The sequence below is a fragment of the Dendrobates tinctorius genome, unplaced genomic scaffold (assembly GCF_039654945.1).
Source record: "Dendrobates tinctorius isolate UK_male_01 unplaced genomic scaffold, ASM3965494v1 ptg000055l, whole genome shotgun sequence".
NCBI classification, from domain to species: domain Eukaryota; kingdom Metazoa; phylum Chordata; class Amphibia; order Anura; family Dendrobatidae; genus Dendrobates; species Dendrobates tinctorius.
The window spans coordinates 1,335,467-1,467,896 of record NW_027361723.1 but is presented as its reverse complement, the minus strand read 5'-3'; the positions used below and the strand labels follow the sequence as shown (position 1 = coordinate 1,467,896).

The 132,430-nt window shown below is 48.0% G+C and overlaps 2 protein-coding genes and 1 pseudogene across 2 annotated transcripts; all 3 read right to left on the bottom strand.

Moving 5' to 3' along the window:
- Positions 1 to 15,825: 15,825 nt before the first annotated feature.
- Positions 15,826 to 132,157, bottom strand: LOC141091591 (uncharacterized; annotated as a pseudogene).
- Positions 36,155 to 61,577, bottom strand: LOC141091587 (uncharacterized). Its single transcript, XM_073577250.1, has 9 exons — positions 61,410 to 61,577; positions 56,689 to 56,831; positions 41,917 to 42,099; positions 41,720 to 41,843; positions 39,723 to 39,802; positions 39,563 to 39,629; positions 39,365 to 39,453; positions 36,619 to 36,739; positions 36,155 to 36,527 (listed from the first exon to the last, which is right to left on the bottom strand). The coding sequence occupies exons 1-9, from the start codon at positions 61,423 to 61,425 to the stop codon at positions 36,454 to 36,456; spliced, it is 897 nt and encodes a 298-aa protein (XP_073433351.1). The 5' UTR covers positions 61,426 to 61,577; the 3' UTR covers positions 36,155 to 36,453.
- Positions 128,453 to 131,815, bottom strand: LOC141091586 (uncharacterized). Its single transcript, XM_073577249.1, has one exon. The coding sequence runs from the start codon at positions 131,294 to 131,296 to the stop codon at positions 130,124 to 130,126; it is 1,173 nt and encodes a 390-aa protein (XP_073433350.1). The 5' UTR covers positions 131,297 to 131,815; the 3' UTR covers positions 128,453 to 130,123.
- Positions 132,158 to 132,430: the final 273 nt, after the last annotated feature.

Below are 132,430 nucleotides of genomic sequence, written 5' to 3'. Positions count from 1 at the left end.
CCCTAATAATTAGCCGCCATCACCCCCTGGCGTCCTCCTGTCAGTGATCAGTCAGCTGTTCTATTCTCCTTTTACTCCTTAATAATTAGCCCCCGATCACCCCCTGGTGCCCTCCTATCAGAGATCAGTCAGTTGTTCTATCCTCCTTGTGCTCTCTATTAATTAGCCCCCGATCACCCCCTGGTGTCCTCCTGTCAGTGATCAGTCAGCTGTTCTATCCTCCTTGTACTCCCTAATAATTAGCCCCCGATCACCCCCTGGTGCCCTCCTGTCAGAGATCAGTCAGCTGTTCTATCCTCCTTGTGCTCCCTAATAATTAGCCGCGATCACCCCCTGGTTTCCTCCTGTCAGTGATCAGTCAGCTGTTCTATCCTCCTTTTACTCCTTAATAATTAGCCCCCGATCACCCTCCGGTGCCCTCCTTTCAGTGATCAGTCAGCTGTTCTATCCTCCTTGTCTTCCCTAATAATTAGCCCCCGATCACCCTCTGGTGTCCTGTCAGTGATCAGTCAGCTGTTCTATCCTCCTTGTCTTCCCTAATAATTAGCCCCCGATCACCCCCTGGTGCCCTCCTGTCAGTGATCAGTCAGCTGTTCTATCCTCCTTGTGTTCCCTAATAATTAGCCCCCGATCACCCCCTGTGCCCTCCTGTCAGTGATCAGTCAGCTGTTCTATCCTCCTTGTGCTCTCTAATAATTAGCCCCGATCACCCCCTGGTGTCCTCCTGTCAGTGATCAGTCAGCTGTTCTATCCTCCTTGTATTCCCTAATAATTAGCCCCGATCACCCCCTGGTGCCCTCCTGTCAGTGATCAGTCAGCTGTTCTATCCTCCTTGTGCTCTCTAATAATTAGCCCCCGATCACCCCCTGGTGCCCTCCTGTCAGTGATCAGTCAGCTGTTCCATCCTCCTTGTGCTCCCTAATAATTAGCCCCGATCACCCTCTGGTGCCCTCCTGTCAGTGATCAGTCAGCTGTTCTATCCTCCTTGTCTTCCCTAATAATTAGCCACCGATCACCCTCTGGTGTCCTGTCAGTGATCAGTCAGCTGTTCTATCCTCCTTGTCTTCCCTAATAATTAGCCCCGATCACCCCCTGGTGCCCTCCTGTCAGTGGTCAGTTGTCCTATCCTCCTTGTGCTTTCTATTAATTATCCCCCGATCACCCCCTGGTGCCCTCCTGTCAGTGATCAGACAGCTGTTCTATCCTCCTAGTGCTCCCTAATAATTAGCCCCCGATCACCCCCTGGTGCCCTCCTGTCAGTGATCAGTCAGCTGTTCTATCCTCCTTGTGCTCTCTATTAATTATCCCCCGATCTCCCCCTGGTGCCCTCCTGTCAGTGATCAGTCAGCTGTTCTATCCTCCTTGTGCTCCCTAATAATTAGCCCCCGATCACCCTCTGGTGCCCTCCTGTCAGTGATCAGTCAGCTGTTCTATCCTCCTTGTGTTCCCTAATAATTAGCCCCCGATCACCCTCTGGTGTCCTCCTGTCAGTGATCAGTCAGCTGTTCTATCCTCCTTGTCTTCCCTAATAAATAGCCCCGATCACCCCCTTGTGCCCTCCTGTCAGTGAGCAGTCAGCACTTCCATCCTCCTTGCGCTCCCTAATAATTAGCCCCGATCACCCCCTGGTGTCCTGTCAGTGATCAGTCAGCTGTTCTATCCTCCTTGTGCTCCCTAATAATTAGCCCCGATCACCCCCTGGTGTCCTGTCAGTGATTAGTCAGCTGTTCTATCCTCCTTGTGCTCTCTAATAATTAGCCCCCGATCACCCTCTGGTGCCCTCCTGTCAGTGATGTCAGCTGCTCTATCCTCCTTGTCTTCCCTAATAATTAGCCCCCGATCACCCTCTGGTGTCCTCCTGTCAGTGATCAGTCAGCTGTTCTATCCTCCTTGTCTTCCCTAATAATTAGCCCCGATCACCACCTGGTGCCCTCCTGTCAGTGATCAGTCCGCTGTTCTATCCTCCTTGTGCTCTCTAATAATTAGCCCCCGATCACCCTCTGGTGCCCTCCTGTCAGTGATCAGTCAGCTGTTCCATCCTCCTTGTGTTCCCTAATAATTAGCCTCGATCACCCCCTGGTTCCCTCCTGTCAGTGATCAGTCAGCTGTTCTATCCTCCTTGTGTTCCCTAATAATTAGCCCCCGATCACCCCCTGGTGCCATCCTGTCAGTGATCAGTCAGCTGTTCTATCCTCCTAGTGCTCCCTAATAATTAGCCCCCGATCACCCCCTGGTGTCCTCCTGTCAGTGATCAGTCAGCTGTTCTATTCTCCTTGTCTTCCCTAATAATTAGCCCCGATCACCCCCTGGTGTCCACCTGTCAGTGATCAGTCAGCTGTTCTATCCTCCTTGTCTTCCCTAATAATTAGCCCCGATCACCCCCTGGTTCCCTCCTGTCAGTAATCAGTCAGCTGTTCTATCCTCCTTGTGTTCCCTAATAATTAGCCCCCAATCACCCCCTGGTGCCCTCCTGTCAGTGATCAGTCAGCTGTTCTATCCTCCTTGTGTTCCTTAATAATTAGCCCCTGATCACCCCCTGTGCCCTCCTGTCAGTGATCAGTCAGCTGTTCTATCCTCCTAGTGCTCCCTAATAATTAGCCCCGATCACCCCCTGGTTCCCTCCTGTCAGTGATCAGTCAGCTGTTCTATCCTCCTTGTGTTCCTTAATAATTAGCCCCCGATCACCCCCTGGTGCCCTCCTGTCAGTGATCAGTCAGCTGTTCTATCCTCCTTGTGTTCCCTAATAATTAGCCCCCGATCACCCCCTGTGCCCTCCTGTCAGTGATCAGTCAGCTGTTCTATCCTCCTTGTGCTCTCTAATAATTAGCCCCCGATCACCCCCTGGTGTCCTCCTGTCAGTGATCAGTCAGCTGTTCTATCCTCCTTGTGCTCTCTAATAATTATCCCCCGATCACCCCCTGGTGCCCTCCTGTCAGTGATCAGTCAGCTGTTCTATCCTCCTAGTGCTCCCTAATAATTAGCCCTCGATCACCCCCTGGTGTCCTCCTGTCAGTGATCAGTCAGCTGTTCTATCCTCCTTGTGTTCCCTAATAATTAGCCCCGATCACCCCCTGGTGCCCTCCTGTCAGTGATCAGTCAGCTGTTCCATCCTCCTTGTGTTCCCTAATAATTAGCCCCCGATCACCCCCTGGTGTCCTCCTGTCAGTGATCAGTCAGCTGTTCTATTCTCCTTGTCTTCCCTAATAATTAGCCCTGATCACCCCCTGGTGTCCACCTGTCAGTGATCAGTCAGCTGTTCTATCCTCCTTGTCTTCCCTAATAATTAGCCTCGATCACCCCCTGGTTCCCTCCTGTCAGTGATCAGTCAGCTGTTCTATTCTCCTTGTCTTCCCTAATAATTAGCCCTGATCACCCCCTGGTGTCCACCTGTCAGTGATCAGTCAGCTGTTCTATCCTCCTTGTCTTCCCTAATAATTAGCCCCGATCACCCCCTGGTTCCCTCCTGTCAGTGATCAGTCAGCTGTTCTATCCTCCTTGTGTTCCCTAATAATTAGCCCCCAATCACCCCCTGGTGCCCTCCTGTCAGTGATCAGTCAGCTGTTCTATCCTCCTTGTGTTCCCTAATAATTAGCCCCTGATCACCCCCTGTGCCCTCCTGTCAGTGATCAGTCAGCTGTTCTATCCTCCTAGTGCTCCCTAATAATTAGCCCCGATCACCCCCTGGTTCCCTCCTGTCAGTGATCAGTCAGCTGTTCTATCCTCCTAGTGCTCCCTAATAATTAGCCCTCGATCACCCCCTGGTGTCCTCCTGTCAGTGATCAGTCAGCTGTTCTATCCTCCTTGTGTTCCCTAATAATTAGCCCCGATCACCCCCTGGTGCCCTCCTGTCAGTGATCAGTCAGCTGTTCCATCCTCCTTGTGTTCCCTAATAATTAGCCCCGATCACCCCCTGGTTCCCTCCTGTCAGTGATCAGTCAGCTGTTCTATCCTCCTTGTGTTCCCTAATAATTAGCCCCCGATCACCCCCTGGTGCCCTCCTGTCAGTGATCAGTCAGCTGTTCTATCCTCCTAGTGCTCCCTAATAATTAGCCCCCGATCACCCCCTGGTGTCCTCCTGTCAGTGATCAGTCAGCTGTTCTATTCTCCTTGTCTTCCCTAATAATTAGCCCTGATCACCCCCTGGTGTCCACCTGTCAGTGATCAGTCAGCTGTTCTATCCTCCTTGTCTTCCCTAATAATTAGCCTCGATCACCCCCTGATTCCCTCCTGTCAGTGATCAGTCAGCTGTTCTATTCTCCTTGTCTTCCCTAATAATTAGCCCTGATCACCCCCTGGTGTCCACCTGTCAGTGATCAGTCAGCTGTTCTATCCTCCTTGTCTTCCCTAATAATTAGCCCCGATCACCCCCTGGTTCCCTCCTGTCAGTGATCAGTCAGCTGTTCTATCCTCCTTGTGTTCCCTAATAATTAGCCCCCAATCACCCCCTGGTGCCCTCCTGTCAGTGATCAGTCAGCTGTTCTATCCTCCTTGTGTTCCCTAATAATTAGCCCCTGATCACCCCCTGTGCCCTCCTGTCAGTGATCAGTCAGCTGTTCTATCCTCCTAGTGCTCCCTAATAATTAGCCCCGATCACCCCCTGGTTCCCTCCTGTCAGTGATCAGTCAGCTGTTCTATCCTCCTTGTGTTCCTTAATAATTAGCCCCCGATCACCCCCTGGTGCCCTCCTGTCAGTGATCAGTCAGCTGTTCTATCCTCCTTGTGTTCCCTAATAATTAGCCCCCGATCACCCCCTGTGCCCTCCTGTCAGTGATCAGTCAGCTGTTCTATCCTCCTTGTGCTCTCTAATAATTAGCCCCCGATCACACCCTGGTGTCCTCCTGTCAGTGATCAGTCAGCTGTTCTATCCTCCTTGTGCTCTCTAATAATTAGCCCCCGATCACCCCCTGGTGCCCTCCTGTCAGTGATCAGTCAGCTGTTCTATCCTCCTTGTGCTCCCTAATAATTAGCCCCGATCACCCTCTGGTGCCCTCATGTCAGTGATCAGTCAGCTGTTCTATCCTCCTTATGTTCCCTAATAATTAGCCCCCAATCACCCTCTGGTGCCCTCCTGTCAGTGATCAGTCAGCTGTTCTATCCTCCTGGTCTTCCCTGATAATTAGTCCCCGATCATCCTCTGGTGTCCTGTCAGTGATCAGTCAGCTGTTCTATCCTCCTTGTCTTCCCTAATAATTAGCCCCGATCACCCCCTGGTGCCCTCCTGTCAGTGATCAGTCAGCTGTTCTATCCTCCTTGTCTTCCCTAATAATTAGCCCCGATCACCCCCTGGTGCCCTCCTGTCAGTGATCAGTCAGCTGTTCTATCCTCCTTGTGCTCTCTATTAATTATCCCCCGATCACTCCCTGGTGCCCTCCTGTCAGTGATCAGTCAGCTGTTCTATCCTCCTTGTGCTCCCTTTTAATTAGCCCCGATCACCCTCTGGTGCCCTCCTGTCAGTGATCAGTCAGCTGTTCTATCCTCCTTGTGCTCCCTAATAATTAGCCCCGATCACCCCCTGGTGCCCTCCTGTCAGTGATCAGTCAGCTGTTCTATCCTCCTTGTGCTCCCTAATAATTAGCCCCCGATCACCCCCTGGTGCCCTCCTGTCAGTGATCAGTCAGCTGTTCTATCCTCCTTGTGCTCTCTATTAATTATCCCCCGATCACCCCCTGGTGCCCTCCTGTCAGTGATCAGTCAGCTGTTCTATCCTCCTTGTGCTCTCTATTAATTAGCCCCCATCACCCCCTGGTGTCCTCCTGTCAGTGATCAGTCAGCTGTTCTATCCTCCTTATGTTCCCTATTAGCCCCCGATCACCCCCTGGTGCCTTCCTGTCAGTGATCAGTCAGCTGTTCTATCCTCCTTGTGCTCTCTATTAATTAGCCCCCATCACCCCCTGGTGTCCTCCTGTCAGTGATCAGTCAGCTGTTCTATCCTCCTTATGTTCCCTATTAGCCCCCGATCACCCCCTGGTGCCTTCCTGTCAGTGATCAGTCATCTGTTCTATCCTTCTTGTGCTCTCTAATAATCAGCCCCGATCACCCCCTGGTGCCCTCCTGTCAGTGATCAGTCAGCTGTTCTATCCTCCTTATGTTCCCTATTAGCCCCCGATCACCCCCTGGTGCCTTCCTGTCAGTGATCAGTCAGCTGTTCTGTCCTCCTTGTGCTCCCTAATAATTATCCCCGATCACCCCCTTGTTCCCTCCTGTCATTGATCAGTCAGCTGTTCTATCCTCCTTGTGCTCTTTAATAATTAGCCCCCGATCACCCCCTGGTGCCCTCCTGTCAGTGATCAATCAGCTGTTCTATCCTTATGTTCCCTAATAATTAGCCCCCGATCACCCCCTGGTTCCCCCCTGTCAGTGATCAGTCAGCTGTTCTGTCCTCCTTATGTTCCCTAATAATTAGCCCCCAATCACCCCCTGGTGCCCTACTGTCAGTGATCAGTCAGCTGTTCTATCCTCCTTTATGTTCCCTAATAATTAGGCCCCGATCACCCCCTGGTGCCCTCCTGTCAGTGATCAGTCAGCTGTTCTATCCTCCTTGTGCTAATAATTAGCCCCCGATCACCCCCTGGTGCCCTCCTGTCAGTGATCAGTCAGCTGTTCTATCCTCCTTGAGCTCCCTAATAATTAGACCCCGATCACCCCCTGGTTCCCCCCTGTCAGTGATCAGTCAGCTGTTCTGTCCTCCTTATGTTCCCTAATAATTAGTCCCCGATCACCCCCTGGTGCCCTCCTGTCAGTGATCAGTCAGCTGTTCTCTCCTCCTTGTGCGCCCTTTTAATTAGCCCCCGATCACCCCCTGGTGCCCTCCTGTCAGTGATCAGTCAGCTGTTCTATCCTCCTTATGTTACCTAATAATTAGCCCCCGATCACCCCCTGGTGCCCTCCTGTCAGTGATCAGTCAGCTGTTGTATCCTCCTTATGTTACCTAATAATTAGCCCCCGATCACCCCCTGGTGCCCTCCTGTCAGTGATCAGTAAGCTGTTCTATCCTCCTTGTGCTCCCTTATAATTAGCCCCCGATCACCCCCTGGTGCCCTCCTGTCAGTGATCAGTCAGCTGTTCTGTCCTCCTTATGCACCCTTATAATTCGCCCCCTTGCAATGAAGGATGTGCAGTGCCAGGTTTAAGTAGGGTGCGCCAGCAGGAACAAAACAGGTACAAGTATTTGATTTAGCAAGGAACTGTCCAGTAAGCTGTAAAGCTGCAGTCTGGTGCCAAGAGCCGCTGGGTTTGAATCCTGACAGTACTCCCCTTTTTCCAGGATGTCTTCTGGACATCTCAGGCACTGGCTTCTCTGGCTGTCTGTGGTGAAAGGCTCTTGTAAGGCTGGGTGCATGGAAGTTGCCCTCCCAAGAATTATCTTCTGTTCTGTAACCCCTCCATTGCACCAAATACTGTAATTTTCTAGAATCCAGAGTTTCATCATCGATTTGGATTTCTGGATCACGGAGTGAACTACTTATACGATGGACTACTTGCTAGAGATGGGGTGCACCTTACGAAGACTGGAAAGCATGTATTTGGAAGTCGCCTTGCTACACTTGTAAGGAGAGCTTTAAACTAGAACAACATGGGAAGGGAAGCAAAAGACCAGAAAAAGCCATACACCTGACAAATGCTACTGAGAACTCTGCTATTAGAAGTGGAAAGGAAGAACAAAGACGAAAGAATCTAATTAATAAAAATATTGGAGAAAGAGAAACCAATCACAAACTAAAATGTTTCTATACTAATGCACAAAGCATGGGCAACAAACAAGGAGAATTGTAACTACTAACACAGGAAAAGAAATATGATGTCATTGGAATCACTGAAACTTGGTGGGACAATACACATGATTGGAATACAAGACTAGAAGGATACAACTTATTTGCAAGAAACAGACTTGATAAACGAGGAGGAGGTGTCGCATTGTATGTCAGAAACACATATATCTGCACAGAGATTGAAGCTTCAGAGACTGGGAGTTCTGTGGAAACTGTTTGGGTAAGAATACAAGGACAGAACAATGGAAAGGACACCATTGTAGGCATTTACTACAGGCCGCCTGTGCAAGCTGAAGATATGGATGAACTCTTTATGCATCAAATGGCCAAGTTCTCCAAAAAATATGACACAGTTGTCATGGGAGATTTCAACTATCCAGACATTTGTTGGGAATCTCTCTCAGGCAAAACTAACAGGTCAAGGAAATTCTTATCCTCTCTTGCTGACAACTTTATCTTCCAAAAGGTAAGGGAGAAAACAAGGGGAACTGCTACCTTGGATCTAATCCTTATAAACAGGGAGGAAATGGTTGAGGAGGTAAAAGTGGCTGGGACCCTAGGAGGTAGCGACCATGCTATTTTAGAATTTTGGATAACTAGAGGTGGAAGACCTGTGAAGACTCAGACGTCAAGGTTAGATTTCAGAAAGGCAGATTTTAAGGGATTCAGAAAGATAATTGGAGGGATCCAATGGCTGGATATCCTTAAAGACAAAAATGTCCAGGAAGGATGGGAAATCTTGAAATATGAAATTCTCAAAGCACAGTTGTTAACAATTCCGAAAAGAGGGAAGAATAGGAAGCATTTAAGGAAACCAGGATGGATGAATACAGAACTTAAGCACATGCTAAAAAGGAAGAAAAAAATGTTTATAAAATGGAAAGAGGGAGGCATATCTAAAGAAGAATATAATGCTGTCTGCAGAACCTGCAGGGCACAAATCAGATTAGCTAAAGCTGAAAATGAATTGAGGCTTGCAAGAGATGTCAAAAGCAATAATAAAGGATTTTGGGGATATGTCAAAAGTAAAAGAAAAGTCAAAGATGCTATAGGATTTTTACAGGATGAAAATGATGAAATGGTAAGACAGGATGTTGAGAAGGCTGAACTTTTAAATTCCTATTTTGCATCTGTTTTCTCTCAGAAAGGAAATGTAACATCAACTGTTCTTCACTGTCCTATTAAGGGAATAGAAGAATCCAGGATATCTATAAACAGAAAGATAGTGAGGAAACAGTTAGCTAACCTAAATGAATTCAAGTCTCCAGGTCCAGATGAATTACACCCCAGAGTACTGAAGGAGATAGCAGAAGAAACCCTTTGAACCCCTCTCCATAATCTTTGAAAATTCTTGGAGAACAGAAGTCCCAGAAGACTGGAGAAGAGCAAATGTTGTTCCTATCTTCAAAAAGGGGAAGAAGGTGGACCCAGGCAACTATAGGCCGGTGAGTCTGACTTCTATACCAGGAAAGATCTTTGAACAAATTATTAAACAACATGTATGTCAATACCTGGATAAGAATGAAGTGATCAAACAGAGTCAGCATGGGTTTGTAACTAATAAGTCATGTCAGACTAACTTAATTTCCTTCTATGACGGTATCACTGATTGGGTGGATCAAGGAAATGCTGTAGATATAGTATATCTTGACTTCAGCAAAGCATTTGACAAAGTCTCTCATACAATCCTTATTGAAAAAATGACTAAGTATGGAATGGACAAGGCAACTGTTAGGTGGATTCATAACTGGCTTAGTGATCGGACCCAAAGAGTGGTCGTAAATGGCTGCACATCCAGTTGGAAGAATGTCTCAAGTGGGGTACCACAGGGCTCTGTCCTGGGCCCTGTATTGTTCAACATCTTTATCAATGATTTAGATGAAGGAATTGAGGGTAAACTGATTAAATTTGCTGATGACACAAAGCTAGGAGGGATAGCTAATACTAGAGAAGAGAGAGAGAGGATTCAAAAAGATTTAAATAAACTGGAGAAGTGGGCAGCAACTAACAGAATGGTTTTTAACAGGGAGAAATGCAAAGTACTACATCTGGGCAATAAAAATGAAAAAAGCATATATAGAATGGGAGGAATAGGGCTAAGCGACAGCACATGTGAAAAAGACTTGGGTATACTAATAGATCACAGACTGAATATGAGTCAACAGTGTGATGCAGCAGCAAAAAAGGCAAATGCAATTCTAGGATGTATTAACAGAAGCATACAGTCTAGATCACGTGAAGTCATTATTTCCCTCTACTCCTCTTTGGTCAGACCTCATCTGGAATATTTTGTCCAGTTTTGGGCACCACATTTTAAAAAAGACATCAACAAACTGGAGCAAGTTCAGAAAAGAGCGACCAGAATGGTGACCGGTCTGCAAACCCTGTCTTATGAGGAAAGGTTGCAGGATTTGGGAATGTTTAGTTTGCAAAAGAGAAGACTGAGAGGAGACTTAATAGCCGTCTACAAATATCTAAAGGGCTGTCACATTGTAGAAGGATCAACTTTATTCTCATTTGCACAAGGAAAGACTAGAAGCAATGGGATGAAACTGAATGGGAGGAGACACAGATTAGATATTAGAAAAAACTTTTTGACAGTTAGAGTGATCAATGAGTGGAACAGGCTGCCACGAGAAGTGGTGAGTTCTCCTTCAATGGAAGTCTTCAAACAGAGGCTGGACGGACATCTGACTGGGATGATTTAGCGAATCCTGCTTTGAGCAGGGGGTTGGACCAGATGGCCCAGGAGGTCCCTTCCAACTCTACGATTCTATGATTCTATCCACAATGTGCTCTTCTTCACCATGGACTTTTTCTGGTAGAGGAGGCACCTGAGTTCTTCCTGGAAACAGGTTCTTACGGAATGATTTGAGCAATGATACATGGAATACAGGATGTATTTTCAGGCTGTTAGGAAGTTAACTGGGTTAATTTGTGCAGAAATTTGAAAAGTTCCTATGAATTTTTGACCAAATTTAGAAGACGGTATTTTTCCTTTCTTTCAGATTTTTTTTGTAGAAAACCAAACCTTGCTACCAGCCTCAAAAGGTAGGAGTGGCTTTGTGACGTTTATCTGCTGTTTCTTTATAATCTTCTTAGGCCTTTTGTAACCTCTCCATTAGTTCTTCCTGGGATTTCCAAAACTCTCTAAGTCTGTTTGTAACAGCAGGAACTGAGGTATTGAATGGGATATTAGGAATAAATACCGGCTGCAAGCCATAGTTAGCAAAAAAATGGACTTTGGGATGTAGAACTATGTTTGGAGTGATTATAGGCAAATTCTGCTGCTGGTAGACAATCCACCCCGTCATCCTGGAGGTAAGAAATAAAGCAGCGCAGGTATTGTTCGAGAGTTTAGTTAGTTCTTTCAGTCTGGCCACTGGATTGTGGGGGAAAGGCAGTAGACACTGACAGTAACTCCTAAAGCTGTACAGAAGATTTTCCAAAATTTTAATGTAAACGGAACACCTCTGACATTGTCAGGAATTCCATGCAGCCTAAATCTATCTCTCTTGACCACTAATTCTGTGGTTTGTTCAGCGGCAGGAATCCCTTTAGTTGGAATAAAATGGGCCATCTTTGTGAGCTGATCCTCCACAAGGAAAGCAGTCATTTCTTTAGATGGAGGTAGGTCTACGCTAAAATCAATTGAAATTGATCCCCATGGCCTAGATGGAACTGGAAGAGGCTGAAGAAGTCCTAGAGGTGATGATCGTGGAGTCTTGTTCCTTGCACATGTTAAGCAGGAGGAAACATTTTCTCACATCCTTCCTACAATTAGGCCATCAAAAAGAACAAAGCCGTAGTTCTTGTGTTTTCATGACTCCAGGGTGTCCTATAAGTTTAGAATCATGGACAAGTTTGAGGACTTCAAGTTGAGCAGATTCGGGGACATATATTTTGAGGGTTCTGCATCCAAAATCCCTCCTTAAAAGAAAGATCAACGTCTTTAGAAGGATGGTTAAAAAAAAAAAATCAGTTTGGTATCCATTTTTAATCTTTTGGTGTCCAGTATTCCCAAAAAATTTGGGGAGTTAGAATGGTACAGTCAGTGTTAGATTTCTCCTGAGATTCGGTAAATATCCTGCACCTAGCATCAGCCTTGCCATTTCTTGAACCAGGCTGATAAACTATTAAATCAAACCTGGAGAAAAATAAGGCCCAACATGGTTGTCTTGCAGACAACGTCTTAGCTGAATGGATGAATTCTTGATCTTCGTGGTCAGTAAGGACAGTCACCGGATGATTGGCCCCTGCCAAATGATGTCTCCATTCAGAGAAGGCGACTTTAATGGTTAACAAGTTCCTTATTTCCAATGTCATAGTTCTTTTCTGCAGATGACATGGTATGAGAAAGACATGCACATGGAACTTGCTGTGATAAAACGGCTCCCACCGCAGAGTCTGAGGCGTCTACTTTGACAACAAACGGTGGATTCAGGATTTGGATGGACTAGTAAAGGTACGGAATTAAAAAAAGTCTTTAATTTGTCAAAAGCGATCTGCGCCTCTGGTGACCAGGAAAAATGATCCCCATTGAAGTTTGCAAGCCGTGACATGTGTGAGTTTGATTCTGAGCCCGAGTTGCACAAATCCAGAAGTTGCTCTGTAACTCAATAATTTTCTTTTAATGACCCAACACCTGTGTTTGCAACTTAGAAAATTTTTCTTGGTATGTGGCACCAAAATTCTGAAGTTCTGCAACTTGTTGCCTCATGGTGGCTGCAACAGACTCCATTTTGTGTGCAAGATTATTCTGTTAAGGACTGAAATGAGTTGGAGTATTGATATTGCAACCACTAGGGTTAGCACTGGACGGTAGCTTCCTCAGTACACAGCTAGAGGTCGGTACACAGAGCAGCAGTATAGTTGAGACTGCAGAGGTCTCAAACTGCATTCTTCAAGGGCCGCAAACAGGTCATGCTTTCAGGATTTCCTTGTATTGCACAGGTGATAATTTAATCACCTGCACAGATGATTCCAGCACCTTGTGCAATGCTACGGAAATCTCAAAAACACGCATGGTTTGCGGCCCTCAAGGAATGCAGTTTGAGACCCCTGGTTGAGAGGATAAGCAAGTAGCATAGTCAGGATATAGCCAGGGATCGGTACACGCAGCAGCAGTAGGATAAGCAGCAGGTGTGAAGACGCTAGACTAAAGGCTGGGAGCTCAATAATCTCGCAATGAAGTGCAGTGCCAGGTTTAAGTAGCGTGCTCATTTAGGAAATAACAGGGTGAGCCAATCAGGAACTTGGAGTGGAGACATCAGGAACAAAACAGGTACTAGTATCTGATTTAACAGGGAACTGTACAGCGAGTTGAATAGCTCAGAGGGATGAGCTGCCGCCTGGTGCACAAGGGCTGCTGGGTTCAAATCCTGACACTGTGCTCCCGGAAAATTAGCCCTGATCACCCCTTAGTGTCACCCCCTAATCACATCCTGGTGCTGTCCTGTCAGTGATCGGTAAGCTGTTGTGTGCTCCTAATAATTAGCCCCAATCATCCCCCAGTGTCGCCCCCTAATCGGATAAAAATTTTTTGCTATCAGGTGGGTGTAATGTAATGGCCCGCAGACCGCTCCCTGGCACGCACCGCGCTTTACTTCGGACCTTTAGGGAGCGACACAGGATCCGCTTCTCCTACGTGATGTCTACACCGCAGCCTCCGCGTCTCCTACGTGATGTCTACACCGCAGCCTCCGCGTCTCCTACGTGATGTCTAAACTGGAAGGCTTAGAGCATTCTACCAATACCTCATAATGTTGAATTATTTTCTATGTCTCCAGTTTATCCTAAAATCAAAAATAAATCCTGGACACCCTGTTTAAAGGGGTTATCTCAAGTTTCAAAGTTATGACGGGGTATAACAAATGCTGGGGGTATTAGCACTAAGGTCCCCAATGATGCAGAGAATCGGGGCTCTAAAGATCCCCAAATGAATGGAGTGATGGTCGATCATTTGCACATCTTCAGAGCCCTCCTTCTTGGGATCAGTGTGCACCCAATGGTTAGGCTCCAGTGACCTTTTTAATTCCTATCTTAGAGAACTTCAAAACTTACACACCCCCTTTTAAAAGGAAGTTTAATATATTTTTTTATTATGAAAGAAAAAAGGTCAAAAGGTTGGGCATGCCTAGTGTAGACCACATCATAACTGTAGAATAAACCTTTCTAAAGCATATAACTTACATAGTTACACACCTATCAGCCTTCCTCCATACCCCTTCTACAAATTAAGAGTGGGGGCACAGAGATTTCGGTGCTCCTTGCAGGTACAACCCTATTCTGAAGTGCTCTGCAGAAGAAGACAAACTAATGACTACTGTAAATGGGTGTATGGGTAGTAATTAAATGGGTTGTCCACTATTAGGACAAACCCTTCTTGATCTAAATGTTTGACCCCGATAAAATAAAAAAAAAATCCTATACTCGCCTCCTGTGCCAGCGCCATTCCAGCAGTGTCAGCATTCGTGTTCCCAGAGCCCCCATGTGGTTGAATGACACGTGGTGCCCAATCAGTGCTGGCATTACTGTCCCAGCGTTCGGATGTTTTGAAGTCAGGACTGCAGCGGATATCTTTATATTCAATTTGTATGAAGGTGGGGACAGCGACGTCAGCACCGATTGGGCACGTGTCAAACAACCGCGTGGAAGCCCTGGGAACACGAGTGCCGACACTACTGGAACGGTGTCAGCACGGGAGGGGAGTATAGGCTTTTTTTTTATTTTACCAGGGCCAAACATTTAAAGAAGGGGTTGTCCTAGTAGTGGACGACCCCCTTTAAGGTGTTAAACACATGTCGCTGTGTAGCCTGGGAAGTAATGGGGTGACAGAGCGCAATCTCTTGAGGCACTGAAAATGCAGTGTCACATTGCGGCATACCATGTAATTATTTTCTACAGTGGCGTGGAAACTTGTGACTATAACAGAATTGCAAATGTTTCCAAACGAGTTGGATTTTTGGTCGCTCATGGGTCTCACCTGCCATAGACCCTGATGCAGGTCACATGCAACTTAACTCGTGTGCAACTTCTCTGCAGTTTGGTCAAATCACACCTGTAAGGTAGTCACAAGACAGCAAATCGTGCTCATGTTTTTTGCTGCTCGACCCATCGCCGTTTAGCCTTAGTCAGAATTTGGAACCCTGTAGATCTACTGTCAGCTCTAGTGTGAAAACTGTACTGCATTCATCTCACCTAGTTAGAGCGACTCCAAGAATAAATGAGACAACAAACCGTACGACCGGCAGTCACACTGCTAAGTTAGGGTGGATTTTATATGACTAGCATTGCAGTCTATGGCAAACAAGTTGCATACGATTGCGACCTGTGACAAAAAATCCAACTCGTTAGGAAACATTTGCAACTGTATGTAGGCCGCAATGAAAAAACGTAGGAATTAGTTGCACTGTCGCCATGCAACACTACGATCTCAACCCCCCATGACGCGTGTAGCCGTAGCTTTAATAAAACCACAAACTGTCTCTGTAGAAATCTCACGACATTTAGTCGGGCTGGCGTGGCCCTCACCTGCAGGAGGCCTAGAGAGCTGGCGTGGCCCTCACCTGCAGGAGGCCTAGAGAGCTGGCGTGGCCCTCACCTGCAGGAGGCCTAGAGAGCAGGCGTGGCCCTCACCTGCAGGAGGCCTAGAGAGCAGGCGTGGCCCTCACCTGCAGGAGGCCTAGAGAGCAGGCGTGGCCCTCACCTGCAGGAGGCCTAGAGAGCAGGCGTGGCCCTCACCTGCAGGAGGCCTAGAGAGCAGGCGTGGCCCTCACCTGCAGGAGGCCTAGAGAGCAGGCGTGGCCCTCACCTGCAGGAGGCCTAGAGAGCTGGCGTGGCCCTCACCTGCAGGAGGCCTAGAGAGCTGGCGTGGCCCTCACCTGCAGGAGGCCTAGAGAGGTGATCACACTTTTGGCACGGAGGTAATGGGGCGAGGGACAGGTAGGTAAGTTGGTGCCATTCTATACGAGGGTGCTGTCCATCTGGTAACACTGAAAAACCACAAAAAAAAAAACTATAATGGAAACTAACAAAAAGGGTTCATACAACGAGAGGCAGAAAAGCACTTTATTCATTAAAAACAAGAAACACAAACTGCTCGGCTGTGGGACAATCGCTGTGTGGCGCTTCCAGTAACGGAACACTAGCGGATCGCTTTGTTACCATCCGCAGAAGAACGTTTATCTTCACATAAAAACTAAAATAAAATCCCGACATTTTAGGGTTTCCTTCTACCTATTCCTCCAACATGTGAATACTTGCAGAGGGAAAACAGGAGGATCGCGCCCTATTTAAACCTCAGACATTTGGTTTTCTTGCTTTTGTAGAAGTGTCACTACCGTGTCTAGATCCTGCGGACGCCAACGAGATGGTGAAAGACCTAAAAAAAAAAATACCTTCTAAAAGTTGAAGGTAACACCCGCCATACATGTACACACCTATGGAGAAGGCGCAGAAATATCACGTCTCAGATGCCACAGTCAATCGTGACAACGGTATTTAAGCATCTGGACAGGGGCGCGGGATTGGTCACTTTAATGAAAGACCGCAATAATGTATTGGCGACCAAGTGATCGCAGGTTCAAGTCCTCTAGTAAAAAAAAGTGTAAATATTTAATATATTTGTAAAAAAAAAAATATAAAATAAAACATGAAAATCGTCCTCTTTGCTATTATATTTTGTGCAAAGTCTGGAAGTTACAAAACCCAAACCTCCCCTGCCCCCGACATTTAGTATCACCGCTGTGTAATTGAGCGAATACAGATATCTTAATATTTATCACACAGGGGGAATGCAACAGGGAAATAAAGACTGAAATGGCAGAATTGTTCTTGGTCACTTAATGTGTTTTGCTCGCTGGCATTTCCCACATTAGATACAAGAAACATGGTTTCTTTTTTATGTGAATCCTTCGAGAAATTTTAAAATTTGATTTCCTTATAAAAAAACATTTTCCATATAGAAATCATCAAAAAAGCTTCTCTTCTGCATGACTTCTGTCATGTTTCACAAGACTTGATTTATCCGTAAAGCATTTCCCACAAAGTGAACATGAGTACGGCTTCTCTCCTGTGTGACTTCTCATATGCTTAACATAATTTGATTTATCGGTAAAGAACTTACCGCACACTGAACAGGAATACGGCTTCACTCCTGTGTGAATTTTCTCATGTTTAACCAGACTGGATTTTTCTGTGAAGCATTTCCCACATTCTGAACATGAATACGGCTTCTCTCCCGTATGGATTCTCTCATGTTTAACAAGATCTGACTTATTTGTAAAACATTTCCCACATTCTGAACATGAGTGGGGCTTCTCCCCTGTGTGAATTCTCTCATGTTTAACCAGATATGATTTTTTTGGGAAGCTCTTCCCACAGAGGGAACATGAATACGGTTTCTCTCCTGTGTGACTTCTCTTATGTATAAAGAGACTTGATTTCTCTCTAAAGTACTTCCCACACAGTGAACATGAATACGGCTTTTCTCCTGTGTGAATTCTTTCGTGTATAACAAGATTTGGTTTACCTGTAAAGCATTTCCCACAAAGTGAACATGAATACGGCTTCTCTCCCGTGTGGGTCCGCTCGTGTCTAACAAGATGCGATTTATTTCTAAACCGTTTCCCACAATCTGAGCAGGTAAACGGCTTCTCTCCTGTGTGAATTTTCTGATGGTTAACAAGAATAGGTTTTGTTGTAAAATATTTCCCACATAATAAACATGGATACGGCTTTTCCAGTACGCGAATTCTCTCATTTTGACCTCGATTTGATTTATCTGTAAAACATTTTCCATGCTCCGGGTTTGGCTTCTGCTTCATGTGAATTTTTCTGTGCATACAAAGACTTGAACTTTTTGTAAACTGTTTTCCACAGTCATTGCAGTGAAACTTCTTATCCCCTTTCTGTCTTGTACTTGTAGCAATCTGGGATTGATCAGAGGAAGGTTCTTCATTATTATGAGGCTGACATGATGGATGTGTACTGTCAGGTCCTGGTTGTACATTAACGGTAATGACGTTTTCTCCCGAGTAGTGCTGGATGAGATCTTCTACTGTGTAGTTTAGCGCTACCATCAAGTTTTTATCAGAGTCCTTGCAGGGATTTTCTGTTAGGAGTAAAATTAAATAAAATAAATTTACACCATTTATATTAGGCTGGAAGAAGAATCGACGCCATTAAAACGTGGCGCTGGAGAGGGATGTCATCAATACTATCAACAAATCAATTTTGGAACAAATGAAGCAAGTCATGAGACAGGAAGCAAGGATCACCAAGCTACGACTTGGGACACATCATACGAAAAGAACAATCACTGGAGAAGGACATCATGGTCATAAGAGTAGAAGGAACAAGGCGAAGAGGAAGACCAGCAATACTATCAAAATAATGGATGAGAAGACCCTGGTGGACCTAGCTAACATCGTTTATCCATCAATTCGCCATGGCACGAGATCAAGCCATTAAATAGTCTGGAAACACAAATCAGAAAACAAAAATGGGGGGAAAAAAAAAAAAAGGACCTCTTCTTGCCTGATCAACTAGTGGCTTTGGCTAAAAACAGCTGCATGAAAAAGTTAAAGTGTGGTTCTAGCATTTAGATTAATGGCAGAATGTAATGGCCCAAATTCATTCTTTTATTCCATAAACCAGGACATTAGCAAAGTATTAAAAATGTCAAAATTACAACCTTAACTGGCAATAAAGATTGTCCTCCACCAACACAGGGGACCCTTTAATACCAACTCGGTTTCACTTTCCTGTTAAAAATAGGGTTTTTCATTTAAGGAAAAAACAATCCTTGATGGGAATCTGTCAGCAGGTTTTTGCCATCCTGAGAGCAGAATAATGTAGGAACAGAGAGCCTGATTCCAGTGATGTGTCACTGACTAGGCTGTGTTTTGCTGCTTCAATAAACACTGTTTTATCAACATGAGATCATCATCACAGGACAACTTGGCACGTGCAAGGTAGTCCAGCCACAACCCAGCGCTGATCAGCTGCTCTATCACAGGCAGCTGTGGTGTTATACGGAGCTCTGCAGCAGAGAAAATCGACTCCCCCATAACTGCTGCACCCAGTAAACTACCGAATTTCTCCGCTCCAGAGATCTCAATCTGTGCATGCGCCATCTCTGGCTGCCATTTTCCTGAAGTCCACTGCAGTGAAAGAATGTCAAGGTGTGGGGACTGCACAGACATTTTGTGAAAGCCTTACGAAGCCTTGCACCGCCGAATACCCACTCCTGCCAGCCCGCAGCATCGCCCCACACCTGCCAGCCCGCAGCATCGCCCCACTCCTTGCAGCATCGCCCCACTCCTGCCAGCCCGCAGCATCGCCCCACACCTGCCAGCATCGCCCCACTCCTCCCAGCCCGCAGCATCACCCCACTCCTTGCAGCATCGCCCCACTCCTTGCAGCATCGCCCCACTCCTTGCAGCATCGCCCCACTCCTTGCAGCATCGCCCCACTCCTTGCAGCATCGCCCCACTCCTTGCAGCATCGCCCCACTCCTTGCAGCATCGCCCCACTCCTTGCAGCATCGCCCCACTCCTTGCAGCATCGCCCCACTCCTTGCAGCATCGCCCCACTCCTTGCAGCATCGCCCCACTCCTTGCAGCATCGCCCCACTCCTGATACCGCCAGCTTCCTGCAGCAGCGACCCTGCCTCGTGACCCCGCTCTACTACAACTGCCTGCCCCCAGTAAACTACCGTAATATTTAACTATAAGACGCACCACTAATTTATCAAAAACATTTTTTTTCTTATTTTCCTTACTAAAATATTGGGTGCGTCTTATAGTCCGCAAAATATGGTAAGAGATACATCACTTGAATTGGGATCTTTGTCCCTACCTCACAGTGCCGTCAAATTACATAGAAAATAAGCTGCTAACAGATTCCCTTTAACCCCCTTATCCCTGAATCTCATTGCACCTTCATGACCAGGCCAAATTTTACAAGTCTGACGACTGTTCCTTTTTGAGGCCATAACTGTGGAGCTTCAACGGATCCTGGTGATTCGGAGAATTTTTTTTGTGACATTGTACTTCATGATAGCAGTAAAACTTCTTTGATATGACTTGCATTTATTTGGAAAAAAAAAAAAAAAACTTTGGAAATTTGGAAAACTTTTTGTAATTTTCAAACTTAATTTTTATGCCCTTAAATCAGAGTTATATCACACAAATTTGCTAATAAATAACATTTCATTGAGACCATTTTTTTTGTTAGGAAGTTATAAGGGTTTAAGGAGATTTCTCATTTTTACAAATAAAATTTACAAACCATTTTTTTCACATTTGAAGTCACTTTGATGGGTCAATATGACAAAAAAAAATGGACCCCAAAATGTGTTGTGTAAAATACGCCAATACCCCATATGTGGGTGAAAACCACAGTTTGGGCGCACGGCAGAGTTCAGGGGGGGAAGGAGCACCATTTGAGTTTTTCAATGCAAAATTGTCTGGAGTCAAGAGCGGACCCCATGTCACATCTGGAGAGTCCGTAATGTGCCTAAACAGAGGAAACACCCCACAAGTGACACCATTTTGGTAACTAGACCCCACTCAAGGAACTTATTGAAAAAGACAAAAAACAAAAATAAACCACTTGACTACATGACCCCATCAACTGAGCCAAAAAAGTAATGGGTTTCGGAAAGCAAAGTCTTTTTTTCCATAGAAATTTTTCTTCACTATTAAAAAAAAAAAAAAAAAAAAAAAAAAAAAAGAAGCGTACACATGCTTGGTATCATTGTAGTCATACTGACCTGGAGAATCCAAAAAAAAAAAAAAAATCAATATGCCCGGCCATATTTACAATATAATGAACTTTGTAAAGTCGAAATCCCAAAAGCAATTGCAAAATTGTTTTTTTTTTTTTTTTTTGCAATTTCTCCATACTTGGATGTCAAGTACATCACAAGGTAAAATGCATACTATCCTATTAAAAGTACAACTCATCCTGCAAAAAAACAAAAACCCTCATTTTCAAACAATATAGAAAAATGACATTACTTACCGGTAATGGGATTTTCCAGAACCCATGACAGCACCGCATGAGAGGGATCCACCCATCAAGGACTGGAACCTGCTGAACCTCTCCCCCGCATCCGTTGGGCTACAGAGCATGAGAGGCCCTCCAGACAGTTATACAAGCGCTTTGATGATAGAATATCATCAAAAAGTTTATTTCAGTTCTTCAATACAAAAATTGACTCTCCTCTATTCTATAGTCATTACCCACAGAGTGATCTATTTCACGGGTTTATTTCTGTTAGGCGATGTACCCATGTTGCAGAAATGCCCGCATCATTTCCACACTCCCGCCGCGGGTAAAACGCATGCAAATTTGCATGCGTTTTTCCTGCGGAAAACAAGCATTTTGGCAAGCGTTTTTCGCTTGCGGAATGCTTGTGCATGCCAAGCAATTAGCATAGCTTGGAAATAGGATGTTAAAATAAAAAATATTGTTATTCTCACCTTCTGAGGGCCCCCGATTTGCTCTGCGGAGCTCCCGGCATCTTCCGGTCCCAGTAATGCTTTGCGCGAAGGACTTGAGATAACGTCACGCTCGCGAGAGAGCGACGTCATCAGCGGTCATTCGCGCAAAGCGTTACTGGGACCGGAAGATGCCGGGAGCGTGGTGAGAGGCAGAAGGACTTCTGGGGCCGCCGGAGGGTAAGTAGATCACTATTTTTTATTTTTATTCTATTTTTTACAGGATTATGGTACCCAGGGCCTGGAGGACAGTCTCCTCTTCTCACCCCCTGGGAACCATCTACACATGAGCCGCTTACTTTGCGCATGGTGGGCACAGCCACGTGCGGAAAGCAAGCGGATCAATGCATTCCTATGGGTGCGGAATCGCCGCGATTCCGCAAAAAGAATGGGAATGCTGCGGATTTTTTCACTATGCGATTCCGTAGCGGAAAAATCCGCAGCATTAGCACAGCATTGCGGAATCCCATAGGATTGCATGGAATGCATTTTTGCGGTGATTCCGCAGCAGAAAAACGTCGCGAAAACGCAAAAAAAAAGGCAACATGTGCACACAGCTTTAATGTTGATGATTATGGCTTACAGACAATGAAAACCCAAAAGTCATTATCTCAGTAAATTAGAGTACTTTATAACACCAGCTGGAAAAGCGATTGTAAAATCCAGAATGTTGTCCTCCTGAAACATATGTTCAGTAAATGCCCTCAGTACTTGGTCGGGGCTCCTTTTGCAATAAAAAGTGGTCTAACATTTCCTGGTAGACGGCTGCGCTGACTTTGGTCTTGATAAAACACAGTGGACCTACACCAGCAGATGACATGGCTCCCCAAACCATCACTAATTGTGGACACTTCACACCAGACCTCCAGCAGCTTGGATTGTGGCCTCTCCACTCTTCCTCCAGACTCTGGGACCGCGATTTCCAAATGAAATGTAAAATTTACTTTCATCTGAAAATAACACCTTGGGCCACTGATAACAGTCCAGTTCTTCTCCTTGGCCCAGGTAAGACGCCTCTGGCGTTGTCTATTGGTCACGAGTGGCTTGACACAAGGAATGTGACACTTGTAGCCCATGTCCTGGATAAGGGTGCTATCATGGGCTCTAGAAAATCCCATTACAGGTTAGTAAATTTGGCCTTTTCATTTCCCCCATGACAACACCACACAGGAGATTTACAGAGAAACCAAATCTACCCTAGGGAGGGACCACCACTTGTAAGTCTCCCAAAGGATAAATCCGCAGATGAGATCAGATCAAGCCTACAGTGCTTATAGAAGGCTGGAGGAGAGTCCCGCCTTACATATCAGGTTGATAGACACCGCCGCCTTCTCTGCCCAAGAAGTCACAACATCTCAAGTAGACTGAGCTTTAATGCTCTCTGGGAATGATACACCACTAGTGGAGGCGGCTAACCCAATGGCTTCCATAATCCATCTAGCAAGGGTACACCTCAAGACTTTAAAAGGCCTTTCTTAGAACTCTGGAAGGAAACAATGACCGGCTCTTCCTCTACTGTTCCATTATGGACATGTAATTTAATAAAGCCAGTGTGTGGAATCTTTCCTCTTTTGGGTTCTTAGGATTAATAACAAGGACTATGACATTTCATGGCTACTTTTGAACTGTAGGTCAGATCTGGTCTTAGAATAACCCTCTTTTCCAAAACCTGTGTAAAAGGGGGGATTAACTGATAATGCCTGGATATCACTGACTCTGCGGGCTGAAGTCAGCGCTAGCAGAATTATCGGCTTTAATGTAAGATTTTAAACAGATTAAACCTCAAACGGCTCAAGGGGGGGGGGGGGTTAACGCCTCCAGCATGACGTTCAGATCCCAATGGGGAATCTTCGAACTAGGGATTGGCCACATGCCTTGATAAACCTAGTTATCCATCTTTTGCCAGCCAGGTCACAGTTATATAACGCACCCAAGGCTGAGATCTGCATTACTGGAGGAAGGCGGCACAGGCTAGATTGACGTTCCCTGCACTCTGGAAGGCATCTGCTGAATGAGATTTAAAGAGAGTAGAATTTATTTACCTTCCTGTTCCGCCTGTTTGCAAACAAGTCTATACTTGGATGGCCCAACAGGCCTACTATTGGCCCAACAGGCCTTGGCTGAAAGACTGTTGATTTAAGGGTCCATTGCCTGTCTTCGTTGATTTAGGCTTAGGAAGTCTTCCTTGTCGTTTTCTTTACATTTTATGTGCAACTCTGTTAATGACAAGAGATGCTTTTCTGCTATATGGAAAACGTCCTCCATTGCAGCCATCAGGGAGCAAGATCTTGTTCGCCCACGATGGTTGATGAAAGCGACAGTTGTTGAATTGTCCGACAGGATACGAATAGGACCGTTTCGGAGCAAGGAGAGAAATTTCTTCACCGCATATTTCACTGACAGAAGTTCTTTCATATTGGACAATTCCTCATGTTGTGACCAAACACCCTGGACTACACAGTCTCTCTGACGCGCTCCCCCATCCACTTGTGTCTGCATCTGTAGTTATGACATCCGTAATATGAAATACCTATTGAACCCCTACTGACAGATGGTCTACGTTTAGCTTAGACTGAACTTTTGATGGAATTATCTTGGATTTTTTCAGGTTTAGGAGCCAACTCAATTTCTCCAGGATGGCTCTGACCCTTGCTAGCTGGAAGGTTCTACCGATCTGCTGACATCAGGAAGTCGCCCAGGGATGGAATTATTACAGTATCCTACTTCTAAAGATATGCTGCCATTTCTACTATAATTTTCGTGGAATCTCTTGCGGCCATGGACAGACCAAAGGGTAAAGCCCTGAACTGAAAATGCCTGATCTGTTTATGAAGAGGGCGACCCTAAGGAATTGCTGGTCTCTTGCATGGATCAGAACAAGGTAGTACGCACCTGTCATAACCAGCACACTCATGAAACGGTCTGGGGAAACAGAAGTTTTATAGCCAATATTATTGACTCCACTTTGAAAGGTCGCTATATCAGGAATTTGTTCAGACTTCAAATTAATGATGATCGTGAAGGTAACATATGGAAGAAAAGCTGGGGAATGGAATCCCCTCCTTTCCTTCTCCACTGGTTCTTCTAAGAGAACCTGTTTATGAACTAAATCCAAGACTTCCGTTTCTGGGGCTAACCGTTCCCCCACGATTTCCAGGGGGATGTTACTGCGAATGTTCACGGAGGAACAGCCCAAAATTCCAACCTTTCTGCAGTATACCTAGAATTCAGCCATCAGATGAAATTCTTGCCCAGGTAGGCAGGAAGAGGTAAAGTCTTCTTCCCCCTGAGGAGGGATCCCCCCAAACATGAAATCTCTGTTTTTTTCTCCCTTTTCTCTTCCCATTTTTCTTGACCCTGGGGAGGTGTTTTCCAGCTGTACCTCATCCTCCGAAAGGACCTTTCATACTCCGGGAAGGAAACATTGGAAAATCCTAATAACCAGCTTTGCCAAGATGTCACCGAGAACCTGACCAAACAAATACTCTCCAGCACACAGGATGGAACAGAACTTCGTTTTAGACTGGACATCCCCCTACCAACATTGGAGTCATAGCGCCCTACAAGCGGCGTTAGCGAGGCCCGCTGAACTGGCTGACAACCTCACACAGTCTGCTGAGGAAACTGCAAGAAAGGCTGCTGTTCCCTGCAGCAATGGTACATTGGTCAGGATCTTTTATTTATCTCGGAGCATTATCTCTTAGTTGCCATCCAGATTGCCGTGTCAGGGTTCACGCTGAGCATTCCCCGGTATGCCTTAGGTATCCATCAGACTTCCTATCTAAAGAATCTTTCAGGACACCCACGTCTTCAAAGGGTAACAGATTTTCTGGATGATCTATCTTTGGAACTTCATCCCACGGGGCTGTTTCTTCCTCTTCAGAGAGGCACCTTCTCTTTGAAGATGAGGGTAGCGAACCTTTAATTTCCGTTTGGTCCATTTCTTTTTAAATGCTCACTTACATATTTTTTCCCCCCACTTATGGGAATGTTTGCCTCTTCTTCTGCTCTAACCCCCTGAACACAATATCCTGTACTGATTTGAGGTTTTTAGCATCTATGATTCCCATGGCAGCCCTTACAGCTATGTCCACGGTCTGTGTCTTCTGCTGGGAAGCCCGGACTACCCCCTGTACCACCATCAGATGAAAAAAAATCAGACCCTCATTCACCTTCTGACTTCACTGATGCATCCAAATCAGATGATACCATCCTGGTTTTCTTTTTTCCCCTCTTTCTCTATCACTTTCTTTATGGATTTGGGTCATAAAGAAATTTACCTTCTGCTCTAATAACAGATTTTAAATCCATGGCCAAATTCAGGAATTCTTCACTAGTAGTTTTCCGGACACATCCTATTGTTACTCTGCATTGTTTAATATTTGTTCTCAATTTATATATTTACACTAAAACTATTTATGAGGCTTCATGGCACAATTTGTTGGCTGGCATTTATGGACACATGCTGGACAGTTGATTCTGCCATGAGCTGGGTAACGAATCCATGTAAAGAGCACACGCCTCATTTTTAACCCCTTTCTGAGATCGGGCGTAATATTTCATCCATGGGACCTGGGCCTATTTGACCAGGGACAGATTATTAAGTTATCACGATCGCCCGTGAACACAGGGAGTGCGCGGCCGATCGCCGCCAGGTGTCAGCTGATTCTGACAGCTGACATCCAGCACTAGGTGCCAGGAGCGGTCACAGACTTCTCCCGGCACTTTAAACCCTGAAACGCTGCGTTCAAACATAATCACAGCATTCTGTGTGTCGGCAGAAGGTTGACAGCCCCTCTGCCTTTGGATCGGAGACCCCGCAGCGTGTCACCAGATCTAGCAAACTTGCTGATAATGCGCAGTGCGTGATCAGCAAGTATTCCGGTAGCGATGACAACTTCTATGGAATGCAGATGCTGCTTCATCGGCATACTATAGAAGAGATCAGCCAGGAAGAAAATGATTGTCCTTCAAGTCGCCTAATCACTAATACTGCATGAGGTATAGCGTAAAACATAAATAAAATTCTTCACATGCTGTTGATTTTTTCACTCTGCCTCCCGAAGATCGCAGTAAGGCGCACATTTATCCTGCGCTCTGCGCTGAGCACTGGGGCGGCACGGTGGTTAGCGCTGCAGCCTTGCAGCACTGGGGTCCTGGGTTTGAATCCCACCAAGGACAACATCTGCAAGGAGTTTGTATGTTCTCCCCGTGTTTGCGTGGGTTTCCTCCGGGTACTCCGGTTTCCTCCCACATTCTAAAGACATACTAATAGGGAATTTAGACTGTGAGCCCCATCTGGGACAGTGATGGTAATGTGTGCAAACTGTGAAGCGCTGCGGAATATGTTAGCGCTATATAAAAATAAAGATTATATTATTATATTATACACAGGAGTTTCCGTGTAAATCTCTGAAATACGTGATACAGACGGAACCTCTGGCGAAAGATTCCCTATAATGAGGCAGATGGAGACACTGTGGACGTTGTGTGACCTATGATCTGGTGGTGTCCGTCTTTTTAGGATTGCATAAAAGTGCGGTCAGCCACAGCTTTGTGCACTTCTGAAAAGAAGGACAATGCTGAACAGAGGCCAGATGGAGTCCAGAGTAACCCTGCTGCCTCATTATAGTGAATGGATCCCTCAGGAGTTTCATCTGTCACTTCCCTCTAAGCTTCCACTAAACTTCTATCTCTCACTTCCTCCTTCGGCCTCACTCAATGGTCTTCTACAGCCACCCACAAAGATGGCCACACACTGGACCTCATCTTCACCCGTCTCTGCTCCCTATCTAACCTCTCTAACGCACCTCTTCCTCTCTGACCACAACCTTCTCACATTCTCTTCCCTCTCCACTCCATGTCTACAATCCGCACCCCACAAACTTTCACACCCTCGCAGAAATCTTAAACACCTTGACCTACACTCATTCTCTGAATCCCTCCTCCCTCTCATAGATATAAGTTCCTTACACAATGCAGATGACGCTGCTGCTCTATATAACACCACAATAGCTGTAGCTTTGGAATCTGCTGCCCCACTTACACATACCAAAGCTCGCAAAATCAACAGACAGCCCTGGCACACCAGCCTGACCAAAGAACTGAGGCGAGCTTCCAGGGCTGCTGAGCACAGATGGAAAGGATCCCACTCCAACGAGCACTTCATCGCATTCAAACAGTCTCTCACTACTTTCAAGACCACACTCGCCACAGCTAAACAAACCTACTTCTCATCGCTCATATCCGCCCTGTCTCACAACCCTAAACAGTTATTCAACACCTTCAATTCTCTCCTCCGTCCCCCAGCACCTCCTCCCTCCCCACTCATCTCAGCTGAAGACTTTGCCTCATTTTTCAAGCAGAAGATTGATAACATCAGAGACAGTTTTGGTCAACAACCCCCAGAGCCCCTCCTCCCGACTTCCCAGCCCTCCACCTCCAAAACCAACTTCTCCACCATTACAGAAGATCGACTCTCCACTCTACTCTCAAGATCACATCTCACCACTTGTGCACTTGACCCGATCCCTTCCCACTTCATTCCAAACCTCACCACAGTCTTCATCCCAACCCTAACCCATCTCTTCAACCTATTACTAACAACTGGTGTTTTCCCCTCAAGCTTTAAACATGCCTCAATCACACCTATCCTCAAAAAGCCCTCTCTTGACCCATCCTCTGTATCTAGCTATCACCCTATATCACTTCTCCCCTATGCCTCCAAGCTACTGGAACAACACGTCTACCTTGAACTGTCTTCCCATCTCTCTTCTTGCTCCCTCTTCGACCGCTTACAATCTGGCTTCCGGTCACACCACTCCACTGAAACTGCCCTTACTAAGGTCACCAATGACCTCTTAACCGCCAAGAGCAAGCGACACTACTCTGTCCTCCTCCTCCTGGACCTGTCGGCTGCCTTTGACACAGTGGACAATTCCCTATTACTACAGACCCTCTCATCCCTTGGCATCACAGACTTGGCCTTGTCCTGGATCTCATCATACCTAACAGACCGGACATTCAGCGTCTCCCACTCACACACCACCTCCTCACCTCGCCCCCTATCTGTCGGAGTCCCACAAGGTTCAGTCCTAGGACCCCTGCTCTTCTCCATTTACACCTTTGGCCTGGGAAGCTTATAGAATCTCATGGCTTTCAGTATCATCTCTATGCTGATGACACACAGATCTACATCTCTGGACCAGATATCACCTCCCTGCTAACCAGAATCCCTCAATGTCTGTCCACTATTTCATCCTTCTTCTCTACCAGATTTCTGAAACTTAACATGGACGAAACAGAATTCATCATCTTTCCCCCATCTCACGTGACCCCCCCAACGAACCTATCCATTACAGTAAATGGCTGTCCACTCTCCCCAGTCCCACAAGCTCGCTGCCTCGGGGTAATCCTTGACTCTGATCTCTCCTTCAAACCACCTATCCAAGCCCTTTCCACTTCCTGCCGACTTCAACTCAAAAATATTTCACGAATCCGTTCATTCCTCAACCAAGAATCTGCAAAAACCCTAGTCCATGCCCTCATTATCTCTCGCCTTGACTACTGCAACCTCCTGCTCAGTGGCCTCCCCTCGAACACTCTTGCCCCCCTCCAATCTATTCTAAACTCCGCTGCCCGACTAATACACCTGTCCCCCCGCTATTCCCCAGCTTCTCCCCTCTGTCAATCCCTTCACTGGCTCCCCATTGCCCAGAGACTCCAGTACAAAACCCTAACCATGATATACAAAGCCATCCACAACCTGTCTCCTCCATACATCTGTGACCTCGTCGCCTGGTACTTTCCTGCACGCAACCTCCGATCCTCACAAGATCTCCTTCTCTACTCTCTTATCTCCTCTTCCCACAATCGCATACAAGATTTCTCTCGCGCATCACCCCTACTCTGGAACTCTCTAACACAACATATCAGACTCTCACCTACCATCGAAACCTTCAAAAAGAACCTGAAGACCCACCTCTTCCGACAAGCCTATAACTTGCAGTAACCACCGATCGACCAAACCGCTGCATGACCAACTCCACCCTCGCCTACTGTATTTTCACCCATCCCTTGTAGATTGTGAGCCTTCGCGGGCAGGGTCCTCTCTCCTCCTGTACCAGTTATGACTTGTATTGTTTAAGATTATTGTACTTGTTTTTATGTATACCCCTCCTTACATGTAAAGCGCCATGGAATAAATGCGCTATATCAATAAATAATAATAATAATCTGTCATGTCACTCAGATTTAGATGGAAACCCCAAATTAAGTGCTCAGGGTAGAGCGCCGGATACCAATGATCATAAACATAACGTAAAATGTTCCCAATAAAAGCTTCAACTCAATCCACAAAAAACGCAAGCCCTCACTCAGGTCTGTGATCTGTCAACAGAAACATAGGGGGCTTCCACGTTACTGGTAACACAAAGGCTCTGGAAAAGCAAAATGGCTCCTCACCCGCCAAAAGAAATTCAGCAAATTCTCCACTCCCAAATCCAAAGGCCCTCTTCTGAGCCCCACAGTGTATTTAAACCACATATAGTGTCCACACGTCTGGCATTTCTGAAACGACGAGAGCCGCCTAACTAACGCACGTCTCCAGACGCGCGGGCTGGGCAAAACGTACTGGTCACTACAGCGTACACTGGTCATTATAACGGCAGTTAGCAATTTTGAGTCGGCAACATTCATTGCTGCTTATTTCTGGAAAATACCCATAAGTCAAAATCAGCACTAAACCAATAGATAAATTTCCAAAGGGGTATAATTTCCAAAATGGGGTCACTTGAGGGGGATTCTTCTCTGCTAGCAATTAGGGGCTCTTTATATGGAGTTCGCAAACTCTTCGAGGAAAATCTGTGCTCCAAGAGGCAAGTATCTTCTGGTGCCTTCCCCTCTGCCTTCAAACATGCCACCATCCTCAAAAAAAAAATCAAACCTTGACCCAACTGCTCTGCCCAGCTATCGCCCCATATCACTGTTCCCGTTTGCTTCCAAACTCCTTGAACAGCATGTCCATGCTCAACTTTCCTCCCACCTCTCATCTAACTCCCTCCTTGACATCCTCCAATCTGGCTTCCGCCCCCACCACTCCACTCCAACTGCCCTGACCAAAATTACTAATGACTTACTCAGCCAAAGCTAACAGACAGTTCTCCATCCTCCTCCTTCTCGACCTGTCCTCTGCCTTCGACATAGTTGACCACTGCCTCCTGCTACAGATTCTTTCTTCCTTTGGCATCAAAGACCTTGCCCTGTCCTGGATTTCCTCATACCTTTCTGACCGCACATTCAGCGTCTCCCACACTACCTCCTCATCCCGCCCCCTCTCTGTTGGAGTCCCCAAGGCTCTGTCCTTGGGCCCCTACTTTTTTCCATCTATACTCTTGTTCTAGGACAACTCAAAGTCCCATGGCTTCCAGTACCACCTGTATGCAGATGACACTCAGATCTACCTCTCTGGCCCATATGTCACCTCTCGCTTCCTAAAACTCAACGTAGACAAAACTGAACTCATTATCTTTCTTCCATCTCACCTATCTTCCCTACCCGATCTATCTATTATGGTAAATGGCATCATGCTCTCTCCTGCACCTGAAACCCGCTGCCTCGGAGTAACTCTCGACTCTGCCGTGTCCTTCAAACCACACGGCCAAACTCTTGCCACCTCCTGTCGCCTCCAACTCAAAAATATTTCCAGAATCCGTCCCTTCCTCAGCCCTCAATCTACTAAAACTCTTATACATGCCCTCATCATCTCCCGTCTTGACTACTGCAACTCTCCTCCCTGCTAACTCTCTAGCACCACTCCAGTCTGTCCTCAACTCTGCTGCCCGACTAATCCACCTCTCTCCTCGCTACTCCCCTGTCTCTCCCCTCTGCAAATCCCTCCACTGGCTCCCAATTCTCCAACGAATCCAGTTCAAACTACTAACACTGACCTACAAAGCCATCCACAACCTGTCCCCTCCCTATATCTCTGAACTAATCTCCCAATATCTTCCCTCACGTACTCTTCGATCCTCCCAAGACCTCCTTCTCTCCTCCACACTTAGGCTGAGTTCACACGTGGTGTTTTTTTCGCGTTTCCGCGGCGGTTTTAACCGCGCGATTTTGCCGCGGAAACGCGAAAAATAAGCATCCCATGCATTCCTATGGGATTCCGCAATGCTGTGCTAATGCTGCGGTTTTTACCGCGGCGGAATCGCTTTGCGGTAAAAACCGCAGCATGCTCATTAATTTGCGGAATCGCGGCGATCCCACACCCATAGGAATGCATTGTTCCGCTTACTTCCCGCATGTGGCTGTGCACACCATGCGGAAAGTAAGCAGAACAATTGCGGATGGTACCCACAGTCCGGAGGAGAGGAGACTGTCCTCCGGGCTGTGGGTACCATATCCCTGTAAAAAATAGAATTTAAAAATAAAAAATATTTTTATTCTCACCCTCCGACGTCCCGCGCAGTCTTCCCGCTTCTCTTCACGCTCTCGTTCCCAGTAGTCCTTTGCGAAAATGCCCGCGATGGCGTCCGTTCTCGCGGGATCGCGAAGTCTCGCGGTCATTCGCGCGAATAACCGCGAGACATCGCGATCCCGCGAGAACGGACGTCATCGTGGGCATTTTCGCAAAGGATTACTGGGAACGGCTGCGCAGGACGTCGGAAGGTAAGAATAACACCATTTTTTATTATTTTTTACATTCTATTTTTTACTATTGATGCAGCATAGGCAGCCTCAGTAGTAAAAAGTTGGTCACACTTGTCAAACACTATGTTTGACGAGTGTGACCAACCTGTCAATCAGTTCTCCAAGCGATGCTACAGATCGCTTGGAAAATGCTAGCATTCTGCAAGCTAAATACGCTTACAAAATGCTAGTTTTTCCGCGGGAAAATCGCGGGAATTTAAAATGCGATTTTCCCGCGGACTGGAATTCTTGCGGTAATTTCCGCGAGAGTTCCGGTACGTGTGCACTTAGCCTTATTCGTTCCTCACCCAACCACCTCCAAGATTTCTCCCGAATATCCCCTATCCTCTGGAATGCCATGCTTCAACACGTCCGATTATCCACCACCCTCGGATCTTTCAAACGGAACCTGAAAACCCATCTTTTCAGGAAAGCTTACAGACTGCAATAACCATTCTGCCGCCTCACCACCGCCCGAGCTGCTGCCTCACCACCACCAGAGCTGCTGCACCCCCGACCATCTGTCCCTTCACCACTATCCCGTAGAATGTAAGTCCGCAAGGACAGGGTCCCCTCCCCTCTGCACCAGTTTGTCATTGTAAATTTGTTTACTGTTAACGATATCTATAACTTTGTATGTAACCCCCTTCTCATGTACAGCACCATGGAATTAATGGCGCTATATAAATAATAAAATAGCGCTCCTTTCCTCCCGAGTCTCTCCGTATGGCTAAGTAGTACTGTACAGCCACATATGGGGTATTGCCACGCTCAGCAGAAATTGTGGGACAAATTTTGGTGGCACTTTTACCCAATTCTCGTGTGAAAATGTATAATCTGGGGCTAAAACTAAATTTTCGTGATAAAAATGAAGTTATTTTTTCTTCACTGCTCAATGGTATAAAATTCTGTGACACACCCGTGGTGTCAATATGATCACTGCACCCCTAGATGAATTCATTGAGAGGTGTAGTTTGTAAAATTGGGTCACATATGGGAGGCTCTGCTGTTTTGGCACCTCAGGGGCTCTCCCAATGGGTCATGGCACCTGCAAACCATAACAGTAAAATCTGGAGCTTCCTGCCTTCGGGGCTTTGCACATGTGCCTGAAAAATATTTCCCGATTACATGTAGGGTAATGGCGCTCTCAGAACCTCAGTTTGTCATTTCCTATTAGCCCTTAGAAAAAATAAAAACTTGGGGCTAAAACAACATTTTTGTGAGGAAAACATGATCTTATTTTTACGGCTGTACGTTATAAACTTCTTGTGAAGCACTTGGGATTTCAAAGTGCTCACCACACATCTAGATAAGTTCCTTGGGGGGGGGTCTAGTTTCCAAAATTGGGTCACTTGTGGCAGATTTTCACTGTTTAGGAACATTAGGGGCTCTCCAGACACAGCATGGCGCTCGCCAATTGTTGCAGCAAATTTTGTATTCAAAAAGTCAAACGGCGCTCCTTCCCTTCCGCACTCTGCCGTGCACCCAAACAGTGGTTTTCTCCCTCATATGGGGTATTGGCGTACTCAGGACAAATTGCACAGGACATTTTGGGGTCCATTTTCTCCTGTTACCCTTGACAAAATAAAAAAGTTAAATGTTCATTTTTTTTCTACATTCCAAAAATTCCTGTGAAGCACCTGAAGGGTTAATAAACTTCTTGAATCTGGTTTTGAGTAGCTTGAGGGGTGCAGTTTTTAGAATGGTGTCACTTTTGGGTATTTTCTATCATATAGACCCCTCAAAGTGACTTCAAATGTGATGTGGTCCGTAAAAATAAAACGGTTGTGGCGACTCCTGGAGTGGACCCTCTGGGTCGTGGTACCAACCCTCCCAGGGCGAGCTGACCTAGTGAAGACCACCCCCTATACAGGGAGTGTCAGGAGCAAGCCCCAGGGGGTGAGGTACCACGACTGCTGGCACCAGGCGGCCGGCTCACAGGAGACACGAGTGTGTCTGCAGGAACGTGTAAAGCGTGGGCACAGGTACACGTGGTGTACAGCGACTTCGTACGTCCGGGTGTGAGCAAAGCAGGATGCGTGCAAAGGAGCACGTCAGAGCACTGAGTCAGGCAGCAGGTGTGCCAGGAGGTGTAACAGAGTACAGGAGCTGGGTGTGTGCCAGAGGGCACAACTGAGCATAAGACAGAGTAAAGGATTGGAACGTGTGCCAGGAGGCACAACTGAGCATAAGACAGAGCACAGGATTAGAGTGTGTGCCAGGAGGCACAACTGAGTACAAGACAGAGTACAGGATCAGAGTGTGTGCCAGGAAGCACAACTGAGCATGAGACAGTACAGGGTCAGAGCGTGTGCCAGGAGGCACAACCGGGTACAAGGCAGAGTGCAGGTTCAGAGAGTGTGCCAAGAGGCACAACAGAGTGCCAGGCAGGGTGCTGGTTCAGAGCGTGTGCCAAGAGGCACAATAGAGTGCAAGGCAGAGGACCCGAGTACAGCGCACAGCCAGGCAGGGACACGGCAGACCAAGACAGGAAGCACAACAATAATCAGGCACCTCCCATAGGAAGAGGTAGCCTGATATAGCACATGATCGCTAGGGCTTCTGGTTCAAGTCCTCCAATACCATAGAGAGTTCGACCTCCAGGCCCATCCTGAGAGGAGCGCGCAAGCGCACACAACATGGAGGAGACATGGACCTAGGTACGAGAGGTGCGCGTGCGCAACCGGCGGGACCCCCGGAGTGACCGCGGCTCAGGAGATGACGTCGGGACCAAGGTCCCGCCCCCAGGTGAGCACGGCGTGACAATGGTGTTGCAAAAATGAGAAATCGCTGTTTAACTTTTAACCCTTATAACTTCCTAACCAAAAAAAATGTTGGTTCCCAAATTGTGCTGATATAAAGTAAACATGTGGGAAATATTACTTAGTAAGTTTTTTGTGTGCCGTATCTCTGTGATTTAAGGGCATAAAAATGCAAAGTTGGAAAATTGCAAAATGGTCAGAATCACCGGGATCCATGGAAGCTCCAGAGTTATTACCTCATAAAGGGGCAGTGGTCAGAATTGTAAAAACTGGCCCGGTCATTAACGTGCAAACCTCCCTTGGGGGTAAAGGGGTTAAGCTTTGCGCTGCACTTCTTAGGTCTTTTATAGTAATTAAACAACAGGAAGAGGGACCTTATTACCATGGTGAACTTTCACAAAGATCACTCCTCTGACAGGTCTTACTGTCACTTCTTCTGTCACGGATGCGCCTTCTCTGATGGCTCCACAGCCATAGTGAAAAGGAGAGCCGGAGTGAAACTTGCTCTCTGGAGGTCAGAACCCCGTATAAAGTGCCCTGTGATCAGGAATGTGCTCAGTGACTACAGGCAGTGTCAGGTCGGCGCTGTTAGGCTACGTTCACACGTAGCGGATTCTTGCAGAAATTACCACGAGAATTCCGGGGGAAAATCGCATTTTAAATTCCTGCGATTTTCCAGCGGAAAAACTAGCATTTTGCAAGCGTAATTAGCTTGCAGAATGCTAGCGTTTTCCAAGTGATCTGTAGCATCGCTAGGAAAACTGATTGACAGGTTGGTCACACTCGTCACTTAGTGTTTGACGAGTGTGACCAACTTTTTACAATTGAGGCGGCCTATGCACCATCAGTAGTAAAAGATAGGATGTAAAAAAAAAAAAATTATATTCTTCTTACCTTCCGGCGTCCCGCGCAGCCTTCCCGCCTCTCTCCACGCTCCCGGTCCCAGTAATTGTTTGAGAGAAGGACTGCGTTGTCGTCATCACGGTCATTCTCGCAAAGTATTACTGGGACCGGAGCGTGGAGAGAGGCGGGAAGGCTGCGCGGGACGCCGGAAGGTGAGAATAACAATATTTTTTATTTTAATTCTATTTTTTACAGGGATATGGTACCCAGAGCCCGGAGGACAGTCTCCTCTCCTCCGGACCGTGGGTACCATCTGCAAATGTTCTACTTACTTTTCGCATGGTGTGCACAGCCACATGCGGGAAGTAAGCAGAACAATGCATTCCTATGGGTGCGGGATCGCCGCGATTCCGCGAAATTAATGAGCATGCTGCGTTTTTTACCGCAAAGCGATTCCACAGCGGTAAAAACCGCAGCATTAGCACAGCATTGCGGAATCCCATAGGAATGCATGGGATGCTTATTTTTTGCGGCAAAATCACATGTTTAAAACCGCGAAAGAACCACGATGAGTGAACTCCGCCTTATACTGATTACACCGATACCTGTCAGCAGGATTGTGCTCAATGACTACAGGCAGTGTCAGGTCGGGGCCGTTATACTGACTACACTGATACCTGGTGATGAAATCCGTCTTGTGGTTGTTGTGGAATCTTTATTTTTGGTTTTTAGTTACTGATATGCTCCTGGGCGGCCTGTGGGTCAAAAGCGCTACTACAGCACAGAGGAAGCAGGGGGTCACTTAGAGTGGGCGCACCATTGATATCAAAGGCTCAGGAGACCAAGACAGGGAGGTAGAGGGTCTCCAGAGGAGCAGAGTTAACGGCAACGTACTTCGAACCACCACAGTCCTGGGACGGAGCCATGCAATACAGGAAACCGAATACATGGAGCTACAAATCATACAAAATTAATGGAAGCATAAATATACAAAATCAGCAAAGTTTTCCTTTAAGGATGCTATAAATTAATTGTATGACTTACCAGCGGTGACATCTACAGGAATTTCATCCTCCATCATACACGGGTGATCGCCCGCCATCCACTCATCATCCGATTCCACCTCCACTTTAACAATAGTCAGATCTGCTCCCTGATTAGAGATCTGTAAGATCAGCGCAACATGGAGAGAGGAGGGAAAACCAGCAAACAGAGCAACACCAGAAAATAAAACAGTCCACCGGCAACACACACACACAAAGTCCACCGGCAACACACACACACATACACAGAATCCACCGGCAACACACACACATACACAGAATTCACCGGCAACACAAACACACACAGAATCCACCGGCAACACACACACATACACAGAATCCACCGGCAACACACACACACACAGAATCCACCGGCAACACACACACATACACAGAATCCACCGGCAACACACACACACACACAGAATCCACCGGCAACACACACACACACAGAATCCACCGGCAACACACACACACACAGAATCCACCGGCAACACACACACACAGTCCACCGGCAACACACACACACACACAGTCCACCGGCAACACACACACACAGTCCACCGGCAACACACACACACACAGTCCACCGGCAACACACACACACACACACACACACACACAGTCCACCGGCAACACACACACAGAATCCACCGGCAACACACACACACACAGAATCCACCGGCAACACACACACACACACAGAATCCACCGGCAACACACACACACACAGAATCCACCGGCAACACACACACACAGAATCCACCGGCAACACACACACACACAGTCCACCGGCAAAACACACACACAGTCCACCGGCAACACACACACACACACAAAGTCCACCGGCAACACACACACACACAGTCCACCGGCAACACACACACACACACACACACACACACAGTCCACCGGCAACACACACACACACACAGTCCACCGGCAACACACACACACACACAAAGTCCACCGGCAACACACACACACACAAAGTCCACCGGCAACACACACAAAGTCCACCGGCAACACACACACACAAAGTCCACCGGCAACACACACACACACACAAAGTCCACCGGCAACACACACACACAAAGTCCACCGGCAACACACACACACAAAGTCCACCGGCAACACACACACACACAAAGTCCACCGGCAACACACACACACAAAGTCCACCGGCAACACACACACACACAAAGTCCACCGGCAACACACACACACAAAGTCCACCGGCAACACACACACACAAAGTCCACCGGCAACACACACACACAAAGTCCACCGGCAACACACACACACACAAAGTCCACCGGCAACACACACACACACAAAGTCCACCGGCAACACACACACACACAAAGTGCACCGGCAACACACACACACAAAGTCCACCGGCAACACACACACACAAAGTCCACCGGCAACACACACACACAAAGTCCACCGGCAACACACACACACAAAGTCCACCGGCAACACACACACACAAAGTCCACCGGCAACACACACACACAAAGTCCACCGGCAACACACACACACAAAGTCCACCGGCAACACACACACACAAAGTCCACCGGCAACACACACACACAAAGTCCACCGGCAACACACACACACAAAGTCCACCGGCAACACACACACACAAAGTCCACCGGCAACACACACACACACAAAGTCCACCGGCAACACACACACACACACACACAAAGTGCACCGGCAACACACACACACAAAGTCCACCGGCAACACACACACACAAAGTCCACCGGCAACACACACACACAAAGTCCACCGGCAACACACACACACACACACACAAAGTCCACCGGCAACACACACACACAAAGTCCACCGGCAACACACACACACAAAGTCCACCGGCAACACACACACACAAAGTCCACCGGCAACACACACACACAAAGTCCACCGGCAACACACACACAGAATCCACCGGCAACACACACACAGAATCCACCGGCCACACACACACAGAATCCACCGGCCACACACACACAGAATCCACCGGCAACACACACACACACAAAGTCCACCGGCAACACACACACACACACAAAGTCCACCGGCAACACACACACAGAATCCACCGGCAACACACACACAGAATCCACCGGCCACACACACACAGAATCCACCGGCCACACACACACACACAGTCCACCGGCCACACACACACACACAGTCCACCGGCCACACACACACACACACACACACACAGTCCACCGGCCACACACACAGTCCACCGGCCACACACACAGTCCACCGGCCACACACACAGTCCACCGGCCACACACACACACACACACACACACACACACACAGTCCACCGGCCACACACACACAGTCCACCGGCCACACACACACAGTCCACCGGCCACACACACACACAGAGTCCACCGGCCACACACACACAGTCCACCGGCCACACACACACAGTCCACCGGCCACACACACACAGTCCACCGGCCACACACACACACACATAGTCCACCGGCCACACACACACACATAGTCCACCGGCCACACACACACACACAGTCCACCGGCCACACACACACACAGAGTCCACCGGCCACACACACACACACACACACAGTCCACCGGCCACACACACAGTCCACCGGCCACACACACAGTCCACCGGCCACACACACAGTCCACCGGCCACACACACACAGTCCACCGGCAACACACGATGCAGATGTTGTAGCGCCATCTACCTCCTGATTCTCAAGGACGTTGTGATTTTGCTCTGGGCGGTCTGGGGAATACAGAGGACGGGGACATCGCTCTGGGGGGCTTCCTTCATCTGTAGGAGACACACAAAGTCCATCATTTGCATGTGATGATAGGATGATGGGCGCTGTACATAGCTGAAGCTCAAACCAGGCTTTTAATTCACAAACAATGAGTCTTACACGGCTGATCGTCCTCCGACTCTTCTTCATCTATAACTTCGACCTTAATAGACATCAGATTTTCACTCTAAACAAAGGAAAAAGAAAAAAAAATATAGTAAATGAGAGTTACTTCCATCTCTTTGCAGTTGCATTTCGGTGAGGGCTCAGCCCCATCTACCTGATGATCCTCCTCTGCACGGTCCGGGGTACACTGAGGACGGGGACTTCTCTCTGGTGGGTTTCTCCTCCTGGATCCATCTGTGGGAGACACAAACACTCAGTGGTGGAGTCCATGACCGGCAGGAGATCCGTCTATCACAGACTTCTCTCGTCACCTCCTGATCATCCCTTAGCCACATTTCTTTATATTTTTGGCAGATGTGCGCCCTTACTGTATGGCGCGTTCTCAGGAGGCATTTGGGAGGCTAGGAATGGGAGAGAGGGGTCCACTTCTGACGCCCATCGCACTCCATTCCTCAGCGATGGGATCACAGGGTGCTGATGGACTGTCATGTCTGACATGTTGGTACACCAGGAGATCCGGCATTATTGCAGTGTACTCTATGATCAAATGGTCACAATTTCAATTCACGAAAACAAGTTAATAAAAATGTGTAAGCAAAAAAAAAAAAAAAAGTAAATCGAAATTCACAGATGTATCACTAAGTCCGTCCTAACCTGCCTTTTATCATGCTAATTAGTCCATTAACTAGACGATGGGGGGTTACGTTTCCCCAGATTAGTCGGCACCCTCTCTGTGTGTTATTACGCCCCTGTGGATGTGAGGTCGTCTCTTGCAGATCATGTTATCACAAGTTCTCTGCAAATCTTGCGCATTTGCACGGCCCTACTCCGCGGCGCCGTTGCTCCTCTGAAGTCAGATGTACGGTTCCCGGCATCAGAGGTGCACAAAGCACGACTGATAATGCAGGAGATGTACGCGAGCCAAATCCTGCACGTTCGGTCATACGAGGTGGGGCTATGATGCTTGGAAGCGCACACCCGGCGCCTGAAGAGAGCCACACGCACGCGCAAGGCTTCCATATAGCCTGCGATGAAGTCGACTTCTGCAGATCACGTCATCACGTCCACAGGGGCGTAAGAACAGGCAAAGAGGGACGACTATTCTGGGGAAACCAAGACCCCACAACTAGTTAAAGGACTAATTAACAGAAGAAAAATGGAGCGGATCAATCCATGCTTAAAGGAAAAAAAAAAGGCTTTAAAGGGAGTAACAGGACAAAGGGCCCATGTGTGAATGCCGCTGGGACGGAGGCATCGGGGCAGACCCTTCGCACAGTGCAAGCTTACACTAAGCCGTCCTAGAATCCGCCAGGCGTATCACAGCGGCTCCGGACGGTCAGAATTTTGGTGCATTTTTTTATTCCAAGTTTACAAAAAAAAAAATGAATGTTGCTTACGAATTCTGCCCGATATTACCATCCGGCCGGTGATACGAGCGGCAGAGAGAAGTGAGCGATGAAAAGAGACGGGACGCGAGACAACGGATCTACACATGCCTGCTAGCAAGAGGCAGACACGCGGCGGCGCCCAGCTGAATGCATGCCTGGAGGAACGCGCGCCCAGGATTACGGCCGCTCACTGAGGTACACATCGTGGGGGAACAATATACATTCCACACTATGTCATCTCACCTTCTCCTCCTCTGGATGCCGGATATTTGCCTTCACAGTGGAAATCTGTTAACATCATTTTTAAAGGGAATCTGTCAGCAGATTTTTGCTGTGTCATCGGAGAGCAGCGTAATGTAGATGACGGGGCAGAGACTCTGATTCCAGCCATGGGTCACTCTCTGGGCTGCATTCTGCTATTTAAATCCAGTGTTTTATCAGTAGGAGATTATCATTACCAGACTAGTCGTCTCGTGCCTCCTAGTCCAACCTGGCCCCCATCACTCATTGGTTGGTGCTCACTGTCCTTAGGCAGAAAGCAGCCAATCAGTGGTGTGGGCGGGGTTACACAGGGCTCAGCATTTGAGCTCTGATAAATCTGCAGCAGAGAAAACTGACTGTTTCAAAATAACAGCACACAAAGGAGACAGCTGGAATCAAGGTCTCAGCCCCTACATCATGCTGCTATCAGATGAAGTGTCCCAATGTTGTAGACACGTGATGGAAGACTAAGACATACACCAGTGTATACAAGTCTCCTCACCTGGTGATGTGCGGGGCCGGTCGTCCTCCATCATGACGTCCTCGTACAGATCCTTGTGTCCTTCTAGATACTCCCACTCCTCCATGGAGAAATAGACGGTGACGTCCTGACACCTTACAGGAATCTGACACAGACAATGATAGCGTCATTACCCAGAATCCTCCAGTGCCGGCCCTGTATAATGACCCAGCAGTTACCTCTCCGGTCAGCAGCTCAGTGATCTTATTGGTCAGTTCTAGGATCTTCTTCTTGCTCCTCTCATGTATCTGCGAGTTCAGGGGAGGATCTCTGATGAGGCTCTGCCTCCTGCTCCGCCCTCCTGACTCACAGCTGCCGGGAGTCACACTGTCACCTGACGTCTTCTTCACTAGTGTGTAATCCTGTGTATGGAGAGAAATGTCACATTGCCTTTCTGGATAATTATCACCACCGTCTTCCACCCGAACTCCCCTCAATATAGGGAACCGGTAATCAGTGTATATCAGCCGGATCCAGAGCACGAGAGCCGAATAATCATCGCTCTGACTAATGGGGGGTGTCAGCGTCACTCACAGTATAGGTGACCGCACAATTCTCTAACATTTAACCTCCTTCCCGACATAAGACAAAATCGTGCGCCCCATGCCAGTACGCCATGTATGGAGCCATCACTGGAGAGCAGCAAGCATGCAGCTGCACTATAGATACCGAACACGTGATCAAGAAAATACATAGATTCTAAAAATCTACAGGAGCTTCTCCCTAAATGAGAATCTCATCAAGAAGTGAATTCATTTCAGTTCTCCACTACAGAGAGTGACTCTCCTCTATTCTATGGAGTCATTACACACAGAGTGATCTATCTCACGGGTTTATTTCTGGTAATGTTGGTGATTATGGCTTACAGCCAATGAGAACCCAGAAGTCATTATCTCAGTAACAGAGAATACTTTATAACACCAGCTGGAAAAATGACTGTAAAATCTGAAATGTTGTCCTCCTGAAATGTATGTTCATAAATGCCCTCAGTACTTGGTCGGGGCTCCTTTTGCATCAATTACTGCATCGATGCGGTGTGGCATGGAGGCGATCAGCCTGTGGCACTGCTGAGGGGTTATGGAAGCCCAGGTTGCTTTGATAGCAGCCTTCAGCTCGTCTGCATTGTTGGGTCTGGTGTCTCATCTTCCTCCTGACAATACTCCATAGATTCTCTATGGGGTTAAGGTCAGGCGAGTTTGCTGCCAATCAAGCCCAGTGATACTGTTGTCTTTACACCAGGTATTGGTACTTTTGGCCGTGTGGACAGGGGCCAAGTCCTGCTGGAGAATAACATTTCCATCTCCATAAAGCCTGTCGGCAGAGGGAAGCATGAAGAGCTCTAACATGTCCTGGTAGACGGCTGTGCCGACTTTGGTCTTGATAACACACAGTGGACCTACACCAGCAGATGACATGGCTCCCAAACCACCACTGATGGTGGAGACTTCACACTAGACCTCCAGCAGCTTGGATTGTGGCCTCTCCACTCTTCCTCCAGACTCTGGGACCACTGACCACAGTCCGGTTCTTTATCTCCTTGGCTCAGGTAAGACGCCTCTGGCGTTGTCTACTGGTCATGAGTGGCTGACGCAAGGAATGTGACACTTGTGGCCCATGTCCTGGAGACGTCTGTGTGTGGTGTGAAGCAATGACTCCAGCAGCAGTCCACTCCTTGTGAATCTCCCCCACATTACTGAACAGCCTTTTCTTAATCCTTTCCAGGCTGCGGTTATCCCGGTCACTTGTGCATCTTTTTCTACCACACTTTATCCTTCCACTCCACTTTCCATTAACCCCTTCATGACCAGAGCTTTTTTTCGGTTTTGCATTTTCATTTTTCGCTCCCCTTCTTCCCAGAGCCATAATTTTTTTATTTTCCATCAATATGGCCGTGTGAGGGCTTGTTTTTTGGCGGGATGAGTTGTACTTTTGAATGACACCATTGGTTTCAGCATGTCCCTGTACTCGAAAAAGGAAAAAAAATATTCCAAGTGCGGTGAAATTGCAAAAAAAGTGCAATCCCACACTGATTTTTTTGTTTGGCTTTTTTGCTAGGTTCACTAAATGCTAAACCTGCCCTGCCATTCTGATTCTCCAGGTCATTACGAGCTCACAGACACCAAACATGTCTAGGTTCTCTTTTATCTAAGTGGTGAAAAACAAATTCCGTTTGCTAAAAAAAAAAAAAATTGCGCCCGCAGCGTCTCCATTTTTCATCATCTCAGGTCGGGTGAGGACTTATTTTTTGCGCACCGAGCTCACGCTTTTAATGATACCACATTTGTGCAGATACGATATTTTGATCGCCCGTTATTGCATTTCAATGCCATGTCGCGGCGACCAAAGAAACGTAATTCTGACGCTTCTATTTTTTTTCTAACTGCACAGTTATAAGTGATCAGGTTAATCCTTTTCTTTTTATTGATAGATCAGGCGATTCTGAACACGGCGATACCAAATATGTATAGGTTTGATTTTTTTTTATCGTTTTATTTTGATTGGGACGAAAGGGGGGTGGATTTAAAATTTTATTTTATATATTTTTAAAACTATTTTTCTTTAACTTTTGGCATGCTTCACTAGTCTTCATAGGCGGCTAGAAGCTGCCATAGCACGATCGGCTCTGCTACATATAGGCGATGATCAGATCACCTCTATGTAGCAGAATAACAGCATTGCTATGAGCGCCGACCTCAGGGTGGCACTCATAGTAATCCGGCATTAATAATGATAGAGGTCTCCAGGAGACCTCTGGTTGTTATGCCGACGAACCGATGATCCCCGATCACGTGACAGGGGTCAGCGGTACGTGTATTTCCGGCCGAATGGCTGGAAGCGCGCGTTAAATGTCGCTGTCAGAGTTTGACAGCGGCATTTAACTAATTAATAGGTGCGGGTGGATCGTGATTCCACCCGCGCCTATTGTGGGCACATGTCAGCTGCTCAAAACAGCTGACATGTCCCAACTTTAATGCGGGCTCACCACCGAACCCCACATCAAAGCGGGGGTACTGTCATTGGATGTACTATCCCGTCCGATGGCAGTAAGGGGTTAATCTGCTTGGATACAGCACTCTGTGAACAGCCGGCTTCTTTAGCAATGACCTTTTGTGGCTTCCCCTCCTTATGGAGTGTGTCAGTGACTGCCTTCTGGACATCTGTCAGGTCAGCAGTCTTCCCCATGATTGTGGAGCTACTGAAACAGACTAAGGGACCTTTATAAACACTTACGAGCCTGTACATGGGTTTATTGTTAATTATTCTAATTTACTGAGAAAATGACTTTTGGGTTTTCATTGGCTGTAAGCCATAATCATCAACATTAACCCAGGATGGATTACATTGTGTGCATAGGGGCATTTACCATGATTGGTCTAAGTATTGTTTGTAGCTGCTCTCTCTGACTTACTATCTTGCCAGCTATCATTCAATTTACGCTTTCCACACACATTTGTAGATATTTTTTGCATGAACATGTGGCTTGAGGACCTTCTGCATACGCTTTTATGGGATCCGAGACAAATTTGTATGCATATTGCTTCTATGCTATTATACATTTCCTTTTGTAACCTTGGCCAGATCTGTGCCTTGCCACAATTCTGTCTCTGAGCTCCTTGGCCAGTTCCTTTGGCCTCATGATTCTCCTTTGGTGTGACATGCACTGTGAGCTGTGAGGTCTTATATAGACAGGTGTGCGCCTTTACAAATCAAGTCCTATCAGTTTCATGACACAAAGCTGGACTCCAATGAAGGAGTAGAACCATCACAAGGAGGATCACAAGAAATGGACAGCATGTGGCTTACGTCTGAGCAAAGGGGCTGAATACTTATGACCATGTGATATTTCAGTTTTTCTTTTTTAATAAATTTGCAAAAAATTATACATTTGTTTTTTTTCCAATCAAGATGGGGTGCAGAGTGTACATAAGTGAGAAAAAAAAAGAACTTTTTTCAATTTACAAAGAGTGAAAAATTTAAAGGGGTCTGAATACTTTCCGTACCCACCGTATGCAGCAAAATCCGTCTTTGTGGCTATTAACAACCATATCATCGGATGCTTGTGTGTGGGGTTTGGTAGGCCATATTTGGCTCTCCTTTTTAACAGCTTAGTGACGGAGCCAATTTGCAGCTTAAAAACCAGGCCATTTTATACAATTCAGACCACTGTTCATTTATGGAAAAAACAGAAGTTTGGCAAAAAATTATAAAATTTCACAATTTTTAAAGTTTTAATTTATATCCCCTTAGAGTGATGTCACACAAAATAGTTAATAAATAACATTTCCCACACGTCTGCTTTACATCACCACAATTTTATAAACACTTTTTTTTTTATTAGGACGTTATAAGGGTTAAAAGTTGACCAGCGATCTGGGATGTCACTCTCCACAAGGAGAAACCTTACCCCTTAGACCTAATTTTTACAACAAAATTTACAAAACCATTTTTTTAGGGACCACATCACATGTGAAGTCACTTTGAGGGATCTATATAATAAGAAAAACCCAAACGTGACACCATTCTAAAAACTGCACCCCTTAAGGTGCTCAAAACCACATTCAAGAAGTGTATTAACCCTTCAGGTGCTTCACAGCAACTGAAGCAATGTGGAAGGTGTGAGGTAGCGCTGTCATTTACTTAGGGGATTCTCGCTTGCAGCGAACAAAAACCAGTTCCGGCACGGATTTTCCATCAAATCCTACAGTCCTTGCGGTTTATTCACGCCTCATAAACCACAGCAGCAACAGAAAGATCACTTCATAGCATCACCAGCATAGCGTCCATTATAATGCTTCCCTCTTACTATCAATGTCCAGTACGCAGGCTCTCTTAGCCTCACAACGGTCTCACCCAAGTCAGGGTCTCCACATGGTTCCGTCACTCAGGCTGCAGACGTCCATATCCCTCCAGGGAACTCTCAGGCTCTGGCAGCCATTACACACAGCCACACACAGGCTGTTCGCCAGGAGACACTCCTGCGCACGGGACCTTCCGCTCTGGACCAACCAGTTCCCTGCATTCACCACATGTGACCTACCCTGGCCACATTATATGGTCTATAGCCACGCCCACCGGGTCACGTGATTATGACCTCATCACAGGTCCTTCACACACTCACATCGCTTTTTAATACAGGCGTTTACAGACACACCCCTGGGTGGCTTGTAGGTAACCGGCCCGCCCAACTCCCAAGTTACCTAGAGACCTCCCCTATACCTTGAAATAACACCTCGGCAATACCATTGCTGATCAATACGCATACCTAAGTCTCCATCTCAAAGCCACCCCTCTGAGATACACAACCATCCTTTAGGATTCTGCCACTTACCCTCTCCCTTGGAACCTCAACACAGCACCCCCTAGCAGACACAGTGGTTACTACACCACAAAAGGAAAAAAATGAAGATTTAACTTTTTTCACAAACATTTTACTTCAGAATTAGTTTTTTATTTTCACAAGTGTAAAAAGAGAAAACGAAGCACAAAATTTGTTGTGCAGTTTCTCCTGAATATGTCAATACCCCTTATGTGGGGGTAAACCACTGTTTGGGAGCACAGCAGAGCTCAGAAACGAACGAGTGCCGTTTGACTTTTTAAATGCAAAATTGACTGGAATTAAGATCGGACGCCATGTTGCGTTTGGAGAGCCCCTGATGTGCCTAAACAGTGAAAACCCCCACAAGTGACCACATTTTGGAAACTAGACCCCACCAAGGAACTTATCTAGATGTGTGGTGAGCACTTTGAATCTCCAAGTGCTTCACATAAGTTTCCACAAAAATTAACTTTTAGCCCGCAATTTTTTATTTTACCAAGGGTAACAGGAGAAATTAGACCCCAAAGTCGTCGTGAAATTTGTCCTGAATACGTCGATACCCCATAAGTGGGGGTAAACCACTGTTTGAGCACAAAGCACAAAATGGAAGCGAAGGAGCCGTTTTGGAATGCAGACTCTAATGGAATGTTCTGCGGGTGTCATGTTGTGTTTGCAGAGCCCTTGATGTGCCTAAACAGTAGAAACCCCCCACAAGTGACCCCATTTTTGAAACTAGACCCCCCCCCCCCCAAGAACTTATCTAGATGTGTTGTAAGAACTTTGAACCCCCCAGTGTCTCACTAAAGGTTATAATGCAGACCAGTGAAAACAAAAAAAATCATTTTTTTTACCCACACACAAATGATTTAAGTCCCCAAGTTTTTTATTTTCACAAGGGTAACAAGAGAAATTGGACCCCAAAAGTTGTCCAATTTGTCCTGAGTACGCCGATACCCCATATGTGTGTGTGGGGGGGGGGGAACCACTGTTTGGGTGCACAGCAAAGCTCAGAAAGGAAGGAGCACCGTTTCACCTTTCTCAACGCAGAATTGGCTGGAGTTGAGATTGGATACCATGTCATGTTTGGAGACCCCCTGATGTGCCTAAACAGTTGAAACCCCCCAATTCTAACTCCAACCCTAACCCCAACACACCCCTAACCCTAATCCCAACCCTAACCCGAACCTTAACCCTAATCCAAACCCTAACACCAACTCTTACCATAACCCTAACTACAATCCTAACCCCAACACACCCCTAACCCTAATCCCAACCGTAACCATAACCCTATCCCTAACTTTAGGCCAACTCACTTTAGCCCAACCCTAACCCCAACTTTAGCCCAACCCAAATGGAAATAAATATGTTTTTTTCTTATTTCTCTATTTTTCCCTATTTAAGGTGTTGATTGAAGGGGGTTTTATTTACTAATTTTCTTTTATTTTGATCACTGTGATAGGGCTATCACAATGATCAAAATGAACCAATAGGAAAAATTTCCTATTGTTATCGGACAGCAGATCTCTGTGGGCGTACTGCACATGCACTCGCCATTTTCTCCCGAAAGACTACGCCGGGGACATCACGGGGCCATGGAGTGACTCCGGAGGTAATGGTGGTGGTGGGGGGGGGGGGGGGGTGATCGGGGGTCCCCATTTCTCTCTTTATTGGTAAATCAGACTTTTTATATTGTGGTTGCCGTTATACTGTTAATGACGGCGATCGCAACACTGGGGTCGGTAAAAACTGACCCAAATCATGTGCTCTGGGGTCTCGGCTACCCTTGGCAGCTGAGACCCCGGAGAAATTCCGACACTGAGGGGCGTTATAACCTTAAACCTCAGCGCCATTAAAAAGCAGCACTGTAGTTTAAGTACCCTTAACTGCTGTCGTGAAAAGGCGTATCGGTGGTTAAGGGGTTAGATGTTTTAATCTGTTTCTTTTTCCTATATGTTGTCCATGTTAAAATAAAAATATTTTTTGTTTATATATGAAAAAAAATGCTTTTCTGGTGATCGCTGCTTTTGCATACCTTTTTTCTCTTCATGTGTACATTGTATGCACCAGGTTGAGCCCAATTTTGTGACTATTTTGGGTGGTGCCCACTCCCTTATACTTTACATAATCATCAACATTAACAGAAAAACACGTGAAATAGATCATTCTATAATGACTCTATACAACAGTGATGGCGAACCTTTTAAAGACCGAGTGCGGAAACAGAAACCCACTTATTGATCAGAAAGTGCCAATACGGCAATTTATCATCACATCACAGAAGACCTGCAAAATCCTCCCCCTTAGGCAGAGTTCTTTGACCGCATGTTTCCTTCAGAGAAAAACCTTCCAAATTCAAGCCCCACACCTCAATTCAATTCCAGGCCTTTTATCTGCTTGAGAATGACATAACGAAGGGATTGCCCACACCTGTCCATGAAATAGTCTTGGAGTCAATTGTCCAATTACTTTTGGTCCTTTTAAAAACAGGGTGGCACATGTTAAAGTGGTTGTCTGGGCTTTTCACAGTCTCAGTACATATCTGGGCTGCAGAATGATGACAATAAGTAATTTACCTTCTGTCACCAGTTTGCAGGGTTTTCTAGATACCAGTCTCTTGCTTCTGACCAGAACGTCCAGGAGGGGTGTGTTCTGGCATTGAAATGAGAACTGGTCGTTTCCTCCTACTCTACTAAAAACCTGCCCTCTATAGCAACAACCCCACCATCCATAGCAACAGGCCCTCCCCGTCCACATGAAGCAGCCCTCATCACACAGTAACAAATCCTCCCCCTCTAGCAGCCTCAGTGCAGAGAGCAGAACCACCCTGCTGCTCCTCCCCCAGACACACACTGAACAGTGATCTATGGAAAGTGAAACGCTAGTGAGGCGGAAACGACCAGTTCTCATTTCAATGCCAGAACACCCCCCCCTCCTTGGACGTTCTGCTCAGAAGCAAGACACTGATATCTAGAAAACCCTGCAAACTGGTGACAGAAGGTAAATTACTTATTGTCATCATTCTGCAGCCCAGATATGTACTGAGATTATGTGAAAAGCCCGGACAACCCCTTTAAGGAGCTGAAACTCCTAAACCCTTCATCCAATTTAAATGTGGATACCCTCAAATGAAAGCCGAAAGTCTGAACTTCAACTGCATCTGAATTGTTTTGTTTAAAATTCATTGTGGTAATGTCTAGAACCAAAATTAGAAAAATGTTGTCTCTGTCCAAATATATATGGACCTAACTGTATGCGGAGCCCTGAAGGAGCCAGAACAGCAGAAGAATAAATGAAAGTGAATTCCTCGACAGCTGCAATGACTATTTTGTAATATTCACACTATGCTTTATTCTGGAGAATTGCAAATCTGCCAGTCTAGAACCCATACAATGCGCCCCATACAATGTACAGCCCCCATACAGTGTACAGCCCCCCGTATATGGTGCCCCCATACAGTGTACAGCCCCCATATATTGTGCCCCCATACAATGTAGAGCCCCCATACAGTGCGCAGCCCCCCGTATATGGTGCCCCCATACAGTGCGCAGCCCCCCGTATATGGTGCCCCCATACAGTGCGCAGCCCCCCGTATATGGTGCCCCCATACAGTGCGCAGCCCCCCGTATATGGTGCCCCCATACAGTGCGCAGCCCCCCGTATATGGTGCCCCCATACAGTGCGCAGCCCCCCGTATATGGTGCCCCCATACAGTGCGCAGCCCCCCGTATATGGTGCCCCCATACAGTGCGCAGCCCCCCGTATATGGTGCCCCCATACAGTGCGCAGCCCCCCGTATATGGTGCCCCCATACAGTGCGCAGCCCCCCGTATATGGTGCCCCCATACAGTGCGCAGCCCCCCGTATATGGTGCCCCCATACAGTGCGCAGCCCCCCGTATATGGTGCCCCCATACAGTGCGCAGCCCCCCGTATATGGTGCCCCCATACAGTGCGCAGCCCCCCGTATATGGTGCCCCCATACAGTGCGCAGCCCCCCGTATATGGTGCCCCCATACAGTGCGCAGCCCCCCGTATATGGTGCCCCCATACAGTGCGCAGCCCCCCGTATATGGTGCCCCCATACAGTGCGCAGCCCCCCGTATATGGTGCCCCCATACAGTGCGCAGCCCCCCGTATATGGTGCCCCCATACAGTGCGCAGCCCCCCGTATATGGTGCCCCCATACAGTGCGCAGCCCCCCGTATATGGTGCCCCCATACAGTGCGCAGCCCCCCGTATATGGTGCCCCCATACAGTGCGCAGCCCCCCGTATATGGTGCCCCCATACAGTGCGCAGCCCCCCGTATATGGTGCCCCCATACATTGCGCAGCCCCCCGTATATGGTGCCCCCATACAGTGCGCAGCCCCCCGTATATGGTGCCCCCATACAGTGCGCAGCCCCCCGTATATGGTGCCCCCATACAGTGCGCAGCCCCCCGTATATGGTGCCCCCATACAGTGCGCAGCCCCCCGTATATGGTGCCCCCATACAGTGCGCAGCCCCCCGTATATGGTGCCCCCATACAGTGCGCAGCCCCCGTATATGGTGCCCCCATACAGTGCGCAGCCCCCGTATATGGTGCCCCCATACAGTGCGCAGCCCCCGTATATGGTGCCCCCATACAGTGCGCAGCCCCCGTATATGGTGCCCCCATACAGTGCGCAGCCCCCGTATATGGTGCCCCCATACAGTGCGCAGCCCCCGTATATGGTGCCCCCATACAGTGCGCAGCCCCCGTATATGGTGCCCCCATACAGTGCGCAGCCCCCGTATATGGTGCCCCCATACAGTGCGCAGCCCCCGTATATGGTGCCCCCATACAGTGCGCAGCCCCCGTATATGGTGCCCCCATACAGTGCGCAGCCCCCGTATATGGTGCCCCCATACAGTGCGCAGCCCCCGTATATGGTGCCCCCATACAGTGCGCAGCCCCCGTATATGGTGCCCCCATACAGTGCACAGCCCCCGTATATGGTGCCCCCATACAGTGCACAGCCCCCGTATATGGTGCCCCCATACAGTGCACAGCCCCCGTATATGGTGCCCCCATACAGTGCACAGCCCCCGTATATGGTGCCCCCATACAGTGCACAGCCCCCGTATATGGTGCCCCCGTACAGTGCACAGCCCCCGTATATGGTGCCCCCGTACAGTGCACAGCCCCCGTATATGGTGCCCCCATACAGTGCACAGCCCCCGTATATGGTGCCCCCATACAGTGCACAGCCCCCGTATATGGTGCCCCCATACAGTGCACAGCCCCCGTATATGGTGCCCCCAGTGTACAGCCCCCGTATATGGTGCCCCCATACAGTGTACAGCCCCCGTATATGGTGCCCCCATACAGTGTACAGCCCCCGTATATGGTGCCCCCATACAGTGTACAGCTCCCGTATATGGTGCCCCCATACAGTGTACAGCCCCCGTATATGGTGCCCCTATACAGTGTACAGCCCCGGTATATGGTGCCCCCATACAGTGTACAGCCCCCGTATATGGTGCCCCCATACAGTGTACAGCCCCCGTATATGGTGCCCCCATACAGTGTACAGCCCCCGTATATGGTGCCCCCATACAGTGTACAGCCCCCGTATATGGTGCCCCCATACAGTGTACAGCTCCCGTATATGGTGCCCCCATACAGTGTACAGCCCCCGTATATGGTGCCCCTATACAGTGTACAGCCCCCGTATATGGTGCCCCTATACAGTGTACAGCCCCCGTATATGGTGCCCCCATACAATGTAGAGCCCCCATACAGTGCACAGCCCCCGTATATGGTGCCCCCATACAGTGCACAGCCCCCGTATATTGTGCCCCCATACAGTGCACAGCCCCCGTATATTGTGCCCCCATACAGTGCACAGCCCCCGTATATGGTGCCCCCATACAGTGCACAGCCCCCGTATATGGTGCCCCCATACAGTGTACAGCCCCCGTATATGGTGCCCCCATACAGTGTACAGCCCCCGTATATGGTGCCCCCATACAGTGTACAGCCCCCGTATATGGTGCCCCCATACAGTGTACAGCCCCCGTATATGGTGCCCCCATACAGTGTACAGCCCCCGTATATGGTGCCCCCATACAGTGTACAGCCCCCGTATATGGTGCCCCCATACAGTGTACAGCTCCCGTATATGGTGCCCCCATACAGTGTACAGCCCCCGTATATGGTGCCCCTATACAGTGTACAGCCCCCGTATATGGTGCCCCCATACAATGTACAGCCCCCATATATGGTGCCCCCATACAATGTAGAGCCCCCATACAGTGTACAGCCCCCGTATATGGTGCCCCCAGTGTACAGCCCCCGTATATGGTGCCTCCATACAGTGTACAGCCCCCGTATATGGTGCCCCCAGGGTACAGCCCCCGTATATGGTGCCCCCAGGGTACAGCCCCCGTATATGGTGCCCCCAGGGTACAGCCCCAGTATATGGTGCCCCCAGGGTACAGCCCCCATACAGTGTACAGTCCCTGTATATTGTGCCCCCATACAGTGTACAGACCCTGTATATTGTGCCCCCATACAGTGTACAGACCTGTATATTGTGCCCCAATAAAGTGTACAGCCCCCGTATATTGTACCCCCATACAGTGTAGCATCCCCATATATTGTGTCCCCATACAGTGTACAATCCCCGTATACTGTGCCCCCATACAGTGTACAGCCTCAGCATATTGTGCCCCCATACCATGTAAAGCCCCCGTATAGTGTAGTGCCCCCATACAGTGTACAGTCTCCGTATACTGTGCCCCCATACAATGTACAGCCCCCGTATATTTTACCCCCAGTGTAGCGCCCCCATATACTGTGCCCCCATACAGTGTAGAGCCCCCGTATATTGTGCCCCCATACAGTGTAGAGCCCCCATATATTGTGCCCCCATACAGTGTAGAGCCCCCATATAATGTACAGCCCCCGTATATTGTACCCCCATACAGTGTAGCGCCCCCGTATATTGTACCCCCATACAGTGTAGAGCCCCCATATAATGTACAGCCCCCGTATATTGTACCCCCATACAGTGTAGCGCCCCCGTATATTGTGCCCCCATACAGTGTAGAGCCCCCATATATTGTGCCCCCATACAGTGTAGAGCCCCCATATAATGTACAGCCCCCGTATATTGTACCCCCATACAGTGTAGCGCCCCCGTATATTGTACCCCCATACAGTGTAGCGCCCCCATATATTGTGCCCCCAGTGTACAGCCCCCATATAATGTACAGCCCCCGTATATTGTACCCCCATACAGTGTAGCGCCCCCATATACTGTGCCCCCAATGTACAGCCCCCATATAATGTACAGCCCCCGTATATTGTACCCCCATACAGTGTAGCGCCCCCAATGTACAGCCCCCATATAATGTACAGCCCCCGTATATTGTGCCCCCATACAGTGTACAGACCCTGTATATTGTGCCCCCATAAAGTGTACAGCCCCCGTATATTGTACCCCCATACAGTGTAGCATCCCCATATATTGTGCCCCCATAGTGTACAGTCCCCGTATACTGTGCACACATACAGTGTACAGCCTCAGCATATTGTGCCCCCATACCATGTAAAGCCCCCGTATATTGTACCCCCATACAGTGTAGTGCCCCCATACAGTGTACAGCCTCCGTATACTGTGCCCCCATACAATGTACAGCCCCCGTATACTGTGCCCCATACAGTGTAGCGCCCCCATATACTGTGCCCCCATACAGTGTAGAGCCCCCATATATTGTGCCCCCATACAGTGTAGAGCCCCCATATAATGTACAGCCCCCGTATATTGTACCCCCATACAGTGTAGCGCCCCCATATATTGTGCCCCCATACAGTGTACAGCCCCCATATAATGTACAGCCCCCATATATTGTACCCCCATACAGTGTAGCGCCCCCATATATTGTGCCCCCAATGTACAGCCCCCATATAATGTACAGCCCCCATATATTGTACCCCCATACAGTGTAGCGCCCCCATATATTGTGCCCCCAATGTACAGCCCCCATATAATGTACAGCCCCCGTATATTGTACCCCCATACAGTGTAGCGCCCCCATATATTGTGCCCCTAGTGTACAGCCCCAATATAATGTACAGCCCCCATATAATGTACCCCCATACAGTGTAGCGCCCCCATATATTGTGCCCCTAGTGTACAGCCCCAATATAATGCAGAGCCCCCATATATTGTGCCCCCACACAGTGTAGCGCCACACTGTACCCAGCCTGTGCTTCTGGCGTTACACACCCGTAAATTATGTGCCTTCTCTCCATTACAGTAATGCCCAACATGTGGCCTCTGTGGTTCAGGCACAGTGAGGCTCTGGAGGAGGGGCGCAGAATTCACTGGATTTCATTTCTTGGTGGAAGGGTTCTACCAGTAACATGGGAACCCCCTACCGTTCCAATGACAGATGACGAACCTGACTGGGGGTTGGTTTTGTGCGGGATAAATTAGGGGTTTTATTGGTAACATTTTGGGGTACATAATATTAGACTGCTTCCAGAATAATGCTGGGATCATATTCATGTGGTCTATGCTGAGTACTTACGTGAGATTCAGACGAAACACTCAATGGAACCACCCACCATAATGAGGCAGATGGAGACACTTAGTCCTCTGTCTGACGTCTACTATGGTGGTCTCCATCTTTTTAGGTGGACAGATCTGTGGTCACCCATACTTATGTGCTAAAAAGACGCAGAAAATGATGGGACACCGCTGGAAGACAAACCAGTCCAAAGTGACTCCATCTGCCTCACAAGTGATTGGACCCGCCTGGGTTTTGTCTGAATTGCGGTTTTGAGCAATTTACATGGAAACCCCTATGTAAGAGCTCAGCAGAGAGCGCAAGATAAATGTGAGCCGAGCCTTATTCTGATTTTGGGAGGTAGAATGAATAAATAGACAGCAGTACAAAAATAGTTCTTATTTTTATTTTTGCGTTGTTCACTGTGCGGTATAAGCGATATGACCGGTTTGTTGGGTCGGTACGATTACAGAGATACCAGATTTATATAAATTTTTTTTTAGGATTTGCTATTTTTACACATTAAAAACAATATTTTGGCAAAATGAATTTGCTTTTGCATCGTCCTCTTCTGAGAGCTGTAACTTATTTTTTTTTTGCAGAATGAGCGCTATTAGGGATTGTAAATTGCGGGACGGTTTGGCATCATATTTTTTTTACAAATGACTTTTTGATCGCTTTTTATTCTCTTGTGAGTCACTGATGAAAAAGCGACATTTTTGGAGTGTTTTTTAAATTATTTATTTGATGGCGTTCGCCAAACGGAATAAATAACGTGCCAGTTTTATAGGGCGGGTCGTTACGGATGGGGCGGTACTATTTAACTGTATTTTTTTTGTTTATTGTTTTATCAGAAGCGTTGCGCAATTTGTGCGCGCACTTTTTGTCTTTTATTTTTTGTTTACTCTTTTACAGGTTCCAATAGTTACTCAGGGGGTCTTGTGACAACCATATAACAAAAATTGCTGTCGCAACTGACAGCGGTACTTATGGGGTTAATAAGCCTCGAATGGATCAGATACTGGCTCTACTGGATATAATAGGAATAGAAAGAATAAGTGTCTGCGCCCTCAGGGTTAATGTGAGGGCAGCTGTCACCTCTCCGGTCAGCAGGTAGATCATCTCCATGGTGAAGTTCAGCAGCCTCTTTGTGATCTCATTCTTGTCCTTGCCCATCCTCGGTGGATCGTTCATCAGGATAACAATACGAGAAGTCTGGAGAGATCGCGCGTCGCAGACACCTGCATGAAGAAGACAAAGAACACGACCTACTAAAGGTTATTCCCCAAAAACAAATTATATTCCATCAATTACATGGAAGGTAACGAGATCTGCTGTGGGGAGGGGGTCTGAGAGCTGGGACCCCCAGAAGAGAGGTCTAAAGTCCCGGCACATATGCAGCGAGATAATAATAATAATAATCTTTATTTATACAGCGCCAACATATTCCGCAGCGCTTTACGGTTTAACAGTTTCAAAACACAAGCCATAAGAAACAACGTTAACAATACAATCATTAAAGCCCCATCGGCCGCCCCTGCTGGTGAGGGCTTACAATCTACAATGAGGTGGGGGAGATACAAAGTACAGGTGTGTATTTACAATGGTGTATTTACAATGACGGTCCAGCCATCTTGAGGGAGTGAAGGATGGATGGAGATAGTGAATGGGCTACACACGCACACTTACACATAGAATGACTTTGATTAGTGAACGTGATAGGCCGCTCTGAACAAATGTGTTTTGAGGGAGCGCCTGAAACTATGCAAATTGTGGATAGTCCTGATTTCTTGGGGTAGAGCATTCCAGAGGATAGGAGCAGCACGGGAGAAGTCTTGGAGTCGGGAGTGGGAGGTACGGATTAGTGCAGAGGTTAATCGAAAGTCGTTTGCAGAGCGCAGCGATCGGCTAGGCCGATAGACAGAAATGAGGGAGGAGATGTAAGGGGGTGCCGCACTGTGGAGAGCTTTGTGGGTGAGAACAAGTACTTTGAATTGGATCCTATAATGAATGGGCAGCCAGTGTAAGGACTGGCGAAGAGCGGACGTGTCCGAGTACCAATTAGCCAGATGGATGTTCCTGGCCACTGCATTAAGTATGGACTGGAGAAGAGATAATAGAGTAATGGGGAGGCCAATTAATAGAGCGTTGCAGTAATCCAGCCGGGAGTGGATCAATGCTACAGTGAGGGTTTTTGTTGTTTCTCTGGTAAGAAAAGAGCGGATTCTAGAGATGTTCTTTAGGTGTCAGCGGCAAGAGATTGTATATAGGATGTGAAGGAGAGATTGGTGTCAAACATAACACCCAGACAGCGCGCCTGCTGCCGGGGTGTTATTATGGTGCCACACACGGAGAGGGAAATGTCAGATTTAGGGAGGTTAGTAGATGGCGGGAGCAGAAGAAGTTCAGTTTTGCATTGGTTGAGTTTCAGATAGAGAGCGGACATGATGTTGGAGACTGCGGACAGACAGTCGCTGGCGTTCTGTAGTACAGCGGGGGGTAAGGTCAGGGGAAGACGTCTATAGTTGTGTGTCATCAGCATAAAGATGGTACCGAAAGCCAAATCTGCTGATGGTCTGTCCAATTGGGGCCGTGTAGAGAGAGAAGAGAAGGGGCCAAGGGCTGAGCCCTGAGGTACCCCGACAGCGAGAGGAAGAGGAGATGACGTGGAGCCAGAGAACAAAACACTGAAGGAGCCGGTCAGAAAGATAGGAAGAGAACCAGGAGAGAGCAGTGTCCTTAATGCCTAGTGACTGGAGCCTAGAGAGTAGGAGATGGTGGTCAACAGTGTCGAAAGCTGCAGAAAGGTCGAGAAGAATGAGCAGAGAGTGGTCACCATTACGTTTTGCTGTCAGAAGGCATTGGTCACTTTGATGAGTGCAGTTTCAGTCGAATGTAGGGGGCGGAAGCCGGACGGTGAAGGGTCTAGGAGGGAGTGAGTGGAGAGGTAACGGGTAAGGCGGGAGTAAACTAGGCGTTCCAAAAGTTTAGAGATGAAGGGGAGATTGGAGACTGGTCTGTAGTTGTTTGTGCAGGATGGGTCGAGAGCGGGTTTCTTTAGTAATGGAGTAACGATGGCATGTTTGAAGAATGATGGGAAAATGCCCGAGGAGAGGGAGAGATTAAACATTGCAGTTAGGTGAGTTGTGATGACTGGAGAGAGAGACTGGAGATGTGAGGGAATGGGGTCGGTAGCGCATGTGGTCGGACGAGAAGAAGAGAGGAGTCTGGAGACTTCTTCTTCTGTGATGGGATCAAATGTGGAAAGTGAGCCAGGGGAGATGTAGGAAGGGATGGGAGTCACAGCACTTGGTGGTTGGGAGCAGATTTCCTGATGGATATTATCTATTTTTTCTGTGAAGTGGGAGGCCAGGTCATCAGCACAAATATCTGTGATAGGGGATTGAGCTTTTGGCCTGAGGAGGGAGTGAAAAGTGTTGGAAAGAGATGCAGAAGTGGCCTCCAATACATAAACTATTCATGGGACTAATGTGTGCAGCACTCCGCTTTACCTGCCAGTCCCATAATCAGAGAATGGAGCAAAGATGGAGTAGTAATCAGGAAGTTATCCCCAATATTAACCCCTTAATGACTGGAGCTTTTTTCAGCTTTACGTTTTCGTTTTTTGCTCCCCTTCTTCCCAGAGCCATAACTTTTTTATTTTTCCATCAATATGGCCATGTGAGGGTTTGTTTTTTTTCTGTGGGACGAGTTGTACTTTTGAACGGCATCATTGGTTTTACCATATTGTGTACTACAAAAAAGGAAAAGAAAATTCCAAGTGCGGTGAAACTGCAAAAAAAGTGCAATCCCACACTTGTTTTTTGGTTGGCTTTTTTTTGCTAGGGTCACTAAATGCTAAAAATGTCTTGCCATTATGATTCTCCAGGTCATTACGACTTCATAGACACCAAACAAGTCTAGGTTATTTTTTATCTAAGTGGTGAAAAAAAAAATTCCAAACTTTGCTAAATAAAAAAAAAAAAAATTGGCGACATTTTCCAAGACCTGTAGCGTCTCCATTTTTCGTGATCTTGGGTTGGGTGAGGGCTTACTTTTTGTGCGCTCTGCTGACGTTTTTAATGACACCATATATGTGCAGATACGATCTTTTGATCGCCCGTTATTGCATTTTAATGCTATGTCAAGGCAACCAAAAAAACATAATTCTGGGGTTTTGATTTTTTTTTTCCTGCTACGCCGTTTAGCGTTTAGGTTCTTTTTTATTGATAGATCGGGCGATTCTGAAGCGGCGATACCCAATATGTGTGATTTTTTTTTTTTTGAATGGGGCGAACAGGAGGTGATTTATACTTATATTTTATTTTTTAAAACTTTTTTTTTTTTTTTAATTTCGGCATGCTTTAATATCCTCCATGGGAGGCTAGAAGCTGCCAAAACTCGATCGGCTCTGCTACATAGAGGTGATGAGCAGATCGCCTATATGTAGCAGTATTACAGCATTGCTACGAGTGCCGACCACCGGACATCAACAACATTGGAGGAGACATCTGGTTGTGATGGCAACGCATGGCTGACCCATTATCACGTGACTGGGTCGGCGATGCGCATATTTCTGGCCCGGTAGCCGGAAGCGCTGGTTAAATCCCGCTGTCAGCGTTTGATAGCAGGATTTAACTAATTAACAGGCGCGGGTGGATCGCGATTCCACCTGCGCCTATTGCTGGCACATGTCAGCTGTATAGAATGCTCCAGCGCCCCCCCACACCACTGACCTCCCACAGCCCCCATATATCTCCAGCGCCCCCCACACCACTGACCTCCTACAGCCCCCATGTATCTCCAGCGCCCCCCACACCACTGACCTCCTACAGCCCCCATGTATCTCCAGCGCCCCCCACACCACTGACCTCCTACAGCCCCCATGTATCTCCAGCGCCCCCCACACCACTGACCTCCCACAGCCCCCATGTATCTCCAGCGCCCCCCACACCACTGACCTCCTACAGCCCCCATGTATCTCCAGCGCCCCCCACACCACTGACCTCCCACAGCCCCCATGTATCTCCAGCGCCCCCCACACCACTGACCTCCTACAGCCCCCATGTATCTCCAGTGCCCCCCCACACCACTGACCTCCCACAGCCCCCATGTATCTCCAGCGCCCCCCACACCACTGACCTCCCACAGCCCCCATGTATCTCCAGCGCCCCCCACACCACTGACCTCCTACAGCCCCCATGTATCTCCAGCGCCCCCCACACCACTGACCTCCCACAGCCCCCATGTATCTCCAGTGCCCCCCACACCACTGACCTCCCACAGCCCCCATGTATCTCCAGCGCCCCCCACACCACTGACCTCCCACAGCCCCCATGTATCTCCAGCGCCCCCCACACCACTGACCTCCTACAGCCCCCATGTATCTCCAGCGCCCCCCACACCACTGACCTCCCACAGCCCCCATGTATCTCCAGTGCCCCCCACACCACTGACCTCCCACAGCCCCCATGTATCTCCAGTGCCCCCCACACCACTGACCTCCCACAGCCCTCATGTATCTCCAGCGCCCCCCACACCACTGACCTCCCACAGCCCTCATGTATCTCCAGTACCCCCCACACCACTGACCTCCCACAGCCCCCATGTATCTCCAGTGCCCCCCCACACCACTGACCTCCCACAGCCCCCATGTATCTCCAGTGCCCCCCACACCACTGACCTCCCACAGCCCCCATGTATCTCCAGTGCCCCCCACACCACTGACCTCCCACAGCCCTCATGTATCTCCAGTGCCCCCCACACCACTGACCTCCCACAGCCCCCATGTATCTCCAGCGCCCCCCCACACCACTGACCTCCCACAGCCCCCATGTATGTCCGCCTCCGTTGCCGCAGCTGCTGCGCTCCTCTTCCCGCCCGCTCTCACCTCTTGCTCCTCAGGACGTCACGTGATGCGGCCCCGCTATTCCGCTGCTCATCTTCTGCTGTAGAGCGGAATAGCTGAAGGACCTGTGATGACGTCACCAGGTGAGGGGGCGGGGCTCAGCATTAGGGAGGAGCTGTGCTGGCGGTCATGTGATTGGAGGGGCGGAGCTTTTGCGTAGTTATTGCGCTGAGGAGAGTCGTTGGGAGTTGTAGTTCTCGTCCTCTGGTTTTGCTCCCAGTGTTCTCGCCGTACTCGGTATCTGTAGTTTTGTCAGTCCCGTGTGCCGCAGTGCGGGAAATGGTGGAACTATAAGGCTAAGTGCACACGTAGCAGAAAATTTCTGCACAAAAACCTGAATCCCTTCCCAGAAACTGCACCTATTTTTCCGCGGCGTTTTTTACCGCTGCGGTTTCTAAATGCATGGGAGAAGCCAAAACCGCGGAAAAATCCGCAAAATTAATGAGCATGCTGCGGTTTTTACCGCGATACGTTTTTTTCGCGGTAAAAAAGCATCAATGTGCACAAAAAGTGCAAAATGCATAGAAATGACTGTGCAGCTTATTTTTAGCGGTTTTATAGTGAAAACCGCGGTAAAAACCGCTAAAAAAACGCTGTGTGTGAACACAGCCTAAGAGCGCGGCTCCCGGGGCCCGGCGGTGAGGCCCAACCTCATTGCTGTGTTCACACCTGGCGTTTTGCTGCGTTTTTCTTGCGTCTTTTCAGCTGTGTCCAGTCCCAGCTCTGAGGTTTCCGCACAGCTCGGTTCTCTGTCAGTTTTTCCTGTGGTTTTTCTGTGTCCCCCATTGCTAGTGATGGGCGGTGACAGGACGCAGGGTTTGGTGCGGATTTTGTGGTAACTAGAGTTGAGCGATACCAGCCGATACTTGAAAATATCGGATCGGAATGGATCGGCCGATCTTTAAAAAAAGTATCGGTATCGCCGATTCCGATACCGGGAACCAATGCAAGTCAATGGGGCCAAAATATCGGAATTAAAAAAAACCCTTTCTTTCCTTGTAGGTTAATTCTACATGAAGAAAAACAACTAAGAATAATGTAGAATGTATTGTGGGAGGTGGAGGAGACATTAAAGCCATAGAGGTTTAGCCCAATCAAATGGAATAGCAGGAATTAAACTTTTTTTTTTAAAGATGTTAGGAGTTACAAAGATATTGACTATGTTAGCCTCATTTATATTTTGCCAGACATGTATGTCTTCTTCTTCTACTTCCTTTTTTTACATTCTTCTTCTTCTTCTTCTACTTCCTTTTTTTACATTCTTCTTCTTCTACTTCCTTTTTTTACATTCTTCTTCTTCTTCTTCTTCTTCTTCTTCCTTTTCTTACATTCTTCATATTCTTCTTATTCAACAATTATTATTCTACATATTCAACTTCTTCATCTTCTTCCTATTCTTCTTCATCATATTCTTGTTTGTGTCAGGCATTCCTGTAGTTGTTATCTAGAAAAGTTAGAAGTTTACACCTTCCGTTCTGCCTGTCACAAAAGATTTACAACAGGATTTGTCCGCGTTCAGTTTGGCCTGCAGCAGCAGGCCTTTTCCAGGGGCACCACGAGGAGGAACGGACTCACCCCCATACACTGCTTAGTCTTCTTCTGCTTATAAATAAGATAATATCATTTGCTCAGAGTATTAGTCTTATGCTTAATGTTCTTCTGCTTTGTTTTTTTTATGCTTCTTTGTCTTCTCTCTCTTGTTGTTCTGCATCTTGGTGGTTGTCTTCCTGTTCTTTGTCCTCTTGAACCAGCTGACGGTACTGGCACCGGGAGGGGCAGCAGAAGGAACAAGAGCCAATGGCACTACCGAGGACCAGCTGACGGTGCTGGAACCCGGTTACTAAGCAGGAGGTACCTGTGCTACAAAGCACTACCAAGGACCAGCAGACGTTGCCGGAACTCGGATACCGAGATGGAGGCACCTAGGCCAAAGGCTCTGACGAGAACCAGCTGACGGTGCTGGAACCCGGAGGGGTAGCATAAGCTGCAAGAGCAAATGGAAATAGCGAGGACCAGCTGACAGTGCTGGCACCCGGAGGGGCAGCAGAAGGAATAAGAGCCAATGGCACAACCGAGGACCAGCTGACGGTGCTGGAACCCGGTTACTAAGCAGGAGGTACCTGTGCTACAAAGCACTACCAAGGACCAGCAGACGTTGCCGGAACTCGGATACCGAGATGGAGGCACCTAGGCCAAAGGCTCTGACGAGAACCAGCTGACGGTGCTGGAACCCGGAGGGGTAGCATAAGCTGCAAGAGCAAATGGAAATAGCGAGGACCAGCTGACAGTGCTGGCACCCGGAGGGGCAGCAGAAGGAATAAGAGCCAATGGCACAACCGAGGACCAGCTGACGGTGCTGGAACCCGGTTACTAAGCAGGAGGTACCTGTGCTACAAAGCACTACCAAGGACCAGCAGACGTTGCCGGAACTCGGATACCGAGATGGAGGCACCTAGGCCAAAGGCTCTGATGAGAACCAGCTGACGGTGCTGGAACCCGGAGGGGTATCAGAAGTTACCCCTGAAAAGCAAAGTTGGCATGCCGCAAGCTGGCCGCAGTTACCGAATCACACAGTCCTACAGGGGGTGCTTGTCCTACTGGCACTATGGAACAAACCTTTCTTACCAGAACCCGCAGTCCACATAGGAAGCACCTAAACTGCTGGCACCCTAGCCTCGGCTAACCCAACCGCAACACGACATGGCAACTTGGGGTGGCAAACTGACATTGACACTTCCCGGAAACAGCAGGCAGGGCTGGAACCAAGCTGGGCAGGAGGGAGTACCCGTGCAAAAGTCAGTTATGAGCAGCAACTGGCGATGTTGGAGCCCAGGACAAGCACTTAGCAGGCTGAGGCCTGATGTGCTGTCAATTGGGAGGCAGCAGGACAGATTGCCATCAAAACAGCAGGGGAACAGCTGACGTTACTGAACCCCACAAACACAGGAGCTAGTGTTTTACTCTGTGAAGACGGCACTTCCGAGCAACAACTGGCTGTGTTGAAGCCCAGGGACAAGCACGGAGCAGGCTTAGGCTGCATTGAAGAAATTTTAAGATCGGTTGTAGACTACTAATTTGAACCAAGCTCCACTTAGGCCTGTGGCTTCACTGATTTTCGTATTTCCCCTGTCCTCCAACCCCGCCAGTTACAGCTCCGAAGTGGCGTCTGCACAATCCACACTTGTTCCTGTGTTACAGGTGTTCAGTCCGGTCAGTTAATCCCCTGATGTGTGTCCGGCAATGTCGCCTGCTCTGTCCACATTCCGATAATGGGAATGTGGACAGAGCAGGCGACATTGCCGGACACACATCAGGGGATTAACTGACCGGACTGAACACCTGTAACACAGGAACAAGTGTGGATTGTGCAGACGCCACTTCGGAGCTGTAACTGGCAGGGTTGGAGGCCAGGGGAAATACGAGAGACAGTGGAGCCACAGGCCTAATTGGAGCACGGTTAAAAATCAGTAGTGGTACGACTGTGTAGGCAGCAGGAGACTTTGCCATCCACACAGCAGGGGATCAGCTGACATTACTGAACCCCACTGAGACACGGGAGCAAGTATCTCTTTCCGTGTGGACGGCACTTCCGAACTACAACTGGCTGTGTTGAAGCCCAGGAAATAGGAGGGTGTAGGCAGAGGCCTACTGTATTTTGAATGAGGTGACAGCAGGAGAGACTGCCATCCACACAGCAGGGGATCAGCTGACGTTACTGAACCCCACTGAGACACGGGAGCAAGTATCTCTTTCCGTGTGGACGGCACTTCCGAACTACAACTGGCTGTGTTGAAGCCCAGGAAATAGGAGGGTGTAGGCAGAGGCCTACTGTATTTTGAAAGAGGTGACAGCAGGAGAGACTGCCATCCACAAAGCAGGGGATCAGCTGACGTTACTGAACCCCACTGAGACACGGGAGCAAGTGTCTCTTTCCGTGTGGACGGCACTTCCGAACTACAACTGGCTGTGTTGAAGCCCAGGAAATAGGAGGGTGTAGGCAGAGGCCTACTGTATTTTGAATGAGGTGACAGCAGGAGAGACTGCCATCCACACAGCAGGGGATCAGCTGACGTTACTGAACCCCACTGAGACACGGGAGCAAGTATCTCTTTCCGTGTGGACGGCACTTCCGAACTACAACTGGCTGTGTTGAAGCCCAGGAAATAGGAGGGTGTAGGCAGAGGCCTACTGTATTTTGAATGAGGTGACAGCAGGAGAGACTGCCATCCACACAGCAGGGGATCAGCTGACGTTACTGAACCCCACTGAGACACGGGAGCAAGTATCTCTTTCCGTGTGGACGGCACTTCCGAACTACAACTGGCTGTGTTGAAGCCCAGGAAATAGGAGGGTGTAGGCAGAGGCCTACTGTATTTTGAATGAGGTGACAGCAGGAGAGACTGCCATCCACACAGCAGGGGATCAGCTGACGTTACTGAACCCCACTGAGACACGGGAGCAAGTATCTCTTTCCGTGTGGACGGCACTTCCGAACTACAACTGGCTGTGTTGAAGCCCAGGAAATAGGAGGGTGTAGGCAGAGGCCTACTGTATTTTGAATGAGGTGACAGCAGGAGAGACTGCCATCCACACAGCAGGGGATCAGCTGACGTTACTGAACCCCACTGAGACACGGGAGCAAGTATCTCTTTCCGTGTGGACGGCACTTCCGAACTACAACTGGCTGTGTTGAAGCCCAGGAAATAGGAGGGTGTAGGCAGAGGCCTACTGTATTTTGAATGAGTTTACAGCAGGAGAGACTGCCATCCACACAGCAGGGGATCAGCTGACGTTACTGAACCCCACTGAGACACGGGAGCAAGTGTCTCTTTCCGTGTGGACGGCACTTCCGAACTACAACTGGCTGTGTTGAAGCCCAGGAAATAGGAGGGTGTAGGCAGAGGCCTACTGTATTTTGAAAGAGGTGACAGCAGGAGAGACTGCCATCCACAAAGCAGGGGATCAGCTGACGTTACTGAACCCCACTGAGACACGGGAGCAAGTGTCTCTTTCCGTGTGGACGGCACTTCCGAACTACAACTGGCTGTGTTGAAGCCCAGGAAATAGGAGGGTGTAGGCAGAGGCCTACTGTATTTTGAATGAGGTGACAGCAGGAGAGACTGCCATCCACACAGCAGGGGATCAGCTGACATTACTGAACCCCACTGAGACACGGGAGCAAGTATCTCTTTCCGTGTGGACGGCACTTCCGAACTACAACTGGCTGTGTTGAAGCCCAGGAAATAGGAGGGTGTAGGCAGAGGCCTACTGTATTTTGAATGAGGTGACAGCAGGAGAGACTGCCATCCACACAGCAGGGGATCAGCTGACGTTACTGAACCCCACTGAGACACGGGAGCAAGTATCTCTTTCCGTGTGGACGGCACTTCCGAACTACAACTGGCTGTGTTGAAGCCCAGGAAATAGGAGGGTGTAGGCAGAGGCCTACTGTATTTTGAATGAGTTTACAGCAGGAGAGACTGCCATCCACACAGCAGGGGATCAGCTGACATTACTGAACCCCACTGAGACACGGGAGCAAGTGTCTCTTTCCGTGTGGACGGCACTTCCGAACTACAACTGGCTGTGTTGAAGCCCAGGAAATAGGAGGGTGTAGGCAGAGGCCTACTGTATTTTGAATGAGTTTACAGCAGGAGAGACTGCCATCCACACAGCAGGGGATCAGCTGACGTTACTGAACCCCACTGAGACACGGGAGCAAGTATCTCTTTCCGTGTGGACGGCACTTCCGAACTACAACTGGCTGTGTTGAAGCCCAGGAAATAGGAGGGTGTAGGCAGAGGCCTACTGTATTTTGAATGAGTTTACAGCAGGAGAGACTGCCATCCACACAGCAGGGGATCAGCTGACGTTACTGAACCCCACTGAGACACGGGAGCAAGTGTCTCTTTCCGTGTGGACGGCACTTCCGAACTACAACTGGCTGTGTTGAAGCCCAGGAAATAGGAGGGTGTAGGCAGAGGCCTACTGTATTTTGAATGAGGTGACAGCAGGAGAGACTGCCATCCACACAGCAGGGGATCAGCTGACGTTACTGAACCCCACTGAGACACGGGAGCAAGTATCTCTTTCCGTGTGGACGGCACTTCCGAACTACAACTGGCTGTGTTGAAGCCCAGGAAATAGGAGGGTGTAGGCAGAGGCCTACTGTATTTTGAATGAGTTTACAGCAGGAGAGACTGCCATCCACACAGCAGGGGATCAGCTGACATTACTGAACCCCACTGAGACACGGGAGCAAGTGTCTCTTTCCGTGTGGACGGCACTTCCGAACTACAACTGGCTGTGTTGAAGCCCAGGAAATAGGAGGGTGTAGGCAGAGGCCTACTGTATTTTGAATGAGTTTACAGCAGGAGAGACTGCCATCCACACAGCAGGGGATCAGCTGACGTTACTGAACCCCACTGAGACACGGGAGCAAGTATCTCTTTCCGTGTGGACGGCACTTCCGAACTACAACTGGCTGTGTTGAAGCCCAGGAAATAGGAGGGTGTAGGCAGAGGCCTACTGTATTTTGAATGAGTTTACAGCAGGAGAGACTGCCATCCACACAGCAGGGGATCAGCTGACGTTACTGAACCCCACTGAGACACGGGAGCAAGTGTCTCTTTCCGTGTGGACGGCACTTCCGAACTACAACTGGCTGTGTTGAAGCCCAGGAAATAGGAGGGTGTAGGCAGAGGCCTACTGTCTTTGTAATGCGGAGACAGCAGGAGAGACTGCCATCTCCACAGCAGGGGAACAGCTGGCAGTGCTGAACCCCACTAACACTTGAACGAATGTGTTTGGCTCTGTGGAGACGACACTTCTGAACACCAACTGACGTTGTTGGAGCCCAGGATTAGGCGAGGAGCAGGCTGGGGCCTACTGGATTTTGGCAGGTGAATGCAGCAGGAGACTTGCCATCTCCACAGCAGGGGAACAGCTGGCAGTGCTGAACCCCACTAACACTTGAACGAATGTGTTTGGCTCTGTGGAGACGACACTTCTGAACACCAACTGACGTTGTTGGAGCTCAGGATTAGGCGAGGAGCAGGCTGGGGCCTACTTGATTTTGGCAGGTGAATGCAGCAGGAGACTTGCCATCTCCACAGCAGGGGAACAGCTGGCAGTGCTGAACCCCACTAACACTTGAACGAATGTGTTTGGCTCTGTGGAGACGACACTTCTGAACACCAACTGACGTTGTTGGAGCCCAGGATTAGGCGAGGAGCAGGCTGGGGCCTACTGGATTTTGGCAGGTGAATGCAGCAGGAGACTTGCCATCTCCACAGCAGGGGAACAGCTGACAGTGCTGAACCCCACTAACACTTGAACGAATGTGTTTGGCTCTGTGGAGACGACACTTCTGAACACCAACTGACGCTGTTGGAGCTCAGGATTAGGCGAGGAGCAGGCTGGGGCCTACTGGATTTTGGCAGGTGAATGCAGCAGGAGACTTGCCATCTCCACAGCAGGGGAACAGCTGGCAGTGCTGAACCCCACTAACACTTGAACGAATGTGTTTGGCTCTGTGGAGACGACACTTCTGAACACCAACTGACGTTGTTGGAGCTCAGGATTAGGCGAGGAGCAGGCTGGGGCCTACTGGATTTTGGCAGGTGAATGCAGCAGGAGACTTGCCATCTCCACAGCAGGGGAACAGCTGGCAGTGCTGAACCCCACTAACACTTGAACGAATGTGTTTGGCTCTGTGGAGACGACACTTCTGAACACCAACTGACGTTGTTGGAGCTCAGGATTAGGCGAGGAGCAGGCTGGGGCCTACTTGATTTTGGCAGGTGAATGCAGCAGGAGACTTGCCATCTCCACAGCAGGGGAACAGCTGGCAGTGCTGAACCCCACTAACACTTGAACGAATGTGTTTGGCTCTGTGGAGACGACACTTCTGAACACCAACTGACGTTGTTGGAGCTCAGGATTAGGCGAGGAGCAGGCTGGGGCCTACTTGATTTTGGCAGGTGAAGGCAGCAGGAGACTTGCCATCTCCACAGCAGGGGAACAGCTGGCAGTGCTGAACCCCACTAACACTCGAACGAATGTGTTTGGCTCTGTGGAGACGACACTTCTGAACACCAACTGACGTTGTTGGAGCCCAGGATTAGGCGAGGAGCAGGCTGGGGCCTACTGGATTTTGGCAGGTGAATGCAGCAGGAGACTTGCCATCTCCACAGCAGGGGAACAGCTGACAGTGCTGAACCCCACTAACACTTGAACGAATGTGTTTGGCTCTGTGGAGACGACACTTCTGAACACCAACTGACGCTGTTGGAGCTCAGGATTAGGCGAGGAGCAGGCTGGGGCCTACTGGATTTTGGCAGGTGAATGCAGCAGGAGACTTGCCATCTCCACAGCAGGGGAACAGCTGGCAGTGCTGAACCCCACTAACACTTGAACGAATGTGTTTGGCTCTGTGGAGACGACACTTCTGAACACCAACTGACGTTGTTGGAGCTCAGGATTAGGCGAGGAGCAGGCTGGGGCCTACTGGATTTTGGCAGGTGAATGCAGCAGGAGACTTGCCATCTCCACAGCAGGGGAACAGCTGGCAGTGCTGAACCCCACTAACACTTGAACGAATGTGTTTGGCTCTGTGGAGACGACACTTCTGAACACCAACTGACGTTGTTGGAGCTCAGGATTAGGCGAGGAGCAGGCTGGGGCCTACTTGATTTTGGCAGGTGAATGCAGCAGGAGACTTGCCATCTCCACAGCAGGGGAACAGCTGGCAGTGCTGAACCCCACTAACACTTGAACGAATGTGTTTGGCTCTGTGGAGACGACACTTCTGAACACCAACTGACGTTGTTGGAGCTCAGGATTAGGCGAGGAGCAGGCTGGGGCCTACTGGATTTTGGCAGGTGAATGCAGCAGGAGACTTGCCATCTCCACAGCAGGGGAACAGCTGGCAGTGCTGAACCCCACTAACACTTGAACGAATGTGTTTGGCTCTGTGGAGACGACACTTCTGAACACCAACTGACGTTGTTGGAGCCCAGGATTAGGCGAGGAGCAGGCTGGGGCCTACTTGATTTTGGCAGGTGAATGCAGCAGGAGACTTGCCATCTCCACAGCAGGGGAACAGCTGACAGTGCTGAACCCCACTAACACTTGAACGAATGTGTTTGGCTCTGTGGAGACGACACTTCTGAACACCAACTGACGCTGTTGGAGCCCAGGATTACGCATGCCGCATGCAGAGGCCAATGGGCATCGGTTTTTATGGAGGTTGTGGACTACTACTGATTCTAACCATGCTCCACTTAGGCCTCTGGCTCCACTGTCTCTACTATTTACCCTGGCCTCCAACCCCGCCAGCTACATCTCTGAAGTGGCGTCAGCACAATCTACACTTGTTCCTGTGTTACTGGTGCTCAGTCCCATCAGTTGATCCCCTGATGTTTGTCCGGCAAGTTCGCCAGCTCTGTCCTCATTCCCACTACTGGTTATGGGAATGTGGACAGAGCAGGAGACCTTGCCGGACACACATCAGGGGATAAACTGATGGGACTGAGCCACAGGAACACAGGAACAAGTGTAGATTGTGCTGACGCCACTTCAGAGATGTAGATGGCGGGGTTGGAGGTCAGGGGAAATAGTAGAGACAGTGGAGCCAGAGACCTAAGTTGGGCACGGTTAAAAATCAGTAGTGGTTTGAATGTTGATGGAGCTGGTGACTCTGCCGTCCACACAGCAGGGGATCAGCTGGCATTACTGAACCCCACTAACACAGGAGCTAGTGTGTTTCTCTGTGCAGACGACACATCTGAGCGACAACTGGCTGTGTTGAAGCACAGGGATTATAGTTCAGGTGGTAGAAAAATGAACACACCAGCAGACCTGGATACAGTTGCCAACCACTAATTTAGTCTGTAAGAGGAATGGCAAAGTCTTTGGAGATCCAGGCCTTGTTCATTTTCAGAAAAGTCAGCCGGTCAACATTATCGGAAGATAGTCGCGTGCGACGGTCTGTTAGTACACCACCTGCGGCACTAAAGACACGTTCCGATAATACACTGGCAGCAGGGCAAGCCAGCACCTCCAATGCATACTGGCTAAGCTCTGGCCATGTATCCAGCTTAGAGACCCAAAACTTGAAGGGGGAAGAGCCATCTGGGAGTACAGCGACAGGGCAAGACATGTAGTCTGACACCATCTGACGGAAGCGTTGCCTCCTGCTGACTCGAGGCGTCGCTGATGGTGTAGACAATTGTGGCGGACACACAAAACTTTGCCACATTTGGGCCATAGTGGTCTTGCCTTGTGCTGCGGCACTGCCTCTGCTCCCTCTTTGTGCAGAGTTTCCTCCACTGCCTCGACGCACAGAGCTGCTTTGTAAAGCACTAGCAACAATGCTGTCGGGTGGAATGGAAAACATTATGGACTGCACCAGTGACTCTTCGTACTCCCGCATTTTACGCTCCCGGTTCAACGTTGGTATGAGCCTTTGTACGCTGTCCCGGTAGCGAGGATCTAGGAGGGTGTACACCCAATAATCAGCCGAGACGAGAATGTGGGCGATGCGGCGGTCGTTTCTCAGGCACTGCAGCATGAAATCAACCATGTGCTGCAGACTCCCAACTGCCAAAGAACCGCTGTCCCCTGTTTGAGGCGTGACCTCGACCTGCTCTGCATCACCCCACCCTCGCTGTACATACTGAGTAGAGGTTTGTGTACCTCCCTCCTCTGGAGAGATGTCTTCCTCCTCCATCGACTCCTCCTCATCCTCCTCACAAAGTGTCCCCTGCCTAGGCCTTTGTGAGGAAACACGTAGCGCAGACTGTCCAGAAGCAGATGGCATTTGGGACTCCTCATCCTCCACCTCTTCTGAAACCTCATCCCTTAGTGCTTGCAGTGTTTGTTGAAGCAGGCAGATAAGGGGGACAGTCATGCTGACTAGTGCATCATCTGCACTCGCCATCCGCGTGGATTCATCGAAGGCACGCAAAACGAGGCAGATGTCCTTCATAGAGGCCCACTCAATGGTGCTGAAGTGTGAACGGCGCACAGTGCGACTTGTTTGCGCCTGATGCAGCTGGTACTCCATGACTGCTGCCTGCTGCTCACACAACCGCTCCAACATATGTAACGTTGAATTCCACCGGGTGGGTAGGTCACATATGATGCGATGTTCCGGAAGGCCAAATCGTCGCTGCAGAGCAGCGAGGCGCGATCTTGCCGTGCTGGAACGTCGCAAGTGAGCGCACTCTATGCGGACCTTGTGCAACAGTGCATCAAGATCCGGATAGTCCCTCAGAAAGCTCTGCACGACCAAGTTAAGAACATGTGCCAGACATGGGATGTGTGTGAGGTTGCCTAGGCCAAGAGCTGCCACCAGATTTCGGCCATTGTCACACACTACCAAGCCCGGCTGGAGATTCGCTGGCCCAAACCACACATCGCTCTCCAGCTTGATAGCATTCCAGAGCTCCTGCGCTGTGTGGCTTCGATTCCCCAAAGAAATTAATTTGAGTACAGCCTGTTGACGTTTGGCCACGGCTGTGCTCATATCGGTCGTAACAGGCTCCTGCTCTGCTGTTTCTGAGGAACTTGAGTAGGAGGAGGAGTCTATGTGTACAGACTGGAGTCCTGCAATCCGTGGCGTTGGAAGAACACGTACAGCGCCACTCTCCAGATCCGTACCCGGCTCCACAACATTGACCCAGTGGGCAGTGATGGAAAGGTATCGTCCCTGTCCATGGTTACTGGTCCACGCATCGGTGGTCAGGTGGACCTTGCTACTAACGGCGTTTAGTAGCGCATGTTTTATTTTGCCCTCAACATGTTTCTGCAGGGCAGGGACGGCTCACCTGCTGAAATAAAAGCGGCTGGGCACGTTGTATTGGGGGACTGCCAATGCCATTAAGTCCCGGAAGGTGTCAGTGTCCACCAGCCTGAATGACAGCATTTCAACTGCCAGAAGTTTGGCAATGCCAGCATTCAGAGACTGTGCTCGGGGATGGTTTGCCGAGTAAGGGTGCCTTTTATCCCATGCCTGTGCTACCGATGGCTGTGATGGATGGGAACGTGCTGTTATGGGTGGAATCTGACAGGGTCTCCGGACAACAGTGGCAGAGGTTCTTCCTTGGCGATCCTGTGAGGAAGCCGAACCAGCAGTGTGTGAGCTGGAGGAAGAGGGCCCAACACGAACTGAAGAGGTGGTAGGTGGTGCTGTACGTTGGCCTACGTCTTCAGGGTGTCTCTGCAACTCCAACTCGTGCTTGGTGCGCACATGTTTCCACATATTTGTGGTATTGAGGTTGCTGACATTTCTCCCTCTTTTGACTCTCTGATGACACAGCTTGCATTTGACAAAGCAAATGTCATCTGCAACTGTGTCAAAAAAGGACCACGCACTGCAACTCTTGTGAGCGCCCGGTTTGCCTTTGGAAGGAGGAATGCTCCTAACGGGTGCCGAAGTGGAGGGTACAGGCAACCAAGTCTTCCCCCTCCCTCTGCCTCCTGTTTTGGCCGGTAGGGGAATCTCTTCCTCCGAGCTGCTCCCACCACCTTCCTGTTGCTCACGCCATGATGGGTCAAGGACCTCATCATCTTCCCTCCCCTCTTCAAACAGCTGCTTCTCCGGGGTTGTCTCGCCAGCACCGTACGCACCAGAAAGTGGCAACTGAGTCTCGTCATCATCTGATGCGTACTGAGGTGTGCTGACCATAGGCACTGGCCCACTCGCCTCTTCAGATTCAGAGGGACAAAGAAGTTGCGCATCACTGCATACTCCCTCTTCTTCACATTCAGGAATGCTGCTTGGCTGGCCCCCTCTTTCCAAGCCAACAGATTCCGAGAACAGAAGTAGAGACTGTGATGGCTCCTGTCCATGTCTCTCTGACTGCCTGGGCACTTTGGCAGGTGGTGAAGAGACAGATGGTTGCTCTTCGGTGCTCTGACCCTGAGAGGATGCGGAAGTAATTGAAGTCGATGCGTTAGCTGCCATCCATCCGACAACGGCTTCAATTTGTTCCTCCCGCAGCAGTGGGGTACGTTGAGGTCCTACAAAGCTGCGCATAAAGGACTGTTGCCTGCTAAAACTGGGGGATGCTGATCCACTGGTGCCCGCAGCAGGCCCAGAATCCCCACGTCCTCTACCTGTAGAATCCCCACGTCCTCTCCCTGCAGAATCCCCACGTCCTCTCCCTGCTGAAACTCCACGCCCACGCCCCCGCGCCTTACTCCCTGCCTTCTTCATCTTGCAAGACTGCTTAAGATAGGCAAAAAAGTACAAAGGGGGGCCTTAGTGTGCTTATTCCTGAACAGCTGGTTACAGGTACAAGAAACACTAATTTTATGAAGTGTGTGTGTGTGGACTAGACTTTAATAGGAGCTGATGTGGCCTACACAAGTTCAAAATGTAGTGTTTGGTGAACTTTTTATGTGGTTTCTTTGTTTGAAACAAACTCAAAGTATGAGAACAAAGAATTGAAACTGATAGTATCACCAACTTTTTGGAGCTATTACAATGCAGGCAGGTAACCTACAATGCAAAAGATGAGGCTCCAAAAAAATTGGGTAATACTAATCTGGCTGCGCCGGCAGGGCACAAGCCAGAAAAAAAGGCTCCTCTATCTACTCCTATATAGTGTTTGCAACCAACCAATGTTGATGGATACGGATGGATGCACACTAATAGGAGAAGAAAAAATGAGCTGCACTCAGAGACAAATATGTGTGAGGCAGTGACGCACGTTGAGCGTCCTACAACCAGACGTAGCTGCAGGACACTCTACTCAGCGTGAGCTGCACTCACACACAGTCAGAGACCTCTCAGACAGCCGTCAACAGTGCAGCTAAGTGGGCACTGGCACTGACAGGCTGCAGAAAGGCTCCGCTGTGTACTCCTATATAGTGTTTGCAACCACCGTAGATGGAGACGGATGGATGCACACTAATAGAAGAAAAAATGAGCTGCACTCAAATAAAAATATGTGTGAGGCAGTGACGCACGCTGAGCGTCCTACAGCCAGACGTAGCTGCAGGACACACTACTCAGCGTGAGCTGCACTCACACACAGTCAGAGACCTCTCAGACAGCCGTGAACAGTGCAGCAAAGTGGACACTAGCACTGAAAGGCTGCAGAAAGGCTCCGCTGTCTACTACTAGTGTTTGCAACCAACGTATATGGATACGGATGGAAGCACACTAGATTGAAATTATTTAAAAAATGCAGCTCAAAAAATAAAAGATGTATGAGGCAGCAGTGATCACACTGGGTGGCCTACAGCCTGACGTGGCTGCAGGACCCACTCCACAGCGTGAGCTGCACTCACACAGCCCTTGCAGACAGCTGTGAACACTGCTGCTAGGGCAAAGAAGGCTACAGTGGTGGTTTATGTAGCCTGGGTAAAGCACTCGATGTTTGGTGGAATCGCTATTTCTAACTGTCCCTCACAGTCTTCTACAGCAGCCTGTCCCTAACTGAATTCACAGCAGAGTGACCAGAAATGGCGGCTGCGGTGGCTTTTATAGTGCATCATGACATCATTTCGGCAGCCAATCACAGCCATGCCAATAGTTAACATGCCTACATGCCTAACAGGATGTGCCCACACTTCGGAGGATTCCCATTGGCTTAATCAAAGCAAGCAGGCTCATAGCATGATGGGAACTTCCTATTCCGATTCCGATCCCGGAATCCGATATGAAAAAAGTATCGGAATTAAGTATCGGAATTCCGATACCGCTAATATCGGCCGATACCCGATACTTGCGGTATCGGAATGCTCAACACTAGTGGTAACACATGATGACGTAGAATAAGATTGTCACTAAACGTTCTCAGCAGCGGACGAGACACCGAGGGAACAGGAGGAGACGCAGGAGAAACGCCACAACAACAGGAGCCGGATGCTTCTCTGCATCTTCTTCACGGGCGAGAGAGCAGGGTCACTGCAGAAAAAAGCAGCAAAAACGCCGCGTGTGAACACCGCCGTAGTGTATGTGTAAGGCTAGGTTCACACGAGCGTTTCTGCTGTCTGCGCACCCTATGTCAGGAGGGGGCGCTGCAGGGGGCGGGGCTTATCGGCAGCCGTGCGCAGACGGCAGAAACGCTAGTGTGAAACTAGCCTAAGGGGGTGAAGCACCGAAGGAGCCGACGGGGAGTTGCCTTCCTAGCTCCGTGCCCGGAACCATCGAGCAGGGCATTAGGTTCCCGGGGGGATGCTTTAGGGGACTGCACGAGTACCAGGAAGAGGGCAGGACGGAGAGTGGGAGAATGGGGCGTGCTTTCAGCAGAAGAGCGCAGGGACGGGAGCAGAGAGGACGCTGACAGGAGACAGGCGCAGCAACTGAACACTGAGGGACCTCAGACACAGGCGCTGAGTACGAGAAGCCTGTCCCTGCACCGCCTGGAGGGCTGGTCGCTCCCCTCCTGTTAGACTTTCTCACACCGACAGACTGCGCGCCCTGACGAGACGCTCCCCTGCAGTGAGGCCCTGCTTCATCCTGAGACGCTTCCCTGTGACCGAGGAACATACGGTAACGTGACACTGACCTGCCAAGAGAGACTGTCGCAGGCAGAGCCCCTGACCCTGGTGAGGGAACGCCGCTGCCGCAGCAGAGGGAGGAACCTTGCATACAGGGGGATACCGCCACCCGCATACCCCTTGAGCTCTCACGTTAACCCCTCATACGCCAGTCGGACTATACCTAGGACCCCAGAGACAGATGACATCAAGCACCCCTGGTGCCTCAGTGCCTGGGTGGGAGAAGAGTGATCTCTACAAGCAAGATCTCCAGGAACTGAGAAGTTTCATCCCCATAAGATAACTGTTATCTTACACTTCTGTTATTTCTTCAGTCTCTGTTATCACCTGTTACAGCCTTTACTCTGTTAAGGTGGTTTTACATTAAGTGATATCGCTAGCGATATCGCTAAAACGTCACTGGTTTTGTGACGTTATAGCGATATTGCTAGCGATATCGCTATGTGTGATACTTACCAGCGACCGGCTCCCCCGCTGTCCATCGCTGATCGCGCGAGAATGTCCGGCTCCATTTCTCGTCGGGCGCTTCCTGCTGAGACTTCCTGCTGTGACGACGAGCGACGCTGGACGCGGGCGGGAGGACGCAGGATCGCTGTGTGTGAATGGTAAGTATCGTGCGCTGCGTCGCTGCTGCATCGCTGTGAGATCTTTCTGTATGAAAGCTCACTAGCGATCATTTAGCGATGCACCAGCGATCCTGACCGGGTCGGATCACTGGTTGGATCGCTGGTGCATCGCTAAATGTAAAAGGGCCTTTATATGTTCACCAGATATTCTCCCTGTAAATAAACCTCCCCTTTTACTGTTGGTCTGCCTGCTCCGTGGTGACATATATTCCTCCTGCACGTTATTACAATTAGCGTAGTCGGCAGGAGGTCACACGAAGACACGGACAGAGCGGACTAAGCAGTCAGGGAAGGCCCCAAGACCAGCATCTCCTTGGGGGCCATGTTGAATAACCTGCCGAGGTTTACAGGGAATAATGTGATGTTATGGAACTGGACAGAGAATTCAGGGGTTACTGCGGATGCACCCCTTGGCACCAGTCCTAGAGGCAGAAATAGCCTTGATGGCCCTAGAGGGGGAGGCACGGGACTCTGTCATGCATAGACCCCCCCTAGAAAGAAATACTCTGCAGAAAGTGTTGCGTATCTTAGAGGAGACACATGGGGACCCCACTGACGTAGGGGAACTACGGATGCGACTGTTCCATCGGGTGCAAAGAGAGGGGGAGACCGTGACCCAGTTTATGAACACCCTACAAGAGCTTCACACTGCTATCAAAAGAAAGGACAGGGTAGGTGTAGAGGCAGTAGACGTGGTGCTCAGAGACCAGATGGTGACAGGGTTATGTGACGGAATGGTGAAGCAGGCTATGCGAGAGCGCCTGCGGGTGAAGCCAGGCATAACCTTTTCTGAAGTAGGTAGCGAGGCACGCACACGTGAGCAAGAACAGGACGTGACAGGCTCAGTGGGAAAGGTGCGGAGCGGGGAGGCAGCTAACACTGAAGACAGAGGCCCCCGATGGGTGGAAGACCGGAGGATGGAGATCAGTCAGTTCCGAGAGGAAATGGCGACTTTAAGGAGGGCCCAGGCAGACGGGCCCGAATCACGGATGCGGGGAAGAGGAGCTGTTCCCCGAAGAGAAGCTACAGCTACCCCGAGAAGACGCCCTCTCACATGCTATACTTGTGGAGAGCCCGGTCATATTGCCCGGTGGTGTCCCCAGCGGAGCCGACCATCCCCGTGGCTCCCGTTAAACTAGGTGGCTCCGAGCGCGAGGGACACCACCCTGAGCGAGAAGTGCAGAGGAGGAGTGAAAACAGTCCCACTAACCTTGTTTCCATGTGCCTCTTGGTTTGGGCCAAAATCAACGGGAGAGCTGAGTGATGTCTGGTAGATACCAGGTCACAAGTGACAACCATGTCCGAAATTTTTTTTCGTAGACACTTCACGGAGGCACTGCGACCTGAGTGGGGCCCAGTCATTAGACTTACGGCGGCCAATCACCTACCCATCCCGGTCGCAGGGGTGATGTGGCTGAACATAGAAGTCTGTGGAAAAGATGTGGGAAGAAAAGGAGTAGTATTGGTAGATGGAGAAGCCGCTTGGGACCATACTGTGACCCTGGGCATGAACGTGCTCAAAGACCGCGGAAGCTTACTACTCAACGAGACCCTAGATCAATTCTTACGACAGTGGAGTGATCAGACCCCACAGAAGAAGGTCTTTCAACAACTGATCCGGGCAGCACGGGTCCGGGAAATCTGCAGCGGTGGAAAGGAACTAGGCAAAGTCTTCATCCCTGCTTCTGTGAATCGAGTGCTACCCCCTGGACAGACCGTGCTTCCCCTGCCAGTGAGAGCAGGAGTCCCACTAGAAGTAGCGGAGGTGCAGGTGGAGCCTAGCCCAGCCGACCAATTGCCGTCAGGGGTACTAGTCGCACGGACCCTCGCCACTGTGCGAAACGGCACCGTCCTCGTGCACTGTGTGAACTTGGGAGAGACTGATGTGACCCTGGCTCCCAGAGCAGAATTGGCCCACATTCTAGGCGTACCAGACAAGCTGGTGCCCTCCGAAACAGTGCAGTTGACAGCCAAAGCGGAAGACCCATGGTTGGTGACGGTGAAAGCGGAGGTTGCCCCAGATCCCTGGGTGTTACAAGAAGGCCGCCGGATACTAGAACAGATGCGGGCAGAACTCTCAGAAATGCCCTCTCACCAGATTCCCCAGGTGGAGGCCTTGCTGGGGAAGTACCAGGAGGTGTTCGCAAAGGATGACGATGATTTTAGACGCACGACGGCCATTACCCATGAGATACCCACTGGGGACGCTGCACCGATACGGGAGAGATATCGCCAGATACCCCACAAATGTATCAGGAAGTTAAGGGAATGCTGTCACAGATGCTGAAGAAGGGAGTAATCCGTGAGAGCCAGAGCCCGTGGGCTGCCCCATCGTCTTGGTGCGGAAAAAGGATGGAACTCTACGTTTCTGTGTGGATTACCGCCAGCTCAACGCTTGCACAGTGCGAGATTCATATCCACTGCCACGGATAGAGGAGTCCCTGTCAGCACTGGGAAAGGGCCGATATTTTTCCACACTAGACCTGGCCAGCGGGTACTGGCAAGTACCCATGTCTGAACAAGACCGAGCCAAGATGGCCTTCATTCTCCTGATGGGACTATTTGAGTTTAACCGCATGCCCTTTGGGCTGTCCAATGCCCCGGGACCATTTCAGCGTCTCATGGAGCGGTGTCTGGGGGACCTGAACTTCGAAGCCACCCTGATTTACCTGGATGATATAATCATCTTTGCTCCCACCGTTGAAGAACACCTCCGGAGACTGGAGCAAGTTCTGAGTTGGCTACAAAACTTTGGTTCGAAGGTGAAACCCCAGAAATGCCACCTCTTCCAAACACAAATTGACTATCTGGGGCATGTGGTCTTCGCCGACGGAGTGAAGCCCTCGCAGGAGAAGATCGCTGCCGTGCAAGAGTGGCCGACCCCAAAAACCGTCAAGGATGTACGAGCGTTCCTAGGACTCACAGGATACTTCCGGCGCTTTGTAAAGGATTTCGCCCGCATCGCAAACCCCCTCCACTAATTGCTGAAAAGAATACCCTCATGTGCGAAGAACAGGAATGTACCTTGGGGAGAACAGGAGAAGGCATTCCAAGCCCTGAAGAAGGCCCCTGACTGAGGCCCCGGTGTTGGCCTATGCTGATTTCACCCAGCCATTCGTCTTGCACACTGATGGAAGTCTACTAGGACTCGGGGCAGTACTCTCACAGATGCAGGATGGGAAGGAGCGTGTCATCGCATACGCAACTCGCTCCTTACATGATTCCGAAAGAAATCCGGAAAATTACAGCTTGTTCAAGCTGGAGCTGTTGGCGCTGGTGTGGGCGATGGCTGAAAAGTTTGCAGAGTATCTGGCCGGCTCGGAAGTACACGTGCGTACGGATAACAATCCATTGGCCCACCTTGAAACATCCAAGCTTGGGGCCTTAGAACAACGTTGGGTGGCACGAATGGCAAAATTCCAGTACAGGATCTCCTACAGAAGAGGAGTGGAAAATACTCATGCTGATGCCATTTCGCGAGTAAACTACCGGCCGCCAGCGCCCAGTCGGGATGAAGAGTTGGAGGCTATTGAGGTTCCAGAATTTGGAGGGGCTGCCAAGACGGTGGCAGCGACGCGGGAGACAGCTGAGGAGAGTACACCTGAGAATTTGTTGGAACAACCCTGTGATGAGTGGGTCCGGATGCAAGAAGATCGAGAGAGAGCCCAGCTGAGTCGGTGGCTCATAGCCGAACAGATGCCCGGCCAGAGTGAGCGAGCAGCTATGCCCCCTGAGATGTTGAAAATGGTGCGCCAGTGGTAACGGCTACAGTGACGGGATGGAAAGTGTACCTACAATCTGAACTGGGCATCGTTTGGCAAACGATCATCCCCTCGTCCCTGGTTGAGCGGGTGGCTAAGGAAGCACACGAGAAGGGGGCACACTTCGGGATGGAAAACACATTTCAGTGGCTGCAACGGTTGTTCTATCACCCCCACATGAGGACTGTCGTGAAGAAAGTATGTCAGTAGTGCCTAAATTGTGAACTAGTTAAGCCGCCAGAACAGCGAGCCCCTACAGAAACGGTGAGGTCCTCTGCACCCATGGAGCTACTGGCCATAGACTACTTGATTGGCCCAGTGTTGTGAGTTCATTTTCCCCTCCGTCACTGAGGCCTGGTGAACTCCCTATTCTAGTGAAGGAAGGTAGTGAGCCTGATTATCAGGCACCTGGGACTAATGAAGACGATTGGCTGAGTGGGGTCACTGACTGGATTTAAGGCAGCCTACGCCCTTTCTGCCCTGCGGGTGATTTCTCTGTGGACTCTTGGACACCAGTCTGATTCCTGCTCTCCTAAAGCTAAGTTTTCTGTTTTGCCTTTTTGCATTTAAGTTTTGTTTTTTCTTGCTTTTTGGATTGTGCCACTCCCTGCTGGAGTGTGCAGTGTTCCGTGAGCTCTGTCTTCTGAAAGTACCTGAGTGCGGATTTAGTTTTTGAAGCTTAGTTGCTTCAGGGCCATTTTTATATCAGCTTGTTGGCTTTTGTCTCTGATAGGGTTTTGGCAGATTGCAGACAGCAGCCTTCCTATCCGTTCCTATCTAGGTAGTTTTTGGGCCCCGTCTTTGCTCAGCCTGTCTTTCTGTCTGTGTAAGTGTTTTCATCTTGCTTCACCGTCATTATATGTGGGGGGCTGCCTATTGCTTTGGGGTCTGCTCTGGGGCAGTTAGATTTCCCCTTTCCTTCTTTAGGCCTATGTATCTCTCCGGCTGTGATCGAGGGGTCTAGGTCATCGTAGGAACCCCCCACGGCTTCTGCTAGTTGTGTTGATAGGTTCAGGGGTCTGCAATCTGATAGTTGCCAACTTCTCTGGTTTTCAGGACTTAGCTAGCATTTCTGTTTTTGCCTCCTACGGTGACTCAATCATAACAGAATCACCCGCCGAACGGCAGATCCTGGGGTACTCAATAGCAGGAAAGAATTGTGTTTAAAAAAAAAAAAAAAAGTGTGTGTATATTCTTTCCTCTATATCTCTGAGGCCGTAGGGGGAATTTTTTTGAGTTTCAAAAATAATTGTAAATTATTTTTTGCTTTGAAGCCTTAGGCTGAGTTCACACGTGGCGTTTTTTTCGCGTTTCCGCGGCGGTTTTAACCGCGCGATTTTGCAGCGAAAACGCGAAAAATAAGCATCCCATGCATTCCTATGGGATTCCGCAATGCTGTGCTAATGCTGCGGTTTTTACCGCGGCGGAATCGCTCCGCGGTAAAAACCGCAGCATGCTCATTATTTTGCGGAATCGCGGCGATCCCGCACCCATAGGAATGCATTGTTCCGCTTACTTCCCGCATGTGGCTGTGCACACCATGCGGAAAGTAAGCAGAACATTTGCGGATGGTACCCACGGTCCGGAGGAGAGGAGACTGTCCTCCGGGCTTTGGGTACCATATCCCTGTAAAAAATAGAATTTAAAAATAAAAAATATTGTATTCTCACCCTCCGACGTCCCGCGCAGTCTTCCCGCTTCTCTTCACGCTTTCGTTCCCAGTAATCCTTTGCGAAAATGCCCGCGATGGCGTCCGTTCTCGCGGGATCGCGAAGTCTCGCGGTTATTCACGCGACGTCATCGCGAATTACCGCGAGACGTCGCGATCCCGCGAGAACGGACGTCATCGCGGGCATTTTCGCAAAGGATTACTGGGAACGGATGCGCGGGACGTCGGAAGGTAAGAATAACACCATTTTTTTTTTTTTTTTTTACATTTTATCTTTTACTACTGATGCCGCATAGGCGGCCTCAGTAGTAAAAAGTTGGTCACACTCATCAAACACTATGTTTGACGAGTGTGACCAACCTGTCAATCAGTTCTCCAAGCGATGCTACAGATCGCTTGGAGAACGCTAGCATTTTGCAAGCTAAATACGCTTGCAAAATGCTAGTTTTTCCGCAGGAAAATCGCAGGAATTTAAAATGCGATTTTCCCGCTGACTGGAATTCCGGAATTCTCGCGGTAATTTCCGCGAGAGTTCCGGTACGTGTGCACTTGGCCTAACTCGTCAGGGAGCCCCACGCAGCAGGTTAAAATTGTCATCTCTTTGCTGCGCGGCGATCCCCAGGATTGGGCGTTTTCTTTGAAACCAGATGACCCTATTCTGACTAATGTGAACGCATTTTTTCAAGCCTTGGGGTTGCTGTACGACGAACCTAATGCTATTGATCAGGCTGAAAAGACCCTGTTAGCACTGAACCAGGGTCGAGAATCTGCAGAGTTGTACTGTCAAAAGTTCCGAAAGTGGGTGGTCCTTACTACCTGGAATGATAGTGCCTTGGCTGCTCTCTTTCGGAAGGGTTTGTCAGAAGCCGTAAAAGATACTATGGTGGGATTTCCTGTTCCCTCTGGTCTGGACGACTCTATGTCTTTAGCCATTCAGGTTGATCGGCGTTTACGTGAACGCAGGCTTACACGAGAGGTGTTGCCACCGGTTGAACAGACGTCTGAACCTATGCAATGTGATAGCGTTTTGTCTAAGGCGCAACGTCAGGAATTCAGAAGGCGTAATAAGCTGTGTTTTTTCTGTGGAGATGCCTCACATGTTATTTCTGTTTGTCCTAAACATGGGAAACGCTTTGCACACACGTTTTCTGTTGGTGGGGTTCAGCCTAAGTTTCTTTTGGCGATTACTCTGATCTGTTCCCTGTCCACATTTTCCGCCAAGGCTTTTGTGGATTCGGGAGCAGCGCTAAACCTAATGGACTTGGATTTTGCTAAACGTTGTGGATTTCCGTTGACACCTCTGCAGACGCCTATCCCTTTGAGGGGGATTGATGCTACCCCTCTGGCTAAAAATAAACCTCAGTTTTGGACCCAGTTGGTCATGCGGGTCACCCCAGACCACCAAGAAAATTGCAGATTTTTGGTGTTGCATGGTCTGCATGATGCCGTTGTTCTGGGGTTTCCCTGGTTGCAGATTCATAATCCAGTTTTGGATTGGAAGTCTGTGTCTGTGGTGAGTTGGGGTTGCCGGTGTACCTTTAGTGAGGCTCCGGTTTTTTCCACCTCTCCTCAGTCGCATGAGGTTCCTGACTATTTGGCGGACTACTATGATGTATTTAGTGAGAATGAGTCTGCGTCCTTGCCTCCTCATAGTAGTTATGACTGTGCAATTGAACGGCTCTTCAATTTATCTGTACCCGAGCACGAGGCTATGCGGTCCTATATTAAGGAGGCGTTGGAGAAGGGTCATATTAGACCATCCTCTTCACCCTTAGGTGCCGGGTTTTTTTTTGTGGCCAAGAAGGATGGTTCTTTAAGGCCTTGTATTGATTATCGTGCCCTCAATAAAATTACTATTAAATATCAGTATACCCTGATTTCGGATCTATTCTCTAGAGTCAGAGGTGCTTGCTGGTTTACCAAGCTTGACCTCAGGGGGGCGTATAATCTTATCCGCATTAAGCAGGGGGATGAATGGAAGACGGCGTTTAATACTCCGGAGGGACATTTTGAGTACCTGGTGATGCCTTTTGGGCTCACTAATGCCCCTTCTGTCTTCCAGTGCTTCATGAACGATATTTTCCGAGACTTTGTCGATAAATTTTTGATTATCTATCTGGATGATATTTTGATCTTCTCCAAGGATTGGGATTCTCATGTGGAACATATTCGGACTGTGTTCCGGATCTTGAGAGAGAATTCTCTGTATGTCAAAGGATCAAAATGCCTTTTTGGAGTACAGAGAATTTCTTTTTTGGGATTTATTTTGTCTCCGTCAACTATTGAAATGGACCCGGCCAAGGTACCGGCCATTTATGATTGGGTTCAGCCCACTTCTTTGAAGGCCCTCCAGAAGTTTTTGGGTTTTGCTAATTTTTATCGGAAATTTATAGCAAAATTTTCTAGTATTGCCAAACCATTGACTGACCTGACCAGGAAGGGTGCGGATGTGTTGAATTGGTCTCCGGAGGCGGTTGCTTCCTTTCAGGAGCTGAAGCGTAGATTTACCTCCGCCCCGGTTCTGCGGCAACCTGATGTCTCACTCCCGTTCCAGGTAGAGGTGGATGCTTCTGAGATTGGTGCAGGAGCGGTGTTGTCCCAAAAGGATCCGGTAACATCTAAAATGAATCCCTGTGCTTTCTTTTCCCGTAAGTTCTCTTCATCTGAACGTAACTATGATGTGGGGAATCGGGAACTGTTGGCCATGAAATGAGCATTTGAGGAGTGGAGACATTGGTTGGAGGGAGCCAAACATCAAGTTGTGGTCCTCACTGACCACAAAAATTTGATTTACCTAGAGTCGGCTAAACACTTGAACCCTAGACAGGCTAGGTGGGCCTTGTTATTTACACGTTTTGATTTTGTGGTCTCTTTCCTTCCTGGAACTAAGAATGTCAAGGCAGACGCCCTCTCTAGGAGTTTCTTTGCTGATTCTCCTGTGGTGACCAAGCCTGCCACCATCTTAGGCAAAGGGGTAGTTCTTTCTGCCATCTCGTCCGATTTGAGACTTGCTCTGCAAGAGTTCCAGGTGGACAAACCTGAGCGTTGCCCCAGTGGAAAGTTGTATGTTCCTGACCAGTGGAAGAAGAGAGTGATGTCTGAAGTTCATTGCTCTGCATTGACTGGTCATCCAGGTATTTTTGGTACTAGAGATCTGGTGAGTCGCTCTTTTTGGTGGCCCACCTTGTCTCATGATGTCAGGAATTTTGTGCAGTCCTGTGGGACTTGCTCCCGGTCTAAATCTTGTTCTCGCTCTAGTGGGTTGTTGATGCCTTTGCCGGTCCCCAGGAGGCCATGGACCCATATTTCAATGGATTTCATCTCTGATATGCCGGTCTCTCAAAGAATGACTGTTATTTGGGTGATTTGTGATAGGTTCTCTAAGATGGTTCATCTTGTACCACTCCCTAAGTTGCCATCTTCCTCTGAGTTGGTGCCTCTGTTTTTGCAACAGGTGGTTCGCTTGCACGGGATTCCTGAGAACATTGTATCTGACAGAGGAGTTCAATTTGTGTCTAAATTTTGGAGGACGTTCTATTCCAAGTTGGGAATTCAGTTGTCCTTCTCCTCTGCTTTTCACCCTCAGACCAATGGGCAGACAGAGAGAACAAACCAGACCTTGGAGTTGTATTTGAGATGTTTTATTTCCGCTGATCAGGATGATTGGGTTTCATTTTTGCCCTTGGCCGAATTTGCTTTAAATAATAGAGCTAGTTCTGCCACTTTGATGTCACCTTTTTTTTGTAACTTTGGTTTTCACCCTCGATTTTCTTCAGGGCAGGTGGAGCCTTCTGCCTGCCCAGGTGTTGACACTGTGGTGGAGAGAATGCACCAGATCTGGGACCAAGTGGTGGATAAGTTATCTCTCTCCCAGGAAAAGGCCCAGCGGTTTTCCAATCGACATAGGACCATTGGTCCCCAGTTTAAGATTGGTGATATGGTGTGGTTATCATCAAAAAATATTGCTATGAAGGTGGCTTCTCCTAAGTTTAAGCCTAGATTTATTGGACCTTACAAGATTTTGGAGATTATTAATCCGGTCTCTTTTCGTTTGGCTCTTCCTGTCACATTTAAGATCCATAATGTGTTCCATAAGTCCTTGTTGAAGAGGTTCGTTGAGCCAGTTGTGCCTGAGGTGGCACCTCCGGACCCTGTATTGGTTGAAGGTAACTTGGAATATGAGGTAGAGAAAATTCTGGATTCCCGTCTGGCTAGACGGAGACTCCAGTATTTGGTTAAGTGGAAGGGTTATGGTCAGGAGGATAATTCCTGGGTCTCTGCCTCTGATATTCATGCCAAAAGATTGGTGCGTGCCTTTCATCGGGCTCACCCTGGTAGCGTTGTTGAGGGTTCGGTGACCCCTCCTCAAGGGGGGGTACTGTTGTGAGTTCATTTTCCCCTCCGTCACTGAGGCCTGGTGAACTCCCTATTCTAGTGAAGGAAGGTAGTGAGCCTGATTATCAGGCACCTGGGACTAATGAAGACGATTGGCTGAGTGGAGTCACTGACTGGATTTAAGGCAGCCTACGCCCTTTCTGCCCTGCGGGTGATTTCTCTGTGGACTCTTGGACACCAGTCTGATTCCTGCTCTCCTAAAGCTAAGTTTTCTGTTTTGCCTTTTTGCATTTAAGTTTTGTTTTTGTTTTTTCTTGCTTTTTGGATTGTGCCACTCCCTGCTGGTGTGTGCAGTGTTCCGTGAGCTCTGTCTTCTGAAAGTAACTGAGTGCTGATTTAGTTTTTGAAGCTTAGTTGCTTCAGGGCCATTTTTATATCAGCTTGTTGGCTTTTGTCTCTGATAGGGTTTTGGCAGATTGCAGACAGCAGCCTTCCTATCCGTTCCTATCTAGGTAGTTTTTGGGCCCCGTCTTTGCTCAGCCTGTCTTTCTGTCTGTGTAAGTGTTTTCATCTTGCTTCACCGTCATTATATGTGGGGGGCTGCCTATTGCTTTGGGGTCTGCTCTGGGGCAGTTAGATTTCCCCTTTCCTTCTTTAGGCCTATGTATCTCTCCGGCTGTGACCAAGGGGTCTAGGTCATCGTAGGTACCCCCCCACGGCTACTGCTAGTTGTGTTGATAGGTTCAGGGGTCTGCAATCTGATAGTTGCCAACTTCTCTGGTTTTCAGGACTTAGCTAGCATTTCTGTTTTTGCCTCCTACGGTGACTCAATCATAACAGCCCAGCACACCAGGGCTATGAACATTGCCTGGTGATGATCGATCACTGCTCCAAATTTGCTGTGGTCACACCTACTCGGGACTAGACTGCCGTATCTGCGGCCCATGCTATCTGTAAACACTTCATTCAAGTATACTGGTGTCCCAAGCGGATCCATTCGGATCAAGGGGCCTGCTTTCTGGGGAAGGTGATAGAAGAGTTGCATCACTTGTACAAAATCGATAAGTCTCGGACCACCCCTTACAATCCACAGGGGAACGGAGCTTGTGAGAGGTTCAACCGCTCCCTGATCCAAATGCTGAGGACACTTGAATATCAGAAAGCACGCTGGACTGAGTCCGTCCCCCAATTGGTGTGGGCATACAATAACCGTCAACACAGTATCACAGGGTTCATACCCTATTCACTGTTCTTCGGCCAACCCGGGAAGGGACTGACTGAATTGGCGTTAGAGCCCGAGGAGGACTACCCGCGGACGGGGGTGTACTCCTGGGTTCGAGAGCATCATCACTTGCTATGGACCATTCAACGGTTGGTGCAGAACCGGCTTCGTAGGGCTGTCCCTCCCCAGAAAGGGACAGCCCTACGACCAGGGGATCGAGTCAATCAGAAAGAAGCGCCCTAACAGCAAATTGGAGTGTCTGTGGGAGAAAAGCCCGTATAGGGTGAAGCGACGGCTTGGTAGGCAAGGACCCGTCTACGAAGTTCAGCCTGAAGCAGGTGAAGAACTCCCCACTCGTACATTACATCGGAATATGCTGCGTCCCTGTTTGTCTCAAGATCCTCCAGTGGTGCCAGCTGTCCCAGCGCCCCCCGGTGGCTGAACCCATGTTCGTTCCTGAAGAAGACGGAGACTCTCTGCTCCACGAAGACCCAGAAACTGGACTGGTGCCTGAAACGACGGAAGTAACTGAGGAGGCTCCAACTTCCACATTTCCGGTGGCTGATTCCACTACCTCCCCTGATCTGAGACGTTCTGAGCGAGCAACAGCAGGTGTACCCCCCAGACGCTACAATCAGGATGAATTCATTTGGCAGCAAATTGTACGAGGTCTGGACGATTGTCAGCAAAAGCTCCAGAAACTCTCGCCCGTGGAATGGCGCGCTCACAGAGAGGGGGAATGTAAGGGGGTGAAGCACCAAAGGAGCCGAGGGGGAGTTGCCTTCCTAGCTCCGTGCCCGGAACCATCGAGCAGGGCATTAGGTTCCCCGGGGGATGCTCTAGGGGACTGCGCGAGTACCAGGAACAGGGCAGGACGGAGAGCGGGAGAATGGGGCGTGCTTTCAGCAGAACAGCACAGGGACGGGAGCAGAGAGGACGCTGACAGAGGAGAGGACAGGAGACAGGCGCAGCGACTGAACACTGAGTACGAGAAGCCTGTCCCTGCACCTCTTGGAGGGCTGGTCGCTCCCCTCCTGTTAGACTTTCTCACATCGACAGACTGCGCGCCCTGACGAGACGCTCCCCTGCAGTGAGGCCCTGCTTCATCCTGAGACGCTTCCCTGTCACCGAGGAACATACGGTAACGTGACACTGACCTGCCAAGAGAGACTGCCGCAGGCAGAGCCCCTGACCCTGGTGAGGGAACGCCGCTGCTGCAACAGAGGGAAGAACCTTGCATGCAGGGGGATACCGCCACCCGCATACCCCTTGAGCTCTCACGTTGACCCCTCATACGCCAGTCGGACTATACCTAGGACCCCAGAGACAGATGACATCAAGCACCCCTGGTGCCTACCTGGGAGAAGAGTGATCTCTACAAGCAAGATCTCCAGAAACTGAGAAGTTTCATCCCCATAAGAGAATAACTGTCTGTTGTTTTACACTTCTGTTATTTCTTCAGTCTCTGATATCACCTGTTACAGCATTTTCTCTGTTATATCATATGTTCACCAGATATTCTCCCTGTAAATAAACCTCCCCTTTTACTGTCGGTCTGCCTGCTCCGTGAGGCCATATATTCCTCCTGCACGTTATTACATATGTCTGACCAGGAATAACAGTACTGTGGCTGTAGCGGGGTTCTGTGTGCGGTGGTGGGATTCTGCAGGAGTGGGGATCTTTGTGTGGCGATGGGGATCTCTGTGTGGTGGTGGGATTCTGCAGGAGTGGGGATCTATGCAGTGGCAGGGATCTTTGTGTGGCAGTGGAGATCTGTGTGGTGGTGGGGTTCTGTGTGCGGTGGTGGGGATCTGTGCAGGAGTGGAGATCTGTACGCAGTAGCAGGGATCTGTGTGGTGGTGGGTTTCTGCAGGAGTGGGGATCTGTGCAGTGGCAGGGATCTTTGTGTGGCGATGGGGATCTCTGTGCGGCAGCGGGGATCATTGTGCGGTTGCGGGGGATCTGTGTGCAGGAGTGGGATCTGTGCGGTGGTGGAATTCTGCAGGAGTGGGGATCTGTGCGGTGGTGGGATTCTGCAGGAGTGGGGATCTTTGTGTGGCAATGGGGATCATTGAGTGGTAGCGGCGGAGATCTGTGAGGTGACGGGGTTCTCTGTGCAGGGAGCTCTGGTCTTATTCGCTCTCTTTCTTGGGATCAACATTTTGTTTTCATCTATTTTATTGCATTTTTGTAGAAGATTCAATAAGAATACATGTAAGAATATAATTGCCATTTTTCTTTGTTCCGGCATTTATTGTACGTAGGAAAGTTTTCTATATTTTGATCAGACATTACCAGTTTCTGGGATTCCAGATATTTTTTTTGTTTGTATCTTTTCTTTATTTATAAGGTGGAGGTGTGTGTGTGTGTGGTGATTCAGATTAGTTTTTATTATTCTTTTATTTTTTTTCTATGATTTTTTGTGTCTTTCCACCACAGGATCACTATATCCAGTCTCCACGATTCTCAGCCTCACGACAGGCACTGGGGCTTTCAGCCGCCATCCGTCAGCACACCCCATTGGCACTCGTGATGGCACTGCTAGGGGTCAGTGGGCGCCAAACCAAACATACGGGATGACGGGTGGGTTTCTGACACCTGGAACCTCCAGTTACCATATTTTGGTGGCAAGATGTAAGCAATTACAGTTAAATTCAATGTGTAGTCGCCACTGCTTGCTACTGAGGATCCTATTATAAAAAAAAAAATACAGGAGGCGATCTGTGTCAGGGTTATAACCAGACTTTTGTTTCCACTTTCAGTTCCAGTTAGGAAAGTGCAGCTCTCTGGCGCCCCCCTTACCCTCAAGGTCAGTCAGGGAACTGCACCTAGAATAAGTAGTCGCCGGAAAGGCTGCCTTGTCACACACTGGCTAGCGGGCACTCTGCAGTGAAGACTGTATGTATACCACCAGTTCCAGGCAGGGAAATACACACATAAACCTCTGATCCGTCACTGCCAGGGTTCCCCAATACCACCTGGATGCTATGCTGCCACCAGTTCCTTGTTTGATACTAACGCCTACATCAGGTCAGGAACCAACTCACGGGTAGCCTGATTTGGTGCAGAGTGTGTGTCAGTTCGGTCATAGAGCAAGGAGAATGAAACTAGCACATTTATAAGTTTACTCCAGAAAATATAGGCAGTGTTTACAAAAATACAAAAGATATTATAAAAGGGAGACAAAATACAGTATATACAGTTAGGAATAAAAGGGACTAAAATAAGAAACTTACTCTCTGTCACTGGTATGACGTGTCGATGATGGGTGGGGAGTTCCCAAATTCAGTCCACAGCATGGATGTTAGCTGACATCCCCCAGGTTCTGACCACTCTCAAAATGGTTGTTTCAGTTTTATGGGTTTCCCATATATTTACGAACTCCCACCTTTGTTGACCTCACATATGGGCTGTTCCCGGGAGGACCTTCTATTTTGAAAACTTATTAAAAGCTTATACTTGCCATATCTTTGGCTGGGGAGCTCACAGGGTGACGACAGCGGAATTATATTTTCCCCTGTGAATTTACCTTTCTTTTGAGTCCGAACACAACACGTCTGCTTGTTACTGGGGGCAGAAACTCATTTCCCAGGTTTCTGATGGCCTGCTGTACCCGGCAGTGGCCACTACACTTTCAACAGAGCTTCGCTCATTGATAACATCTGGCCACAACAGCTAATACCAGTTGACTCGTGGGGCTGCTGTGTCAGAACCCGAACAATCTGATGGTGATAACCTAATTTTGCAAAGCGATGCTCAAAGCGCCCCTCTACAGCTCAATGTGAGTCTAAAACCATGACCCGGAGCCTGAACTTTACAGTAAACCCACTAATGGCTAAAAAAAATATATAAAAAGAGAAGGAAATTTTTCGAATTCCAAATCTTGGTCCTAAGTCCTGTCACGATGCTCGGAGAAAAGTATTTGAGAGATTTGCGCTGACGTTTTGGATCTACCCTTATTTTATCGTAAATCCAATATTGATGCTGAATAAGGACCGGAATACACAAAGGAGAAAGAAGTTTTTAAGGTTCTCACTCAACAGTAGAAATTTAATTAGTGTTACTTTTATTTTATATACTGTATAAATGAAAATCAAATATTATGTCTACAAGTTCCATGGTGACAATTCAGCTTCATGACTATGAAAGTAAACAGGGCTTCTCTTTACTTCTCAATACCCACAGTACTGTTCATTCATGGTTCCTGGTCACAGATGAACTCTGGTATTTGTAGGGTGTTTAGTAGATCCAAGCTAATTCCACCCCAAGAATAATATTAATGCCTGTTTAAGTGTCTTTGAAGAACCTGTAGTGTTAATATTTTTTGCTCTTCTACGATTTCCACATTACAAAAAAAAAAAGATTATGGATTCTAAATTTGATTCCTTGTTTTCCATTTTCCACATACATAACATCAAAGCTGCTTCTCTCCTGTGTGACTTCTCTCATGTTTAACAAGACTTGATTTATCTGTAAAACATTTTTTACATGCAGAACATGAATACGGCTTCTCTCCTCTGTGTATTCTCTCATGTATAACTAGATTCGGTCTACCTGTGAAGCATTTTCCACATTCTGAACATGAATACGGTTTCTCTCCTGTGTGAATTCTCTGGTGTTTAACAAGATGTGATTTTTTTGGAAAGGATTTCCCACAATGTGAACATGAATACGGCTTCTCTCCTGTGTGAATTCTCTCATGTATAAAAAGACTTGATTTATCTGTAAAACACCTTCCACATACTGGACATGAATACGGCTTCTCTCCTCTGTGAATTCTGTCATGAATAACAAGATTTGTTTTACCTGTAAAGCATTTCCCACAGAGTGAACATGAATACGGCTTCTCTCCTGTGTGAGTTCTCTCATGTCTAACAAGATTTGATTTATATATAAAACATTTTCCACATACTGCACACGGAAATGGCTTCACTCCTTTGTGAATTTTCTGATGAGTTACAAGACTTGATCTATCCGTAAAGCGTTTTCCACATTCTGGACATGAAAACGGCTTCTCTCCGGTGTGAATTCTCTCATGTGTAACAAGATTTGCCTTTTCTGTAAAGCACTTCCCACATACGGAGCAAGAATACGGCCTCTCTCCTGTGTGGATTCTCTCGTGTCTAACAAGATGTGATTTATTTCTAAAACTTTTCCCACAATCAGAACAAGAATACGGCTTCTCTCCTGTGTGAATTTTCTGATGATTAACAAGAATAGATTTTGTTGTAAAATATTTTCCGCATAGTAAACATGGATACGGCTTCTCTCCTGTGTGCCTTCTTTCACGTAAACCAAGGTTTGATTTATGGGGCAACAATTTCCCATGCTGGGAATAGGAGTTTCTTCCCGAGGAGTGCTGCATAATAGCTTCATCTTCTACTTTATAAGACTTCTTACTGGGATTATCTGTTCAGATAATAAAAATTGATTTCATTATTTTCTTCTAAACAGAAAGTAAGAACATTTATAACCTTCCTATGAAAGCAGGGAGTCATCGCTGGCAGAGGATGGACACTACCGATCAATCGACTAGCTGACCTGATGTTATAGTCACATGGTGATACAGTATTGGGAGTCACGAGACTAAGATTCAAATAGGCTTCTGTTTAATTCGAACCTTGGTTACTCGATTAGAATGTGTGTTTGAAACGGTTTTACCTTCACCTCAAACATCAAGTCTGAATGCACCATTGGGACAGATCGATTAAAATCACACTCTCCTCTGGTTGTGTAAAGAGTTAACCCGACAATCTAACGTCTTTTGTAAGCAGTTATGATAAATGGCAGGATAAACAATGCTGGCACAGAATACGGAAAAGAAGAATGCATCAACCTGGCACTGACTATTGTTCGGCATTGTTGATACTGAAAAGTCACATTTATTTATTGGATTGCCCATTAAAATAGTATAAGAGGAGCCGGAGTCTTTGTTGTTGATCTACCTACAGAGTGGAACTGTACCCACGCACCCAAACCAGATGGAGTGCTGTGTATCCGAACCCTCCTACGGTGATCCTCTGCCATGCAGAGAGAAGCAGCAGGTTCTGGCCCCGGCTTCATCTGTGCACTAGATTTAACTGATACTATAATGCAGCAATAAGGCGGATTCTCACCCTGAAGAGGGCCTATCACGCCTTAGAAAACTGAATATGAGAGGATTCATCCCTCTAATGTGCAGGGGTCTGTTGGACACTTTTTTTTACTGACACACCCGTTAATGTTGAGGGAAAAATGGATGGCAGACTTGGGTTCCTTTTCGGAGTCTCAGTGGGAATCCATACTACAATATATTCCCAAGGTTTCTCCGAGTGAGGCTAAAAGGGAGTCACAGCTATATGTTTATAGAGTATACAGGACCCCGTTATGGATGATGAAGGCAGGACGGAGAGGGGACTCAAGATGCCCTAGGTGTTCTGAGGAAGGAGCCGGCCTTCTACACATGATGTGGTGGTGTTTTTGCCTTCAGCCCTCTTGGGTGAAAGTGCTCAAATTGATTCGAGAAGTGATGGGGGTAAACACTGTGCGTAACCCGCTGACTTGCCTCCTGGGATGTGTGGATGATATTGCCACGGATGAATGTGGGAGATTAGCTGTATGCTGCTAGGAAGCTTATGGCGATGCATTGGCTGGATGAAAAACCACCAGTCAAAAAAGAATTTGTGAACAAAATAAACCTTATCGTCCTCATGGAAAGGAATATATACATTAAGAGAGGTCAACATACAAAATTCGAAAATGTGTGGGGCAGATGGATGGATTATCGGGGCGTGGCGTCTGCGGACCTACTGCAGAGAAGGTTGGGAGTCGTTTAATTGCTTCTGACGGAGTTTCTACTTGTATAGCTGTGTAAAATTTTATCAAGAGGTGATGTATCAGTTTGATAATAAAGGATAATGAGATGGGGATTTGGGGGGGGGGGGTTACTTCATGTTAAAGGAAAATGTATTAATCTGCTCGGAACATTTTGTATCTGTCTGGAGTTTATGTTACAATCTGGATGTTTTAATAAAAACTACTTGATCAAAAAAAAAAAAAACTGCACGAGGCAAGCGGAGACCAACATATAGCCATTTCTCAAATCTATGTATGTATAATGAAGAAAAATATATTTCCTCTCTAATTTGTGATGAGTGGACGTGGTTGGATAAGGTGTTCTCCGAGCATGCTCTAGTGCTAACCAAGTGCTCAAAAACTATGTTCGAGTCCACGCAGCTGTTCTACTGCTTGTTAGGCAGTCCCTGCATGTGTTGTGGCTGTCGATCATCCATGAGAGATGTAGCCACGGGGACTCGAACATAGTATTCGAGCACGCCGAAGTCAGCCCATGAGCACGCTCAGATAACACCTCAGAGCACGTTCGCTCCTCACTAGTAATACATGCTCTGGGCCTTTAAAGGTAGAAGGCTGAAGTTAGTTACATTTGTCTCTCCACCATCTCACCAGATATGCCACTGAGATACAAGTGTGTGCGAGAAGGGATTGTCACAAGGTATCTGAGCTGCTGTCGCACGGCACACAGATATATGACATAGATCAGACTGATATGTAGTGATGTATTAAGTAATAGAAGACGATTTCTGTGTATTAAGAGCAGGAGGGAGCTGAAGGGGAGAAGAAATATCAGAGATAAAACGTGTCAGATCCAGCCTGTGTTGTAACTCCGTTTAGCCCTTTACATGCAGCTAGCTCCCTTTATTCTTGGTTAACCCTTTTCACACAGCTATGTCCTCTTTTTGCATAATAGCCCTTTCAAAGCAGCTTTATCCTCCTCCTCTTTCACTTGGCCTGTATAACACAGACATTTTATTACATATCTTACTGTGGAGTTCAGAATCCTGGAAGCAGGGCAGGAAAATATGTCACCGATTCACTGCCCCATTGAGATGCATTGGTAAATTATTACAACACGATTGTACTTACGGTAACTATTGACGGCATGATCAGGAACATTGATGATGCCGGTGATTTTATTCTCTAACTGTATTTTATGGACCAACGGCTCAATAAGACTGCGAAACAGGTGAATGAATTTGCTTACCCCCCTCCTAATCAGATCTGAAACCTCCCCTGCCCAATCGTCATTGATGTCTCCCCGAAAAGAGAACTTAACCGGATCTTGCACTCATTGGGAAAAAAACATTTTTTTTTTTCACGATCATCATCGGATTTGTTAACAAAAGATATTTAAGAAATGTCCTAGAATTTCATCTTTGGTCGCAGTTTATACTTTCCTCAGAAGTGATTTATTACATACTTTATTACTACATACTTATTATGGTTTCCTCATCACGACCAGGTGGATCGTCCCGTATCCACTCATCCTCTGTGTCAGCCTCCACTTTAATAGTCAGATCTTCACCCTAAAATACCAACTGAAACACGTCAGACTAATGCAGCACAGATGGAGACATCTAACAGATCCACATAAGAAACCAGCAAAGCCTGAGAAAATGTTCAGAATGGCCACAGATAGCGTCATCCACTTCATTTGTCTACAAACCTCAGCCAAAGACTAAGGCTGTGTGCACGGACATTTTCAAGGTTTCTTTTTTATTTTAAGAGGGGCTGCTCAAAAAGACGCCTGAAAAATAGCTCAAATGACTCAATACCATTGTAAAACCACTTTTCTGTAAATCTATTCAGTCTTTTGAGCGTATTTTTCCAATAGATTCTGCTGGAAAACTAAAGAAAAAATAAAACCTCCATGTACACAATCTATAAGGGTATGAAAACATGACTACCTGCTGATTCTCCGGGACGTGGTGATTCTCCTCTGGACGGTCCGGGGAATACCTAGGACAGGGACATCTCTCTGTAGGAAGTCCACCTGTAGGAAACACACGGTGAGTGAATAGATTGTCTGTATGTGTCCAAGTGATGGGTGTAGGATCCCGAAAAACTGCTCTTTTTTTTCTATTACAACCAGTGATGGTCTCCCCTCCTTACACGGCAGATCATCCTCCATCTCCTCCTCTTCTTCATCATCTATAACCACGACCTTAATACCATTCAGATTTTCATCCTAAGTATAAAATAAAAGTAATCTAAGATGAACTTTGGTTCGATTACGTCATGGTCGTATTTCGGTGAGAGCTCAGCGTCGTCTACCTCAGGGGTCCCCAACCGCCGGTCCGCTGCAGTGCCCTTGCCGGTCCGCGGACACAAGGGGAGCCAGGGGCGGTCAGTGGCGTAGCGGGGGCTGGGGCGGCGTGTGTAGCGGCGGCAGGGAGCGATCCAAGCAGCTCCGCTGCCTGCAAGAGGGAATAGCAGGAGCGGAGCTGCAAGGACCCGTCCAGCTTCCTGCCCGCCGCTCGCGCTTCCTGTCTGACTGACACAGAGAGGAGAGCGCCGCTGCTGTGTCAGAGCGAGGAAGCGCGGGCGGCGGGCAGGTGAGAGAGGTGGTGTCTGTGTGTGTGTACATATAATATGTGTGTGTGTGTGTGTGTGTGTGTGTGTGTGTGTGTTGGTCTGTGTTTGTGTAGCCTGGCCCTGGAGGAGATGGGGACATGAGGAGAAGGCCATGAGGGAAGTGATGGAGAGACAGCAGTGATGGGGTGAAGGCAATGATGGGGAGAGGGGAGTGATGGGGTGAAGGCAATGATGGGGAGAGGGGAGTGATGGGCTGAAGGCAATGATGGGGAGAGGGGAGTGATGGGGTGAAGGCAATGATGGGGAGAGGGGAGTGATGGGCTGAAGGCAATGATGGGGAGAGGGGAGTGATGGGCTGAAGGCAATGATGGGGAGAGGGGAGTGATGGGGTGAAGGCAATGATGGGGAGAAGGGAGTGATGGGGTGAAGGCAATGATGGGGAGAAGGGAGTGATGGGGTGAAGGCAATGATGGGGAGAAGGGAGTGATGGGGTGAAGGCAATGATGGGGAGAAGGGAGTGATGGGGTGAAGGCAATGATGGGGTGAAGGCAATGATGGGGAGAGGGGAGTGATGGGGTGAAGGCAATGATGGGGAGAGGGGAGTGATGGGGTGAAGGCAATGATGGGGAGTTGAGTCACATTATAAATGTTATTTAATTATAAGTATGCACTGCTACACTACAACCGTGTCCATAGCCCCGCCCCCTTATGACCAAAGCCCCGCCCCTGCCACACCTCCATCCCCGCCCTACCGGGCCATTGAAGAATGGTCTTGCTTGAAACCGGTCCCTGGTGCAAAAAAGGTTGGGGACCACTGGTCTACCTGATCACTCTCCGGGACGTTGTGATCCTCCTCTGGACGATCCGGGGAGTACAGAGGACGGGACACTCTCAATGGTGGGTTTCTCCTCCTGGATCCATCTGTGTGATAAACATTAATGGATCAGTGGACAGCCGCCTTCAATATTTACAAAAGACGATCCTCAACCTTCTCCCCAATATACAATGACTAGCCATAACATTAAATCCACTTATCTAATATTGTTGGTCTCATTTGTGTGACTAAAACAGCTTCGACACATCGAGGCCTGAACTCCACCGCAGATCTAAAAGGTGACCGACTGTATCTAAACCAAAACTTTAGCAGAAGATCAGTCCTGTGGAAAGTCTCTAGAAAGGGTGCACGTTAGGACTTGTAGGGCCCGTCTATGTTGAGAGGGGGCGCCATTTCATATATGAATCTCCGCAGCCAGGTAGGGAGAACCTAGGGTTAACGAGGAACACGAAGACCTTATCTATCTGCCCTGATTGAACGACCTTGGCATCTTGTCCTCTTTTAGGTGAGGCACCTGTGTGTTAGTAATGATCTCACCGTGTTTTTGTATATTGTTTTTATGTATACCTAATAAAAGTATTTTAAGGGGACTTTTTTGAACTAGAAAATGGTAATAAACCCTCACACAACAGGAAGGTCTATGACAGAGCCCATTGTTATCTTAGACCGAGGTTCTGGTGGAGTGTGTAGTGGTTATAAGGGACCACGAGGTGACTGACAAGAGGAGCGAAAGATGCAAAGAACTTCTTAACGTCTTGTCCCGATGAAGGCCACCATTAGAACCAAGAGAGAAGTTCCGCAGTATGTTGACTCCAGGATGGCCAGAAAGAAGTGAGGAGTGGCCCCAAGTGAAGACTTTTCGGCAGAGAGCTTTAGAGACAGAAAATCGTTGAGAGGTGAAGATGTATACTTGGCCTTCAACTTCCTCGGCTCTCAGTTCCTCCAAGCTCCCGTAACAAATCTGATCTACGGTGGCTGCACTTTCCAACGTACAGGACTGATCTTCCGCTAAAGTCTTGGTTAGAGCGTTTTCTGCTTAATGTTTTATGTATATATCTAATAAAAGTATTTGTAAGGGCGAGTGTAAATTGAACCCTCCTCTATACATTTTTCTTTGTTTGGTTTCCGACCATTTAGGCTGTGGTAGATGATTTTCCAAGATGTCACGCTTGATGTTGAGGTTGTCCTGACCCTCAGCTGGCTAACGTCTTCTCCAGTGATATTTTCTGTTTCCATAGTCTTCCTCCCTGTATTATCCCAGACCATGGAGCACAATTTGTCTCAAAATTCTAGAGGGATCTATTCATTTATCTGCTTACCATAAATGACAAAGTAATGGACAGACCAAGAGGGAGAATCAATCCAAAGAACATTATCTTAAAGGGAATCTGTCATCAATTTTTCTGACCATCAGCTGCCGGCACCGCCATCAGGGGCTTATCTACAGCATTCTGTAATGCTGTAGATAAGCCCCCGATGTAACCTGAAAGATATGAAAAACGAGTTATATTATACTCACCCGGGGGCGGTCCGGGACCGGTTTGGGTCCGGAGGGAGTTGCGGTCAGATCCGGTGCCTCCAATCTTGCAGCGATGACTTCCTCTACATTCCTGCCCGTCGCGGCTCCGGCGCACTCTGCTCTGCCCTCAACAGGGCAGAGCAGTGCGCCTGCGCAGGAGCCGCGATGGGAAGCAAAGAAGAAGACGTCACCGTTAGATTATGGGAGGCACCGGACCGTGACACCCAGAGGTCGCGCTACATATTTTTCAGTGGAGTAAAAATACTCCTCCCAATATTTTTGAGGAGTATTTTTCACCACGGAGGAGTACGTATACTGCACCCCTATCTCCATAATAGTGCTGACCACCGTACGAGTGACGCCCACGTCACATGCCGCCAATAACGCACAGCCAGCAAGCCCTGCCCCCGGCTGCCATTGGCCGCGGAGAGGCCGACTGATGTTACACACGCTGAGATGCACAGAGAGCGCGCGCCGCGATGACGTCAGTCGCGCGGGTCACGTGTCCGTATGGCCGCTGCTGCACGCTACCACCCGCTGAGAGACAAGCACAGAGGGCGCGCCGCGATGATGTGAGTCGCTCCGCAACATCTGATATTGCCCTTTCCCCAGCTCCGTCCAACTCGCTGCCACTGTAGCTTAGAACGATGAGTTCCGTGGACGTATCGTACTAATCTGAAGGCGTTTTTTCGCCTGCCTGTGCGTCATAGACGCTCAGACAGGCGTTAATGCGACCTCTGGTGACACCCATCGGACCGAAACCGGACCGCCCCTGGGAGAGTAAAATCTAGCTCTTTTTCTTCTCTTTCAGGTTACATCGGGGGCTTATCTACAGCATTACAGAATGCATTACAGAATGCTGGCGATAAGCCCCTGATGGCGGTGGTGGCAGCTCATAGGGCTAAAATGGGGTGAGAGATTCCCTTTAACATATATAAGTTCATATAAGTTTGAGGGAAGCATTTTTAATCAAAAGCAGGGCTCTGGAGTTGGTATTAGGCTACTTTCACACATCAGGTTTTCGGCGTCAGGCGCGTTCCGGCGCGCCGGATCAGGCAAATATTTCGCAAAACCGGATGTGACGGATCCGTTTTTCTGCCGGATCCGTCTTGTTCTTGACAGACAAAACCGGATCCGTCTCATCCGGTTCATCCGGTTTTTGTTCCGTTTTTTGACGGATTACGCCGGATCCGGTTTTTAAAATTGACCCTTGTGGCCTTCCGAATGGGATTGGCTACTGGAAAACTATATATAGCGTGTTCCTACAGCCCTTCTTTGACAGGTTGTAGAGGAGAAAGTGCAGGTTGGAGAGAAGAGCAAGTTACTGGCGAAGATGGATGTTGTGATTGGAAATATTTTGAAGAATTTGGCGGATTTTACAGCGGAGGCGAATCGTTTGAGGGTGATTGTTCTGGAGAAGGAGAGAGCGAGACAGCAGCGCATCAGGCATCGTAGACGACGTTTGTGGATCCACCCCATCACAGCCAAGAGAATGACGCGTGGGGTCTATTCTACACTCTGCATGGACCTTCGACGAAACCTGGAGAAATTTTTTGGATATGTTCGGATGAAAATGGAGAATTTTGATTACTTGGTGGAGCGCATTGCACACCTCATAAGAAAAGCGGACACCTATTGCCGCTTCTCTGTTTCACCCGCAGAGCGTCTGATGGTGACTTTAAGGTAAGCCACATTTATTGGATGTGATCGCATCAGAGCACACTTTCACTGCAATCTTGTTGGTGGTAGTTTGTATCTCCAAGTGTTAGGTCAGTTTTGGTATGTAATGCTGTGATTTAAAACTAATTGATTGTTTTTTAATTCCCCACAGATTTCTTGCAACTGGAGAATCCCTTTCGTCACTGCATTTCCAGTACAGACTCGGGATTTCCACCATATCTGGAATAGTGAAGCACACATGCCGTGCACTGTGGGACTCCTTAGCTGAAGAGTTTTTACCAGAGCCCACAACAGAGAGGTGGATTGAAATTGCTGACAAGTTTCAACAGATATGTCAGTTTCCAAACTGCTTGGGCGCTGTGGACGGGAAACATATCCGCATTGTAAAGCCAGCCGGATCGGGATCGGAATATTTCAATTACAAGAAATATTTTTCAATTGTCCTCATGGCCATCGCTGACGCGGAATACAAATTTATTGCGGTTGATATTGGGGCCTATGGCCGCTCCAATGACTCTCAAGTTTTCAAACTGTCTGCCATGGGGCGTAAACTGTATGGAAACACCTTCCAGTTCCCGCCCCCTAGACCGCTGCCGCAAACATCTGGTCCACCTATGCCATTTGTCTGTGTAGGGGATGAAGCCTTCCAGCTGTCAGAACACCTTTTGAAACCGTACTCTAGCAGAGGATTGACAAGACCAAAACGCATTTTTAATTACCGCCTCACAAGAGCAAGAAGAATGGTGGAATGTACCTTTGGTATTCTGACAGCCAAATGGCGGGTCCTATTGACTGCGATCAACCTCAAGACAGAAACTGTGGACGAGGTGATCAAAGCTTGCGTGGTACTCCACAATTTTGTTATCTGCAAGGAACCCATTTCCATTGAGGACACCGCTGAAGAAACCACCTTGCAAGATTACCATGACATTACCACTAGAAGTTCTGTGACGGTTTCAGTAATGAGGGACAATTTTGCACTATACTTTATGTCACCTCAAGGCAGAGTACACTGGGATGACAGAGTGTGAAAGATTTGTGCCCTAACCAAACTTGTGTACCTTCTGTACCAACAGTATATACCTTTGCCAACCAAAGTTGGCTATCTTGTCATGGTCTCTATTTTTAGCTTTAGGCCACAGGTGTGTACCTGGTTGTGTTTTATGCAAAGTATTTCACCTTTTAACAAAAGTTGTGTACATTGTTAGGAAATCACCAACAATAAACACAACTTTTTAGGTGAAATACTTTGCTTCAAACACAACCAGGAACACAACTGTGGCAAAAAGGTAAAATGTACCCACAGTTATATACAGTGGGGCAAAAAAGTATTTAGTCAGTCAGCAATAGTGCAAGTTCCACCACTTAAAAAGATGAGAGGCGTCTGTAATTTACATCATAGGTAGACCTCAACTATGGGAGACAAACTGAGAAAAAAAAATCCAGAAAATCACATTGTCTGTTTTTTTTTTCCATTTTATTTGCATATTATGGTGGAAAATAAGTATTTGGTCAGAAACAAAATTTCATCTCAATACTTTGTGATATATCCTTTGTTGGCAATGACAGAGGTCAAACGTTTTCTGTAAGTCTTCACAAGGTTGCCACACACTGTTGTTGGAATGTTGGCCCATTCCTCCATGCAGATCTCCTCTAGAGCAGTGATGTTTTTGGCTTTTCGCTTGGCAACACGGACTTTCAACTCCCTCCAAAGGTTTTCTATAGGGTTGAGATCTGGAGACTGGCTAGGCCACTCCAGGACCTTGAAATGCTTCTTACGAAGCCACTCCTTCGTTGCCCTGGCGGTGTGCTTTGGATCATTGTCATGTTGAAAGACCCAGCCACGTTTCATCTTCAATGCCCTTGCTGATGGAAGGAGGTTTGCACTCAAAATCTCACGATACATGGCCCCATTCATTCTTTCATGTACCCGGATCAGTCGTCCTGGCCCCTTTGCAGAGAAACAGCCCCAAAGCATGATGTTTCCACCACCATGCTTTACAGTAGGTATGGTGTTTGATGGATGCAACTCAGTATTCTTTTTCCTCCAAACACGACAAGTTGTGTTTCTACCAAACAGTTCCAGTTTGGTTTCATCAGACCATAGGACAATCTCCCAAAACTCCTCTGGATCATCCAAATGCTCTCTAGCAAACTTCAGACGGGCCCGGACATGTACAGGCTTAAGCAGTGGGACACGTCTGGCACTGCAGGATCTGAGTCCATGGTGGCGTAGTGTGTTACTTATGGTAGGCCTTGTTACATTGGTCCCAGCTCTCTGCAGTTCATTCACTAGGTCCCCCCGCGTGGTTCTGGGATTTTTGCTCACCGTTCTTGTGATCATTCTGACCCCACGGGGTGGGATTTTGCGTGGAGCACCAGATCGAGGGAGATTATCAGTGGTCTTATATGTCTTCCATTTTCTAATTATTGCTCCCACAGTTGATTTCTTCACTCCAAGCTGGTTGGCTATTGCAGATTCAGTCTTCCCAGCCTGGTGCAGGGCTACAATTTTGTTTCTGGTGTCCTTTGACAGCTCTTTGGTCTTCACCATAGTGGAGTTTGGAGTCAGACTGTTTGAGGGTGTGCACAGGTGTCTTTTTATACTGATAACAAGTTTAAACAGGTGCCATTACTACAGGTAATGAGTGGAGGAAAGAGGAGACTCTTAAAGAAGAAGTTACAGGTCTGTGAGAGCCAGAAATCTTGATTGCTTGTTTCTGACCAAATACTTATTTTCCACCATAATATGCAAATAAAATGGAAAAAAAACAGACAATGTGATTTTCTGGATTTTTTTTTCTCAGTTTGTCTCCCATAGTTGAGGTCTACCTATGATGTAAATTACAGATGCCTCTCATCTTTTTAAGTGGGGGAACTTGCACTATTGCTGACTGACTAAATACTTTTTTGCCCCACTGTACCTAGTTTTGAATACCTTTTTACCTTTGAAATACCCTGTATTTAACCTTTTTTTTAAACATATTTCGCCGCAGAAAGAAATGACAGACAACCAGTGTAAACAATAATTTAACTTTTATTTAAAATATTTTTTTTTGTAAAATGTTTTTAATGTGCAAAAAACTTTTTTAATAAAGGTTTTAAAACCAATAGGCATTTTTATTAAAAAACACATTACAAATCTGTGTAGTGTGGGGTGGAAATACTGCTGGAGGGGCTGCGGGACACTTCGACACTGGGAGTGTGGAGAGAGGACTGGGATCGTGGTGGGGAAGGAACAGTTAGAGGGGAAGGTGTGGAAAAAGCTACAGAATGGGTGGACATGTGGGAGGCAGAAGAGGTGGGGGGCGGTGGAGTGGAGGGTTGGGCAGGGACTGTAGGAGCAGATGATGTTGATGGCAAGTTGTATGGGGAAGGAGTTTGGTATGGGGCAGGTTGCTGGAAGTGGGGAGATGTCTGGTACTGGGGAGGTGGCTGGTACTGGGGAGGTGGCTGGTACTGGGGAGGTGGCTGGTATGTAATAGGAGGGGGAGGATGGAAAGTGGCTGGAGGGGGTGCAGATGTAATAGGAGGGGGAGGATGGAAAGTGGCTGGAGGGGGTGCAGATGTAATAGGAGGGGGAGGATGGAAAGTGGCTGGAGGGGGTGCAGGTGGAGGAACTACAGTGGTGGGAGGTGGAGGTTGGGAGGTAACCTGCTGTAGAGCACCGTGGCACGAATGCATTACATGCATCTGCTGGGTAGGAGAGAGCGTTTCCATGCGCTCCACAACAGACCTGAAAAAGGTGTGGCTTGGCGAAGATCTTGCTTCTGAATGCATGGTTTGCAGAAGTGTCTTCACCTCCAGAATGCTGGAGTTGATCTGCTGATAGCCTGCGGAGATTTGCTCTGACAAGACTTTTAGACAGTTCTGGAAAGATGCATTCAGATGCAAGAACTCTGGCGCATAACTCTTTTCCTGACCCCTCTGCCGCTGCCGCCCAGTACCCGGTGTACTAGAGGTGGCAGGGGCAGAAGGGTGGGGTAAAGGGAAAGCGATCTCCTCACCAGCAGCTTCATGTAATGTAGGCGGCCACGATGCTCCTGTGCTGGTGGATGGGACAGATGGGTCGAATGTGTGGGAAGGCTGGGAAGGTGCAGATGTACCGGGGCGGTCGAAGTGTCCCTCGGTGCCGGTCTCCTCAGGGATCGCCTCAGAAGGGTCCAATCATGCAGGCTCCCGAGTGCTGCTCACCGTGCTGTGGAATAAAGAGAAAAAAAAACAATTAAAATACTGACATGGTATGGCCCTGGCTGAAAAAAAATTGTTACATCTAAACATTTTTTTGTCACATGTGGTGTGTAATATTTACCTTCTAGTGACCATTGTTTCCCGGAGGAACGACAGGGCTTCTGCGTACTTGTACTTGCTCCTGCGTCCTCCAGATCCACTCGGGGCCCGCATCTCTTTATTGAACTCCTTCTTGAAACGATCCCTCACAGACCGCCACCGCTTCACAATTCTCTCCCCTGAAACGAGAAAGGACAAAGTGGTTAGTATACAACATCAGTGTTTCCCAAACTCCAGTCCTCATGGTCCCCAGGGGTCATGTTTTCAGGATTTCCATAGTAAATAGAAATCCTGAACACATGATCCGTGGGGACCACGAGGACTGTTGTTCGGGAAACACTGGTTTACATCAAGCAACCGGTACTGTATATACTTACGCTCTTTAATCTGGGCCCGAGCTTCGAGGTCCTCCCAGCGGCCAACAAGGAGCGAACAGATTTCCTCCCAGAGTCGTCGGGTAACGATAAGGTCAGCGTGGCGGCGGTCAGCCATATTCCAGAGCGGCTCCCTTTCTCTGACGAGATCGATGAGGCGGTCCACATCGAGTCCTCCATCCTCACCGTCAGAGTCGGGAGCACGCTGTGAAGGCTGTTAAAGAAAAAGACAAAAATAACATAATTAGCCTCCACAAAAAAAATGAAATAAAAAGTGCAAAAAAACAAAGCAAAAATATTTATACTTACACGCTGGTGACCGCCGCGTAGCTGTCGCCGACGACCCTGGGAGGCACTGCGAGGACCTCTTGGCCGAGCACCAGATTGGGAAGACTAGAGAAGAAAACAAAAAATGTTATGTCTTTGGATGTAGGCATTTGTTTGCTGTGTGTGGTCTGCAGAACATTGTTTTCTATGTGTTGTGTGTAGTGTGATGTTGTGTTTCTGCGTTTGATGCAAAAAACTTACCAATTGTGAGCCCACTCCAAGTGTCTGTCCACCCCTTCCTTCTTCTTCTGGGAGCTCCTCTTCATCTTGTGATTCCTGTTGTGAAATAAAAGGCAATGAATAGACATATATTACAGAGATGATGGATTTTGGAAATAAAAACTTACCGTCAAACGCTGACGATGCGAGGGAGGGCTCCCAGAAGATGATGTGCTGTCTTCCTGGTGGCCACACTCCATGCCTGTGGGTGGTGTTCCTGCTGCTGCCAGTGCTGCCACTGTTGCTGCATCTCTTGGGCGGCTGTTGAATAAAGAGAAACAAAGGGCCAATGAATACCTTGATATTCCATGGCCCTAGTTTGGAGGAATGGGGGATTTGATAATTACCATCTCTCATCTGCTGCTGGACTCCCCTCCTGTTGTTCAGCATGCTGCTCCATTTGGGGTGGTGCTGATGGTGCTGCAGTGGTCTCCTGCCTTCTCCTGCGCCTGGTTCCTGTCTTTGGTGGCATGTTGGGTGTGGCTGAGGGTCCCACTGTCATGCTTTTATATATGTGTCTTGTGGGCAGAGCTACTGAGCATGCGTAGACCAAAAAAAACCGGATCCGGCGCATTGCGGAGCTCATAGGCTTTCATTGTGTGAAAAAGCCGGACGCGCCGGATCCGGCGTGTCCGGCTTTTTCGCCGGAGACAAAAAACGTTACAGTAGCCGTTTTTTCCAGACGCCGGATTGCGACACATTGCCGGATCCGGCGAAAACCGGATGAAACGCATGGCCATCCGGCGCAAATGCAAGTCAATGGGGGGGAAACCGGATCCGGCATTGCATTTCGTCGGATCCGGTTTTTGTCAAAAGCGCCGGACGGCGAAAACCTGATGTGTGAAAGAGGCCTAAAAAGGACCAACTCCGACAATATATCATTGGGTACAGAAGTACAATGCAGGATGAGATGTAAATGTTTTCAGAAGAATTTGGGAAAGTTCCGAAATGTCCTATAAAGGTCCGATCTGTTCCTGATCTCAGGATCTGGGCTTTTAGCTGAGATGAATCTGTGCTGCGCTTTACGTCCAAGTCAGTAGTGACCGGGGCTGTGGAGTCGGGAGTCAGGGAAATTGAGGAGTTGAAGGTTTAGTTTACCGACTCCGCAGCCCTGATTAAAGGGTAACTATACGTTTAGGTAACTTTTCAGCAAAATTTGTATTTTGTGTACGTGAGTTAACCCCTTAACGACCGCCGATACGCCTTTTAACAGCGGCAATTAAGGGTATGTATTCCTCTGCGCCGCTTTTTAACGGCGCTGAGAAATAAGGTTATAGCGCCCACCCCAGTGTCGGAAAATCTCTGGGGTCTCAGAGGAGACCCCGGAGAACATGATTCAGGTCGGTTTTTTACATCCCCAGTGTTGCAATCGCCGTTATTCACCAAATAGCAGCAACTACAAAATTTTTTTTTTTTTTTTAAAAAGTCAGATTTCACATTTATTTCTCTCTCCTCTGATATGATCTAGCACATCACAGGAGAGAGAAATGGTGTCCCTCGAGCCACCCAGGTACCTGCAGTGTCCCCCGTCCCTCCACCGACGTCTTCTTCTGGGAAGAAAATGGCTGGTGCATGTGCAGTGCGCCCGCTGAGATCTGCCGGCCGGCGCTGGGCAACAATAGGAGATTTCTCCAATTCGTTCATTTTGATCCCTGTGATAGACCCAATCACAGTGATCAAAAGAAAAAAAAAATAGTACATGACACCCCCCTTTATTACCCCCATAGTTAGGGAAAAATAATAAAATAAATTTATTTCCATTTTCCTATTAGGGCTAGGGTTGGGGCTAGAGTTACCGACGGTCGCGGCGTGGGAGTTACCGACGGTCGCGGCGTGGGAGTTACCGACGGTCGCGGCGTGGGAGTTACCGACGGTCGCGGCGTGGGAGTTACCGACGGTCGCGGCGTGGGAGTTACCGACGGTCGCGGCGTGGGAGTTACTGACGGTCGCGGCGTGGGAGTTACTGACGGTCGCGGCGTGGGAGTTACGTTTGTGGTGTTGGGAGTTAGAATTGGGGGGTTTCCACTGGTTAGGAACATCAGGGGTCTTCAAACGCAACATGGCGCCACCACTGATTCCAGCCAATCTTGGGTTCAAAAAGTCAAATGATGCTCCCTCCATTATGAGCCCTGCCATGCGCCCAAACAGTAGCTTTCCCCCCACACACGGGGTATCGGTGTACTTAGGAGAAATTGCACACAAAAAAAACTGGTTGCGATGTAAATTTTTTGTGAAAAAATGTAAAATGTTAATTTTTTCCTTCCATATTGCTTTAGTTCTCGTGAAGTGCCTGAAGGGTGTGGGGCTAATAAAAATATGGATATCTTATAGCCTACATATTGTAATATATTGATTAGTCCATATTGAAATTAACCTGAAATGTCAGCATTTGAAGGCCCCATATCCAATTCTTGGAAACCAGAGTTCATGAGGTCAGACCAGCAATGGTTATTGAACTGCAGCCTTAGTGTTGAGTATACTAAAAGACAATGCTTGTTGAAACAGTATGTTTAATCTGGATTACTGGAAAGGATTAACCTTTGTGTGCGCTGTTGACTTACTTGAATTTTAAGAGCAGTGAATGGTGCAGTATATTGACAAGGCATCATCTGATATTTGTGTCATATGGGGGATAAAAGTGGACTAGGCATATAGACAATTGCAGATTATTTTACATAAGACTATAGAAATATAGCTGGGGAAGCCTAATATAGAACCAGAAATATAGTTGGCGATCTGAAACCATTATAGTGTATTCAATCTTAAAGATCTCTTTAACTATAGTCTGAATTATATATTTTGTGCTAGGGTTCTGGTCATAGAAAGTTGTTGGAAACTTTGTTCTTATCATATGTAAGTATCAGGACAGGAGTAAATAGTCCGAAGACACAAGATTTGTTTGATGTTATTTATTGATGATAGTTGGCCACTGTCATGTGATTGGAACATCAGACAACTAACTTGTGTATTTTCATGTTTACACAATATTATATTGTGTAAACCTTTTGATTAAAGCATATAAAAGCTGGTGAAGCAGTCACTGAAGGCAGGAGCTTGTGGACCTGTGTGAGAGCCACAGTGTAGATCCTAGGAAAGCATTCTCTGTCTTCGCTGACTGCTCCTCCAGTAGAAGTATTTCCGGACAGATGACGTAAATGCCCCTAGTGAAGACTCTTTTCTTCTTTCTGATGTGAGTATATGTACTGAAATCTTTGTAGTTTGAATATATAAGTATACACAATATCCTACTATTTTCTACTTCCTGTAATTGCTATATCATTGTCATATTCCATTAATTTGGTGCTTTATCATTTAAATTAATCATTGTATAATAAAATTGTGTTATATCCAAGTAGTGCCTTCTTTAAAGCCGTATCCGAACCTTATTGCTAAACAGTTGGCAATACATAAATTGGCGTAGTTGGCAGGATACGCTGAAGGCTGTTTTTTTTTCTTTGTTGGGATAAGAAATAATCCTCACGTCCTAACTTACAGTATTTTAGAGTAATAGAATAATTTGTCGGCACTAGGCCAAAATGTTTGGGTTTTTGGCACAAAGTCAGAAAAACAAAATGCTTAAGAAAGGGAAAAAGAAAGAGGATGGCCGTGTGGAGATCCCCGGCTGGACCAGAGCTCCATACAATATTATAGCGCAGGAAATGCATTGTTGTGGATTGGCAGAACCCTGGGAGAATAAGCTCAAGGGCTCAGAGCCCCATGATGTTGTTGGTTTACTCATGGGGATCCCTGCTAAGGCAGGTGAAGCAGTTAACCCCTCGATGTTGGTGAGTTACTCGAGGGTGTCCCTGCAAAGGCAGGTGATGCAGTTAACCCATGATGTTGTTGGTTTACTCATGGGGATCCCTGCTAAGGCAGGTGAAGCAGTTAACCCCTCGATGTTGGTGATTTACTCGAGGGTTTCCATGCAAAGGCAGGTGATGCAGTCAGCACCCACTGATATTGTTGAAGTACTCAGGGGTGTCCCTGCTCAGACAGGTGATGTAGTGTCTGTAGGACAGCATATGTGGATTTTACTCAGTACATACCGAGATATGCATGAGCAAAACACCCATATGCAAAGAAAGTTGTCGGAAATTGAACAAAAAGTGGTTGTAAGCGAGTCTGTCGAGACTCCAGGGTGGGAGGAAACCCAAACCCCATATGATATATTGGCGACTATGTGGTCGCACAGTGTTGGTTCAAGTGAACGTTGGAGCAAATATTGGCAAGATGCAGAGCCTGCGGATGTAGCAGAATGCTTGCAGAAAGTAAAAGTAGAAAAAGGGAAAGAATGATGTGCTCTTGGTAGGTGTGGCTGGATCCTGCTATCTGCATATAGAAAACAGCATGAGGAAGAGCAAAGAATGTTAACTAAAGTGCAGGAATTGGAAATACAGCCATGTGCGGCCCAGGATGCATTGGTGGCAGCACAGGGTCAGAATAAGGTAGTAATGGACAAATGTGTTGGAACTCAGCATGATGCAGAACAGGCTGCTGTATGTGTAAATCAGTATAAGTGCAGAAAGAAGAGGGGAAAGGTGAACAGGAATGAAGCTTTGGCCATGGCCAGAGCAGAGATGAGGAACCCAGATCAGTGGGATAGTGATGCACAGGAGTCAACTGATTCCGAAACTGTCACCAACCCAGAACAGGGGGATGATCATATTAATGGGGAGATGGAAATGGATCCTCTTCTTAACCCATTAAAAGCTCATGGTATTTGCCAGACCCAGGTTGTAGAGACAGCTACAGGGAAGCAAAACCAGAATGAGGTGGAAGATTGCAGGGTGTCTGATAGATCTGAGCTGCAATCTACCTTAAGTAGAAGAAATACTAGGGGTGGCAGGGCCCCGGCAAGGTTCAGATTCAGGCGATCTGATGATCCCATGTTGTTCTTCAGTAATTATTTGGCATTGTACAGAAATGTTTGCAATCGTCCAGATATGCCTCAGAATGATCCTAGTTTTCTATTTTCAATGGCAAATCATTGTAATGTAGATTATGCCACAAGAGTGTCTCTAAGAAATACCAGATCATATGAAAGATTTGTAAAACTATTAAATGAGTGGTGTCTTAAGTCACAAGAGCAGGATGGAGTATCCGAGAATGTGTCTGCTGTTTACAGGCCTAGGTATTGCTTTAAATGTGGGAAGATTGGCCACATTAGACGTTAGTGTAATCCCAAACCCGAGAGCCATTCATTGCACCAGAAGATTGATAGTATTGAGAGCAAGGAAGAACTTGCCATCTACGATACTGAATTTACAGACTCCTGTAGGAAAGCCGACTTTGCTACAAATGCACAAAAGTCGCAAGAAATGCAGATTCCAACGGTGGATAAGAGTGAGACTGGGAAAGAGCAGAACTTGTCATATTGTAGACCCCAAACAGACGGTGCTACTATTCCTGTGTTCTGTCTATGGGGCTGGATCATTTTACATGGGTCACCAGTCATCAATCCTGGGTTATTTCTTTTTAAGACAATACAACGTATCCAGTGAGGATTGTTTGTTTGTTTTTGTACAGATAGGATAAGGACAAAGTGCAGTATTTGACTTGTAGGTATTCTAACCTTTTCTTTGTGTTTTCTTTTTCCAGACTGCACAAACCAGTTTTTCAGAGGAATCGGATTCAATGTATTTAGCTATATATAAGACATGGGGGTAGACTAATGAGCTCAAAGGTAAAGGTTAAAGTAATTGTTTGCAAACAATTAAATAAGTAATCATCCCATTGTGATGAATCGGACTGTATTTAGCTGAAAGTTGTGGTTTAGTTTTATGTATGTTCTTAATCTTTATTTTCAATTAGGAACATAATAGGTTTGTAAAATCCATTTGTAAGTTGCATCTTGAACAGTGATGTTTGATATTTGAATGAATGGAGGTAATGTGATAGATCAGATTTATCCAGCAGAGTACTGACTAAAGTGACATGTCAATATTACAGAGAGAAGCTAGAATAGCTCAGCCAGTGGATCTCTAAAATTTGGTGGAATCAATTCGGTGTCCTGCATCTGCTCGAGTCATTTCTGAAGTAGCAGTCAATGATCTCAGATAATAATGTTTTTGTTTTCCCTTTAGATCAAAATCTGATCTGTAAGTGTTGTATTATTGCTTTCATCTTGTGCGACTGCTTCCAAGAGCCAAGCAATCTTCAGACAGATGCCAGCTATGGAAAGTGTGGATTTCTGAAAACCAAACAGACTCTATGGATCTACTTGGCTCAGTGGACACTAGCCGTTTTTGAAGGGCAAAGACTATCACTGCTACCAATATATATTAGAAACTTGTATGGTGGTATATCTAAGAAGATGTGACCCAAGATGTGAACTGTACTGAGGAAAATGTCTAATGGGAGAAATGATTAACAGAAGGATTCCAAGAATGATGCCAGCTGATCCATGCTGTCAGTGGACTTGTGATAAACATTTATATATGATGAATCAGACTGGGGATGGGGAGAGGGATATTATATGTGTTATATGTGGCTCCAGTTTAGATAAAAAGTGCAAAAGTATGAGGGCGGGCAATAGTGATCTCTCCATCATTTACAGAACATGTAAGATTGCCTAGAGGTGGGATGTTTTCCTTTGGAAATATCACTTTTAATTATATTCCAACTAATATATCTAGTGGGTCAAGTGTTAGCTCTAGGTTGACTTTATGGAGTAATTTGTATTATGCATGCATTGGTTTGTTGTTGTTGGATAATGTGTGGCTGTAAGATATCCAAGGGTGGATTGTGGTGCTATAAAAATATGGATATCTTATAGCCTACATATTGTAATATATTAATTACCGTATATACTCGAGTATAAGTCGATCCGAGTATAAGTCGACCCCCCTAATTTTGCCACAAAAAACTGGGAGAACTTATTGACTCGAGTATAAGTCTAGGGTGGGAAATGCTCCATAGATTATTCCCCCATATGGTGTCCTCAGAAGAAACTCCATAGATTATTCCCCCATATGCTGCTCCCATAAGAAGCTCCATAGATTGTTCCCTCATATGCTGCCCCCACAAGAAGCTCCAGATTATTCCCCCATATGCTGCCCCCATAAGAAGCTCCATATTGTTCCCTCATATGCTGCCCCCCCACAAGAAGCTCCATATTGTTCCCCCATATGCTGACCCCATAAGAAGCTCCTTAGATTATTCCCCCAAGTGCTGCTGCTGCATGTAAAAATAAAAAAAATGACATACTCACCTCTCCGTCGCTGGGTGTCAGATTCTCACCTGTCCTGCGTCCATGGCTGCTCACCGCTATCTGCACGTCATCAGTCAGTGACGTTCAGACTGCAGGGGGCGCGGCGCGCATTAACCACGTCACCGCGCCCTCTGCTGTCTGAAGTCACTGACCGATGACAGACAGCAGCAAGCAGCCATGGACGCAGGACAGGTGAGTATCGCTGTACTTACCCGTCCTGACGCTGTCTTGAGCCCCCAGCTTCTCCGCGCTCTCTCTTCCTGCCTTCAGCGGTCACGTGGTGCCGCTCATTAAAACTCATGAATATGCGCATATTGATGAGTTTTAATGAGCGGCACCACGTGACCGCTGAAGGCTGGAAGAGAGAGCACGGGGAGAAGCTGGGGGCTCAAGACAGCGTCAGGACGGGTAAGTATGACCTGACACATCCGCCCCCTCCGACCCCTTTGTATATGACTCGAATATAAGTCGAGAGGGGGACTTTAAGCCCAATTTTTTGGGCTGAAAATCTCGACTTATATTCGAGTATATACGGTAGTCCATATTGAAATTAACCTGAAATGTTAGTATTTGAAGGCCCCATATCCAATTCTTGGAAACCAGAGTTCATGAGGTCAGACCAGCAATGGCTATTGAACTGCAGCCTTAGTGTTGAGTATACTAAAAGACAATGCCTGTTGAAACAGTATGTTGGACCAGATGGCCCAGGAGGTCCCTTCCAACTCTACGATTCTATGATTCTAATCTGGATTACTGGAAAGGATTAACCTTTGTGTGCGCTGTTGACTTACTTAAATTTTAAGAGCAGTGAATGGTGCGAGTATATTGACAAGGCATCATCTGATATTTGTGTCATATGGGGGTTAAAAGTGGACCAGGCATATAGACAATTGCAGATTCTTTTACATAAGGCTATAGAAATATAGCTGGGGAAGCCTAATATAGAACCAGAAATATAGTTGGCGATCTGAAACCATTATAATGTATTCAATATTAAAGATCTCTTTAACTATAGTCTTAAATATATATTTTGTGCTAGGGCTCTGGTCATAGAAAGTTGTTGGAAACTTTGTTCTTATCATATGTAAGTATCAGGACAGGAGTAAATAGTCCGAAGACACAAGATTTGTTTGATGTTATTTATTGATGATAGTTGGCCACTATCATGTGATTGGAACATCAGACAACTAACTTGTGTATTTTCATGTTTACACAATATTATATTGTGTAAACCTTTTGTTTAAAGCATATAAAAGCTGGTGAAGCAGTCACTGAAGGCAGGAGCTTGTGGACCTGTGTGAGCGCCACAGTGTAGATCCTAGGAAAGCATTCTCTGTCTTCGCTGACTGCTCCTCCAGTAGAAGTATTTCCGAACAGATGACGTAAATGACGTAAATGCCCCTAGTGAAGATTCTTTTCTTCTTTCTTATGTGAGTATATGTACTAAAATCTTTGTAGTTTGAATATATAAGTATACGCAATATCCTACTACTTTCTATTTCCTGTAATTGCTATATCATTGTCATATATGTCATTAATTTGGTGCTTTATCATTTAAATTAATCATTGTATAATAAAATTGTGTCATATCCAAGTGGTGCCTTCTTTAAAGCCGTATCCGAACCTTGTTGCTAAACAGTTGGTAATACAAAGGGTTAATAAACTTCTTGAATGTGGTTTTGCGCACCTTGAGGGGTGCAGTTTTTAGAATGGTGTCACTTTTGGGCACTTTGTGTGACATCACTCTCTGATTTAAGGGTACAAAAACTAAAAGTTTGAAAATTGCTAAATTTTTCAAAATTTTTGCCAAATTTTTATTTTTTGCATAAATAAACGCAAGTCATATCAAAGAAATGTTACCACTAACATGAAGTACAATATGTACCGAAAATACATTCTCAGAATCACCGGGATCCATGGAAGCTCCAGAGCTGTAACCTCATAAAGGGGCAGTGGTCAGAACTGTAAAAATTGGCCCGGTCATTAAGGGGTTAAAGCACTAATTCCGGCAATTATTTGACTAGTATTCTGCATTTTCAACAGTTTTCCACTCTGCAAGCACAATGCCATGTCTGAATTTGCAAGCGACCGAGCTGGAGGATGTTGACTCGCTATTAAGATGTCTCCCAATCACAATAAACACAGATTGACTCTGGCTCTTTTTCCTTAGTTATCACACCGACAGAAGCAGCAGCATAGATGAACTTATAAGGCAGTACTCAGCAGTGCACATGTGAATCCAGCTCTTAGGTGAGATAAGTTACTTGTTAGAAAGCTTAGCAGAATCTTTTTACGTCTCCCTCGACTTCTGCTCCCCTCCCTCTCCTCACCGTAGACTATAATACGTGTAGTCTGACACCTCACTTTGTTAGCATCTTTTCTTGGCACGGTTGGAGTTGTTTTGGGCAGAATGAATAATAAATTCAAAAGGCGAAGGGGGGAGGAAGATGCTGATAAGTGGAGAAAGAAGATGCATTCTCTGATAAAATACATCAAAGAGTGTAATATTAGCTTGAACTAATGATGTATGCAAAGTTTGGTGACTGTATATAGAGGGCACTCAGGAGATGAGCTCCCTGCACACGTGGATGATAATACCCAATACCTGGCTGTTAACCATTTAGATGCTGCTGTTATTATCTGTCGGTGCTGCACTAAAGCCTTCTAAGTCAAAGGGCTCTGAGAATCCACCTCTTCAGGTGAGACACAGCAGGCTTCAGTACAGACGCCATCCCGCCAACAGTAATGAGCAGCAAGACTCCTACATGTCTCCTCTCACCTGGTGATGTGCGGGGCCGGTCGCCCTCCATCATGACGTTCTCGTACAGATCCTTGTGTCCTTCTAGATACTCCCACTCCTCCATGGAGAAATAGACGGTGACGTCCTGACACCTTACAGGAACCTGACACATATAAGGATACAGTCATTACCCAGAATCCTCCAGTGCCGGTCCTGTATAATGTCCCAGCAGTCACCTCTCCGGTCAGCAGCTCAATGATCTTGTTGGTGAGCTCTAGGATCTTCTTATTGCTCCTCTCATGTATTGGGGAATGCGGGGGAGGATCTGTAATGAGGCTCCGCCCTCCTGACTCATTGAGACGACTGGCGGGAGTCACACAGTCACTTGTCTTCTTTACTATTGTGTAATCCTGTGTGTGGAGACACAAATAATATCATTAGACACCATATAAAAGTGATGTCACATATTAGAGGATTACAATCTGCTTCCTTCCACCCAATCTCGCCTCCGCCATTCTAGATCGAGACCTAACCTCCTTAATTCCGCACCATCATCCTATCTTTGACTTCAGTGATTAAACTTCTTGCCTTAAGAAAATCAGTAACAGGAATCGACATCCGCCATCAAATCCGACAGCTTGTGTGAGACACGGAGGAGCCGCCCGCCTGCCCGCTATCAAGCTGCGAAATATCAATGTCCGTCGCGTTCTATGGATTGTGTAGTGTCGACTCCTCGCAGAGTCCACGTTCCTGCCATCAGCTCCTCGCTCCTGGGGTTTCATGTGTTTATTAGTCCGCTAACCTGTCATTTCCTATTAGTTGCTGGGGAACATGTTTGCGGCATATAAAGATTATTATCCAGAGGACGGCAAACCCTCGTGACTGACAAACCAATTTTCCTCGACATGGGGGAAAACAAATTTTCGACTCCGAATCAGAATGAATCCCTGGATCAGCGAGCAATATCATAACGTTACAAGTTCTGCTTACGAGATCCCTGATAAACACATCCAGACTAGACGTGAGGGCATCGAATCTGCACAGATTGCTAGAAAGGTTTCAAAATTCGTAGATCGAGGATCCCACAGAGCTGCGATTCACCTAAAATGGCCTCCGCCACGTTACAGAGAGGATAAGACACAAGGATCACATGACCAAGGTCACCACCCAATGGTTTCCCATAATGCTTTGCAGTTCCGCTAACCTTACACCAAAGCCCGCCATTAATGAGGGACTATACGTTAGAGGTCATTGATCACTCATGGCCCTTATAAATGTCCAATCACGAGAAGCTGCTGCCATTTTGAGGTGAATGTGGATAGGAGAGAGGACCTCAGAGCTCAGTCAGAGAGACACAGTTCACATTGTGAGTGTTAGTGTGTGAGAAGAGAACACACAGGTTTAATTACGTGAAAGAGCGGGGGAGAGAGATACGAGTCGCTGACACCGTGTTAGGCCATGAACTGCTGTCGTCAGTGCTGCAATTCACTTTGCTCCTTTTCACCTCTCCAATATCTACTTTTGCTAAATCCAATATTACCGAATTTTCTGCAAATGTCTTGTAAACACCACACCACGGTCTATTCCAGTTTAGCCTGTGGCAGTTTGTGAAGCACAGCACTCAGTAACCAGTGCAGGTTCACGCCGTCTGCCAGGATCAACGTGTGAGGCTGTAGAGCAAACAGCAGAAGCAACACTGTCGGCACCAGTCACCCGGCTGTTAGTAGCAGAAGCAGGTAACAGTTGTATCTAGTAGGAGTGTTACTGCGGAGGAAGCCAAAGACACCGGGGCTGGATGGCTCACTCATCATCTCAGTCACAGCAGCAAGATGTTACCTCTGGCAGAGACACCATCACCGGTGCTCAGACCATTCATTGCAAAAGTTCATTTCCGCTGTGGTCTTTTTATTCCATCACCTCTGTCCTCACTGAACCCTAGTGAGCTTCCTTCTTTACTCCTAAGTTTCAGCACTCCGAGGACTGTGAAGAAATGTCTTAGGATGGGGTTCCTGTTGATGCCTTCAGTGAGTTTGGACAAAAATGAGATGGAGGACATGGCTGTAGCTATGTTTTGGTTGTAGTAGTCATGGCAAATGCAGTATTGGTGCTGGCAAGTAACATTGGGGGTAACTCAAAGGTGGGGATGACATTGAGCAAGGTGCTCAAGACATTTTGCAGGGATGATGAAGATGGTGATTATTAAGCCGGGATCACATATGCGAGGCATACAGCCGAGTCTCGCATGTTAATAACCGGCGCTGCCGCCGGCACTCAGGAGCGGAGCGTGCGGCCGCATAGCAATACATGGAGCAGCACACTCCGCTCCTGAGTGCCAGCGGCAGTGCCGGGGATTAACATACGAGACTTGCTCGTATTCCTCGCATGTGTGATCCCGGCCTTAGAACAGTCCTGGGAACAAAATCAAGGTGACAAGGTGATGTCATGAGAAGAGGTGATAAAGAATGCCGCCTACATAGGTCAAAAACTAATGAAAAAAAAATGAACAAAACCACAATACGTGCCCAGTCATCCGATGATGTGTCAACTGAAGTAGTTGCAGTCGATGCTTTACCAATTCCTGAATTTCACTGCTGATGTGACTCAGCCACAATGGAGGAGGCCAAGCCACCATTATTTCGCAAAGTAACAAAAACAAACCCCGCTTGCCTCGCACCCCCAAATACCAGGGATCACTCCTAGAAACGCTGTGTGGCAAGATGAGCACCACCATCTGAACGTGAAGCAACAATTCAGGACACGGACAACACATATGGGTCTACATGGCACCTTTCACTACGCACCACCACAACCAGGCCTGGTTCTAGCGACACCTCCACAGCTGGGCAGGTCTTGGTCCCACACTCCCATGGTGCTTATCCACCTCCTCCTCCCGGACACAGGGAAAAGGAGTCATCCTAAGATTAGGGACACGAGTCTTCTCTGCTCATTAGAAAAAGCCACCGGATTTGTGGGTAGGAACAATAGTAGTGTCAACAATGTCATCCCCCTGCTGGACACACAGAGAGAGAAAGCCGCCTGCGGGACAAAGCGGAGGAGGACGAGGAACTAAGAGGGTTTGAGATGGAAGACAAGCAGTTTTCACATGCACAGATAAGAAATGTGGATGACAAGGTGAATGATGATGCCGTCGGCTATGACCAAACATCACAGTGCAGGGCGGAGGATGAAACCACAGGGCCCTTGTTCACACGGGGAGAATGGCAAGCTGCACGCTGGGCTGCTGACATGGTAACCTGCACACTGTTAGCATCACGCACAGGAATGACTGTCACACAGCCGTGCTGTTAGACCCTTGTTAGAAAAGCAAAATGGGGGAATTTTCTCCCTGCTTCCGATAGGGAGGCATAATTACCTTATTCCCAGGATAGTTTCCGTTTTGAGCTTCTAGAAGCTTTCACCGTGCAGACGCCTGCTGGATGCATGTATGGCAGGAAGGCCGCTCTCCACCGCTACAAGGGGCCAAAGCAGCAGCCGCCAACACAACGTAAATCTGAGCATGAATCAGCAGTTCATATTCACTGAGCCAACCTGACGCACAACAGAAAATGGTGCAGTCGTACATGGACCTCTCTCTGGCGCACGTCTTGACCCTTGAGTCAGAAGAATAGACTAATGGCAGTAAATGGTCGGTTAGAGAGGGTGGGTAATGAGGGCCAGCAATGACTAGATCGGCCATTGATGGCAATGGAGACTGGCAATTTATAACTGGCCAATTAATGCTTCTGCCTGACTGTTCATCATGTTCCATACTGTACGGTTTCTGCTGTTAGTGCTACTGCCCTGACACAGCCGGACATCTCTTACCTGTGCATTTTGTACAAAACTATACTGCTGCCGCTACCAGCCTCAATACATAGCGGCACGTCATCTGCTTGTCCATCATGTTCCATACTGCACTGCTGCTACCACTGTCACTACACAGCTGCACATCTCTTGCCTGTCCATCATGTTCCATACTGCACTGCTGCTACCACTGTCACTACACAGCTGCACATCTCCTGCCTGTCCATCATGCTCCATACTGTACTGCTGCTACCACTGTCACTACACAGCTGCACATCTCCTGCCTGTCCATCATGTTCCATACTGCACTGCTGCTACCACTGTCACTACACAGCTGCACATCTCCTGCCTGTCCATCATGCTCCATTCTGCACTGCTTGGAAGGAATTCCACTCTGCACAGGGTAAATATAAGAACAAACCAGAAACTGCTCTGAATAACATTATTATATTTTATGAATGACAGAACATATTGCTTCTTTACTTTCCAAACACGTTGCTGAACCCCCAAAAAGTGTATAATTTTTTGATCGTTTGCAATGAGATTGCTTTTCCCATAGACACTGTATATACACTCACTGGCCACTTTATTAGGTACACCTGTCCAACTGTGTGTTAAGACTTAATTTCTAATCAGCCAATCACATGGCGGCAACTCAGTGCATTTAGGCATGTAGACATGGTCAAGACAATCTCCTGCAGTTCAAACCGAGCATCAGTATGGGGAAGAAAGGTGATTTGAGTGCCTTTGAACGTGGCAAGATTGTTGGTGCCAGAAGGGCTGGTCTGAGTATTTCAGAAACTGCTGATCTACTGGGATTTTCACGCACAACCATCTCTAGGGTTTACAGAGAATGGTCCGAAAAAGAAAAAAAATCCAGTGAGCGGCAGTTCTGTGGCCGGAAATGCCTTGTTGATGCCAGAGGTCAGAGGAGAATGGGCAGACTGGTTCGAGCTGATAGAAAGGCAACAGTGACTCAAATTGCCACCCGTTACAACCAAGGTAGGCAGAAGAGCATCTCTGAACGCACAGTGCGTCGAACTTTGAGGCAGATGGGCTACAGCAGCAGAAGACCACACTGGGTACCACTCCTCTCAGCTAAGAACAGGCATCTGATGGCTACTTTCAGCAGGATAATGCGCCATGTCATAAAGCTCGAATCATCTCAGATTGGTTTCTTGAACATGACAATCAGTTCACTGTACTCAAATGGCCTCCTCAGTCACCAGATCTCAATCCAATAGAGCATCTTTGGGATGTGGTGGACCGGGAGATTCGCATCAGGGATGTGCAGCCGACAAATCTGCGCCAACTGTGTGATGCCATCATGTCAATATGGTCCAAAATCTCTGAGGAATGCTTCCAGCACCTTGTTGAATCTCTGCCACGAAGAATTGAGGCAGTTCTGAAGGCAAAAGGGGGTCCAACCCGTTACTAGCATGGTGTACCTAATAAAGTGGCCAGTGAGTGTATATATGTACAGTTGTGGCCAAAAGTATTGACACCCCTGCAATTCTGTTAGATATTACTCAGTTTCTTCCTGAAAATGATTGCAAACACAAATTCTTTGGTATTATCTTCATTTAATTTGTCTTAAATGAAAAAACACAAAAGAGAATGAAGCAAAAAGCAAAACTTTGATCATTTCACACAAAACTCCAAAAATGGGCCAGACAAAAGTATTGGCACCTTCAGCCTAATACTTGGTTGCACAACCTTTAGCCAAAATAACTGCGACCAACCGCTTCCGGTAACCATCAATGAGTTTCTTACAATGCTCTGCTGGAATTTTAGACCATTCTTCTTTGGCAAACTGCTCCAGGTCCCTGATATTTGAAGGGTGCCTTCTCCAAACTGCCATTTTTAGATCTCTCCACAGGTGTTCTATGGGATTCAGGTCTGGACTCATTGCTGGTCACCTTAGAAGTCTCCAGTGCTTTCTCTCAAACCATTTTCTAGTGCTTTTTGAAGTGTGTTTTGGGTTATTGTCCTGCTGGAAGACCCATGACCTCTGAGGGAGACTCAGCTTTCTCACACTGGGCCCTACATTATGCTGCAAAATTTGTTGGTAGTCTTCAGACTTCATAATGCCATGCACACGATCAAGCAGTCCAGTGCCAGAGGCAGCAAAGCAACCCCAAACATCAGCGAACCTCCGCCATGTTTGACTGTAGGGACCGTGTTCTTTTCTTTGAATGCCTCTTTTTTTCTCCTGTAAACTCTATGTTGATGCCTTTGCCCTAAAAGCTCTACTTTTGTCTCATCTGACCAGAGAACATTCTTCCAAAACGTTTTAGGCTTTTTCAGGTAAGTTTTGGCAAACTCCAGCCTGGCTTTTTTATGTCTCGGGGTAAGAAGTGGGGTCTTCCTGGGTCTCCTACCATACAGTCCCTTTTCATTCAGACGCCGACGGATAGTACGGGTTGACACTGTTGTACCCTCGGACTGCAGGGCAGCTTGAACTTGTCTGGATGTTAGTTGAGGTTCTTTATCCAACATCCGCACAATCTTGCGTTGAAATCTCTTGTCAATTTTTCTTTTCCGTCCACATCTAGGGAGGTTAGCCACAGTGCCATGGGCTGTAAACTTCTTGATGACACTGCGCACGGTAGACACAGGAACATTCTGGTCTTTGGAGATGGACTTGTAGCCTTGAGATTGCTCATGCTTCCTCACAGTTTGGTTTCTCAAGTCCTCATACAGTTCTTTGGTCTTCTTTCTTTTCTCCATGCTCAATGTGGTACACACAAGGACACAGGACAGAGGTTGAGTCAACTTTAATCCATGTCACCTGGCTGCAAGTGTGATTTAGTTATTGCCACCACCTGTTAGGTGCCACAGGTAAGTTACAGGTGCTGTTAATTACACAAATTAGAGAAGCATCACATGATTTTTCAAACAGTGCCAATACTTTTGTCCACCCTCTTTTTTATGTTTGGTGTGGAATTATACACAATTTGGCTTTAGGACAATTCTTTTTGTGTTTTTTCATTTAAGACAAATTAAATGAAGATAATAATAACAAAGAATTTGTGTTTGCAATCATTTTCAGGAAGAAACTGAGTATTATCTGACAGAACTGCAGGGATGTCAATACTTTTCATGAAAATAAAGAAAACTCTTTGAATGAGAAGGTGTGTCCAAACTTTGGTCTGTACCGTATGTATGTAATCGATATTATACAGTGTATTACATATTTACAATTTATTACAGTTTTTTGTGTTCTAAAGTTGTATTCCAATAAATAGATATTATGTTCTATCTAAATGTCTTGATTATTGGATCATAGAAATGATTAAATGTCTGATGTTCACATTGTACTACAATACATTTTTCACTTAAATATAAGCAATATGTGTGAGAGTCGGAGTCGTGGAGTCGGTGTAAGGGAAATTGAGGAGTCGGAGTCGCAGGTTTGGCTTACCGACTCCACAGCCCTGGTTGGGAGGCGAAATTTTAACCCTGCGCGTTCCAATTCACCAAACAATTTTGCCCCTATCTACATACTGGGGAAAAAGTGTGTATCAAGCCCCACCCCTCATTATGATGTCATAATGGTTGACTATGGGATGGAGGATGTGTGATGGGTGTATGGGCACTCGACTATGGGATGGCGAATATGTATGATGGGTATATAAGCATGGGACTATGGGATGGAAGATAATTATAATTTGTTATAACTAACCACAGTTAGTTACTATCACCGGGCAGCGCCGGGCTCTTCAGCTAGTGTGTATATGTATATACAGTGGGGCAAAAAAGTATTTAGTCAGTCAGCAATACTGCAAGTTCCACCACTTAAAAAGATGAGAGGCGTCTGTAATTTACATCATAGGTAGATCTCAACTATGGGAGACAAACTGAGAAAAAAAATCCAGAAAATCACATTGTCGGTTTTTTTTTCATTTTATTTGCATATTATGGTGGAAAATAAGTATTTGGTCAGAAACAAGCAATCAAGATTTCTGGCTCTCACAGACCTGTAACTTCTTCTTTAAGAGTCTCCTCTTTCCTCCACTCATTACCTGTAGTAATGGCACCTGTTTAAACTTGTTATCAGTATAAAAAGACACCTGTGCACACCCTCAAACAGTCTGACTCCAAACTCCACTATGGTGAAGACCAAAGAGCTGTCAAAGGACACCAGAAACAAAATTGTAGCCCTGCACCAGGCTGGGAAGACTGAATCTGCAATAGCCAACCAGCTTGGAGTGAAGAAATCAACTGTGGGAGCAATAATTAGAAAATGGAAGACATACAAGACCACTGATAATCTCCCTCGATCTGGTGCTCCACGCAAAATCCCACCCCGTGGGGTCAGAATGATCACAAGAACGGTGAGCAAAAATCCCAGAACCATGCGGGGGGACCTAGTGAATGAACTGCAGAGAGCTGGGACCAATGTAACAAGGCCTACCATAAGTAACACACTACGCCACCATGGACTCAGATCCTGCAGTGCCAGACGTGTCCCACTGCTTAAGCCTGTACATGTCCGGGCCCGTCTGAAGTTTGCTAGAGAGCATTTGGATGATCCAGAGGAGTTTTGGGAGAATGTCCTATGGTCTGATGAAACCAAACTGGAACTGTTTGGTAGAAACACAACTTGTCGTGTTTGGAGGAAAAAGAATACTGAGTTGCATCCATCAAACACCATACCTACTGTAAAGCATTGTGGTGGAAACAACATGCTTTGGGGCTGTTTCTCTGCAAAGGGGCCAGGACGACTGATCCGGGTACATGAAAGAATGAATGGGGCCATGTATCGTGAGATTTTGAGTGCAAACCTCCTTCCATCAGCAAGGGCATTGAAGATGAAACGTGGCTGGGTCTTTCAACATGACAATGATCCAAAGCACACCGCCAGGGCAACGAAGGAGTGGCTTCGTAAGAAGCATTTCAAGGTCCTGGAGTGGCCTAGCCAGTCTCCAGATCTCAACCCTATAGAAAACCTTTGGAGGGAGTTGAAAGTCCGTGTTGCCAAGCGAAAAGCCAAAAACATCACTGCTCTAGAGGAGATCTGCATGGAGGAATGGGCCAACATACCAACAACAGTGTGTGGCAACCTTGTGAAGACTTACAGAAAACGTTTGACCTCTGTCATTGCCAACAAAGGATATATCACAAAGTATTGAGATGAAATTTTGTTTCTGACCAAATACTTATTTTCCCCCATAATATGCAAATAAAATGAAAAAAAAACAGACAATGTGATTTTCTGGATTTTTTTTTCTCAGTTTGTCTCCCATAGTTGAGGTCTACCTATGATGTAAATTACAGACGCCTCTCATCTTTTTAAGTGGTGGAACTTGCACTATTGCTGACTGACTAAATACTTTTTTTCCCCACTGTGTATATATATATATATATATATATATATATATATACACACACACATACATACACATAAATACACACACACACACACTGACAGAGACCTTCCCCCGCCAAAAGGGATAATTTTTGGACTGCTTTTTAATTTCAAAGCACAAAAAGCCTGACACTGCAGTGTGTTATTACTCGGGTTGTTGACCACCACACTTCATGTGTGGACTCACTGCCATATATACTGATGACACTTTTGCTTTACAGTGTTTAAAATGGAGCACTTTTAATTCATGACGAATTGAACCGGAAATGCATTTCAGGAAATTTGCTCATCTGTTCATCATGACAACTTTCTTGAGCAGCGATATATAAAGGGGTTGGCCAAAATAATGGAAACACCTAACATTTTGGCATCATAATCTTCGGACATGTTATAAACATGCAAACCGTGACATATGGTAATGTTTTGTCTTTGATTATTTGTGCTATGTGTATGTAAATTAACTGTTTGTTTTGCAGAATTGTGAGAACATTGATGAGAACCTGATACCAATGGCAGACCTCTCGGATTTTCAAAGAGGCCAAATTGTTGGTGCTCGTATGGCAGGCGCTAGTGTAACAGACAGTGCCCGAATGTTTGGCGTGTCATGAGGTACTGTCTCCAAAGTAATGACTGCGTTTGAAAGAGAAGGAAAAACGTCCGCAGCAAAGCACAGGTCCGGCCGAAAGTCGACGTTGACTGAGAGAGACCGTCGGACTCTAAAGCGAATTGTGAGCGAGGATCGCAAGACCACGAATCCGAAAATCACTGCTGAGCTCAATGAACACCTACAGAACCCAGTTTCCACGAAAACTGTTCGTCGGGAGCTGCACAAATCTGGATTCCACGGAAGAGCTGCAATTCAAAAACCGCTGCTTTTAGCATTTAGAGCGGTGTAGAAACCTCCAGAATTGGTCCCTCGAGCAGTGGAAACATGGGATATTCTCAGACGAATCATCGTTTACTCCATTTCCAACCTCCGGCCGAGTGTACGTTTGGAGACAGCCGAAAGAAGCATTCCATCCAGACTGCCTTCTCCCAACCGTAAAAGATGGCGGAGGTTCTGTGATGATCTGGGGAGCTATTTCGTGGATATCCGCCGGGCCAATGATATCCCATCATGGAAGAATTAACAGCAGAGATTATATAGGCATTTTGGGCGACCAAGTGCATCCTATGATTCAAGCACTGTTCCCGGAGGCGAACGCCATCTTTCAGGATGATAATGCACCAATTCATACAGCTAGAATCGTTAAAGCATGGCACGAGGAACATTGTAATGAAGCTTAGCATCTCATCTGGCCCCCACAATCCCCAGACCTCAACATTATTCAGCATTTATGGCCGAATTTAGAGATTCAAGTTAAACGTCGATTGCCGCCACCATCGTCGCTCAAAGAACTGGAGGGTGTTTTACCTGAAGAATGGGCTACAATTCCTTTGGAAACAATTCGCACCTTGTATGAATCCATACCTCGGAGAATTGAGGCTGTAAACGCCGCAAAAGGTGGACCTACAACATATTACACTAACTTTTGTTGATGTTTCCATTATTTTGTCCAACCCCTGTATATTCTCACTACTCTTACAGTAAAGAATTATATGCCACCTTGTTATAGCAACAGATTAATATGGAGGTCAGCCGGTCAATAAAATTCCTCATCTCCAAACCACATTCTGGCCATCCGGTTGTCTTGGTTTCTGGCTTTTGCTTTCCTACAACATACTTTGGTGTATTAAGATGACACCTAACAGACCACATTGGTGGTCGATCTTCACGTGTTCTGTGGTTACGTACATTACGTCACTTGAAAGGTCTGGGAGCTGTTATGTACAGGACACTGGTATGGTTCCTGATACTGACAACTATGTATAATTCCCTTCCCTAGGATTCCCTTTAAATAATAAAGATAGCAATATAGAAAGGTTTACCTCTCCGGTCAACAGGTAGATCATCTCCAAGGTGAAGTTTAATAATCTTTTGGTGATCTCATTCTGTTCCTTGTCCATCCTTTGTAGGTCATTCAGAAGGACTTTTGGACGGGAAAATGGGAAAACGTAATGAACCGGAGGGATTTAGTCCTGCAGGCACCTTTGTGAAAAAAGGAGAGGCCCTGATTCACAGAGAGGACAACATCATTTGTGAAATGCAGAACCTCGCTTACCGAGCAGAGGAAACCAGGCTGTTGGGAGGTTTCACATGATGGATTAAATGAGTATTTTCAACATCGCCACTTACTGCATATCCACGGGCTGTGTCATAATTGCCCGATAACTCCAACTCCGGGACCAGAACTTACTTGGCTAACTGGGATACTCCCCCCCCCCCGGCAGGCGAGGCAGCGAACGGGGAGATGTCCAAGCACGTGTATGGCTATGGGAGGCTCGCCTGCCCCGGTATAAGCAGACATAAATGTGGGACTGATTTTTAGGCAGACTTATTTCAAAGTTTGTTTTCCTGTAGCATGACATCTAGAGAAACACTGGAAGGACAAGCTAAGAAACAAATATCTAAGGAGGACATGAGGACTGAGGTTTACTTTACTGAAAATGAGAGCTCATGCCTTCAGAAGTCCGAGAAATAAACTCATCCAACCAAGGACCATAGTAACAAGATGGCCTGTGAGCAACGCTTTGAAACTGGGTTGGCAGCAGAGGGTTTCAGGACTTCTCTGCACAGGACGGTTGATGCACAAGATTCACCAACCTATTTCAGAAAAACTGCAGATAATATTGACTGGTGCAGATGACATGCATACAATATGACAGCTTTACTGAGCCAGGTAGGCTCACAGACAGGCCTGAGGGCCCCCCCACCTGCCTTAATCACTGACAAGCATCTAAGGATAACGCCAGCCCGACTCTACCCTGGGAGAAGACCACTTGGTTCACAAATCATACAAAGTAAGTACGTCTATGTTCAGATGCCTGGGAGCATGAGAAATACCTGTCAGGGTGCGTCCACCCCTCTAGGAGGAGATCAAAGTCAGAATCTTTAGAAAAGACAGAGCTTTTAGTTCTACGAGAGGAGAAAACCCCTCAGGTAGTGAAAAGTCAAAGATCCGTGATCGGGGGGGGGGGGGGGCATCTACTACACTGTCAAACAAGCAATATGGAGTTCTGGTCAAGATCAAGGTCTAAATCAAAAACCTCCACACCAGAAAAGGCCGTGTCATCTTCAGGTGTCACAGGTTGCCAATGAAGGAGAGGAGCATCCATTGTCACTGACGTTCTATCGGAAACCTAGAGACTGATAGGTTTGTTAGACGTCCCAGGAAGCCAAACACAGCACAGGACTATAATAAGGTCAGTCACGACTAGTGGCAATGTGCGCTTAGTCCAGCTCAGCTGGGTCAGAGCCTGTGAGCACAAGCTTAGGAGGAGGCAGGACAATGAGTTACGGTCTCGGAGTCAGCCAGGCAGGGTGCAGGTAGTTGTTGTATTGCACCTGCTACAAGCAAAAATAATTAGCTACGGAGCGGGAGCAGGACGTCTCGCTGCCGAGAGCTGACATAAAGGAGTAAAACCATCCAAGAAAAGAGGGAAATATCCTAATATAATATTCCAGGAGGTAATTCATCCCCTGATGCTCAAAGGAAACTGCTGCAAATACAACAGGATCAGTAACGCATGGAAGAGCATATGGGAAAAAGAAGCAGCAGGTTGGTCATACTGGGATACTGAAGAGAAGTCCTCCGTCTGCAGAGCAGGAGCCTAATGGAGACCCCCTAAAGGTAGGAAAACAATGGAGAGCACCATTACCGCCATTGATGGAAAGATGGTGAGGGGGGTCGGAGGGAGGCGGCGAGGGGGGGGTCGGAGGGAGGCGGCGAGGGGGGGGCCGGAGGGAGGCGGCGAGGGGGGGGCCGGAGGGAGGAGGCGAGGGGGGGGCCGGAGGGAGGAGGCGAGGGGGGGGCCGGAGGGAGGCGGCGAGGGGGGGCCAGAGGAAGGCGGCGAGGGGGGCCAGAGGAAGGCGGCGAGGGGGGGCCAGAGGAAGGCGGCGAGGGGGGCCAAAGGAAGGCGGCGAGGGGGGCCAAAGGAAGGCGGCGAGGGGGGCCAGAGGAAGGCGGCGAGGGGGGGACGGAGGGAGGCGGCGAGGGGGGGACGGAGGGAGGCGGCGAGGGGGGGACGGAGGGAGGCGGCGAGGGGGGGACGGAGGGAGGCGGAGAGGGGGGGACGGAGGGAGGCGGCCAGGGGGGGACGGAGGGAGGCGGCGAGGATGGGATGGAGTGAGATGGTGAGGGGGGCCAGAGAAAGGTGGTGAGGGGGGGAACGGAGGGAGGCGGCGAGGGGGGGAACGGAGGGAGGCGGCGAGGGGGGGAACGGAGGGAGGCGGCGAGGGGGGGAACGGAGGGAGGCGGCGAGGGGGGGAACGGAGGGAGGCGGCGAGGGGGGGAACGGAGGGAGGCGGCGAGGGGGGGAACGGAGGGAGGCGGCGAGGGGGGGAACGGAGGGAGGCGGCCAGGGGGGGACGGAGGGAGGCGGCCAGGGGGGGACGGAGGGAGGCGGCGAGGATGGGGACGGAGGGAGGCGGCGAGGATGGGATGGAGTGAGATGGTGAGGGGGGCCAGAGAAAGGTGGTGAGGGGGGGAACGGAGGGAGGCGGCGAGGGGGGGAACGGAGGGAGGCGGCGAGGGGGGGAACGGAGGGAGGCGGCGAGGGGGGGAACGGAGGGAGGCGGCGAGGGGGGGACGGAGGGAGGCGGCGAGGATGGGATGGAGCGAGATGGTGAGGGGGGCCAGAGAAAGGTGGTGAGGGGGGTAACGGAGGGAGGCGGCGAGGGGGGGAACGGAGGGAGGCGGCGAGGGGGGGACGGAGGGAGGCGGCGAGGGGGGGACGGAGGGAGGCGGCGAGGGGGGCCAGAGGAAGGCGGCGAGGGGGGCCAGAGGAAGGCGGCGAGGGGGGCCAGAGGAAGGCGGCGAGGGGGGCATGGAGGCGGCGAGGGGGGCCAGAGGAAGGCGGCGAGGGGGGCATGGAGGGAGGCGGCGAGGGGGGGACGGAGGGAGGCGGCGAGGGGGGGACGGAGGGAGGCGGCGAGGGGGGGACGGAGGGAGGCGGCGAGGGGGGGACGAAGGGAGGCGGCGAGGGGGGCCAGAGGAAGGCGGTGAGGGGGGGACGGAGGGAGGCGGCGAGGGGGGACAGAGGGAGGCGGCGAGGATGGGATGGAGTGAGATGGTGAGGGGGGCCAGAGAAAGGTGGTGAGGGGGGTAACGGAGGGAGGCGGCGAGGGGGGGAACGGAGGGAGGCGGCGAGGGGGGGAACGGAGGGAGGCGGCGAGGGGGGGAACGGAGGGAGGCGGCGAGGGGGGGACGGAGGGAGGCGGCGAGGATGGGATGGAGCGAGATGGTGAGGGGGGCCAGAGGGAGGCGGTGAGGGGGGACAGAGAAAAGTGGTGGGGGGGGGCGGAGGAAGGCGGCGAGGTGAGAGGTGTTGAGACATCTCTAAGAAACACGCACCGTCTATATAAAACCCAGCTCGCTGCTTGGGCCCCTCTGGACGCTTTTCGGACCCACTTTTGGGGCGGTTACTCCAGCGCTTGAGCTCCGGCCCCCATGTCCCCCCCCGTTACCTCCAGAGCTGCACTCTCCTTTCTCGCTCCTCCCTGGGGCTCTATGCTCCTGTCACCTTCCTCATAGCCGGGGGCGCCACAGCGTCACGTGATGCGGGAGATTCCTCTGTTTGTTCTTTCACCTCCTTCACATCTGCAGATGAGGAGCGGAAAAGCCGAAGGACCTGCAGTGACGTCATCAGCGTGCGACCCGTGTGTGAGAGGGCGGGGTCTAGCTGTGAAGAGTATAATAGGTCGCGGCTACAGGACTTGTGATGATGTCACCAGCGTGTGACCAGTCACGTGAGTGGGCGGAGTGCAGCGGCAGGTGACTGAGGAGGCAGGGAATGCTGGGACTTGTAGTGTATAACAGCCTGGCTATGATGGGAGGTATTGTCCTCCTGGTGTCATATCCCATAATAACAGCCTGTGAGCCTGAACATGCTGCGATTTGTAGTTCTTCTCCCCCCTAGCTGGCCGTGCTGGGACTTGTAGTCCTTCCTGTCCCCCCCCTAGC

Coding starts and splice junctions, on each gene's coding strand:
- LOC141091587 (XM_073577250.1), bottom strand. Junction 39,630..39,722: donor GTGCAGAGGAGGATCATCAG/GTAGATGGGGCT, acceptor TCCTTTGTTTAG/AGTGAAAATCTGATGTCTAT. Junction 39,454..39,562: donor GTCGGAGGACGATCAGCCGT/GTAAGACTCATT, acceptor TGTCTCCTACAG/ATGAAGGAAGCCCCCCAGAG.
- LOC141091586 (XM_073577249.1), bottom strand. CDS start 131,296: ATGCCCCCCTCGCCGCCTTCCTCTGGCCCCCCTCGCCGCCTTCCTCTG.